General features: G+C 42.1%; 4 protein-coding genes across 7 annotated transcripts in view; 1 reads left to right on the forward strand and 3 right to left on the reverse strand.

Moving 5' to 3' along the window:
* The window catches only part of C7H8orf76 (chromosome 7 C8orf76 homolog), a 12,397-nt gene extending 4,789 nt beyond the window's left edge, over positions 1 to 7,608 (reverse strand). The window contains exons 1-5 of the mRNA XM_054984366.1: positions 7,331 to 7,608; positions 6,225 to 6,320; positions 5,482 to 5,625; positions 3,015 to 3,511; positions 1,446 to 1,578 (exon numbers count right to left, since the gene is read on the reverse strand). Coding sequence (XP_054840341.1) covers positions 1,446 to 1,578; positions 3,015 to 3,511; positions 5,482 to 5,625; positions 6,225 to 6,320; positions 7,331 to 7,447 — 987 coding nt within the window. The 5' untranslated portion in view covers positions 7,448 to 7,608. The remainder of the gene's footprint in view (positions 1 to 1,445; positions 1,579 to 3,014; positions 3,512 to 5,481; positions 5,626 to 6,224; positions 6,321 to 7,330) is intronic.
* A 4,879-nt stretch (positions 7,609 to 12,487) lies between these two features.
* Positions 12,488 to 42,968, reverse strand: ZHX1 (zinc fingers and homeoboxes 1). Of its 2 annotated transcripts, XM_054984949.1 has the most exons (3): positions 42,476 to 42,968; positions 24,643 to 27,442; positions 12,488 to 12,854 (listed from the first exon to the last, which is right to left on the reverse strand). In XM_054984949.1, the coding sequence occupies exon 2, from the start codon at positions 27,220 to 27,222 to the stop codon at positions 24,646 to 24,648; it is 2,577 nt and encodes an 858-aa protein (XP_054840924.1). In that variant the 5' UTR covers positions 27,223 to 27,442; positions 42,476 to 42,968; the 3' UTR covers positions 12,488 to 12,854; positions 24,643 to 24,645. The 2 variants fall into 2 exon arrangements, with proteins under 2 accessions (XP_054840924.1, XP_054840922.1); XM_054984947.1 differs by lacking the exon at positions 12,488 to 12,854 and having other exon boundaries at positions 20,792 to 27,442.
* A 2,450-nt stretch (positions 42,969 to 45,418) lies between these two features.
* Positions 45,419 to 81,373, reverse strand: ATAD2 (ATPase family AAA domain containing 2). Of its 3 annotated transcripts, none has more exons than XM_054985551.1 (28): positions 81,229 to 81,373; positions 77,360 to 77,508; positions 74,979 to 75,031; positions 72,437 to 72,602; positions 71,629 to 71,731; positions 69,579 to 69,669; positions 69,043 to 69,153; positions 68,589 to 68,706; positions 66,593 to 66,700; positions 64,106 to 64,214; positions 63,817 to 63,932; positions 63,043 to 63,217; positions 62,879 to 62,967; positions 62,069 to 62,228; positions 60,894 to 60,984; positions 59,548 to 59,862; positions 58,956 to 59,082; positions 57,869 to 58,055; positions 56,874 to 57,059; positions 56,373 to 56,508; positions 56,085 to 56,281; positions 53,895 to 54,054; positions 53,593 to 53,715; positions 53,152 to 53,304; positions 49,729 to 50,124; positions 47,971 to 48,104; positions 47,102 to 47,230; positions 45,419 to 45,903 (listed from the first exon to the last, which is right to left on the reverse strand). In XM_054985551.1, exons 2-28 carry the CDS (start codon positions 77,404 to 77,406, stop codon positions 45,871 to 45,873), a joined length of 3,813 nt encoding a protein of 1,270 aa, XP_054841526.1. In that variant the 5' UTR covers positions 77,407 to 77,508; positions 81,229 to 81,373; the 3' UTR covers positions 45,419 to 45,870. The 3 variants fall into 3 exon arrangements, with proteins under 3 accessions (XP_054841526.1, XP_054841525.1, XP_054841528.1); XM_054985550.1 differs by lacking the exon at positions 81,229 to 81,373 and adding an exon at positions 80,734 to 81,015; XM_054985553.1 differs by lacking the exons at positions 72,437 to 72,602; positions 77,360 to 77,508; positions 81,229 to 81,373 and having other exon boundaries at positions 74,979 to 75,008.
* A 2,679-nt stretch (positions 81,374 to 84,052) lies between these two features.
* On the forward strand, positions 84,053 to 94,999 carry NTAQ1 (N-terminal glutamine amidase 1). The gene is made up of 6 exons (XM_054985152.1): positions 84,053 to 84,313; positions 86,941 to 87,040; positions 87,848 to 87,898; positions 90,388 to 90,536; positions 92,232 to 92,356; positions 94,777 to 94,999. The coding sequence occupies exons 1-6, from the start codon at positions 84,237 to 84,239 to the stop codon at positions 94,881 to 94,883; spliced, it is 609 nt and encodes a 202-aa protein (XP_054841127.1). The 5' UTR covers positions 84,053 to 84,236; the 3' UTR covers positions 94,884 to 94,999.
* Positions 95,000 to 103,185: the final 8,186 nt, after the last annotated feature.

Raw genomic sequence — 103,185 nt, forward strand, 5'->3', positions numbered from 1 at the left:
CTTCCTTAATGGCATTGCATCTCGATGTACCATCCCAGACAAATTACTCCAACCTTTGGGAAGCAATGTTGATTTAAGGGAATGGGTATACAAAGAGGATGCCCTAATTGATAAATTTTTAATCAGTAAAACAAAATTTGCCCCATGGTACAAAACCATCAAAAAAGACCCACATTAGAGCACGTTATCTGACTGATATCACAGTCTATAAGCTTAGGGTAGCATTTACATCATTACGCTTCCAGTCCATGCCAACTGAGATGCTACTCGGGCAATTCAAAAAAAACCCCATCGATCAGCGGATATGTATCTGTGGAACCTCAAGTGAGGACTTACCACACTATGTTTTAAATTGTCCCTTATACCAGGAACCACGGGGAAAATTTCTCGCTAATATTTTATCTGGTCTCCATCTTCTGTCTGACTTTGATAAATCAAATTTTATTCTTTCAGATACAGACCCTTTTATTTTGAATAGGATGGACCTCTATGCCCTGGCTGCTAGGAAAATAAGGGCAAATGTGGTAGCCAGGAGAGTAAACACCTGACACAGATTAGAAACCGTTCGGTTTTAATGTTGTTTAATGTTTATATTTTAGGTAAAATGCATTTTAGAGTAATTTTATTTTTATCTATGTAACTATATCTGTATTCTTGTATCTTTTTGCTGTTTTGTAATGAATGATTTTAGATTGTGAAGGCCTATGGCCACATACAATACATTCGCATTTGCATTTACTGCATAATGATTCTCTCTTCAGCCCTGATAGTATTTATACTACCATGTTTCCTCTACAAACATGATGGCTAGCATCTTGTTTCTCCTCTTCTCCAATTAAGTCTGGGATTCTTGTATTATTCCCAGCACAAGAATGTTTTGGGCAACTGTATGCAGATTTAGTCTGCCAATGTTGAAGGCCAAATACAGAAATTCTTATCAATGATTTGATTTTGATTTGATTTATTACATTTGTAACCCACTCTCCCCACAAATGAGCTCAGAGCGGATAACCTGAAACATTACATTTACATTAAAACTGTAACATTAAAACCACAATAAATAACAGTTCAGTCATAAAAATGATTCTAGATGGCAGCCCATTTTTCCCATAGCTGCAACAGGGTACATACAGACAGGGCTGTGCACATTTAGCATTTCTGAGCTGCATACCAGTCACAATGTGAGTGCAGAATATCACACCCCAAAACCTCAGTTTTCATGCTGAAGAAAGTGTCTAGCTCTTAAAGCTGTGAAAGTTAGGTTGTAAACACAAATGAGACATCTTGTTATCAGCAGGGCCTTGTTCTATATGGCACGAGCTATTTACTTCTCTCTCCAGCTTGCAAGAGAAAAGAAATTATGGGGCTATGTCCACACCTGCTTGATCTGAATAATTTATTCAGGTCCTGTAATTAGCATAGCTCTGTACAGAATCACCACTCACCTCGGTCATCAAAAACAAAACATCTCTGCTCAGTCCAAAAGATGCAACTTTGCCTTCAATTCCCTGCTGCATTTTTAAGTTACTCTCCAAAGCGAAGGAAGACTGATGCAACTCGATGAGCTGAAGCAGGAGTCTGGCAACAACAACAACAAAAAAGGACATACATGGTAGGATCCAAAGAACTTTGACAGTCAAAAACCAGCATAAAGAAGCAACAAATTAAAAGGTTTGTTATCAGTGGTGGGAGATTTTCTGGGCAGTTTACATAGGATCCACTCCAACTGAAGTGGATTTGTAATCTGCTATTTATTTGCAATAGACAGAATCAGCAAGTTTTATATGGCATTACAGAAGTAACCACATAGGCAGTCCTACTCCTAAAACTCATCCCCCCTCTAAAACATATCCTGAGCAACCCTGAGAACATGGAAGTTCCAAACTCTGCCCCTACCCATGATAGCTTATTCAGGCTTCACTCCTTTTGTCTGTAGGGGTACCTCCCATTGAAATACCATAAAATACAGGTCATCAGATTGAGGACCTCTGGCTGCTGCTAACCACTCATTATGAATGATCATTTCACTAATTTTCTTCATTTATACTCGGCCTTTCTCCCCAATGGGGGTCCAAAGTGGCTTACATCATTCCCTCCTCATCCATTTTATCCTTTCAACCATCCTGTGAAATAGGCTAGGTTGAGTGCATGAGAGTGGCGCAAGGTCACCCAGCAAGCTTCCATGGCAGAGTGGGGGTTCGAACCTGGATCTCTCAGATCCTAGTCTGACACTCTGACTGCTGCATTAGATTAAATGGTAAGGTTCTGCCCAGGCTCATAAATAACAGCTTGCTGGGTCATTTGTGGCAAGGAAGAACTAGCCTTGGGCTACCCAACAGGGAAACTTCAGCAAAACAAGAGCTGGATCCCCCACCCACCCCCTTCACACACAAATCGTTTCTCAAAGCCCCCGAAGTACAACGACAGGCACAGGTACATATGAACACAGGCAGCAAAATGTTTTGTAGGCTGCTCACTCTTCTGAGCTCATCTGCTGTACTAGACCCTGAAAGAGGGTGATCTCTTCGTTTACATGTCAGAGTTAACACAGTTCTGCAAACGTTAAAGCATGTGGTTGCATGGTACCTGATACAGCCACCCGGCTGAAGTTAAGTGGGTCAGCTGAATGCCTGAATGGGAGACCTGCATAAGCCACCTTGAGTTCCACAGAGAAAGGAAGGTGGAGGGGAAATGCATTTGCGAGAATTAAAGTAAGAATGAAAATGCTATAAAGCCAGTTTGGTGTAGTGGTTAAGAGCAGCAGGACTCTAATCTGGAGAGCCGGGTTTGATTCCCCACTCCTCCACTTGTAGCCAGCTGGGTGACCTTGGGTCAGTCACAGCTCTCCAGAGCTCTCTCAGCCCCACCCACCTCACAGGGTGATTGTCATGAAGATAATAATGACACACTTTGTAAACTGCTCTGAGTGGGTGTTAAGTTGTCCTGAAGGGCGGTATATAAATCAAATATTATTATTATAAAGATGCATTTATTATTGATATTTGGTACAGTACCTTGCTCTAACAAAGGAGGCACACGCATATATCCAAATGTCTTCCTGTCCCATGGTACCAAACGTAATACTTTCCACTGTGGGCTGGGGCTCCAGTTTTCCCAGGCTGTCAATGCACGCCTCTGCCCTTTGGCTTTCCTCACTAGATGCAAAGCTGCCATTTGTTTTGGAGGGAGGCGGCAAAGAGAAATCCTTCCTCCAAGTGTGTTTTTTGCAATGCTGAAAGCCAGTTTCATTTCCAAGGGACTCTGATAAAACCACATTTGTGGAAGAACCATTGCTTTGTGGGAGATCAGCTTCTGATGCTAGCAGTGGAAAAGGTAAAAGGCTCATATAAGCCTCGGCTAGCAACTTCCAGTATTCGGGGTGAAATGGGTGTAACGAAATCAGTTGTTGCAAACACTCAATTATTTTTTCGGTATGGTCCACAGTGCGGTATATGGTTAACTGCAGGCCCAGCACCGTCGTTACGTGGTCAGTGTTTGTCGCTCCATTTCTCTGGAAAGGAAAATCAGAAGGGAACAGGATAGCCTTTTTATGAAACAATTTTGGGGATAGGTGGGTGGAGAAACAAAGAGAGGAATATCTCCCTGAATCAACTCCCATTTGAAACTCTTAAATACAGCTGCCAAAAATTAGCACAGCTAGGAAAGCATCAGATTGGTCAGATTGGATCCTACCAGCTTTTCTGCTGGCTCAAGAGTGGTGGCAGCGGTGGAAAGTACCCTCAAGTAATAGCTGACTTATGGTGACCCCTGCTAGAGTTCTCAAGTCAAGAGGCTAACAGAGGTGGTTTGCCATTGCCTGCTTCTGCAACCCTGGTCTTCTTTGGAGGTCTCCCATCCAATTACTAACCAAGATCTGGGGTTCTGAGATCTGATGAAATCAGACTTGCCTGGACTATCCAGGTCAAGGCAGACAGAGGAGTGCTCCCCTTTTAATCTTCCAACAGGCTATACCTAAGATTTTGGGACTAGCATGAACAAAAACCCACACTGGATGAGACTGCAATGAAGAAGGTAATCAGCCAAGACTGCCCCTTCTTCCTCTTGCATCAGCAATATTGCTACACCAAATCCACTGAACCCAATTTAAATTGCTCCACCTGGTAGCTGCTGCCATGTTCTGACTATGTTTCTTGTATGTGCAAACCAAAGAGACTCCATTTTAATCCTGTCAGTGTTTTAAGTGCTTCTTTTGCAGGTGGTAAGCAGTTCAGTAGAAGATATCTTAGAGAAGAGGAATGTTATGACTACAACCCTTCCAGCCTTGGGAAACTTTCACTTTCTCAGCTCCGAGCCGCTTGTTTTGAGAACTGTCTGACATTAAAAGTTGCAATCCACACTACCTCTTGCAATGAGACAAGAATCCATTGATTTCAAAAGATTTACTGAATATAAGCAACCATTATAGTCCACTATCCAAGATACTAGGATCTTGGCTGATACACTAGTATTGTTACGAATGACAAGCAAAGGCTAAGGTACAGAATAGCAAATCCCTGCAGGCCCCATCCTCCCCCCATAGTTCTCAAAACAAGCGGCTCGGAGCTGAGAAAGTGAAAGTTTCCCAAGGCTGGAAGGGTTGTAGTCATAACATTCCTCTTCTCTAAGATATCTTCTACTGAACTGCTTACCACCTGCAAAAGAAGCACTTAAAACACTGACAGGATTAAAATGGAGTCTCTTTGGTTTGCACATACAAGAAACATAGTCAGAACATGACAGCTGCCACCTTATTATTATTATTATTAGTAGTAGTAGTAGTAGTAGTAGTAGTAGTAGTAGTAGTAGTAGTAGCAGCAGCAGTAGCAGCAGCAGCAGCATCATTATCATCATCATAATCAACAGCAACAACAATAACAACAACAATAACAACAACAATAAGATTTATAGTCCACCCTCCCTGCAAGCAAGCTCAGGGCAGATTACAGCATACAAATAAATACAATAAATAAAATAGTAAAATCGCAAGAATCACAAGATCCAAATTCAGTGGCATAAAACGTAGCTCCACAACATAAATTCCTGGTATGACCATGTATTGAAAGCACAGAGCAGGTGACTTTTCTCTGTCATTGTAGGGGCCTCCTACAATTGATATCATGAGAATAGCAGCAACAGAAATACAAATAGTAGCTATAAAATGGGATTGGGAACGATTGTAATTCTCCAGAAAATTAAGAGATGTGCCCATTAATGGCAAGCCTATAAAGAGGAAGGGAGAGGCAGTGATATGTAGTGGTCAGAGCATCAGTCTAGGAATCTGAGAGATGTGGGTTCAAATACCCATTGAGTCACAACACTCACAGGGTCACCTTGATTCAGTTATTGTCTCTCAGACTTGCCTACCTCACAGGGCTGTTGTGAGAATAAAAAAGGGAAGGAAAACTGTATATCCTGCCCAGAGTTCCTCGGACAGGAATGAAACATGCAAGCTAGGTAGACTGAAAAGGGAAAACTACCTACCAGCACCTCTGCAATCTCTAAAGCTTCCTCATGTCGCCCCAGATGAGCCAGACAGCGAGCCTGACTCTCTTGTACGTCTCTTCTCATGGCTATGTTGCTGGAGGGCAGCAGGGTGAGGCAGCTGGAGTATTCACGTAGAGCCTTCTGAAATGACAGTTGCAAAGACTGTGAAAAATGGAGCCGACAGGGATTTTGTATAGAACAAAAATAAAGCCGGATCAAGGCATTCTAGCACGGTAACAACCTGATAAGCTTAAAAAATAAGGAGCAAGCTTAATCACCAACCCAGCATTCAAAATACACGCTTCCGTTTGTGGATGTGGAGTGTTCATTGTCCCAACACTTTGAGAAAAGTGAAGAATACAAGATTTAAATATGGAACACAATGAAAGAAAAATAAATAAATAAGCAATTTGGGATGGATTTCATCACCTGCCTGAGAGCAGATCAAGAACAATCCAGATATTGGAGTCTTTACATCACCAAACAGGTTGCTAAGGATTTCTTAGCTACTATGAGGATCTGTGGGGTGTTGGATAATTTACTAGATCTAAGTTTAAGTTTATTTATTTGTATAATTTTTGATGTGTATATTTGGCTAGTGAGTTATATAGCACTTTAGACTTTTGATTGTAATAAATGCTTAACAATGGTTCTTTTGATTTGATACTCTTCAACAAGCCAGACAGCAGTCCTAAGATTTAGTAGAGAAAAAATATGAACACATGGGTGTGTGAAAATACCTTAAATTCTTGCTGATTATATGCCAAATCCCCTCTGAATTTTTTTACATTGATACTTTCAGCCTCATCCTCGCAGGTTGTTTCCTCATAAAACCACTGTAAAAAAGGAGAAACAAAAAGGGTTTTAAGTATTAATTATAAACACTAGAATGGTTGGAGACTGACCATTTTAGAGAACTGAGAATGGTTTGGGAGAGACAGCAACATTACTTGCAAGGTGTACAAAAATATTGCTTTTATTTCAGTGTTATGAACATTCTGTATCAGCGTCTATGACCGAAGAAACAAGGTTTCTTTTGAAATGCTTTTCAACTCTCTGGGAAAACAACAGTCCTGTCATCTGTCTCCAACTGAGCTGGGTTGAACTTGCCATTTTCTTGCCAATTCAGATGGTAGACAGGTTAAGTAAACAGGGACAGAATGCAACACGCAATGCAGCTGTTGAAAACAGAATGCTGACTTAGGTGGGCCTTGAGTTGATCCAGCCAGACGCTTTCTCCATTTATATTTCATTGCAGAACAGCAACTACCACAGGCACTTCTTTTTACCGACAGCTTGGTACTTAAACCTATTAAATAAATATCTCGAGTTACAGTTAAACCAACTGTCCAGAAACTAACTTTGCCAGACAGATATTTTGAGGTAGGTTAGACTGAGAGAGGACTGGCCCAAAGATCACCTTGTAAGAATAGCTGCATTGGGACTGGGCTCAGGTCTCAGTTTGGCACGACAACCCACTGTACCGTATAAGCATGACACCGCCTGGGTGACCTTGTGCCACTCGCCCAGTTTAGCCTACCTCATAGGGCTGTTGTGATGATGACATGAATTGACCAGTAATGGGATGGAGGGGAGAAAGAATAGCCCCCAAATCCGCTTCAGTGAAAAAAGGGGGTTGCTAACTTCCAGGTGGTGGCTTGAGATCTCCCGGGATTACAACTGAATTCCAATTCACAGAGATCAATTCCCCTTTGGAGGGTGGCCTCTATGGCATTCTATTCTGCTGGGGCTCCTCCCCTCCCCAAACCCCGCCCTCTCCAGGGTCTGCCCCCAAATCTCCAGGAATGTCCCGGCCTGGAGCTAGCAACCCTAGGCCCTCCCTCACCTGAGGCTCGCAGCAACGGGCGCTGTAGGCGGGGAGAAGTGAGGCCGGCCCCTTCTTCCCCCGGCCACCCCCCTCAAACACCGACTCCTCGAACTCAAATCCCCAAGGCAGCTCCATCCATCCGCCTTCGAAAGACGGAAAGGAGGACGAGGAGAAATAAGCGACGCCGGAGGCTCCGCTGCTAGAGCGGCCCCTTCTGGTTTACAGAAGACAAGACGTTGCAGGCTAGAACGACCCGCTCAATTCGCGACCCCCTCCCAGAGATGTGTGGAATAGACCCTTGGGACGATAGAGGTATGGAGTTGACGTCACTTCCGGGATTCCAACGAATGCCGTCTTCAGCCATGATTTTCCATAGAGCCGCATCGCTCTATCCTTTGACTTCTCTATGGTGAACTTCCTCTGTGTCACCAGTCTCTATTTCATCATATATTTCATCATGTCACATTATCTATAAATAGAATATAATAAATAATAAGAATCAAATATGATGTAATTATAATTATATGATGTAATTATTAGATGATATAATTATAATGTCCATAAATATAAGATAACAATATAAATAATTATATCATAGAATCATTGGATTAGAAGGGATCGCCAGGGTCATGTAGTCCAACCCCTTGTACAGTGCAGGAAAATCACAACAGCAGTTCACAACGATTATATCTATAAATATAATTAACAATAAAATAAAATATAAATAATTACAGATATTATCTAATATAAGATCCAATAATTATAGATATTATCTAATATAAATAATTATAGATAATATTATCTAATATTATACACATTTGCAATGGAGCCTGTCGAGAACGGAAACGCTGTTCGATGATAGACATGGAACCCTCCGGCCATGGTTTTTTGCCTTTAATCGGTACGCTGGAGCCTGCACTTCCGGTCGAAACATGGAATCGCTCAAGCTTCCAATCCAAAGTAACGAGGACTTTCACCATAGAGAGGTTCAAGGGATAGAGCGGCATCCGTAGGGACCTGGGCCAGCGCCATGGCGGCTTTCCTTTTTCACCGGACGTTCGTGCTGTTCGAGGAGAGCGGCTCTTTTCTTATCTCCATGGCAACCCCAGTCACGCTTCCATTGCCTGTTTCTTTTGGCAAAGAGAGTCAGCCTGCGCTTATGTTCAGGGAAGCCCAGGCGCAGCCTCTTTTGTAATGTGGCCTGAGCTGGGGGAGGCTACAGAATGGGCGGACAGCAGGTCCCCACGTTGGGCGAGTCTATGGTTGCCAGCCTCCAGGTGGTAGCTGGAGATCTCCCGGAATTGCAACTGATCTCCAGGCAACAGAGACCAGTTCCTCTGGAGAAAATGGCTGATCTGAATGGTGAACTCTGGCATTATACTCCACTGAGGCCCCTCTCCTCCCCAAACCCCGCCCTCACTAGGCTCCACCCCCAAATCTCCAGGAATTTCTCAACCTGGACCTGGCAACCGGAGTCACTTCCTCAGGGTCTGGTGAACATGAAGTGGATAGGAAACAACAACTGTGGGACTACATTGTCAGTGCTTCAAAATCCATGGCACCACCACCTAACCCATGAAACAAATTTATAGATTGATAGGACTGTATGGATTCCAAATGTTATGGAATGACAACTGTTGGAAGTCTGGAATTCCCCACAGGGCAAGTACTTCACAGAGCTCACATTTAATTTACAGGATTTACTGCCACATGTAACAATGCTTTCAAAGGGCAATCAGACAGAATAGAATAAGAAATAAAAATCCAATCTCAAAACCTAAGGTCAATGCAGGGTGATGAATCCTAAATCAGGATTTTCCAGACCTCTGGGTTGTTTATTTTTATTTTACTTAATTTATACCCTGCCTTTCTCCCTAACAGGGACTCAGAACAGCTTAAATCATTCTGCTGTCCTCCATCTTTTCGTCACAACAAACCTGTAAGGTAGGCTAGGCTGAGAGTGTGTGACTGGCCCAAGGTCACCCAGTGAGCTTCAATGGCAGAGCTGGGAATCAAACCTGACTCTCCCAAATCCTACTCTATTCACCCTAGCCGCAACTCCAAACTGTGTTAACACTTGTCTCAAAGGGGAGGAAAAAAGATATCACAATTTTATGGTACTAACTGTGGGTTAGCACTGAGGCCAAGTAATTTTTTTAAAGGCTGGTTCAAAACTGGTTATGCAGTGATTCTGTTTTGGATCATTCTAAATTAGTTGTCTAGTTTTAGATAATATCAGCCACTTCCACAAAGAAACAGGAAAGCCACCCGTTGTGGAAGCAGCAGCAAGCAGGGTGGGACTGATGTCTGCATGCCCTGTCCCTGCACCGCTCACTGCTGTTCCCATTTCTCCCACACCCACATTCAGTCCCACAGGTGCAAAGGGCACAGATGGCTAACGATTGCCCCCCTCCCCCAAGCAGGGCAACTTCCCCTTTTAGCCACAGAAAAAAAGCCCATTAAAGGGCTTAAAACAGGATTGCTAGCTTAAAAGGAGGAATATGGAGCCTAGTTCTGTCCCTTGCCAGTCTGGCTGGGGAGGTAGCATCCACATAGATGCTCGTTCACCTGCAGCCACCCCACAGTTCCACTTTGAGCTGGACCGAAGGATTTTTTTTCCCCATCTCAAAGGGAGGAAGTATGGTTGCCCCATGAATTATGCTCTAAAAGAGAGCACAATGTCATGTGGAAACTCTCCCTGAAAAATGGGAACAGCCAGCTTGCCACATGGGGCAAAATTCCCATATGGAAGCAACCACTGTCTTTTAGAATAATACCGATGTCTTTCAGAACAAACTTGGATAATAATCACTGCTTTCCTGAGGTGGTAACTGGTTTATAGCTTATGTCTTCTATTTTCTTCCTCTTTAGTTCTGTCCTTTGTTGCATTGTGAAAACTTCTGCAGCTGAGCTAGTCCTTGCCCAGAGACGGAAAACCTGACCAAGATCACTTCCAGCCACAGGTCTGTTAAAAGCATTGCAGTTAACTGGTGACTAGGTTTTGTGTAAGCCTTAGCAAGATCTAGATAGAACTACATAGAGAGAAAACTAGAAAGAAGCAGATTATATTTAAGAACAGCCCTGCTAGCTTAGACTAAGGGCCCATCTTTCTTTGAACTATGAACACTGCCAACCACAAGCAGGGTATGATTGCAATGGTCCCCCACATCTGTTACAATCCAAGATACTTAAAGAGCCAGATATTTAAAAGGCCAGACCCAAGATACTCAGCATCCTCAGTCTAATACATTCTCCCACACAGCAAGGTAGAAAAATTTAAAAGAGCAGAATTTAATCTTCACCTGTATGAATTACAGCTTCTAATTAGATTACCTCTTTTTTTTGTTTAATTCTCATATAAAATGGGTTCTTTCAAGATTGAGTCATTCAACATTTAAAGTCTAAATTCACCTAATAAAAAGGAGGAAACGTTCGATTCTGCTTAACCGTGAGGAGCTCAATGCAATCTTTTTACAGAAGACACATATTAAACAGAGCAAAAGAAGGATTGCAATCAGGTTTCATCCCACATCTGCATCCAATCTTGACAAAAATGGAAACAGCTGTTCTAATCTGCAGTAATAATAAGACACAAGAAGTTAACCAATAATATAGATATTTAATGCTGAAAGGGAGAATAAACAATATATATATAATACATTGATTTGTGTGTATGGACTGCATATCAAAACCAAGTATATTTTTACAGGTTCCTGATGCAGGAAATCATGACATTTGCCGGAGGAGGGATTTTCCTAGGAGGTGATTTTAATGGTGTGAGGAACTCAAAATCTGAGAGGTCATCTAATGTTTTAAAATCCAGTTTGGTGTAGTGGTTAAGAGTGGTAGGACTCTAATCTGGAGAGCCAGGTTTGATTCCCCACTCCTCCACTTGAAGCCAGCTGGGTGACCTTGGGTGAGTCACAGCTTCTTGGCGCTCTCTCAACCCCACCACACCTCACAAGGTGATTGTTGCGGGGATAATGACATACTTCGTAAACCGCTCTGAGTGGACGTTGTCCTGAAGGGTGGTATATAAATCGAATGTTGTAATTGTTGTTGTTGTTATTATCATTATTAAATTCCTCCCTCCTTCAAAATTATGTTGCTCCTTTTAGAACATTCTGAGTTATTGGAAGTTGGGGGATTTTTAAATCCCAAAATTAGAGACTATACTTTTTATTCTGCACCTAATTCAAGTATACGCTATTTTCCTCATTTCTCCAATGACCATTGCAGGTATTCAGGATGTGAAGGCTATGTGGATCATTATTTCCTTGGAGCTAGCAGAAGCCTGTTAGATCAGAGAGACTGGACAGGAGTTGGTTGCTGTCATATCAGAATGTACAAGAAGTAGTTCTGGTATTAATGAGGGGCTGCTGGGAGTTTTTTTTGTCTGTTATAATGCCTATAATTTGGAATCCCTTTAAGGCATTTCTTAAACATATATCCATAAAAATGTATCTGAATGTAATACATATTTAGTTGAAGAAACTTGTCTCTGACCAAATTAAAGTCAAGAAACTGAACACAAATCAACTATGATTCTGTCTGGAAAGAATCTGATGTTTGAAAGACCAACTTTGAATGAATCAGAACTTCTAAAACAGAAAAACATGATATATGCTGTTAAGCAGTGGTTTTATAAGTTTGGAAATAAGCCACCCAAGGTATTAACTAGATTATTGCAGAGAACAGAGGCAGACATTAATTACAGTTCTCTTTGTGAAAGAAACGAGGTGGTTATTACAACATCAGAAATACTGGACCACTGTAAATAGTATTTGGGGAGATTATGTATGATGGAAAATCCTTCTGTGTTTACTACTGATGAATTTCAGAAAGATAAAAGCCATAGGACTTACAATGGGATTTAGAGTGCAATGCCAAGCAGTTACACTCTCTAAGACCATCGAAATCAACGGGACTTAGCAGGGTGAAACTCTGCTTAGGTTTTTTAAGTTGGGTTAGGAAAACCTTCAAAAATTGTGATCCCTGATAATAGCTTATATTATTAGGGACCTTAAGATTGTTTACTGTTTTTTTTTAATGTCTTGGGAAGGAACAACCAGTTGAGAAAATGTATTTGGTTTTAGAAGAGGGGAATGAAGACTGATACTGTATTTCAGGGATTGCTCTTTGAGGAAAATAACTTATTTTTACAGGAGTCAAAGGAGTTCCTCTGTACATGGAAAAAAGCTTTCAGAAAGTCACTTACTGTTTATTGGATTTTGGAATAACAGAAAGCGAGGGACAATCTGTCTATATATTTTTCATGTAATTAGCTTAATTTTTTTTCTTCTGTTCATAGCTATGTTTGTATTTTAACAATAATACAAACATTACAGAAGTGAGCAAGTGAAACATTCTCAGTGGAGAAATGGTAGATTCTAATCCTTTCAAGCACGCAGTAAGGATCCCCTTGCAGGTCTCTTGGCCAGGAGCGCGCAGAACCTTTCAGTCAGTCTGCTGGGTCCTGCCATTGCATCATCCAAGGATTCAGGTCCTGATAATGAACACTGGAAGAGCCAAGAGGGGGGACCTGTAACCAAGCAAGGCCAGATGTTTGAGTGGTTGAAGAGTCGGTAGGTAGATGTGCGTGTGTGCAAGTGAGGACTGGCTCTTTTGTGGTTTCAGTGGAACTCCATTACATGGCTAAGTTCTCCTACCACACACTAATATAGTTAAGTGTGAACTGATCCACTGAGGTGTCTCCAAAAGTTGTTAGGATGGTATATCCCTCCCTCAATAAGCAGCCCAATTTTGGTGGTCCATAAAGGCATTCATTACTGTAATTCTGTTTGATTTTCAAGAAAAAATGGAAAATCAACAAAAGAGAATTACTATGGAATGCTGACCTTTATTAAAAGACAGAAATCCAATATGGGCAGATATTCCTTCCCCTCCTTCCTCCCCACATATTTTAAGTTAGCAGACATCAGATCAGCACCAAGCCCCATAAAAAGAAACACAGATGGGGAAGAAACTATTTACAATGACAGGTGGTTATTACAACAGTGGAAATGGATAATAAGTATATTCAAAAGCTTCATTTCACAGCATCTGAAGCATGACAAGTAAATCAGGTCAATGGCTGAAAAGCTTTAAGAAGTTACAGACTGAGCCAAGATCACAATCAGCAATAAGGGGAGAGAACATGGCTAAGATTAGGGGAGAAGATGGAATTTACCACCTAGTATTAGGTCAAGAACCATATACGTGCCTAGGCAGACCTGCTACCATATTCCCTGTATCAGGAACCAAAGGAGTGTGTGTGTGTGTGTGAACACAACGGGGATGCAATCCTGGTGCATCTGCCCTGTGCTTCCATCTAATGGCTCTTCTCCTCCTGAATTCTCCCACCATGCTGGATGTAGCACCAATGTGGGGTTGCTCACTCCTTGAATCAGCCAGGATGGCCTTTCCCTTAGATGATCACAGGCAGGCTCATGCTAAAAAAAAATTGCTGCATTCTACATGCTATATTATACAAATTAATCACATCTGCATACGATTTATAATCTGCTTCCATCCTCCCAGACTACTAAAAATTCTGCTTGTCACCGCCCTGCCACCAAATACTTGAATTTCAATGAGCATCACCTTTAGAGAAAAAGGGAGGAAAGCTCACGATAACATTTTTCAAGATAGGTAGCCACGTTATTCTGTCTGTAGCAATAGAGTTATTCTGTCTGTAGCAATAGAAAAGAGCAAGAGTCCAGTAGCACCTGTAAAACTAACATCATTCGGGGTAGGGTATGAGCTTTCGTGAGCCACAGCTCACTTCTTCAGATACCTGATATTTCTTCATCAGGTATCTTGTTCTTTTCTACTGTTAACATTTTTATTACTTAACCCCAAGCACAACAGATTCCAAGGACGCTAAATGTCAGAACTGCACACCATGCAGTCTCTTCCCCAAAGCATTTCAGTTCATATTATTCTGCTTTTTGGGAACAGCATGTTTGATCTAAGAGCTAGCTAAGGGCAGTGTGAAAGGGCAGCTTTAAAAACACTTGACTCCTGGCAGCTGACTACGGGAATGAAGCGCTCTTGAAACCCATTGCAGGCGGGGTGATACGGAAGCTTTGCCCGTGGTACAAAATCGGGCAAGCCCATGCTCACCAGCAAGTCATCCTTTGGTGGTATAGTCCTCAAAAGTCTATGCACACGTCTCACAGCCTAAGGAAATACATAGGCAGATGTATGAGGTGGTGTGCATCTTACAAGGGACTGAAGATATAGCAAGGAAGAGGTGGCTCTGCCCACTCCAACCCAGCTATACCTTTAACTAGACTCGTGCTTGGTCCAAAGACTTTCCCATAGCAAATTAACTCTTTTAAGAAACAGCCAAAAGAAAATGCTGCAGGCAAACGTTAGCAGACGGCCTTCACCTTAAAAGCACGTAGCTTGAAGCATGCTCCCATTCAATTTAAGCAACAGGGTCAACTCCTAGATGGTTGAACAGTTCGGGGGCTAGCCAAGTGGCAATATACTGTAGAACTGCTAGTAAAAAAAAAAAAAGTTAATTTTTTTAAAAAGCAGCATGCGTACTCAAGGCTGTCCCCGGAATTCTTTTGAACAAATGCTTTAGCGCATTGGATTATGCAAATTCCGCGAGCATCTGGGGAAGGCTTCCTGCACCGAAGCCAGGAATCACTGCAGTTGGAATGGATGTGCAGTGCAGGAGATCCAGCCCCATACCTTTGCTACGATCATTACTTAAACAGTTTACTTAAAACAGACTGATCACATTTTCCAGCTTTATGTTGGTGTGTAACAGGGCTGTGTAAAAAAAAAAAAAGGTCATTCTGTGCCAAAGTAATGCAGGTTCTTCTGAACTCTATGCCCAAAATTCCCCTTCTGGACTTCTGCAAAAATCACAGCCCATACTTGTAGCACTGGCAATTAAGCTTCAAAATACAACTTTTACATGAGCCTGAGCAGGACTCAACACAGACTTTAGAAAAAAAACCAGTTTGTGTTGCCACAGAGCTAGAATCTGGCTTCTCTAAACACGGTTAACATGCAACTTTGTCCTTTCAGTGAGACAGTATACAAAACTTGGTGCAGTCAAAGCCACAAAAGACATTTCCCAGTGAATTCCCGGCTTCTCGCAGCCGAAACAGGGTGGGGGTAGGAAAGAACCCTCTTAAAACGATCATCTGCAGACTTAGAAATCAAATTCCTTTTAAAATCTTTTCCAGTCAAGTAGTAATAAATACTTTAATTATATGTGCATTTCCCTCTGCTGAAGCTGTTGTTCAGACTTTCCAAATTACGAAGGGAGATTCTGTTGTAAGGAAAGGCAACCAGCACCACAGGGGGTTGGATCCAGCCAGCTTTTTTACTCGAGCCTGCCCAACTTCCCTCCCTGCCACAGCCCCACAGAACGTTTCTCCATGCAGGCTTCAAGATCCCTACTGTAGCCTTTTTGGTGATCAAAGGGGATCTCCTCCACCTTTTTCACCAGCTGGAAAGCAGATGGGATCCAACTTGGCCTTCTCATTAGGCTCACACCAGCGCATTCCATGCAAAGGCTCTCTCACCTTGCTCAGTCGCATTTCTCCTCCAAAGCAGAGGCAAAGAGTTCTTTAACCCTCTCCTACCCACGAGGCTTCCAACTCCTCTCTTTATGGTGCTCACTCCCTAGTGCAAGCCAAGACACAGGTACACAGATCAAGCCATGCAGGAGCACGCAGGGAGATTCTGCCAGTTGTTGCTTACATCATTGTGGAGAATGAGGTAGCCCCCCCACCCCACCCTTCAGCTGCCTCTTGGCTTGCAGGACTGAGTGTGGGGTTAGCATTCTTGTTCAGTACAAAAATCTGGCCTTTTTAAAACATAAAGGACATGCCAAGCTCGTATATCGTTTGCGTAACATAACAAAAAGATGCTTGGAAGCTGACTCTTCCTGAAATAAGGCTTCTATAAACACATTTTCTGTTTTCTCCTCCTCTCTGGGAAAGGAATACAAACCACAAGCAGATATTTCTCTTTGTCAACATTTTCGGTATCTTTTTAAAAAAATTCCCACAGCCCCTTTTGTTTTTTCCTCCAACCGCACTGAACCCTTCCCTTTGCCATTCCTACTGTGTTTTCTTCATGGCGTGTTCAAAAGGACATCCAGTCTTTGAAACATAAGTATGGTAAAGCAGTAGCATTCGACTTAAAAAATAAACACACACACAAATACATCTACAGATCCCATAATGCTACAGAAGTTCGCACGATATTCAGAAGTTCACCTCATTTCAATGGTTTTAGCAGTTATACAAATGCATGTACAGCATTCTAAGTTTCTGCAAATCCTGATAAATAAGACACAGAAATATCAGTCATGGTTACTTGTTTCTAAGAACTTTTACTCTGTAAAATGTTTGGTCACTCAAAGCTATAAGCTTAAATCACATATCAAAGAACACAGGCAATAAAGCCCATCTTTATACTAGTAATATAAGTTATCAGTACAAGCCAGACAAAAATCTAGTGGTAATTGATTCCCCTTTTGAATACAGTTCTCATCATGTAGCAGAATAAAAATGTTATCTATTAAAATCTTATTTTTCCTTTTTTTTTTACAAGTTGTCAATTAGCTAATCTTATGTACAGTGCAGAATTCCTGCTAGCTGCAGCAGTTTTTAACTTTGGCACAACACAGACGTTCTGATCCTTGTGGCATATTCCAGTCCCAGGGCTGTTGCTTTTCTGGCTTTCACAAAATATCGGGCGCACACACCCCTTCACAGTAAATCAGAGCCCTTGGACCTGGTTCCCCTCCCCGCCCACCGTTTCTTCCTTCTTCGCTTTCAGACAGCTAGAAAGGAAGAAAACTGTTAAGCTGCTGTGCATCAGTCAAGCAACAAAATATTTACTTCTAAAGGAGCCTAATACCTTCAGTCACCTGCAATTACAATGCACCAGGAACAGATTTAGTAATTTGCTACATGCCAATCTCAAATCTTTACCCATCATTACAGAAGCACCATTCTCATGATTCAAACACAGCACAATGCACTAATGCAAAACAGGACAAAATAAGATGTTTATTGTACGTGTTGAAAAAAAAAAAAACAACCTGCAGGAGCTTCACTGAAGCAAGTCTGCGATTTCAGATCTCTTGTGCTATTCAGTGCAAATCTTTCAACCCTGTATCCTTAGGAGAATACCAAATGACTGTACTGTATTTTCCAGAAGTTGGGAAGAAAGCCATTTCAAAAGGCATAATGTAACAGTCAGGAAGTCCCGTGGCTGCATCTCGTCACACTGCTGGGGCCTTGCAACGTGGAGCCTGTACACTGTTTTCTGTTCGTAGCAAAGTTTGGGGGGGAAATCAGAGTGTAAACAAATATTTTTTAAAAATCCCACAATACTGTCAGGCCAAAACACTTTGCAAACTTAAGTCTGAAATATAAAAAAAGCTTCCGTGCATGTACAGTTCGCTTAACGCTAAAATGCTTCCTGCCTCCGGAAAGGGACATGCTTGGGACCAGAACCAAAGAACTCTTAACAAGCAACTTCAGGCCAGGGTGCAGAAACTTGGGGAAATGTCTCTCTAAAGCAGAATGGGATGTGGCCTGTGACCTCCAACCTCTGCTCAAGTTCTTGCTGGGTCCCAAAGATCAAGACTACGTGGGCTGCATGCTTCTTCATTGGAGTTTTTCATCTACGTGAGACACGAACAGCTCCTATTTCACTTGCTTTTCAATATAGGCGCTAACTGCATTTTAAAAAGCGTCTACCATTGTTTTTTTTTAAGTCTACCTGCTGTACGGAATTGCGAGTCAATCATCGGACTTGGAATTGGTAAGTTACGTTTTAAATACATCTTTAAATACGTAAGTTACATTTTAAATTCACGCATTTCCATCGTTTCAGTATAGGTGCTTTTCTGAGATTTTCGAGTGTGAAATAGTTTGTGGTTTAATAAAGAAAAAGGTACCACCATCCCAGGCTGCATCTACACAGGAGTGCAAAATTGTGCCCACCTGCTCCAGCGGAAGCAGCAATTTATATCCTCTACTGTGGCAGCAACAAACGGGCCGGGAACAACTGAGAATGGGGCCTCCATCATTCTCATGCTGCTTGTGTTGCCACCGCCCCAAGCTTGCTCCCCCCCATTCTCTCTTACACCTGTGCAAAACTGCAGATGTGACAGCCTTTGTTAGAAGGAAACAAGCTTGGGGATTTACAGGGAATCTCGGGAGAGGGGTATCTGGACATTTCCAGCCACACACCCAACTCTCGCACTCAATTTACTATAAGTAGTAATGTCATCTTTAGCATTCTCTTTCATTCTCTACAGCAAGCCACAACCAAAACAGGTACAACCCTCCTAAGTAGTTTTTTGATGTGCTTTTTAAAATGCTGCCGTATAGATTATAACTTTAAGAAAGAGCAATTGCTCAGAAAGTTTCTTCTCACCTGCAGCTTTTAAAACCCACACAGGGTTACCATATTTCTATCTCGGGCCAAGATTTAGCATGCTCAAGGCCCTGTGGTGTGAAAGAACAATAGGGAATATTCTGTGTATGTTACTGGACCTTAAAGGGAGATACAATTTGGAAACAATATTACCCCTCCAACAGGTAAAGGGCAATGGGCCCAGTGCTGAAATGAGCATATGCACAGGACACTTCAACCTTGTGAGATTTTAAGAACCTTGTCAGAATGGCAAACTCCTTCCATTCTCAAAGTCTACACGTTCATGACTTCAGAAAAGTCTCTTATAATTTAGCATGAGCCAAACTCTTCAGTACAGACAATGAATTTGTTAAGGTAAACCCGTGCGGAGGCAATATGTCAGGGAAATCTTAGGGAAGCCAAGTTTCAGGACAAAACACTTGAGGCCCAGTGAGAGAGATTTAGCCCTTCAGAGCTGGAAGAAAGGCAACAGCTCACCTGGCTGGAAAGGCCAAGCACACCTTTGTAAGCCACTACAAACAAGAATGAAATCAGCTTTTATGGTGCCTCCAGCTGTAAAGCAAAAGGCCCATCGGCTACAACTAGGCCTTCTACAGAGCAGGACTTGTTACTCTGAGGATTATATTCAGTCAATCCCATTTGTTAAGTGAGAAACCTTTCTCTGGGAAGCAAAATCAAAAAGTATCCAGTAGCACCTTTAAGACTAACCAATTTTATTGTAGCATAAGCTTTCGAGAATCAAGTTCTCTTCGTCAGATGCATGATACAGAGAACTTGATTCTCGAAAGCTTATGCTACAATAAAATTGGTTAGTCTTAAAGGTGCTACTGGACTCTTTTTGATTTTGCTACCACAGACTAATACGGCTAACTCCTCTGTTTCTCTGGGAAGGGAATCTTCCGATCCAATGCTGTATGTAAAATCTCTCTTCTGGGTATCCTTTATTATCCACCATCTCAGTATTCAGTTCTCCTTTTCTCTCCTTTGTAACAAACTGTTCACCTTAGATGGTTTAGTCTTTTCTATGGGCTCTGCTCAACAACTTCACTGTTCACAGGCTCTTCATCTTGACCCCACTGGCCCTGCCCCTTGGAGAGTAGGCCCTGGGCTGGACCCCTGCCCCATGTCAGATATGTGCCTTCTAAGAGTTTGTAACTCTACCAAGGGACTGGTGGTATTATGTTGGCACTCATTTGTTCCCCCCAATCTTATGCGGTTTCTTCTAGTATGAACTAACAGATTCCGGAACACAAGATGACTGGGACAAAAAGGCACACGTGGACTTGCAATTAATATCCCAAAAGCTTCATACTCAACAGCTAGATCAACCTAGCACTGGTTCTGTGCTTCTTTCAGCTTCTGCTAGTAGAATTTAAATTCAATTTCCTCCTATCAGGAGACGCGAGAGCATGATAGAAGGATGGATGCTGGATCGCCACCTTCTGAGCCCTTGGGCTGCCTGATCATTTCTGAGCTGTAAATTTCTCCCGCAAGTACCGTTTTTTCTGAAGTTTCATGAATCAAAGGGCTCTTACGATTTCATCACTTGTCGTGAACAAGGACTGCCCTTCTCCTAAACAGGTTCAGATGGGAAGCCATGTTAGTCTGCAATAGAAGAGCAAGATTCGAGTCTAGTAGCATCTTAAAAACCAACAAGCTTTCGAGAATTACGCTTGACAGATAATCAAGTATCTGACAAAGGGAGCTTGACTCAAAAGCTTATATCTCTTGTTGGTCTTTGATGCTACTGGACTCAAATCCTGCTCATCTCCTAGACAAAATTTCTTTTAAGATGGAGTCAAAAAGTGGCAATATTAAGCAGTGCCAAATAGTCACAATCAGGGCTTTTTTTCAGGGGGAATGCGGGGGAACGGAGTTCCGGAACCTCTTGAAAATGGTCACATGGCTGGTGGCCCCGCCTCCTGATCTCCAGACAGAGGGGAGTTTAGTTTGTCCTCCACTGGAGGGCAATCTAAACTCCCCTCTGTCTGGAGATCAGGGGGCGGGGCTACCAGCCATGTGACCATTTTCTCTTGAGGGCAACCCACCGAGTTCCACCACCTCTTTTCCCAGGAAAAAAAGCCCCGGTCACAATACTTGCTTTAGGAAAGCTGTGGCATTTCAACCTGGGGGGAAAACATCAAAGTTGAGGTACAGGCCAATCTGATTAGCAGCAGCGTCAAAACTGAGCACATCGAAACTGAACAGGCCTGCAGTAAAATCTTGCTTTTCGTCTGCATGGAAATGGTGATATTTGCATGAACTCAGAAGGCACTAACACACGATTGATGGGCTCTTTGCGCTAACGCCATGATAGTGTTTTGGTATTCTTAACCCCCAAGGCTCCAAATACACGGCAACAGCTTTCTGATGAGCTTAGTTTTCAAAATGAAATTAGAAGGTTTTTTTTAAAAAAAAATTAGTTTTGATTTTTGAGCCTTTTCACAGAAACTCTCCAAATTCTTGTGGGTTTTGCATTAAAACTTTTAAACAACAATGAACTCTCCGGATTTCAACAAGAGCTCACAAGGTATACACACACATATTTATATGTATTATGTGCTGTCAAGTCACCTCCGACCTATGACGACCCAAATATGCCTGGGGCAAAATATTGTTTTTGCCTCTTCTGGAGTGCCTATGTTCACTTTTAATACCGCAAAGTCAACACAAGATGATTTAACCCGCCGTTTCCACATGATAAAACTGTTATGAATAAAATGTCAGGCTTGTGAACAAAATCAGCTTTTCCCACTAGGTGGAAGAGGGCCCTGCACTTCAGAAATGTTCACTGTACGAGAGTGGGGCAGGAGTCTCCCATGACGTTTTTCGCACATCAAAAGCAAACGCCATCACCTGGCCTTCCACATGTACTGTCGGAAGTCAGCACTCTGCAATGCCTCTAGCAAGTCCAGACATGCTCATCTCTCCCGTATTTCATACTGTGCATTAGCTGGGATTATTTTCCCCATAGCTCCAGTCATGCTAAAAGAGAATGTCTTTGAACACATTTAGAGTAACAGTATTCAGCCTGTTTATCTAGCACTGAAGAACTGGCTTGCATGTTAGAGTCCAGTGTGGATGTAAACCTGGGTCCTTGCAAGCCGCCTTTCCTCCTGTAAATCTTGAAGCCCTGTGCCCTGGAAGTGCATGTTCCCTTTACTTAAGTCCCCCTGCCCCCCAGCATTAACCAATTTGCCAGAGTGGAAGAGCCTGCCAGAATGGGTGTGGATGGCACTTTCCCTTGCCATGTTTAAGAAGGTATGTAAGGCAGTCTCTTCCGGAAAGCATTTGGTAGAGGAGGAATTTTTCCCATGGATCTGGCTGTTGCTGATCCTGTGCCTTTTAACTCTTGGGTGTGTTAAGTCTAAATGCTTTTATGTTGATAAACTCTGTATTCTAATCTGTTTTGTTAATTTATGCCTTTGCAACTTGATTGCTACACTGTTTGCCGCCTCGAGTACAGGGAGATAAGGTGGGATAGAAACAGCTTAAATAAATAAATATGCTTACAAGAGAAATGGGTTAGCATTAACCACGGTTGGTGCACTCACAATGCTAAACCTGTGGCTAACACTCAAGAAGGGAAGAGAGCTCACGTTCCCGAGGCTGGCTGCCAAATTGCTAAGAACGTTTTGTAGGGAGTCAGCATTATGTCTGCCCCAAATCAGGGCATAGGGCTTCAAGAGCATATTGAAGGGTAGTATTTTTATTTTAAGAAATGGAACAATGTTCCAATACTTTGTTTAAGTTGGACCTTCAAATGCTGGGGGGGGGGGAGGCTGCTGTCTGTGTAGTTAACACTGGGGAGGGGAGAGAATTGTCCCTGTGAAATTTAGAGCACTTCTGAAAATTATGCCAAGTTGAGAACTGAATTCCTCATAGTCAGTGCAGCGTGACCCTGTTGCAGAACCGCAGTAGCAGCTGTCTGCTTGAACTCATTTCCATTCAATCCGGTTAGACTAGCTGTACTTATTCATTCGCTAGGGCCACTGCTGAAAAGGAAGACTAATGAGGCAACTGGGAACTGTGAGAATTACTTAGCAAAACCCAAAGCTAGAAAAACAGGAAACAGCACCATTTAAATCCCCCTATGAATTCAAGCGGTGTGGTCTTGGCCAAAACTTACACACTCTCTGAAGTGTTGTTTCATGACTCCGCAGCTTTTCTGAGCCTTCAGTTTCATACCTGTCGCAAATTCAAAAGTTGCTTTCTTTCTTGTCCTTTTGCCGATGGATATCCAAAGGACTGTGCAAGACAAAACAGTCTTGAAGCCTCTTAATCTGCTTGATTTCACTTTTCACGTGGTTACAGATTTAGAACAAGCCTGGTTTTTTCTTCCCTTTCTATTACGCTCAGGAAGGTTTAAACCTTCCTCAGATTGGGAAGTCTTGAGAACCCCCGCTGTTCTGAACCACAGGATGGCCAAAGGGAAGCTTGCAGGTGCCATTCAAAGTCCGTCCCCTGCCTCTCTTCTATATACAGCACTGTTTACGACTTGTTAGAACCACAGATGCTAGATGTACTCGTGTGGCATATAATACTCTTGACCTGCTTAGCAGGCCTAAAAGCAATCACTGTCTCCAACCATGTTTCACACCTTAAAACTCAGTTAATTTCTTCCAAACAATGAAAGATAGCCACAAGAGCTGCAATTCATACTCTTCTCTCTGTGTGTAAAACTCTATGCCACCTTAGTGCAGTTGTGGTTCGATCAGATTTGCTGTTACTAGTAATCATCACTTCATACTTGGCAGGCATTCTTCTGCTAGAAAAGGAAATGTCAGCCCGAAGGCAGCCAGGTAAGACATGGTGCCTTTACAGGCTGACCTTGAACTGGATGGTGCAGTTTCTCAGACATGATGGAAAAACTTGCAAGTGGTTGCACTTTAACAGGCACTCCTCTGACAATAGCAGGGGCACCCGCCAGCACTCTCGGAGGGCTTGGCTGTCCTCTGACAAGCTACTTGGTGTATCTGTCTGAGGGGCAGAGAAGAATAAAGGAGCCATGGGCCTCGGAGGGTCTGGCTCTTCCAGGGTGAAGAATCTGGAGGTCGCGCCTTTCAACAAGAACAATCCATGCAATAATCCTTTAATGCGGCTTCTCTTGTTATCTTTTAAAGAAACAAGCTAAATGGAGTTATGAGGCTTTTTCCGATGGAAGCAACCTTTATCTCACACTTTTCAAAAAGGCTGCAGGACTGAAAACAAATTTTGGTATTGGCGGCAATTTTTTTTATCTTGCATTTAAATATCATACACACCAATTTGATTTAATATAAAAAAACATAGTTTTGACCCAACCTCCCCTCCCTGAAGACAGATCGAGAGAATTCTGTAAACCTAGCACATGGCTCCATATGTAACAAAGATGTTCCTCCCCTCTTCTGTTCTAAAAACAACCCTCCCCCAATAAAACCATTAACCAAACTTCAACCCATTGCTGTGGCTTTCCTTTGGTATCCTTTACCCCTACCCATCTCGTATTCCTCTGAAATTTTCTTTATGCTGGAAGGGAGGAAGACAAACACTTTTGCAAAAGGAACACTACAATCATATCTTGTTGTGTTGGTTTGCACTTATTTTCCTCCAGCAATAGGAGGAAAACAATAAAATGCATGTGTATCAATCAAACATAAGGCAATGAAACACAGTCCCTTACGTGATATACCCCCTAGCAGTAGAGATGTGGAGGAGAATTGAATTTGGAGGAGTGGGTTTGTAATCCCAGATTCTGGACTTACTTTTCTACCTCTGCTAATCAAGGAACAAGTGTTAGCTGCACGAGTCAGCGACTCACTCCCCCTTTCCAAGAGTGATCAGATTCTAAGTTGGTGGTCACTAGAACCAGCGCCAAACTCTTGGTGCGGTACAGCGAGATTACGTCCCTAGAACCCAGCACTTACATGTCAGTCTGATTTTGAGAGTCTACGCCTAACATGCCGAGGGGGTTCCCAATTGTCACTGTCATCTGTTTCTTCTTCATCCTCTTTGTCTTCTTCGTCATCTTGCTCATCCAGCAGTTCCTCCTCTTCTTCCTCTTCAACAAATAGCTCGAGGCCTTGCTCAGCTCTTCTCTGCATATCCCCAAACCACTCCCTCACCTGCTCATATCCCATGTGTGATCTGGCAACCAGCTCATCGAGGTCCTGTTCATTAAGGAATTTGTGTTTTAGGTAATAGTCCTTCAGGATTGCCTTTCCAGTTTTAAATTTGATGACCGGAGTTCGGTCCCAGTGTTTGAGCCTCTTGTTCCCTCTTGCTCGCCCACGAGGCCTTCCTCGCCCTCTTCCCTTTGGTCTTCCTCTCCCTCTCCTCCTGCTTTGACCATTCATACTATTAGCATTGGACCCTTGATAGGAGTAGTACCATTTCAAGCCACCATTTTTCCACGCATAACGAGTATCTCCAAACCAACTCACAATCTCCGATCGAGGAAGTCCGGTTTCTTCAGCCAGCTTGTCATATTCTTCTGCCGACGGCCACTGAGTCCGAACAAATGACATTTTCAGTATATGGAGCTGCTCTGGTGTCTTTTTACTTAGCTTTCCGGACTTCTGAGCTCCAGCCACTTCAATACAAGATGTCTCTGCGGATGCTTCCTTTGAGATACTTCCATTGCTCTCGTTTAGTTCCTCACTTTCCTCGCTTAAAGTTTTGGATTTCTTCTGTTCTGCAAACCAAGCATCAATCTCTTGCCCGGTCAGACTGGTTTCTGACTTTATTCTAGCCAGTTCATCATCTGTAAGGATGGGATTGTTGTGAAAACTGTCTTCAAGGACTTGCAGTTGCTTGGGAGTCTTTTCTTTGAATTTCTGTGGGGCACCATCTGAAGCATTCCATGATTGCTTCTGCTGTGGCGAGATCAGTGTTGGGGATTCATTCGTTTCATCACTTGAATCAATTATGATAGTGCAAGAATCACTGCTGAGATTATTATAATGGTTATGCTTTGAGTTTCGCTGGTTGTACCTGGTGTCACTGAACCATTTTTTGATCTCCCCTTTCGTCAGGCCCGTTATTTTCATGAGCCTAATTATCTCCGAATCTTGTGGAAAGTGATTTTTAAGATAGCTGATTTTTAACTCTGTAAGCTGCTCTTTTGTTTTCTTCGCACGCACTCCAACTGTGTCTGCATTCGCTACCACTACTTCCGATTTAGTAGGCTGTGGGGCTGGGACAGCAGCTACTTGCTTGGTTTCAGTAACAGGTTGTGCAGCTTGGACTTGTGCTTTCTGCAGCTGGGGTTGATTTGGAACTCCTGCTACAGTCAAAGCGATTGGGGCTGTCACCGGAAGTGTGCTTGCACCAGCAACCTGTGTAAGAACTAGGCCAGGCTGGCCGACAATTTGGCAAGTCTGCAGAATGGAAGGCAGACCGTTGCTAGCTGTTGAAATGTGTGCCGGAATAACCGTAATCGTCTGAGGGACAGTGTGCACAGTGCCGTTGAACTGCTTTCTCCTTGCTTCTTCCACTTCCTCCGGCGTCCAGCTGACCCCGTGTTTCAGACGCTGAGCAGAGAACCAAATTTTGATCTGTTCCTCAGTATATTTCGCTTGACTAGCAAGGAGCGCAATCTCCGACACAGTTGGATAGGGAAACTTGTTGTATGTATTAAGCAAGAGGGAGTTGTTATCCAAAGCGGTGTTGTAGGTAGGAATGCTGTTGACAGGGATCAAGACTTTAGAAATTAAGTTTGAGTTTTGCGGTGATGCTATGGTAGCAATTACTTGTGTAGGCTGAATCACCGTGGTGGGATTAACAACTTTGCTACTGTTTTCTGTAGCTGGCGTATTATTTGTGCTGGAATCCGAAACTGCAGGAGCTGGCTTTTCTATTATTTCCTCACAATCTGGGTCAGTTTCAGCATCCTTCTCTTCCCCTGGATGTTCCTCAGAAGCACCGTGGAGAACCGCAATCTTCTTGGACTCATTCTTGCTCTTCATCATTTTCATAATAGGGGTTTTGCTAATTGAGATGCCCAGAAAAGGAAACTCAGATGCCTCCATCTCTTCAGCTCTGTCCTCGTGCACAAAACTCCCATCGAAAGTAAGATCATTCACCGTCTGCTCAAAGATTGTCTGATTGTTACGTCTTACCATGGTCAGTTTAAAGTTCTCCTCTCCAGGGTGGTACTTTGTATTATGTTCGGAAAGAGCATCATACCGTTTGGTAACAAACTTGCATTCAAGGCAGACATAAGAAGAACTTAATACAACATTGGGGTGCTCGGAATTGACGTGGAAAGTAAACATATTGAGATCGGGAGTCTGAAATGTGCAATACTTGCATTCATATCCCCCTTCCACTTTTTTGTTTTGCTGATTGTCAGGGTCCACGTATTCCCAAGAGTCATCACTCAACACACTTCCTGCAGGTGTGATCACAGGTGGTCCTTCTTCGGCATCAGACACTGCTTCCATGTCTGGGTCTGGCTCGCTGGCAAGCACCATGCACGGTGTGGTGGATTTTCGTTTACTTGCCATTCTGTTGCGGTTAAAAAAAAATGGAACCTATGTTGGTACTGCTATTTCACACTTCCCAGATGTCTAGTTTTACTATAATGGCTTTACGTGCAAGAAGTCAATGCATGGCAAACTCTGCACATTTATCATGTCAGCAGCATTGTTGTAGTGCAGCTAGGTAAGACCTTAACTTGCAGTCCAAAGGATAAAAGAACGAGCAGCAACTTCTCAACATCTGCACCTGTATTATAAAGATAAGAAAAAGAAAATTAGATTCTTCCTATGGAGTCACTGCCTTCATACATCTTTGAGAGTATCTTAAAGCCAGTGATTTCTCCTGAGATACCAAAGAAATACTGCAACCCTTATGGACCTCCACGCAAGACACAATATACACCAGCCAATGGAGACTCAATAAAGCCTGGTAGTGCTGCTGCAGAAACAGTGGTGTTGCCGAGAGCACAGCAGGCCACAATACATGGTATTAAGCTTGCAGGGACACCAGTTGGATGGGCCTGGAGGACTACTGAAAGAGTAGCTCTGTACCTGAAAGGGAGAGGGGCCCAGGGTCAGAGGTAGTTCACATGTACAAGATCCTTGATTTGCTCCCTTTCATCTCTAGTTGAAGACTCTCAGGCAAAAGCTGTTGGGGAAAGAACTTTCTGTGCTTGTTAAAAGGATGGTTTACAGTGAAAACTGGAAGACACAAAGTAGTTGGGAAACTGTCAGAAGACTTATTGTCCGGTTGGTTTCTCATGGGCAAATATCACTTAATAGTTTTGTTCATACAATCCTAAATTCCAATTAGCACATCATTTGGAAACTTCCAATATATACCCCTCTTCTGCAATGAAAACTGGCTTTAATTCAGATTGATTTTTCAGTTGTCCTACAGCCTATTATAGTTTGAACAAATGCTTCAGGGAAAAAGGTAGCCAGCATATTAAAAAATTCATTCAATTCATTCTTATTTCCTGCTGCCTCATGTAGCCGTACTCAGGGCTCTATTGCAAAACAGCAGCTAATTGCTATCACCCTCTCCCAGGGCTTTTTTTCTGGGAAAAGTGGTGGTGGAACTCGGGACCGCACAATGACGTCACTTTGGGTCAGCTGGAACAAGGAGGGAGTTTTTTAAAGTTTAAATTGCCCTTCATGGAAATGGTCACACGTCCGGTGGCCCTGCCCCTGATCTCCAGACAGAGGGGAGTTTAGGTTGCCCTCCACGCCACTCCAGTGGCGCGGAGAGCGATCTAAGCTCCCCTCTGTCTGGAGATCAGGGGGCGGGGCCACCAGCCATGTGACCATTTTCAAGAGGTGCCAGAACTCTGTTCCACCACGTTTCCACTGAAAAAAAGCCCTGCCCTCTCCCATTTATATATGCACCATAAGAACTCTACAGGAAAGACTGTGCATAAAATGCATATCAGGTCATTTCAGGCTTGAAATACAAAGCACTGAATTATAGTGCTAAAATACAGTAAGGGATGTCAACATTAAAACAAAAGCCATTATGACCAATACATGCTGACTAGGCAGAGATCAGAAATCTCAGCATATTAGCTGAATTACGAGCCCAAGCCACGTAGGGTGTGTCCCTCCAAAGAGAGAGTTTGACAAACTCCAAGTTTAGAGCTAAGAAAATGAGTACAGCCTGTCACTTGAACTGACAAAATGGATACCTTAAGGCTTTGCCAATGGAAAATATTAAAGAATGATTTTTATTGGAAACGAGAACTGTGGACTGGATCCAACCAGTTTTTCTGCTTGTGAAAAAGGGAGGGGGCTCCCCTTTGCCTACCAAAAATGCTGTTCTGGAGATAACAACAACAGTGTGCTTATAGATTGCTCTTCTGGACAGATTAGTGCCCCACTTAGAGTGGTGAACAAAGTCAGATTATTATTCCCACAATACAGCTGGGGAGCTGGGACTGAAAGGAGCGGCTGATCCAAGGCCACCTGCAGAGTTCATGGCAGGAGTGGGACTGGAACCAGCAGAGTGCTGATTTGGAGCCCAGTTACTTAATCACTATGCTACAGCACCTCATAGGACCTGTACAGGCATGTGGGATGCGGGATCCGTAGTAAGGAGGGGAAATAGGAGTAAGGTTTGTAGTAAGGAGGGGACTGTGTGAAAAAGGTGGATGAATCCAGCCATGTTTCTTCACTCTTGGTACCAACTTGTGTAGTATCAATTATCTTCTGTCTTCCCCACAACTACTATGTTATACGTCACAAAGTGGAATTTTATTTAAGATTGTAAGTTAACTATAGTTTAATAATGTATTTCTTTAAAAAATGGTAGACTAGGAAGCAGCATCTGTTCTGTAACGCTACCTCAAAATCTTATTTGCCTGGCAAACATCTTTCTAAAACTGGCAAAGACAGTATTTTTCTTTGCACTACCAATGCAAAAAGTGTGATTTATTCTGCACCCAAAATTGCTTATGAGGCAGTATTGAAAAAAACTAACAAACCCAGCCAAGTACCTGGTTGCTTACATATCTGAGGCTGTCCCCAAGGAAGGGACAATTCGTTCTGCATGCTTAAACAGGGCTCAAACTTGAATTGCCCAAGCAGCAGCCCTCCACGTCAGATGGCAAACCACTTCTGAAGCCAAGGGGAGAGTTGGAAGCGGTGTGGTATACAAAGGAGGCCTGCTGTTCATCAAACAACCGCCACTGGACCCTTTGGCTGAAATGGTGAAGGAAACATAGTTGACTGGCGTAACCGAGTCTTCTGGCAAGGTAAGCACACAGGTATTCAAGCTACCTAAAGATCTCTTCATCAAGCAGAGTGGAATGTTTGTACTCTCTTGGGAAGACTATTCTTATACACTCAGTCTGAAATTTAGCTGCATGTAATATGATTTGCATGGCATTTCCATAAGTAGATGCAATGACAAAATGGGAGTTGGCAAACGTGAAATTGACCCAGGAGGGGGGGCGGGATCATGGAATAAAGATGGGGTTTTTACTGCCCTTCTGTCATTTGTATATTTTGATAGACGGTGAAAAAAATATTGAATTTCTAGTACCGTGAAAACCAGGAAGATACTTTGAAATTTCACTGGTCTCTTCTAGATGGAACTAAAGAGCACTAGAATGTGATTCCAGGCAACACGATCCCTCTACAATTTATTTTAAAAACCAGTTCTTTAGCCAGCAAGAAACTGGATGCACTATAGGGTCGTCGATAGTTTCTAGTGAATTGGAATTCCCTCTAGCCCTTGTTTGGAAAGTGCAGTCGTATTGAACCAAAAAAAAATATAGCCGCCGATTCTGTCTTTTTAAACTACCCTTCCTGGCTAACATTACATCTCCCGACACGTGTTCTTCACGTGTCAGATGTTTCGTGTACAGACTCTGAGCCTAACATGTGAAAACACCAAAGAGTTTTTAAAAGCTTTATTAAAGGACTATAATTAGTAGACAAGCAACGACAAAAAATTGCAAATAGTTGTTAATAACTTCCAGGTTTCAGATCAATGAACAGTTTGCCTAAGATTGGTTACAGGAAATATTTCTCTGGATTAATGGAGTTAAAAGGAAACTGGACAAGAAAACAACAACACTGTTCTTAAACTGGGCCCTAGTTCACCAAGTATTAAAGGTTCTTAAACTGGTCCCTAGTTCACCAAGTATTAAAGGTAAAGGTAGTTCCCTGTGCAAGCACCGAGTCATTACTGACCCATGGGGGGATGTTGCATCACAATGTTTTCTTGGCAGACTTTTTACGGGGTGGTTTGCCATTGCCTTCCCCAGTCATCTACACCTTACCCCCAGGAAACTGGGTACTCATTTTACCGACCTCGGAAGGATGGAAGGCTGAGTCAACCTTGAGCCAGCTATTTGAACCCGGCTTCCGCCAGGATCGAACTCAGGTCATGAGCAGAGCTTGGGCTGCAGTACTGCTGCTTACCACTCTGCGCCACCAAGTATTACCTTGATCTAACCAACAAACCACACTTCTTTGTATGAGGGTACACTTTCCTATCCACAACAACTACCTTGCTGAGCAACTCCAGGAAATGCACACTGAGATCTTGGAGAAGGGGGGTTTATAAGTTTCCCAGGGTCTTTGCCCCCTTCCTCAAGATTGGTTACAATTTCCCTCCCAAATGGTTAACACCCAATTCCCGTATGGGATTTCTGCGGGGAATTCAAACAAGTCTTTACAGTCCGTATAGTTCCTCCATTAAGTGCATGGCCTCTATTAAATAGTCCAAAAAGCTGCACTGACATATCCTGGCAAAACATGGAAAAATCATAGTGAGCCTGTGGGCATCTAAGACCACAGTTCATGACAATGAGTTGTTGGTCTTAACCCAGAAGCGTATCATGAAGCCTGTGAGAATGGGTCACAGGCTCTTGAAGTTTTATTGATTTAAGTAAATTTCTGCTTGGATGCCTCAAGTTATGGTTATAAACTCAGAAACCTAAAATGCATGAAATCAAAGGCTGCCAAGACCTAAGGTCCAAAATTCACATGAGAAATTGATGGGTCATCATTATATCAAGTAAATTTGGACTGGTGAATCACCTTACTGAAAGGATTAGGGACTACTCGTCTATCTGATCCCCGCACCAAATTAGTCAACTAAATTTATTCTTTGGACACCGGCTAAGCAGTCAGTCCAAAAAGTTTTTGTGAAGTGGAAGAGAGCTGGGTCTTATTTTTCTAGCTGAGCTGTCTGTTCCATAACAAATGACTAACATGAACCATGCGTAGGTAGGCAGGACAGCAAATCAGTTCTGTGGGCTGCTCACTTTCAAGCCTTCTTTTCCATGAACAAAGCGCTGCCTTTCACTGCCATGCTTTTCTTTGCCCCAAAATCAACTGAGTTAATCTAGAGATGGCAAACTACTCCATGGCACCCTGATTTCGAAGGAAAAGCCATTACTTATCTTGTAATCTTGATTCCTAGTGATATTAAATACATGATTACACTAAATATCAACAAATTGATTGCTAATATATTTCTGGATCTGGGCAGATTGGTAATTTAAAACCTGTCATTATAGGGTAAAGTAAATTTCACACAAAATGAATATTATATCTAGAATTATATGTCTTTTGCGTTCAATTCCTTTTCATATGCTTTGAAGATATATTCATCAAAGCAAAACTTTATTTTATAAATTTATGTGGGGTTCCTTATCACCTAGAATTTCTTTAAAGAGGATGCAACTTCCATTTAATAAAAGAGGATTTGGCATTCCTGATCTTAGGTTATATCAACAGGCGTGCTTGTTAACTTGTACTAATTACCGGGATCGCTCCTATCAGTTGGATTATCCATCTTGAGCTCTTTTGGCGGCTTGTCACCTTGCGCCGCTCATTAAATGGAGTGCACTCATGCTAAAACGGATGCTGCTTCTCTTGCAATTTTTGCAGTTAGAGAACTATGGCAGATAACATCACAAGAAGAACAATTTGACCCATTTTCACATGCTAAATTAATGGGCCAAGTCAGGCCTAAAAACTGGGAGGAAACCTTTTTTATGGGATGCTTGGACAGAGAGGGGGATTTTTTACTCTGGATCAATTTACAGGCTTTGGCGACAAGTTTTTGTCATTTTCTCAGCTGAGGTCTGGGTATGATTTGTCAACTTTTGCTGAATGACAGTATTTACAACTGCAACATCTGTTACCTAAATACGGTCCTGCAGCACTATGTTTCAAAGTCTCTCCCACTTCTGGAAACCATCACTGAATCAATGCAGAAAATGAAACCTACAATATTTGCTTATAAATATTTGATGTCAGTTAACAGATATGATATGCAGAGTCTCAGGAATTAATGGGAAAAGGAGCTAGACTGCCCAATTTTGCTAAAGCAATGGAATGTGACCTTAAACTCTGGCCTCTCTATCTGTTGTTTCTATGGATCTTAAGAAAAAAAAGTTAGCAAGTATATTGGACACCACAGTGCCTTTTCAGAAAAGGACTAAGTACAGTGTCTAATTGTTGTCAATTTAGCTTACTAGACATGTACTGGGGATGTCTAGTTATTCAGTCTCTTTGGGAGAAAGTTATTCATCATGTTAATTTTGTATTAGAACACTCACTGATTTTTGAAGGTGTTACATACTTTTAAACTATTTGCCTGTCTCCTGGAGTCTAACCTATGGTCAACAAAAATGGACCTTCTGTGCCCTTAATGTAGATCACAGACCCATATTACAGCGCAAGAGAGAAAAATGCCCACCTTCCATAATTCAATGGATTGAGGACCTTACAACATTATCAATATTTGAACGTACAGCATATAGACAACAATTGCACGTGGACTTATTTTTAGGTATCTTGAAAATTTTTATAGATGCCACTATTGTTGTCATATTTTTACTTTATTTTGTATGAGGTTTGTTTAAAATTTTAAAATAATTTCAGTTTAAAAGGATCTCTTTTTTATCAGACATCATGAACAGCTGTCACTTTTCGTACTGCTGCATGGAAGAAACCCAACATTTTCACTTTGAGATCCGAAGGCAGGGCAAAAAATACCTTAGAATGAAACAGGCACAGAAATGAAGTCCTTCCCGCATTTCTTGGCTGTTAGTAGAAGTGGTCCAGAGAAATTACTCCAAGCCAAGAGATTTCTTTGGCTGTAACTGTGGAGCCATGTCTCGGATTGGGTCAAGATCCTTCTATGTGACAAGTCTGAGGACTAAACCACAGTTTGTAATGGAAGACCTAGCTACTGGGGAGGGGACATTGGGGAAGCACAGATGTGCATGACTGTAAATCCAGGAAATAAAAAAAACTTCTGCAAACCAAGTTAGAAGTGCCCCATTTATTCATTTTTTAATGAACCATCAAGTAGAGGTCAGAGGCAAGAATTCAGCCTCCTTTCCATAGCTCCTTAGCTCACAGCCACTCTGCTTCCACAAGTCTCTGCCCCTTTTTATCAACAGCACACCCACCCACCTATCTGTTCAAACCCTAACTCAGGGGTCAGTAACCTTTTATAGTTAAATTACCAAACTCTGTCAAAACTCAGCAAGAGATAAAAAAAAAGCCAGCCAGCATAAAAAAGCCTAAATGAAAAGCATTAATGAAAATACACACATTACTGATAATTGACATGCTGGATAACAATCCGAAAGTTTCTGCAGCCCAAACACTGGTAGCTGAGAGAACTCTACTATCAAGTGGCGCACACAAGGTCTAATGGCACACATTGGCCATTCCAGCATCTCATCTCTCTCGCCAATATACTTTCAGCCTTCATTTTCTTATCTTAAAGAGCTATGTTTGGTTCCCTACTGACCCATATTTGGCTCTAGAACCACAGACTCCATCTCTATGAGATTTCCTCCCAGTCTCTGGCTTTTCTTTTGTCCAACTATCCAGGCTTCTGTGCTTTTTCTCCCCTCAAGTCTCACTTACTACTTCTTCCTATCCTCTGCTCCATACACAATCCATCTGTCTCCCATCAATTCATTTCATAGCTCCTCTTTCCGTTACTCTTATCTTTTGGACCTCCTGTCCAGTAAGTTCCCCACCTCACAGTCTGTTTCCTTTCAGTTTTCCCACCCTTCCAGCTAACAACACACAGACCCCAGGCCCTATGTGAAACTCTCTTGATGAGAGTAACTGACACCTGTTTCCTTTGCACCATCGATACTGACTGTCTATATGATGACTCACTCTTCCCACTTAAGCAGTTAGAATACTTGTGAACATTCCATGGCATCATGGCAATCTTAGCCACAGAAAGACACATGGAAGCTGGTACCAAGATACCATTCAGCTTTATATGCTCTGTTCTTAACAGTGACAAGACTTAAATGATTGAAAAGGATTTTAAGAGCCAATTTAACCTATCTATGATGGTGTGCATGTGCTCACCTCTCCAGAAAAAAAGAAAGAGAGAGCAAGAACGCACCTGTCCACAGTATGGACAGAAGTATAAGGAAGTTGTCAGCACAAACTAGGGTTGCCAGCCTCCAGGTGGTGGCTGGAGATCTCCCAGAATTGCAACTGATCTCCAGGCCACAGAAATCAGTTCCCCTGGAGAAAATGGCTGCTTTGGAGGGTGGACTGTATGGAATTATACCATGCTGAGGTCCTTTCCCTCCCCAAACCCTGCCATCTCCAGGTTTCATCCCCCAAATCTCCAGGAATTTCCCAACTTGGAGATGGCAACCCTAGCTCAAACCCAGGCTCCAGCCTAGCTAGATATGTGCTGGCCTTGCTGATTAGGAACACCTGCAGAGCTGCCTCTGAGTTCCCCAGTGATTCGGCCTTGGGAGACTGTGCTCAGAGAGGCTCCATGTTCACTCCCTAGATTTTCACACAGCTGAAATGCTAATTAACAGCTTGGCCCTGATTGGCCCTTGAGTTGCCGGGTAATGCACTGAGTTGTAGAAAAGATAGCTTATCAGATCACCCACCCACCCTTCTCTATACTTTCCATTTCAGCATGTCCCTAAGCCAAACCAACTAGGCATGGAGGGGGCACGTATTCTACAACAAATGGATGCCAACCAGAGATGCTTAAGTAGCAAGCGCTTAAGTTTTTAGTTAGGCAGATTTTATGTAGCAACAGTAAGGGTTTTTTGTTTTATGTCTGTTGCCTGTATGAGTGCTTTATGCTTCTGCAAACACACTTTAAAGCTAATGAAAATACAATTTTATTTAAGCTGAGTCTGGACAAATCCAGAGATCGGAAAATCAAGGCCTTGGGTAAGGTAAAGCTTTCAGTCTCACAAATTAAAGTAAGCTGTGTCAAGATGGGTAGCCATGTTAGTCTGTCTGTAGCAGTAGAAAAGAACCAGAGTCTAGTAGCACCAATAAAACTAACACAATTTGTGGTAGGATATGAGCTTTTGTGATATAGCTGTATCTGTGATATAGCTGTATCTGAAGAAGTGAGCTGTGGCTCATGAAAGCTCATATTCTACCACAAACTAAAGGAAGTGTGTCCCGCCTGCCTGATTGCGGGAGTGGCTGTGTTCAGCGCCCAGAATTAGGCAGTTTGGGGCAGCTATCTGGGCAGGAAGGAATCTATTCTGCTACAACAAACTTCAGTAAATCAGTCATCGTTCACAATTAGCATGATGCTTTATCAGAACCACCCAAAGCCAACTCAAGATAAAATCTGAAGGCCTCATCTGGGCTTACTAAACCACCCACCCGGGGCAATCTAGAAGCTTTTTTCACAAGTTATAGTGTTGACACATTTTGGCTTTTCACTTCATGCTGCTGTTTATTTTAATATTATGGCTGCTTTTAAATTAGTTAAAAATAAAGAAGCATTTTAACTGTTGTTATCTTGCCTTACGATTTAATTAACTGGCATTTTTCTTTTATGATATTGGTTTACCTTTAAATTCATAAGGCTGCAGTCTTAAAGACACTTTCCCAGGGGGGCTTACTCCTCCATAGACTTGCTCAGGATTGCTTCCCTGAGTGCTTTTTAAAGGGTGGGATATGAATGTTATGGCTGAATAAACAGGGCTTTTTTTCTGGGAAAAGAAGTGGTGGAACTCAGTGGGTTGTCCTCGGAGAAAATGGTCACGTGGCCAGTGGCTCCGCCCCCTGATCTCCAGACAGAGGGGAGTTGAGATTGCCCTTCGCGCTGCTCCTCTGTCTGGGGATCAGGGGGCGGAGCCACCGGCCACGTGACCATTTTCAAGAGGTTCCGGAACTCTGTTCCACCATGTTCCAGCTGAAAAAAAGCCGTGTGAATAAATAAACAACAAATACGACTTGATTCTAAGGCACACATACTAAAATGAGAAAATATTGAATTGCATTATAGATGTTGAACATTCAAATCAAGCAGTGCCATTTCTGTTGTGAATTAATAAAGACTATCAATTTGCTAACAGAGAAATATCAACCCACTTGCAAATAAACTACCCATCCACCCTCTGCTCCAAGCCAATGACAAACTCCAGGCAGTGGTTCAGTGATGCTGTTGACCGGGTTTCAGTCCACACCAGTCTTCGCTCCAATCTTATGCCGCTCTACAAAACCTCTCCAACTGAGGCCAGATTGGCAGAAACCTGAGAAAGGGCCTCCTTGGTCATGGCACCTAAACTTTGGAACTCCCTCCTCAAGGAGATTTATCTGCCTCCCTCTATTGTTATCTTCCACCAGCAGGTGAAAGCTTGTTTGGCACCCCTGAATAACTGTTATTTGACCTACTTTTTGGTTTGGGTGTTATGTGTTTACAGGTTTTATGATATTTTATATATTATTTTAAATGCTGTTTTAATTTTTAAATGTTTTAATAGTTCCATGTTTGCCGCCCCGGAGACCCTACGTGGGCAGAAAGTTGGCATAAAAATGTTTCAAACAAAATTCTCATAGAAAACATCAAAGCACACCTCTCGCCCTTGTTAATGGATGCTTAATTTTAAAGCAATACTTCTGTTATACTGTTTCTTAGGATAATTTCTTTAAATACTTTCTACAAAGTAAGTAAACTTACCAATGGCATTGAAAGCCCTTTTCTATCTCAGCTTCTTCTACATTAAGTCATGTTGTCACCGAGATCTGGCCAGACTCACCAGGTCAAAAGGGTAGTTTTAGGGCCTGGCAGCTACCTAACAACTCCACTGCCATGTTTCACAGTCTTGGATAGGCAGCAACGAGGAGGTGGCCCCGGTGGCCTCAATCCATGTCAGGTGCGCTTCACATGGTTTTGTGGGTCACAAGTTGGTTGGATCTGACTCAGACACAAGCCTCAGCTTCGCCACAATGAAGCTTACTTGGGCAAATCATTCTCGCTTCCGACCCTCTGCAAGTTTGTCATTTTTGTAACCCATAGCTTCCTCTCACTTTACTCTATGCTGGCACAAAGCAGCATATGAGCTAGAATGGTCCAGCGTTTGTCGGTAGACAGAATTTACTCAAACCTGCTCTCCGGACAAATCTTCTGGTCTCAAGATAATGGACTGGTGGAGATTCCAGATCCAGAAAACCTGTGAATGCATCAAGTCATATGTTTCTTTTTACCCAATTAGTGAGGTGGGTTTTGAGGAGAGGGGACAGCACAGCACAAACCTGTGGCCAGCTCTCCTCTCATACCAAGAGGGTCTCAGGGTCTACAAGGTAGATAATTTAGCAGTACCCTTTTAAAGCTACAGAATTATGATTCTTCTCCCATGCTTTATTTATTTGGCTAGCTATGATACTCAACCTGCGATAGTTACAATCCATGGGCCTTGATGCTGAGAGAGGAAGGGTGGGATGCTGTATTGCCACAAGCATTGTGGCAAATGTCTGTTGCAACCCAAATTTATTCGGGGAAGAGCTGTGGCTCTATGGTAGAGTATCTGCAGAAGGTTGCAGGTTCGACCCCAGCAGCTCCAGTAAAAGGATCTGGTAGCAGGTGATGAGAAAGTCATCTACCTGAAACCTTGGAGAACTGCTGGTCCGAGTAGACGATACTGATCTTATTTTATTTCAGCTTTACCCTGCCTCTCTTCCCAATGCGGACCCTAAGCATCACATATCATGCTCCTCTCCTCCATTTTATCTTCACAACAACCCTGTGAGGCTGAGAGTATGTGACTGGCTCAGGGCCACTCGGCAACCTTCCATGGCAGAGCAGGGATTCGAACCTGGGTCTCCTAGATCCTAGTCTGGCACTCTTGACTACACCACACTGGCTCATCGTGATGGACTAAGGGCTTGATTTGGTATGAGGCAGCTTCATGTGTGCTTACTGCTGTTTATATAGAAAATGTTTCTCCTTATAGTGGCGGGTGGGATTGGGTAAGCATAATATGAACCGTGGGCTGTAGTGCTGCATAGGGCTGGCATAGAGGTCAACAACTGGAGTCCTCCAAGGCAAATCAGGCCCACTGAGACACACCACCTGCCTTCAATTGCTGATTTTGGAGTCCAGAACAATGCGCCATTTGCAGCAACAGAACCTGACAGCAGGCAACTTTAATAGGATTCGAGTATGGGTCACTACCCCATTATTCCCTTCTTCAAATTGCCCTGCAGTTGCAGCTGAGGGATCTTAGCACCAACACACACAACTGTAAGTACAGGAATGGCTGTCTGGAAAGAACCAAAGACTTTTAAAAAAAAAATGTTTACATTTTTATTTTGCCTTTACTTCATGGACCTCAAGGTGATGTACATCCTGATGAGAGCTGCTATTGTGTAGTGGTTAAATGGTTGGCCTGTGAAGCAGCACTCTGCTGGTTCGAATCTCACTACTGCCATGAGTTCAGCAGGTGGCGTTGGGTTAGCCAGTCCTCTTAGCCCCAGCTGTATTGGGGGGATAATAATAACACTGATCTTGTTCACCACTGAGTGGGCACTAATCTGTCCAGAAGGGTGTTCTTGTTGTTTTTGTCATCTTCATTTTATTCTCACGACAATACTGAGAATGAACAGGAATACCTGTCCCAAGATCACCCATTGAGCTTCATGACCAAGCAGGTCATTTGAACCCGATTCTCCCACCTCTGTGATCAGCACCCTAAGCCACTATACCGCATCAGCTCTCATCTAGTTCATGAACACAGCAGCAGCCTGTCCCACACTAGAGAACATGTCTCACACCCTTCTCTCTGCTCTACGACAGCTCTTACTTCTAACGTTTATGTCCAAAGTAGCAGTTCTATTTCACACAGGCATCTAAACACTTCCATGTGTTGTGCTGTGCTTTTCAAAATGATGCACACACAGAAGATGTATTGTTCAACACCTACTGTTAATTGCAGAGGGGCATCCACACACTTGCTGCTGCATGACAGAACCAAAAGCAGACATCTTTGCTCTTGGGCAGGGAAAGGAGAGGGAGGAACAAAGCTGTAAAAGATTAGGGGATGAACCCATGAAACTGCCTTCTGCCAAGTCAAACCACTGGTCTACCCAGGTCACTCTTGCCCACTGTGGCTGGCAGTAGCTCTCCAAGGTATTAGGCCGAGGTCTCTCCCATCACCGACTGCCAGAATCTTTTAACTAGAGGTGCCAGGGATCTTCTAATAGCCAAGTAGATACTCTTCAACTAAGCCACGGTTTCTCTGCAATGACTGTAAGCAATTACACATAAACAGATGTATTTTATGTAGCTGGGGTATTAAAGCAAGGTGAATTTTAAGAAGGAGGATCAAGATGTGTTATGAGTCTGAGACATAAAGGGCAACTAAGGACAGAGAGTGGACCCCTTTGGAAGAGCAGGAAGGCTGCTGGGAACCAAGGAGGGTAAAACCAGAGCAGGGAGGACAACAAGCAACAGGGTGTGTGTATGTTAGGTGCCTTCAAATCACAGCTGCCTTATGGCAACCCCAGAGGGTCTTCACAGCAAGAGACGAACAGAGGTGGTTTGTCATTGCCTGCCTCTTGTGTAGGACTCCTGGGCTTCTTTAGTGGTCTCCTGTCCAAGTAGTAACCAGGGCCAACCCTGCTTAGCAGCAGAGATCTGACAAGATTGGGGCTAATCTAGACCATCCAGGTTAGGGTTACAAGTAGGGACAGAAATAATCAGGGAAGATGGGGAAGCATAAAGGCATGAGGAATCCTAAAGGTCAAGAGAACCGTTTTGTCTTGGTTGTGGAAAGGCAGTGCTGCAGTTGGAGGAGGGGGTGTCTCAGAGTAGGAGATGTGGGAGCTGAACTATCTTAGCGGCAGAGTTGTGCACAGAGATGTGGAAATGGGAGATGGGATGAGGGATGGCCCAAGAAAAGGAGCCGGCAGTAGTCAAGACGAGAGATTTCACAGTGCAGCCAAGTTTTTAACTGAGCAGACATAACGTTAAGCAAGGCCTGGCTCAAGAGTAACCACCGCTCTGAGGTCAGAGCCTCTTTCAAAGATACTTGACCCTCCCCTTTTGCCTGATCTTCTCCGAGTCTCTAGCTCATTACATCCATCATATTCTTAGGGATGGAAGATGGACCTTCATCTATATCACCCACTAACCCTTTTTACATAGGCATGCCTTCTCAGTATGGCTAGACTACCTCAGGACAAGCAAAGAGAACCACAGAAGCCCCCCAACTAGCTTAATGCAAAATCTAATCACAGCTTTCTCATCCCACCCTCGTGCCTGCACGCACACACACACAGGGTTCCTAAAGTGTACAATAGCTGATATTTGTGTATACTTTATAAAGTGGCCTGGATTTTGACGGGATACACCCAGCTGTCAAGTTAACTGTATCATGGATTTAGGTAAGTCCCTCCCCTCCCCTGCTCCCAGCTTACCTCCTACACAGGATTACGAGGACCCAATAAGATAACTTCAAGCATTCCTCCCTTAGATGTGAATGACAAATTCAAATGTAGTTATTTTTTTTCTCTAGTCTGTTGGTTAAACCAGGCCCCCACTGCAAAAATGCCCTACAGCCACCCAACATATAAGCTCCTCCATTACCAATTGTCAATAATTAAAGCCCACACACAACTATACGACAGACAGAAAAGGCACCTTCATTCCCAGTCTGTATTGGCCAGCATATCATACGGCGCCCACATTTTAAGGTAGAAAAACAAGATTCAAGACCAACTTGATTTCCAGGGTATGAGCTTTCGAAAGTTAAAGCTTCCTTCCAGATCTCAGACCCTGGAAATCTTGTGGGTCTTTAAGGTGCTACTGGACCCAAATCTTGCTCATTTATTGCAGGCCAACACAGCTACCCACCTGAAACTACGTTAAGGTAGGTTTCTGTAGAGGTCTGTCAAACGGACAAGGCATCGGTCCAGCTCCTGGCAGAACTCTTGTTCAGTCCAGCACCTCTCTTTCTAGATCTGGGCCTAGGTTCTGGGTACCATGTCGACAGTTTCCGAACTCCCTGTGAATCACCATAACCGGAGAACATGACATGCACCAAGCAAATAGGGGGGAGGGGGAGAGAATAGACCAGAAATCAGGCATAAAAATCACCACCCTTTCCTTGTCCCAAAAAGTCTTGCCAGATTTCTTCCCAACATTTAGCCAAGGCTTTCATCATCGCATGCATGTATTTTTTAGGCTAAATATTTCCCTTTGCCCTTCCTTCCTTCCTTCTACTGGCAAAACTCCGTTTTCTTATTCAGTTTCTACAAACAGCACAAAGAAGGGGGGCGGGAGAGAACAAGGGGTATGCTTCTCCCCAGCTTCTTTTTACCCCACCATTCCCAAAGTAAAACTTAAGGTCCGATGAAAAGGGAAAAATATTATCCCCTTTTCTCCCCATTCCCAGCGCCTGAAGCTAGCAAATGACCCCGGGGAGGGGGGAAATCCCCATGCAACCCAACGCCTGAAGCCTGTTCCTCCTGCTTTCCCCCAACGTTAAAGGTTATTCAAAATAATCCCTACCTTGCCATTTTTGCTGGCTGCCTTTCTGCCTCGCTCTCTCTGTCTCCTCTTCAGTGCAAGGCCGCCATCTTGCATTTTTTTTTTACAAAAAAAAATCTACTGCACTTTTGGGGAGGAGGGGGGGGAGGGAGGGTGATGCTTGGTGAACTTTGCACCGAGAGCCTGCGCTGCTGCCAAGCCGAGAAGCCCACCTCCCCCAGGCCCCTTTTGCATCCGCTTAAAAACTTGGGGGAGATTCAGTCCCCCCCCTCCATCCCCATGTGTCGGTTTTTCAAAAGAAGCCCGGGGAGGGGCGGGGGAGCAGCAAGCGACTGCCTGGATCGCATTCGCTCACGCACAAGCCAGAGAAAGAAGCAGGAAGGGACAACAGCGGAGGGGGCGGGGACAACCCAGCCCCAGAAAGAGCCTCGGAGCCCCCCCACCCGTGAGAGAAATTAGGGAGGGTGGGGTCACCCCCCTGCAGCCAGCCGGCCCAAGAGAAAGCAACCCTCTGATTGGCCGCGGAGAGATTGCGCTCGAGTCATGGGGAACTGGAGCAACCGGAGGCGAGGAGGGGGACATAGCGGGAGGGGGAGCAGCCCGCGGAGATGCTGGAAGGAAATCTAGGAGGGGAAGAGGAAGAGCGAAAAAAGCCGAGCATCAGGGCAGCCCTCGCGGAGGAGGTTCTGGAGAAGCGAGGAGCCCTTCGGTTGGTTTTTTTGCTTCTGAAAGGGCTGATACAGGGCGGCTACGCAGGTAGGAGGGCTGTGCTGTACCAAAATGGTCCAAATACCTTGGAAAAGGGATAGGAGTTGCAGACTGTACTTCTGTATACTGAATGCTGCTGTAACCAATTGCATTGTTTACGGGATGTTCCAGCTGTAGTTCATATTGAGTAACACTGTAAGAGTTGCTGTAGCATAGTGGTTGGGAAGTGAATCGGCGTACTCCTGTTTCGACTCACACCACCACCACTTCAGCAGGTGGCCTTGAGTAAGCCACTAGATTCAGCCCCAACCCCCAGCAGTACTGTGGAGATAACAAGACTTTCTTAAGTTCAGTAATTATTGTCTGCCTTGAGCATCACTGAAAAGGCCGACTGTAAATAAAAATGAACACCCAGGTGAGCTTGAACATGTTTTGTGAGGTATCTGAGGAAGCTCTCTAGCCATTTTTAAAGAGATACGGTGACTCAAGGCTCTTTGGAAAATGACGGGCGTTTAGGGGGCTAGATAGGGTTGCCAACCTCCAGGTGTGGCCTGGAGACACCCCAGAATTACAACTAACCTCCAGGCTACAGGGAGCAGTATAGAAAAATGTCTGCTTTGGAAGGTAGACTCTGGCATTACACCACTGAGGTTTCTCCCAAAACTCCACTCCCATCTTAGGCAGCCCTTTCTCCCATTTGCAATGGCTGTTGACAGCTAACTCAGCTCCACCCCTCCCAGCTCTGGCCCAGTTGCAAGTCATGTGATAGGAAGTCACTCAGGTGAGATAATTAGCAGCCATTGCTGGGCCTGGCCAAATTGCACAATGCACAAGTTGCGGGTTGGTTGCTGCCACTGAACCCAGCGAGTTGTGTGGCATGAAGCTGTAACTACCACATCTTGGTGAGTTGCATATTGCATGGCAGCAAGTTACCTGGTGATTGGCTGCTGGTCCTGAGGGTAGACTGGGAGGCCAACAGACGCACTCACTCACATTTTTACCAACAGAAACCAAGGTTTGAAGACTGGCAATGTTGGTGTGGTTGCCTAGCGACCCCTACAGTGATCACTGAGGACACTTGTTTCTTAAAGGTGCTGCTTCTATTGTTTTGGTTAAACTCCACTTTATCTCAAATTTTTCTGCAAATGTGGGGCCATGCTCAGGTTTGTAGAAAGATGTTTTGTCTGTAAGAATCTACATGTTAAGAATTATGTATATTGATTTCAGTTGCAATGACAGTGTAAAACTTGTGCACAAATAAAATGGACAGAAAAGCTACTATAGTTTGATATTAACAGTTGATATTTATTACTACATGTATACAGTTCATTTTCTGAAAAGGACAGAGTAGCACAAGTTAGTTACTCACCATAAGAATCAGGTCCTGTTGAGAGTTCAGTGCTAGGGCTTTTTATACTAACCACCTGTGTGGTTCTCATCTATAGGCTTTCTACAGCATTTTGCAGATGGACCATTTGAAGAAGTCTTCCCGGTTTTTCCTGTCAGTTATTCCAGATATAAGGACTACTTCTTCATGTGAAGGTTTGGACCCACGTGGAATATCAGCAAATAAAATACATGATACCCAAAATTCACACCTGTCATTTAACATGGTCACTGCTCCCCTTCTCATGTTACCTCACTGCCTGTTTTGGAAATCAAACCTCCACTTTAGTGCTAAGCCATGCTCCACCCCTGCCCAACACACAGACCTGGGTCAAGGTCTGTTTGGGCTTTCTGTATATTCCTTCACACCTTTCCAAACTTGCAGTAGCACTTTATCAAGTCACAAAGATCCTTATTAGTAGTGTAGTTGTTGTTGTTGTTCTAATTGGCACGGCAAGCAGAGACACAAAAATCAAGTGTTTGAGTACAACAGACTGACGGAGTAACTCTTTTGAGTTTTTCAAGGTTATTGGGGTTCTGAAAGCACACTCCTCCCTGGAACTATTTTCTTGAGCCTCTGTTAAATCTGAGAACCGGCAGCTCTAAAAGTGCGAGACTGAACAGCTGACATGGTTTCTCTACACTAGTTTCCTGTGGTTTGATACTGGTGGTTTGATATTGATGTGGAGCTAGTGTATAATGGTGTATAATAGGGGTGTGCATCCCGAAAAGATGCTGGCCCCAATTCGGGTATTTTACCCACATCGGAAACCCGAAGCGCACATCCCTAGTGTATAATGCTCAACCAGTTACCCATCTGTGCTTTAATATGTAAATATAATAGAAAGAAAATACATCAGCCCAATGAACTATGTCACGAGTATATAAATTTATTTTGTTTTTTAAAATGTATGTATTATACAATATTTAAAGCATAAACAGAGTCATATTGACACTGGAATTAGTGCAGCAATAAAAAGATGATGGAAGCATGAGAAACTAGAATTCCAGAAAGAACACTGTCAGAAAGCATGCGAGATGTTAAGATGCCAACTGACTTCTTAAAAATAGATATTCAACATATATACATGATTTGATTGAAAAACTATGATAAATTAGCATAAGTTTAATTTTAAAAAGCACACAAACTCACTGTACAGGGATTACTAGGCACGCCGTCTTGACCGCTCACCATCTTTGACCAATTTGTCACAAACTACTGCTTCTTCAGCCAAGTTCATTAGAATCAAGACCATTACAGGACACTGGAAGAGTCTTAAATTGCCAAGAACACTTCGAATCAGAAGACTTCATTAATACAATTAACTGAAGACTGTAATTTCTTTTTCCATTTCCTGAAAATAAGGGAAGAAAAGAATGCTCACAAATTACAAAAATAGACTCAAGCAATAGGTTGGATCCAGCACAACACTTCTGCTCACACTACAGCTTTGCAGAAGCAGAAATGCACAAATAATACTATGGTAGTCACTTTAGCTACAGCAAACTCATTGTATCCTTATTTGTGTTCCTGCTTGAAGATCGTGTGCAACCAATTTCTGGGCACAATAAGTCAGTTTATTTTCCACTTGCTCATCACTGGATCCAAGTCAGTATTTTTAATATAACAAGTCTGCTAAAACATATATTGTGATTTAATTTTATATTTTAAACGTGATAATGTTTGCAAATTTGTTCTGTGGAGTTTTAGAGGACAGCATACCTTGATCTCTTGTGTATATTTTCATTCAGTTTAGGGAGCCAAGTTTGTAAGATACTTGCTATCTCGTGTAAGTATATAGTGTAAAGGTTAACTGAAAGAGTGGTATAACAAAGTCTAGTATAACCAAAAGGTATTAACTGTCCAAAGTCACTGTGAATTCAGCAAGGACCATTTAAGTACTTGTTTAGTGTTAAGTGAAGTTTTAAGATATTCAAGAAAGGGCTGCAGTCATTCAGAAATCAAGCCACCCAAAACTGGCAGCAAGGCAAACTCCAAACCATGTACCTTTAAGTTCAGAAACCCACATTTAATAGGAATAAAACAGGCTGCATACTTCAACTGTTGCTAATGAACATAATTTCTTATCTCCTTGGCTGTATTGCTACAAATGCGACTTTGACCTGGATCTGGAAGCAAGCCCCTCTAAACAAATTTTTAATATTTCGGCCTTGATTCTGTACCAAGTATAAAACAAGATTAAGCGCTATCACACTAACATGAAACTTGGGTTCACAACTAAACATTTTGCAGTTGCACAACTTATGAAGTCTGATAATCTTTACTAAAATACCCACAGAAGTTGATATATATGGACATAGCCTTAACTGCAAATGGCAATGGAGAAAGAAATATGTCAATGCATATACAATGAGTATAGCTTATCTTCATCTTGCAGTCTAAAAAATAAGTTAGGACAAAGAGCCACAACAGGAAAGTTAACATCCCCAACCTGCATCTTGACACCTTCTGTGAGGGGCTAGCAGCATTACAATCGTGGAATGTATAGGTTTAAAAGTTCAGAAAGAATATCTATGCATGAAATACTATACCTGAATCAATTTGGTTTTATCATAGTCATTGCGATGTCGATAAATACTTTGGCTGAGCAAGGCATACAGCTTTTCCAACTGAAACAGAGTGTGGCTTCTACTTTTCTCAACAGCGATTTCTAGTAATACCTGGGGAGGGGAGCAGAGTATAAGGTGGTGTATAGAACACACTCATGACATAGGTCACAGTACAGGGGATATGCAGTTGGTGCACACTAACACAGACGAGACAAATTACATGAGGATGCTGAAGTGAAGGGAGAGGCAATATTAGCAGGGAAACAGTTCTAAAAGACAGACCAAAGGTTTTGTCAATTTCACCTCTCTACAGAGCTGGCAAAGATCCCTCCTCAGAGGGTTTGTTTATTTCATCTTTGCTTCCCAAAGGCTCTGTCAATTTCACCTCCCCTTCTAGGAAGCAAAGATGAAATAAACCCTCTGAGGAGCCATCTCCCAGACTCTGTAGAGAGGGAAATTTTAGAACTCTGCTTCCTGGCTAACATTACATCTTCCTTCACCTGAACATCCTTGTGTAATTCGTCCTGTGTGTTTTAGCTCACAGTTTCTCAGCTCGATCCCTCCCCCATATGCACTGAAATTTATATTGCAATTCAGAGCTTAGTGCAGGACCTGGAAGAAATTTTGCAGTATGCGTGTATATATATATTTCAGTTTATTAGATGGACAACAGTCTCTGCACAAGTTTACAGCACTACTAATATTTTGGGTAAGTTGGAGTTTTTTGCCCATTTTAGCAGCATTGTGTGCCAGCCTAAGGGCCTGCATTCAATGCGTTAATAGTCACATATATTCTATAAGGATTTTCATCAATTTGTTTCTTCAACATTCAGAAGGAAAAGTAGACATACATTGAGCTTTTCGTAGTCCACAATAAGTGGAGGTGTCTGCTCCGAAATAATCTCCATAGCTTTCTCAACACTGATGAGCTGCTGCTGTTCGACCTGAGAGCGCCTAGCACGAGTCATTCGAAGCACACTTACATCTACAATGTAAAAAAGATGGCGTTAAAAAGATGAAATTAAATTGAATACTAGTGCTACTGGAAGACAAGCAAAGACTTGAATGAGGAAAATAAGTAGGGCTGCGTTCATACGTAACACTGAACCAATGCTGGAACTGCACGTGCAGGCACAAGGAAAAGAAACCAGCTCCCAACAGAAAAGATGTGAAGGGCTGGGAAATTTGGGGAGGGTCTCACTATGGACATACGCATTCGTTTTTAAATGTAAAAACACTATGTAATGATGTGTTCATGATAATACATTAAGGAGTTTTCAATATTATAAAATTTCACTTAATATCCAAATATGATGGCAATCCAACCTATTATTTCTGCTCAAATAATATACTTTTGCTTGTAACAGAATTTGCTTTCTACCTTCAACTTTTATTTTTTCCTACCCCTCAGATGGCAAAAATTAGAAGATACACGTGAAAGGTACACGCTATGGTAGTGTACAATGCTGTACCTTGAAACTCAAGTAATGGGTTGTACTTGCTATTTTTTTTATAAACAAAGATATTTATTACTTTTAAATTACATAAATATGCCAAATAGTACAATTATTTATTTATGTAAAGTTTGTTTCCTGCAGTTTCAATTTTTTGAAAATTGTGCATCTCTTGTACAGCCTAGCCACCAGGGCAGGAGGGAAGACAGCAGAGATGGACCAGGAAGCCAAAGTGCGCCCCCCTGCCTTTTACTGACACGGTTTGAAGGCTAGCAATAGGAAGGAAGTGGTTCAAAAGAGATGTACTGGTAATGAGATAGGGACTACAGATAATAATACTGAATACTGTCTGTTGCTGTACGTATGGGTGGTTTATACATGGTTTAGTATGTAATGCTTAATATTGGATTTTTATATCGGATTTCTGCATGTTTTCAAATTTCTTTGCATACACTATTGCATTGTTTATTGAATGTCCAAGCTGTTGACTGTATTGACTTATACTGTGTAACACCTTGAGCCTCAGACAAAGGTGGACTATAAATAACAGTAAAATAAAAACAAAAGGAATTGTGCCATTTGAACACAAACACTTTTGTAAGTCACAATATTCTTAATAGATTTTTAGAAACAATTGCTTCCTTTTGTGCTTTGATCTAGAGGATTAAAGGCATATTGATCTTGTTTTACTTTCCTACCAGACTCTCTACAATCAGCAATGCCAATCCTATGCATGCTCATTTGGAAATAACTCCAATTGAACAATATTTAACTCTTTGGAACCTGGGGAAGAGTACAGTATACATCTAAAGGTGCAAACCTCTGCATAAAGGCACAGGACAGGTACACTTTAAAAAAAACACACAGAAATTTAAATACAAATTTACAAACCCAGTAATTCCACTCTAAATCATGATTAACCCAAGCCACTGAAGCCCATTTTAACAAAAGGGTTTAAAAATATTTCCAAATAGTTTAAGTCTTTGACAATACACCTGCAGTTTATCAAATCAGCTGAACCTAACAAGCAAGATTTCACTGAATAGTACGATTTATTGAACAGTCTTACAAGTATAGCTAGACTAGCACATAAAAGATATACAATGGTCAATTGTCATCACTGGCCTTCGGATATGCTGATGATTTTTCACTTACCATTAGTTTCCTTGTCTGACAAATGTTCTATTAGTTCTCCAATAGATCTTTTGCTCTTTTCTGAACAGTCAGTATCTTTGTTGCCCTCATCTGATCTAGACTTAGCAGTATTACCAACGGCCTGCTCACTCTCTTTTTCTGCATCAGATTCATTCTCACAGCTGTTGGCCAGCTGCTCTGAAACTACCATTTCAGGTTCTTCCAATGAAGCTGGAATTACTTCCGTTTGCTCCATGCTCGAATCATTCTCCAGACACTCTTCTCCATCACTGTCGGGTTCATCTTGTTCTTCTCCTGGAGCTTTATTCTCTTTGTTGAAATGAGAAGTCTTCTTTCGTTTTGCTAGGTTACCCAGACACCACCTACTCTTTCGTCGGAGTTTTCTCTTGGATGAGGCTATGGAGGAAGAAGTAATAAACTCTGAAATACGTAATAAGTGCATACTTTAATCTTTCCTAAATGCCACTTGTATGAAAAAGGGAAACAATGAAACTTAACATATTCAAATAAAGAATTTAGAGGAAATAATTGCTATTTGTGAAGGAAAGAAACTGTTACTATCTTGGTGGAAAGTGCTGTCAAGTCATAGCTGACTTATAGCCACCCCTGCTGGGATTTTCTAGGCAAATTACTATCTTACCAATTTCTAAAATTTAGCTTTGTCACAAGGTGTGTCCAGATTCTACTAATGTGAATACATCTCTTTCTTGGGACAAATCAACTATTGTCTGGAAGAGATTGGTAAAAAACCTGATCATGGTCCGCACATGAGCTGATTCACAGTCCTCTGGCAACTGAGTACAGCCTGGCACACACTTCTAATCTTCAGAAGTACATAAGATGTGCCTGGTTTAAGTCTCAGATGCATGCCTACCAAACAGCATTAGGAAGGACCAACAATGCTCTTAGCTGGCTTGGTCAGCTTACTGTAACTCCGGTCTGCTGCTCGGGTCCTGATGGTCACATATTACACCAGTTTTGCAGCAGCTTTACTGGCTTCCCATGGAGTTCCGGGTCCGTTTCAAGGTGTTGGTGTTGACCTTTAAAGTCCTAAACGGACTAGGACCAGCATACCCGAGGGACCGTCTCTCCCCGTATGTACCCCGGAGAGCGCTTTGTTCAGCAAATAAGAACTTGCTGGTGATCCCTGGCCCCAGGGAGGCTCGTTTGGCCTCAACCAGGGCCAGGGCTTTTTCGGTCCTGGCCCCAACCTGGTGGAACTCTGTCTGAAGACACTCAGGCTCGCCAAGATCTGGTATCATTTCGGCAGGCCTGCAAGACGGAGATGTTCCAGCAGGCATATGGTTGAGGCCAGTATTAGGACCATCATTGAGCCTCCCGTCGCCTTCTCCTATCCAATGACATCCCGTCCATCCGGGTGTCTTTGTATTTGAGGGCAGGAATGTTCAATAGGCCATCTGAGTTATGATTTAATGATATGATTTAAATTGTATTTATATAATTATGTGTTTTATGAATCTTGTACCCCATCCTGAGCCCGCTTGTGGGGAGGGCGGGCTAAATACCAAATAAAGTAAAGTAAAGCTGGTAAAGCTTCTGGCAATGGCAGCAGCCTGCCACTGATGTTCTCACATGGTTAAGAGTTTGTCTCAGCCATGCCTAAAACTCTGATTCCACTATGCCTCCCTTCCCAGACAAGGATGGCAGGCAGCAGTACCTGTAGCAGCCAAATCCAAAATTTCCATTCCTACATGACTGCATATCAGATAGGAATGACAACTGATAGAGCAGGGCTACAACATAGACACGCCTAAAATGGAGGGCGGCTGCTGATGCTGACTGAAATGAAATTTTTTACTGTATTTGTATTTGAGCAAGCTTCATTAATAATAACTGATGAAGAGTATGATTTGAAACGGGTCAATTTGCTGGCTTCCCGTCAGTTATTACCAAGAATTATTGTTACTACTAAGAATTGTTACCACTGGATTATTATACGGGAGTTTTCTACAATATAAATTGAACTATTCTAACTGAATTTATCTGCTCCCTCATAAATAGGTCTATTTGAATATGTGTACTGTATACTATGGTTACTTGTTAAACAACATCTGTTGTCAATAATAGGCACTGGCACTTTGTATGTATGTGTGTGTATATATATATATGTGTGTGTGTGTGTGTGTGTGTGTGTGCGCGTGCGAGCGAATATTGTATATGTTTACTTTGCACTTGGCACTTTGACTGTGCCCTTGTTAAAGTGATATTGATTCTTTATAAGATGCTTTGCTTTTTATATGTAACCAAGTCTATGCATATGTACTACTTTTTTTCTATATTAAGATTTTTTTGTAATATAATTACATTAACTGTTGAGTGAAATAGTATAAATACTTCTAGTTAGTTCATCACAGTTTGTTCTGTTGTTTGTCTTGGCTGTTTACCGTGATACTCTCTTCTTTCTGTGATACAACACAGACACAGCAACCAGTGAGCTAGGTGGCAAACAAGGATCCAAGTGAGCTGAAGTGAGAAGGATGTGGGTGTGTGCATGCATCTCTCTTACTGATTCTTGTGCCTGTCAGGTTGCCTTGCATCACTCTGGTCCCCTACTTGGGTAGTCTCTTTTTGCATATGGAAAGTAAGGATTGGCAGCACTGGTGGTTTTCATCCTGGAAATTATCTCCCAAGGATTGCAAGATTAGCTTTTGTGCATCTTCAAATCAGAACTGACCCTAGATATGTTACGAGCCAATAAGATATCAAATATTAGAATACTGTAATATTGTTATGATTATCTGAAAGTATTAATTGCCTGTATTTCTATTGTAATTTTGATGTGCTCAGGACACAAGGAGACCACCTACTCCTGTGAAAATAAGCTCCTCCATTGTTTAAATTAAACAATCATATATTGCTTCATTCTACAGGACTCCGTGGTGTGTGTCTCTTATTGTGATTGGCGAGAGGGACACCTAAGGCACAAGTTTGTGCATAACAATATCAAATGATAATGGAAGCGTGTCTTATTCACCTCCACGCTCCTGCTGTAGTTCAAAACACTGTGCCTGCAAGAATTTCAGGCAGGAACGGGGGAGGAAAGAGAAGCATGATTCGTGCATAGAAATCTTTCCTTGGAAATGCTGCACTGAATGCATAGCCTATAATGTCAGTTCATATTTAGGTAGACATGTCACACCCAGGTTGCCATTTTGTTACTGATATAAATTACCAATATAGCCAGCATTAATGCTGCTAACATGACCCAAGGATTCTGTAAATGAATGGGGGGGTGGGGGTTGAGAGAAGGAAAGATAGCAGGAAGGACAGACACTGCATTATGTATTGAAAGGTCTCAATTCTGCTTGCTGTCATAATTAGTTTCTTGTTTAATACAAAACTGGTTGTGGCTTGAAGCTGCTTCAGACATGTGGAACATACGAGAGACGAGACAACTCTTACCATTAGAAAGGAAAGGAGAGCTAGTTTCTATGGGTATTGGAGGGATTTTCAGTTTCTCTCCACATTCAGAATCCAATTTCTTGCACTCCAAGGTAGTATTCTGCTTTGGCATTACATAATAGTAAGATGGAGCATATTTCGCAGAGCTGCAACCTTTAAAAGAAACAGAATGCTGTCAACTTCTTTTACTACATGATGCTGAAATACATGCAGTATTTACACAAGTGATTGGGATTCAAGGGCAGCGACTTCCACCAGTTTCTCTTCACACTGAAGACCCCCCCCCCTTTGCTTCCTATGATTTTGAGGGTCTGTTGTCTCGCAGGAACAAAACTTCAGGGCAGGGAGCCTCAATGGAGTGAAGGAGGATGCCGAAGTGGAAAAGTCCTGCTCCATACATTGTTTGGGTACACACCCTTAAATGAGTACATCAGTACACACCTCTTTTTTTGCGAGATTCTTGAATCTCTTCACAGAGTTGTTCAAAGTCTTCATCCATTTCCTCTTTAATTATTGCATATGCTGTATCTCTCAGAGAACAGGCTCGGTGTCTGATGAGACGATCTAAAAACAAGCATACAAAATACCTCGCAGCAGCTCAATCAGACTAGAAATTCCCTATTAACTTTACACAAAGTATTTCAGCTCCCCTTGCCTTACAGTCTAGTTTACCCAAACAAGTCTCAATCTCAACTATTGCATCTTAAATATTTAAATATTATAGCAAGATAGCATATGCTTACCTCCAGGGTCTCTGTCTGGATTATACTCCAATGCATTGCTACAGATTAGATCAATATCTTTCAGATAATCTTTTGCAGTCAGATATTGGTGAAGATCAGTTTTAGAAATCATTGCTGAAAGATCCATCGGCTGCTTGATAACTGTGACATAGTCTGGTACCTACAGGTTTAATATAAAAAACGAGTTTACCAATTACGCTACATAACAAAGAATCTTCTATCCTTTATTTGTGTCCAAAAAGGCTAGCACCATATGGTGGTGGTCTTCCTAAATTATTGGTTAGACTGAATTTCAGAAGGGCATTTTTATAACAGGATATTGGCAGGAAAAGTTAAAGCGAAACAATGTTGTTAAATCAGTTGTGCTACCAGGGCTTGCAATTAAGACACTTGTCTAGCACAGGGGAACACACAAACGCATGTGACTTCTTTCTAGTTCCTCTGGAAGTTTTTTTTGGGGGGGGGGGAGGGGGAACCTATGAATTACTTTTTCTTCAGGAATGGGAAAAATTGCTTTTTAAGACAAAAATTTTCTTATTCAAGATGTATAGCAGGAACAACTTAAAATTTTCCAGTGAAAAAACTGGGAAATTGGGGGAACCCAGAAATAAATGCCGATGGTCGTTTTCTTTTTAGAATGAGTAAAATGAAAGAATGTTTTACTCAAAATATGTAGTATCAAAATATTTCATCTAAGATGACCTACATTAGATGATGATAATTCCTATGTATACTGTAAAACATATTTTCAAGAATATTTGTGTTTAAATGTAATTAATTTTAACAATATGCATAATATTAATTTACTTTATTTATATCCCACTTTTGTCCCCAGTGTGGCCCCAAGAGGCTTACACAATTCTCTTCTCCTTGATTTTATCTCCACAAAACCCTGTGAGGTAGGTTGGACTGAGTGTGTGTGACTGGCAAAAAGGTCACCCAGCTGGCTTCTATGGGAGAGTGGGGATTCAGACCTAGGTTTTCTATATTCTAGTCCATCCCTCTAACCATTAGACAATGCCACCTTTCTAACCAATTATCATTAAACATCATATCCAAACATGCTGATAGTCCTACCTATTGTGATTCTGTGAAAGTTTCTGTCCAAATAGTATACTTTTTTAAAATTTGCTACAAAATTTGTTTTCTACTTTCTATTTCTTCTTACCTTTCGCCTACCAAAAATTACAGATACATATGCTATGGTAACATAAGGTGCAGTACTTTGCAATTCTTTCTCAAATAGTGGGTATGCAATTTTTCTTATTGGAAATAAAGATATTTGTACTTTTAAATGCTTTTAAATTCCCAAAACATGAAAAATATATGATAAGCTATAAATGATGCATTTTATGTTTAATCAGTAAAAAAGTTTGTTTAGTATTAAAGTATTACACATATTTAATTTACCCCCAAATGTCCTTTTTCTCTCGTGGCTTCAAAATTCCCAGCTGTTACATCTCTAGAGTGGAATCTGTTCTTCTGCCATGTGCACATGACATACATGCAGATGGGGAGTGGGAGAGAACAAGCCCTACATCCCTGCTCATACATCAACCAGCTAACTTCATCCCCTTCTAAAATCATTAACCCCAAATGGCACCATGCCTACAACTTGTATGCACTTGTTCACTGTCCATGAACCATGTACATGCCTGTGTACAGAATTATTGTTGCATCAGAAGATCCTTGATGGATCAGGCTTCCTAGTTCAAGCCCGTTTCTAATGGAAGCCTATGATGACTGTATGGAGCGTACATCCTCTCCTTCTCCTTTTGAATCTTAAAGAGCTTCTCACTTTTCTCCTCCCACCCAGACTCAGCGTGCAGAGCCCGCACTTCTTTAAGCAAGGAGCCCACCGCATGGTCACTAAAGTGAATGTTACTCTTATACAGGCCAGTGTTAATCCCATCAGCAGTAATGAATGCAATGTGAGAAGGACAACAGATAGGAGTAAGGGAAGAGGCCGAATGTACTGTTTCCTGACTTTGACCATGGAACCTGGCATTAACATCCCTGGTTATTTCATTTTATTCCTACAAAATGAAATATTTAGAAGGGGTATTTTGCAGCATTTTATAACAATATTTTATCATATAATATATATAGTTCTAATTGAAGTGCCAAAAAAAGAGAGTGCTCTCCTCAGACAGTTTATGTGGTAAGTGGAAATAAAATCCTAATTTTTACCTCATGCAAATCAACTGGCTTTGTAAAGACTCTGAAGCGTTTGTCAATGGCAAGTCTGTGAGTAACATTTCTTAAGAAAATTCTGAGTTCACGTAAAGTGTCTTCTTCTTGTTCCTCAAGCCGTTTGACCTCTGCCTCTGTCAGCTGCTGCGGTTCAGGAGATGGTGCTACCGGTAATACTTCTAAGGCCTGCAAAACTTAAAGCAAATGGAAAATTGGGGCTTCTATATACAATACTCTACAGTCTGCTCAGGGCTTTCATACAGTTCATCTACTACACATACTAACCTGCTTTCTTTTTTGATACAGGAGGTTTAACAGCTTGGTGGAGGATTAACTCTTCAAAGAATTTTTTTCTTTCTTCAATGGTAGGCAAGTGGACATTAAAAACTTCTCCAGAATCACTAGCAAATAATTCTCGTACCTAAAAAATTTGGACAAGGGCATTGACAAGTAAAAGTTATCATGAGAGACTAATTTGTGTCAGCATTATTGTATGGGAGTTTCTCCTAAAGTCTATAGCATTTGATGACTGTCTAAAGGAGAATGAGTTCAACAGACAGGAATCATTGAGTTCTTCTATTTAATCATTAAACAATCAAACTTTAATCTGTCATTCATCTTCATTTTCCTATGAAGTAATGAAACTTAAAAAGAGGGGAAAGACTGAAATAAGAACATTTGTTTCTTTCCCTTATTAAGCTTGCTTAGAAGGCTACAGAATTCAGACAGTTTAGAATAAAGTGCTATACATTTAAAAGATGCTGTATGGACTCATTCAGCAAGTACCTCATCTGGCAATGATGCATGATATACATCTGATGTTGCCAGCAACAAAACTGGAGCAAAGGATGGAATGTTCTGCAGCAGTGTAGTAAACGTGGCTTGCAACGTGTGTCCAACCGTCTCCCACCACATACGAACATTTGGAACGTATATTATACTTGGTGCTGTTCTCTTGGCCTCGCAGATCAACTGATAAAATAAGAAAATTTACACACATGTAACAAGCTGTTTTGACCTGTTCCCAAGATTTAAATTTTAAAGAGACAAGGTGGGTTTGTTTACCCTTTTGGTACCAAAACGAGTCATGTTCTAATAGTTAAAATGTGATGTTAATTATGTGTTTTAATTGGTTAGCTACTTTGGTGGCCCTTAGGAGGGCAGAAAAGTGGAGCATTAATTTTGTAAAACAAAAGTCCTAGGAAACTTGGAGCTAGTGGTTACTCATTAATATTCTCATACGCTTTTTATTTTCAGTCTTCTAGTTTTAAAAATGAAAGTTAATTTATGCACTAATATCATATGTTAGCAGACAAACTTTTCTCATTCTCAAAGAAACGTTTTGAAAGGAATGTCTATATGGACATCCTTTATCCATACCACTTTCTTCAATCTTGCATTTAAACCTCTCTCATCTGACTCAAACCAAATTCAATCTAATCCATTACTGATCAATATGCTGTTTTTAAAATTTCATTATCTTCTGAAAGTCACTTGTGCTGATCTAAATCCTAGAGTAAATATTTTAAAAAACAAAAACCTGACTTAAGACAAGCAGTACAACTCTCAACAGCAATATGAAAAATATAATATTTTCATACGCCTTAGCAGTTAATTGCTCAAACCATGTCCAACCCAAAAGACTTTATTATTCCAAGAAAAAACTCCCACAAACCTAATGTGGATACTAACTTGTATATATACTAGCTTCATACATGTTCAATAAAACCCAAGTGATTGATCAGTTCCACTTCAGTAGCAATGTAAGACACCTCAAATACCTGTGTGCATTTTTCTTCTGGTGTTTCAGCACCAACTCCAAAGAGAAAAGAAAGGTCCAATGTATATACCGCGAATTTTTCCAAAGCATGTATAACTGCTGGTGCCAAGTGAGAGGCCTGCCCAAATCCTGCTTCACCTGCTATCAAAAGTCTTGGCCGATATGATGTAGGCTGGTGATAAGCACGTCTAAAAAAATTAATATCTATTTAGCACACTTCAATTTAGTTTTTCAATTAAGTGTAATGCTTTACAAATCAGCAAAAAGATCAAACGTTCACTGAGTCGTCCCAAGCCATAAACCCATTTCTCCTCATGCTTTGCAACTTCCAGATGCTACACCACACTGAAAAAACATGTGTGCTTTAGCTTACACCACACAGGGACACTGTACATGCAAGTAAAACCTTTCAAAAGCTGGTACTCAGTTGCCCACCCGTATGAACCTACAGAAACAAAAGAAATTTAAATTTTTACCTTCTTTCTCCTATATGGACATACGGCAGCTTACAATAAAATTAAAACAAATATAATCAGTGATAAACTTTCCACATGAAATGAGATCCGGCCCTCAAGTCAGAATTGACTTATGGCGACCCCTGATGGGGCTTTCATGGCAAGAGACTAAGAGAGGAGGTTTGCCACTCTCTGCCTCTGCAACCCTGGTCTTTGTTGGAGATCTCCCACAGCCAAGTGGGATCTCCCCAACCAAGCAGCTGATCTCGGGGTTTAACTGCCCCTTTCCGTGCCAGTGCAGTGGCATGGAAAGGAGCATTTAAACCCCTTGACCCAAAGTGATATGAATCACTTTGGGAAGTTTTGATTCGGAAATCCCGAATCATTGCAATGGGGTCCGAATCGCACACCCCTACCCATATGTACTCCTCCACTCCAAATCATTCATCTTCTACTTTTTCCAAGCCATGGCATACACATGCTAGTAAGATTGCCTACTTTCAAACTGCAGTAATGGTATTCATTGAGAATGTAATAAAGAAATCTATACAGCAACATGAAGTCATAGCCCACCTCCTGTGTTAATAAAAATAATGATGTTTTACAATCTTAGTTATATAGCAACATACTTGCCTGTTAAAATTAAGGGCGTTTTCTTTTGGCTTATCTGATGTTTTTTGACAATGTCCAGTTTCAAACACTGATGGTCCCTCTTCATCACTGTACAGCAAGTCATTATCCAACATATCATTTGCAAAATCTTAAAACACAAACATATATGACCATCATATATAGAATTCTGTGTAGTCGTTTTAAGAAATTTTGAGTAAATGAAATGTTGCTTGTCAATAACATTCATTCTAAATCATGCTACTTGTCCAGTACTTGGCACTATGATTAGGCATGTGAGTGCCAACTTGAAAATGCTTGAACAAACACTTAATTGTACAACGCCCTTCCACAAACAGAGCAAGTCTGTGGAAGTGATCTTTGCCAGTCAGGTGACCCTGAGAAACAGCATGGGATTTAGCATGTGTAGGTCTGCAGCAATAAGGGGGAAATCAACAGAAAGCCCAAACACCCCTATCGCTCCTATGGAAGTGTTGCCATTACACAGTATTTTACAAAAATAGATAAATGTCTGCGTTAAACTTAAGGTAAGCATTCATTCATTGCTTGTGGTACAATTTGTCCCCAAATCAACTAGAAATCTATGTGAACATACCTGGTTTTCCCCTGGCTTTCTGTGCAAGCTCTGCATGTGGAAACACCCTCTGAAGAGTCCCCAAGATTCTCTGAAGCGTGTTTTCAAGTAGTGGTTTTGAAATGGTAGAAAGTGCTTGGCCAGGTGAAGACACTGCCCTCTGAGAGGCAGGTACGGTTTTTTGCATAGCCACTACAAAATCTTTAGCTGTTATGTTAATAGAAGAAATGTCCAACTGCAACTTTGCACTGCTGGTGTAAATCTGAGGATAACGTCGACGTAGGGCACACAAAGCAGCTTCACTACATATGGACTTAATGTCGGCCCCACAGTACCCTAAAAGAGGGGGGGGGGGAGAGAAGCATTTCTATATTAATGATCTAAATTGCAAATAGTCTGAAAACACAGATTTAACTGTGATACACAGTTAAGAGAAAAACTTGGAGGTTGTTTCCCTCCACTCCACACACACTTCTCTTATCACAACTATTAACTGCATCTTAAGTGTCACTTCTTTTTTTTACTCTTTTTCTCCATGGGACTCAAGGCAGTATCCACGATTCTTCATTTTGCTTAGTATTTAGAGAAATTTTCGGATAATATAAAAGGTGAAACATGAACAATGGAACTCTTCTGTATATTAACATTTTGCGCAATGGGAGTGTGTTGCTCTATTCACATTCATTGTTCAGCATACAAAATACTTAACATTTGAAGAAAATGCCTGGTTTTGATACTGGACATTTTCAGATATAACAGATGTGTCATTATTTACTGCAAAGCACATTTAACAAAATTCTGCATAAAGACACACACAGGGCAGCAACACTTTTCACACTGACTGCAATCTATAGAAAATCCCAAAATGATGTAATAGAATATATTTTTAAAAAAATTATCAAGAGTTCGTTCACATGCTTAGAGTTCTGTGAGCACTGCAATTCAGCGCAACCAAATAACTGCACAATACTCAGCTGCATAAGGATCTCAGCTCTCATTTTTAAAGGAGCGTATTTTGAGTCCTTACGAATGCAGAAACAGAGGAAAGTCAGCAAAAGGCTCACAAGTGGACAAGAGAAAAATTTATTTTCAGTTGTCTTTTGCTTCAGTGTTTTGCTCAGTTACCCCCTCCCCTCCCCTCCCCCCCCACTTTAAGAGTAGCTGGATTGGGCATAATAATACATTGTACGCAAACTGATTTCATAAAATAGACGTTTATAGCATATTTTTTAAAAAAACCATCACTATATATGGTAATATATATTACTATGGTTATAAGCAAATGGTGTATCATAAAATATTTTTAAGAAAGATTGAGGCAACAGAAGTGTATTTTCAGACTGAATTTTAAGAGATTTTTATCTTACCAACACATTTTTCAGCTAATTCTTCAAGAAACATCTCTGATGGCTTAGGGGACCACTCTCTTGTATGAATCTTAAGGATCTCTTTTCTTGCCTAAGGAACAAAAATTTTGTAAAAATTCCTCCAGTCTCAAGAAACAACTATATCCCACCCTTTGATCAAAGCAGCTTTCAACACTGTTTACCTTTTTAAACGACTCTTCCTTCTTTCCCTTAGGTCATTTTCTCAGCCTAATCTTAACCATATTTTCTCAAAAGTAAGATTTCACTAAGTCAAGATGATAGCCTTTGTTCATCCATTTCTTTTGTAAGTAGGCCATTATTACAATTGGTGCTGCTCAGAACTGAATGGAATCAAAGTATGCTATACTACGGATTTTGTATGAAATCCACATGCCATTATCTGAATTTGTCTGAAAGGAATTGTTACATGCTCTGACAACTAAATTTACATGTATTTGTATACAGTGTATATAGCAAAGGAAGAAAGCAGTATATTTTTATGTGTTTTGAACAGAATATCTAAAAACTATATACCACAGGGCCTATACTATATAGCACAGGGACTATATAATAAGAGAATTGGCATTCAAAAGCAAGTACACAGTGCTGGTACTTTACGATATTAAAATGCTGAAATATATCACGAAGAACCAAATCATACTGATTACAACACTATATATTTCAACCTAAATTTGTTTCTACTACCTTTAACTTTAAAATATCTACGGAAGTCAACACGATCCTCCAGCATTAAAATAATGAGAAAATTGCTCAAATTGCAAAATTAAAAGAATAGGTGTAATTCGGGGGGGGGGGGGCAAAAAGCTTGGCAATAACTTATTGTTAATGAATTCAATATTCAGTTTGGACATCTCTTTATATGGTCATGTTTTGTTTTATGATGTTTTTCTTACAACAACTGCCAGCTGTCACTTCTCCAGCAGTAGAAAAGAGAATCCAAGCTAGATTATGCATTTATCTTCCACTTGCTCCATGGACAGCACCATGCAAACGAGCTCTTACTTAGCCAGCGGAGGAACCCCCAGCTCAAGTCCTCTCTCCTCCCTTCTCTCTCTCTGTTCTACCTGTCAGGTATTTATTATCTATGGACCCCCCCATCCCATACACCATGGGGCAGGTTTATTAATATTCATAAATAAAAAGGAGATTCTTACATCTTTATCCGGCAAAGTGAAAAGAAATTCTCTATCAAAACGTCCAGGCCTCCGTAAAGCAGGATCTATAGAATCCAGTCTATTGGTAGCTCCAATCACCACAATCTCGCCTCTGCTGTCTAAGCCATCCATCAGTGCAAGCAGTGTGGACACAATAGAACTTGAAAATAAAAAATATTTCAGCTAATACTTGGATTCAAACTTCACGTTATTCAAGTGAAAATCTACAGTTGCTGATCTCCTCCCCCCACCAACTCCCTTCAAAAACTTGACGGTGAGGGGACCCCTACTAAGTTTCTGCAGGTTACTGGGGGAGGACAGGAGAGAAACAGGCTGCAGTAAGTGGGAAACTGGTGATCTTCACTTAGAGCAGGTGGAGGGAAGTTTTGTTTATGAAATAAGGTTTCTAGATCTAAGCAATATTTTTGTTGGCTTATGGCGGTGCTATACTTCTTAGAGGACTAGTGATAATGACATAATAAGCCAGCTAATGATAGTGCCACTTAGTGTGGGTGGTGGAGAGTGCCCTCAAGTCATAGCTGACTTATGGCAACCCAAGTGGGGTTTTCATGGCAAGAAACTATCAGAGGTGGTTTGCCATTGCCTGCCTCTGCAAGCCTGGCCTTCGTTAAGAGGTCTCTGATCCAAGTACTAACTAAGGCCAACTCTGCTTAGCTTCTGAGATTGACAAGATCAGGCTCACCTGGGCTATCCAGGTCAGGGCACTTAGTGTGGGATTCGGTCATCACCGCCACAAAGGAAACATAAGTAAATTCTAGAACCACATTTAAGCTGAACCACAGTTCATACCTGTGAATTTGATCTTGTCTACTGGATCGTACAGGAGCGAGACCATCTATCTCATCAAAGAATATAATTGAAGGGCGCATCTGATAGGCCTACAAGGACAAGTGGATCAGTAAGTACTGAATTAGCAACACAACACAACTGAGAGGTAAAGAAAGTAAAATTACCTGATCAAACAAAAGGCGAAGCTGCCGCTCAGATTCTCCAACCCACTTACTGAGGCAATCAGCACCTTTTCTCATAAAAAACGCTATTCTTCTGTCACCTTGACTGCACTCATTAGCAAGTGCTCTGGCAACAAGAGTTTTTCCAGTTCCTGGTGGACCATAGAAAAGGCACCCTCTGTCAAAAATAGGAAATTAAAATCTTTTGTTAAGAGAATTACTTAACTTCAAAAATACTCAATTCTGCAACCAATCTCATGCTAGCAGTATATGATATCCAGTGACGCTTCTAAAAAAGGCACATAAGAATTCAAGCTTATCTAGTAGTTTTCTCTCTTCTCTCCCCTGCATCACAACAGAAGTTGCTTTTGAAAAAAAAACCTGTTTTCCACTGGCATGTGTATATGCTGAAGACAAATTGAAAGATTGTAAAGATCCATGGTCAAGATTTCAAGAATGCTGCTCTTGTTAACTTTCATAGTATCTTGTCCTGTTAAGCCTTAATTTAAGGCAGATGCATACAAGGTGGATGTAAGGGCACACAGCTGTTTTGCAACCAGCTCAGCTTTTTGCTGCACAGCAAAACAGGAATACATAAATTACCATATAAACAAGGTGCACTTATGCAGAAGCATTAACTATGTATAAATAAAACAGTGTATGAATATAAAAAGACCAATACAAATGAAAGTTTAGCAGTGCAAAGCTTAGGACATTTAGACTACTTTAAATGTCACCAGCACCCTAGAAGCCAAGTGCATTTAAATGGTGTACTACCTTGGAGGCTGAATTTTGAATTTCTCAAACACTTCTGGATAAAGTAGTGGAAAAACAACCATCTCCTTTAGAGCCGATATATGGCTAAAGAGTCCGCCCACACTATCAAATCGTACCTACAGTGGGGAAAAAGTTTATAGATGAAAAAAGGGCAACCGATGTCACAGGAAAGCCACACAAAAAAATTTAGTGTTATCAAGACTGTTCAAATATCAAGAACCAAGCAATCTTGAAAAAATGTTTCAAGTGTTCAGTAATAAATTAGAGAAACCTGAAATACTAAACTTACTGAACAGTCAATTTGCATTGGATCAACGTCAGCCAGGCTTGCTCCAATTTTCATACGATCCTTATGGACTCCTTTCAACTCATCTTTTCTGAAGTTTAGAGGAAGGCACCTAGTTCAAACAAGAGATGTCAAAAGTGTATGTGTGGGAGGGAGAGCAAAACACTAGCACAAACAGGTAGTGCTATTTTCTCTTGCCAAGTTAAAATTTTAAATATTGAAGTGTCTAGAGACTCAATATTAGAAGTCACATAGTCAGCAAAGTTTTAGCTGACCTTGTCATTAACCAAATAACGTATGACAAGCATGGGGCATATAATGATTTGAACAGGGGCATCTCATTCCCCCTCCCCCAATTCCTCTTTCCCTTCCCTGAAAGTCCCCATAGCCTCTCCCCTTTACCTGATTCCTTCTCTCCTTTCTACCCATCAGCTAACCTACTTTAACCTGTCCCCTTGTATTCAACGTTCCCTTCTCTTCTCTCCCAGCAGCCTCTATTCAGGAAAACTATGGGTCAGTTGTGCACTGAAACTGCCAATCCCAGATACACAATGAGGAACCAACAAGGACTTATGAGGGGCACCTTACTTTACCCTGAATCCCCCTCCCCACACTATCTCCTCTTTCCCTCCTCCTGGCAAACCCCACATCCTCACCCTTCCTTGCTTCTCTCTCTCCTTCTGACCCACTAACAAACCTTTTATCTGCCCCCCTCCCATTTATACTCTGTCTTTCTCTCTAATGGGGAACCAAAGTATCTTATATCATTCTCCTTTCTTCCATTTTATCCCCACAACCCTATGAGGAAGGTTAGGCTGAAGAAGCGTAACTGGCCCAAGGTTACCCAGGAAGTTTTCATGGCAGAGTGTGGTAATTTGAACCTCAAGTGTCCCAGATCCTAGTCTGAAATTCCACTACATCACATTGGCTTTTTGTGGCTGCTGTTGAACAGTAGCAAGCAGCCAGTAATGCAAGTTTGATGGTATCAAGTTGCTAACCAGCAGCTGCTGCCTGGATCTACCGAGTCCTCCTTCAATGGTCAAATCAGCCCTGGAAAAGGCCCTGCCCCTCCTTCTGCCTTTTACTGAGAGAAACCAAGGCGATTGCCGTTTCCTAGCAGCCCCTACAATGGCCAGTGAGAGGACATTCATTTCTTAAAGCCACAGATACTGCTTCTATTATTTGCAGAGATTAACCCCAATGGTTCTTTTTTAAACACCCCCCCCCATGTTTCTTTTTTAAATTAAAATTTTGGATTTTTCTCCAAACCCAGGTCTATTTACAGGCTTGCAGAAATACCTGCTTTGTCTATTCATGGCTTCAGGCCTCTGAATTTCAGTATCCTCAAATTTAGCCATGCTGAAAATCACATATACTAACAAGCCAAGTTCCACACACACACCTCGATACAAAATCCCACTGTTCAGGAGGCACTTGGCTACAAAGCCGATGCTTTTGCAATTTTGGGGACCCACCCCACCCCCAGAAAAATGTGAAAATTAAAAAAAATATTGGGGATGTTTAAACCCCACTAAAAATAAGATCACACTTTCTGCGCGTGCTCAGACAATTAGCTCCTCCTCCTTCAGGAGACACTGTGGTCAAGAGGGAAGCCACCAATGCAATGAGCCTGGGAGGAGGCTGGCTGGGGGAAATGTTGCTGTAACTGCCTCTGTTAAGGTGAAGCCCAAGTTGTGGTGGGGAGACATTCTCACAGCAGCAGAACTCAACTTTGCTGCCATGGGGTGGAGCCAAATGCTCAAACCATGGTTGCGCAGAGCCAAGGTTGTGGTGGCAACCAGCAGTATACAATCCACCTAGGCAGAAGGCAAGGGAACCTCTGCTGTCATCCCAACAACAAACCCATGCTCCACTGGGATGGGGAGGGGGGAATACCACCAAGATTCCTGAGCCTGGAGTGGGGGGTGCCTGACAGGAGGGAGAGGGAGCCATACTTGCAGCCACCTCCTTTGGGACAACAAACACACAGCGCCAGGGAAGGGGGAAGACGCCATTACTAACATACAGTTTGCAGGGTGGGGAAGCTGTGGGCAGCTGGGGGAAGCCAGAACTGCTGCGAAGCCACAGGTGAGTAAAGAAACAGAGCTGCCATTGCCAAGGCAACAAACATCAGGAGGCAGCCAAAGACCCAACAAGACCAGGGGGGAGGGGTGCATGGACAAGAAGCATGCAGCAGGAAAAACCAAATAGGGAGCTGGGAGGGGAGAAAGGAAGCAGCTGCGGGGGAGGGGCAGAGAAGCTGCCACCGCTGAAGCTGACATTGCGCAGGGGAAAGGAAGCTCAGTGTGGCCCCCTGCAATCCCCAGCATGTGATTCTTGTGGGCCTCCCCTTGCTACATCTATTGATGATGATACCTCTTCCAACAAGTTACATTTAATCCCAGGAAATCCAGAACGAACCTAGCCTTTTGATATAAGATACAAGATACTACGTCAATGCTATGAGTGGGAAAAGTTACAAGAGGATACCTGCTTAATGCTTTGTTCAGACTTCGGTTCCTACGCCTTTCAAAACGTTGTTCATCATCAGATGACGACGATGATGTAGAATCGCTGTTGTGAATTGCATGCTTTCGTCTGTTTTTATTTAAAGTAAAACATTAAGTATACATGTACTATGAAATCTTATGGAATTCACACAGCCCAGTAAGAAGCACACACAAATAATTCCCAGTATTAGTGAAATGGGTATGCCATCTGAAGATATGATAGGTAGAAAAGGGTGAAGGGATGGGGGTAAGAGCAGGTGCTATGGATGGCAGCACTCTTTAAGTATACAAGAAATTTAGGAGGGGAGAGCATATGCATATACAAACAAAAAAGCTCTGGAACAACTGATGTATGTTTTGAAAATTCCATGAGACAAGAAACAACAGTTCAGGAGTTAACATGAGAGTGCAGCGATATGAAGCAGGATAGATGGAGAAATTAGCTGGCAGAGAAAATACACAGTAGTTTGGGGAAAGGCTAGACTTTGTGGAATGGCCTTTTTTGCTCAACCAACTCCAGGAACCACAGTATACAAGAAATATTCTCTCTCTTGTAATCACCAAAGCATTCAAGGATTGAGCCCATGTCTGCCTTCCTGAACCTGGATGAAGGGACAGCACTGAAAAACTGAAAATATGAGAATATGTTCAGAAAGAAAAATGGGAGAGAAATTTGGGTAAAGTACTATGAAGAAAGAAGAGGTACACTATATTACTTCAAGGTGTTCTAAGAGGTGCTGTCCTTGAAGACTGTCTGGAAACTACAGAACATTTCAGCCAGATCACTGGATGGAGTGGGTCATAGGGACCTGTTCAATCGACACTGACTCCTGATTTGCTTCCAACCCAATTCTAGGTGCTACTATTGATCTTGAAAGCCCTACATGGGCTTGAGGCCAGCAAACCTAAAGGACTGCCTACTCCGAGAACCTACGCTACTGCTCCACTCATCTTCAGAATTCTTCCAAATATTCACTGCCTTGAAGAACCTGAATTGGGTGGAAGAAAGCTTAGAAATATATAGTATAGTATAATATAAAAAACTGAAATAAAAAGACTATTCGTGTGCAGAACAAAGCAGACTAATGAGGAAGTAAAGCTAATCAGACAGAAAAGTAAAGACAAATATAAGCCTCCAGAAAGCTGTAAGCTTTAAAATTGTAGCTCCTAATGGACAAATACTTCTTGAAAAAGTGCAAATACTTTCATCTGCATAGCTGGGCAGGACCCTTTCCATGGGGAAGGGTCATAGCTCAGGTTCAATGGCTAGTGTCTCCAGTTAAAGGGATTTTAACAAGGATTGGAAAGATCAGCAGCTGGTTGAAGCCAGATCTTAATGTCTAGACAATATCAAAACCAATAGTCTTGTGGAGGTATTTGTATGCATTCAGTCCTAATTCTGCACGCAGGAAGAGAGGAGTCCAAATAGATTCATTCAAACAATCATATTAGCTGGGAGAGAGGGGAAAGAAGATACTGCATACCACACTTTTGAAAATTTAATCAGCACCAAAAAAGCCAAGGAAGAAAACACCCTATTCTCTAATATTTGAGATAAAGTTAAGAGTTCCTGCTTTCTTATTTGTCAGCTAAGCTTCTTCTAAGTCAGAAACAGCACTATGAATGGGGCTTGGAAGACCAGAAAACAAGTATGGCACCGAAATGCTGATGGACTGCTTTTGTATGAAGGCAAACCACCAGGCCTAACATCAGCCTGCATAATTTGCTAGTTTATTTTCATCATAGGACAAAGAAGAAAAATGTACTATCAAGCCTATATACTGTACAACAGTTTTCATCATGTGCCATTGCAGATATCACAACTGCAATCTCAAATGATTAAACTGTGAAAGCTAGTTAGAAAAATATTCTTACAGCACATAGAAGCTCAACTGAAGACTTCAACAGTTCAATAACTGAGGAAACAGGACATATGAAACAGTAACAGTGGAGCATTATTATTAGGAGTAACAAACCTGTTCATCTTTTTGCAGTAAGGGCTCCTTGGTCCTGCAGGGCTAAAGGGAAACCTTCGCCTTACAGCAGAAGCTGCATCTGGGTAAAATAATTTGGGCTTCCTCTGGTGCCTAGGTTCTGTTAATGACAACAGTAAAGCTTCCATCAGAACTGTCACACGTTTCTGACTACAAGTTGATACATATGCTAATAATCAGCTTGCTTATGAAGGATCAAAACCTAGTAATATCTAAGTTCATTTGTTTCAGACAAGCCTTGTTCCTTCACATTACAGAAGATTTGAAGAAATTAAATCCATTTCATCTATTGGAAAAGTTGAAATGGGTCTTAATGGTAATATTACATATAACTGTGTGACAAAGAGGCAGTTTACAGTAAGATGAAGATCTTTCGAGTGTAACACAACTGCCAAAAAATATTAGGCCTACAGAAAACGGCACCCAGGCAACCTACTTTCTGGCGTGGCTTGATAGCGCACTACAGTTTTTCGCTTTCTGAGGTCGTAACGCTTTTGATTGTCTTCTCCATCTTCATCTTCTTGGTCTTCACCTTCTTCTGAAGATTCTAATTAATATAGAATAATTTAACTTTAAAAATGCATTATTTACTTGAAGCAGATTCTGTGAAACGTAGATGTAGGACATATTGTCCTTTTTAATTTAACAACTGCACTCATTAAAACAAAAAATGTACAACTATTTTCTACTCTTTTAAAAACAAACTGCAAAATGATATCAATGGAGAAATTCTTGTGGCTATTAACATTTCTTTCTAGGTGTTTTTGGTGTTTCTAAAACATGTATATACATTATAAGACATGTATACAGGTAACATCCTAAAGAGCCGCAGAGATTATTATATAGAAGGATTCTAATAAATGCCAATTAAAAGGTGACCAGGGACAAAACACACAACAGCCACATAAATACAATGCAGGACAGTGTTTAACATGTCATACAGTCTCAAACCAATCAAAGCAGCACAATGACCTGCACTCCCATCCTGGTTATCTGTGGTTTCTTCATCAGTCCTTTGCATCCCTCTTTTTGTTTTCCCACGAGAGTATACATCAAGGTTTTCCTAGGATGACAGGAGAAAACATTGAATTGGTTTCTATGAGCCATGAAGGGAAGGAGTTCACAGATCTGTAACAAATCCTAAACTAGTCAGACCTTATGCTAACAGAATAAAAGGGAAATAATTCCTTAAGCTTAAAAACCTTCAGTTTGCTATCTTCAAAACTACATAATTTAATGAACCCATGAAATGACTTTTCATCTGTGATTAATTCTGTAATTAATTAATGTTGACTGACTTGCATTTTTAAATTCTTATTTTTCCAGCAAATATGCAAATGATAAAACAAGCACAAAAACGATACAACACATACGTTTTCTGGTAAGGGAAATAGTAGCAGGATAGGGAATAATTGTAAATAAGACTCTTAAGGATGTTCAGAGCAGACAAGGCTGGATTGGCTTTTCCAATAGCCTGACTCAGCATGAGGCACCTTCATATGTTCTAGGCTATATAGTCCTGTCCACAGTCGGGAATAAACCCTATTAAACCTTGTGGGGCTTACATCTGAATAAACATGCATATTATTATACTGAATGTTACTGAAACCTCCCTGTCACCAGGTTCAAAAGGTTTTTTTAGTAGAAATCTATTACTTGTCAAAAGAGCTCTCTATTCTTACCTGCTAGATAAAACAAAAATTACTGCCCCTTTGCGCGCTGTGATGCTAAGTTTATGCAAAACATGAGCTTCTGTTACGGCTCAATTAGAATGACTAATTTTCAACATGACCCCATTTGTGGAGACAATCTGGAGCCAAGATAATCTAGAGCCAAGAAGAGACGAGACAGATCTTTCTACAAATTTGAGGAAAGCCCCAGAAAATCTGAAACCTTAAAACAAAAAACCTACATTGAAAGGTTAACCCACTCATATAATTGCAGCAATGCCTGTACCTTTAATAAATGGATACCTCCTGAGATCTCAAGTGGCCGCTGTGGGATTTGTTAGGCAACCACAGTATTACCAGCCTTTGTCTCTGCAAATAAAAGGTGTATGTGTGTGCGTGGGGGGGGGGGGGCTTTCCAGGACTATTTGGGCTCCCAGCCCACTCCTGATCCCCTCTGCTCTGCAGGGAGAACTCATTGGGTCAGGCTCAGCAAGCAACTTGCTACCATGCCGTTTGTGTGCTTTAGCAAAGTGTGGTGGTGGTGGCTATTGGGATAATGTGATGCCACAAAACTTGCATGGGCCAAGACAGGCTCCACACAACTTGCACTACCTGGCCAGGCCCAGCAGGAGCCACATGACTCACCTGAGCAATTTGCTTCCACATGACTTTTACAACTGGGCCATATATTTCCCAAGGAGAGGCTGCCAAGGGAAGGGAAGGAAGGACCACTGGAGAGTCAGTGTGCTTGTGTGGTTCAAATGCCAGACTAGGACCTGGGAGATCCAGAGTCAAATCCCTACTTTTCCATGGAAGCTTGCTGGCTCTCAGCCTAATCTATCTCACAGGGCTGTTGTGAGCTGAGAAAAATGATGTAAACTGAGAAAAGTGGAATATAAGCAAATTAAATAAATAAATCTGAAGACTGAGGAGAACGTATAAATAAAAAGGTTGGTTAGTGGTTGAGAATGAGGAGGAGGCAGGGAAAGGTTAGAGGTTATGAAGGCTGCCAGGAGAGAAAGAAGATGTAGTGTGGAGAATGAGATGCAGGGGGAAATGACGCTGCCCCTGCAAGTCCTTGCACTTCTTGTCTTATATTTCAAAATTTAATTGTTAGTCAATTAGACAATGCACATGGGTGGAAGGGAGGCCCATAATTCTAAATAATAAAAATGCATTAAAGCCAAATGTTCCTCAAATAGGAAACCATTTTGAAAAAAATACACTTTCAATCATCATCTTACTTGCTCAGGTAGAGAGCAAAAGTAATGTTAGTAAACAAAATATACATTCACCAAATAACCAAGACATTCCAAGGCAACATTTTTAAGATAACATGAATATGCATTTACCGCTTCAGTATCATTGAACACCCCAAGGTCTTCCAAATCCATCATTCGTCGCCGACGCATCTTTTTCATATCATCCATTTTTTGTAATACAGCTTCTGCAGTGCTGATAAAAAGTGTAGAAGACATTTGTTTTAATTTTTTTCTTATGCTAAGTTAAACATAGTATACTGCATTGTCGTGCTAAGACAATCGGGAACATGGGAGTCAACAATTTAAAATAGACACTGCGTATTTACTGTATGGGTTTAGCATTGGTCACACATTATTTAAGGAATACTTGAACACTTTAGACACAGGTTAGGTTCCAAAAGTTCTTGTAACATCTACTAGAAATTTTCAGGTTTCCATTTTCCACTTGTACCCCTGGAAAAAATATTCCTGAGGGTGAGATTATCCACCAGTCAGTAATGCGGGGTACAAAATTTCCAAAATGCTGTTTTCTATATAAAATTTTCTGCCTCACAGAAGTGAATATAGTTTGCTCCACATAAGTAAATACAGTATATTTACCTATAGTTGTCAGGGCTGCTGTGCTGCAAATCAATTATATTAGCTGGGTTATATGTAGAAATTTGAGGCATAGACAAACCCGCAATTGTACGTGGCCAGAACTTGTACATGGTGTATTTGTCATCTTTGCTAACATTATTCAAACGATTGATTTCAACTGGAAAATTTTCTGATTCAAATTCTCCAGGAAAACCCACACTACCATCTCTAGTGCATCAGCCAGTACAATGCAATGGTCTGCTGTAAAAAGGAAAGGCTTTTAAATGCTCCGTGGTCTTTGACAATACACAAAACTTACTTTGTAATAAGCTTGTCAAATAAAACTGACTGGTTCATAGTGCTATAGCGGCTTTGCCTAATTCTGCAACTGCGACGGACTTCAACATCTCCATTTTCTTCTACACCATTACTAGGTTCTGCATTTACTCTTGGTCTGAGTGACTTTGTAACAGGAACTACAGTACCTAAATACCAAAAAAAAAAAAATCACTAGTCTATTCATTGACATAAAGAGGAACACATTTTTAAACACTGTTTCTTGGGAGGCCAGAGTTGCTTCACGTATAGATCTATGTGAAATTATGACTGAATATTGATGTACCACTGGGTACTTCATATTATACAAATCACCAAAAAAAGAAGTTAAAAGAGAAAAAAACCTGAGTTAGATACAAGGCTTCCATGACCAGGAGAAAAAAGCAAGCATAAAAGTGTGTGTATGGGGGAATATTTGCAGCTGAATCCCCATTATTACTGCAACCCCCTTTGCTGTGTGGCACATTATGCTGGAAAAACTGTACCCTCTAGTAGCAGCTTTAAAGGCGGCAATGGTGGAAGATGATTTCTTTAAAAAGCATTTTGCTATACACCATTTGTAGAATCTTTGGGTGCAACTTCTAATAAAGAATAGTGAATGCTCCAGAAATAACTAGAGACGAGTAAGATAGTCTTTAAAGCTTTTTTTTAAAGCAAAGTTAGAAGGAAACAGTAATATCTGGCACACACCACAAAAGTATATGTGAAATATTCTGACCTAAATATATTTTCCTTGAAATACTATCTTCATTATTTAATATTTATAAACCTTAATTCTACTAAGTGCCTTGTTCAAAAACCTGCTTCAAGTGACAGATCAAGTATAAACATTTGACAGCATACAAAACTGACTAACTTTCAGCACCAAAAGATGATTTTAAAATCGAGCAACTTCTATCTAGGAATCCAAGTGTGCCTGAGAGAAAAAAGGAAGCTCTGGCTTTGCATACAGTTCCCTTATATGTGTGCATGTCACTTGAGCACATGTCTATGAAAACAAAGAGGCAATGACCAAAGAGAGGAAGGAGACTACACACTTTTTGTAAACAAGAACTAAAGAGTCAGACGGTACAAAATATTTGTATCTGGATGAATTATGAAGGAAAACTAACTAAATATTTTAGTAGGCAGCTAAACTATGGGAAAATGGATTATCTCCCTGGATTAGATTTGTTCCATTTTTAGAATTACTTGAGATCATTTTATTTTAGAATTACCTTAGAACTATGCATTGCAACATAAAATGATAGCACCACATTATAAACAAGGATATTAATAAAGGCTCACAGAAGCAGAACAACAGACTGCTGCTTCCTCCCACTGCCTTCTCTCTCTTCCACCCCAGCCTTCCCACCTGGGTTCTCCCTGGTTTACAGAAATATACCCCCTTTCTGTAGCAAGATCCAACGTGTAGTGGTTTTGATTTGCACTTTGAGGGAAAGTGCAAAATTAGATATGCAATACATTATATATAAAGAAGTATATATACAGAAGAGCTTTAGTAAAGATGCTAAAAAATAAGTATTGTTACCTTGGAAAATAATAATGCCACATCTCAGAATATATACTAAACCTGAAACATGTTTATATACTGGAGAATAATTTCAAGTATTATATTTACAAATTGAAAATGTATGGAATAGAATTGAAAAATAAAGAACTGAAGGCAGACTGTATGAGGAAAGGCTAGGAATGATGCATCTGTGCACAAAACCAGAGGGATGGCACGCATATGTCTTCAAGTACCAGAAACCTGCAGCCAGATAATTGGCTAGTTAGATGAAATTACATCTACTTTTCAGCCCTCATTGCCTCGAGATTGCCAGACCACAAAGGTGCAGTGACTGTAGAAGCCTCACATGACAGCATTCCCTGCCAGAATCTAGATCACAGATGTAACAATCCTTTGCCTTCTTGGCTTCTGTCCCACAGACCCCACCACTCCAAACCTCCCTTGCCTGCCCACAACTCTCCCACCAGTGCAGCACAATCCTAATCCTCATTTCTCGTATTTCCCCAATCCTACTGTCTTCAGTTCCTTGTCTCCATTACCTGAAGTTTCAGTAGATTCCTTGTTTTTCAGGCCATGACACACTTTGTCGCACATCTTTTGGACCCCTTTGTCTCAACCTGCCTTTCCAGCACACCCTTGTTCCCTGCAGTGTTCAGCTCCTCTTGACTTTTAAGTGCTGCCACTGTGAAGATCCTAATAGGTTCTGGTCTCAGATCGCTGCTGACTGTTCTTTTCCTCAAATCCTCCTCTCAACCAACCCTTCCACCAGGTTCCTTTTCTCTACTACCTCTGCACCAGATTTCAGAAACAGTGCCCCTGGGGTCCCTATTACAGCAGTGAGGGTAACAAGCCAAATCTCTTCCACCAGAGAGATCTCTCTAGAAACCTGTTACATATACCCACCCACCTAAGTTCTGATAGGAAGCCCCAGGGCAGAAAATAAAATGTGCACAGTGGTCCACTAAATCCTTTACAACTCTGCAATTCACAAAATTCATATTTACTAAATTACCTTCTTCACAATCTTCATTCTTTTTATTATCTGCCTGAAGTCTCGCCAGCTGCCTACAGAGAAGCAAAAACATTGGTTAAATCTTAAAACTGCATATTCAGTAACATCTGATTTCACCATCTTTCTCTGGAATCAGTACAAGAATTCTGGCCATCATAAAGAAAGTGTTTAGCATTTGGAAGAAATCCAGAATGCTTCAGCTATAAACAAATAGGATTTTGAAATCAGCAACTGACAAAGTAGTATTTTAAGTTTCTTTACGCCAGTTCTTTCTTTCTTTTTTTAAGCAGGCCCTCCACAGTGCCTAAACAATTTAAAATGTTGATTTATTTGATCCCCAGAGCACTGGGACTTCCAAGCTAGATCCAAGTCCCGTATAATTGTGAAGCCTGCCCACCAGATGCTATACTATATTCCTGATATTCTATCAGCTAACACTGAGAGGTAAGAGTAAGATAAAGCAACAGCAAGGCACCCTTCCATTGTGCTTGTAATCAGCTCCAGGTAAAAGCTCTCCCCCTTTTCAACCACCTTTGCTGAGCCCAAAGGGACACTGAGGTAGTGGCCAGGCATCCTTCCATCAGTCTTATTAAAACTATAGCTCAATCACTATTAGTATTTGTTTTGAATTGGTGTAAACTCCTTCATAAGCCTTTTAATTTGAAAAGCAGAGTAAGAAATACAAGTGATAGTATTCAATACTTAAACACAAAATATAAACAACACTGACATGTAAAATATCACATTAATCTTACTGAAACCACAGCAACATTGGTAAATATCCTAATTGTCTGGTTTGTATTGATTTAGGAACTCAAGTATATATACTGGATTTCCCATGAATTATAAATGGCAAAGATTTCAAAGAAGGATCTCTACTGACTCCCCCTTCCCACTATAGCTCTCCCCAAAAGCTGCTCCTGAGGATCCAGGGACCCTATTGTATGTATAGGATGCAATGCAAATCTATAGTTGGAGGGAGCAATCTGTGGACCCCCACCACCACCATGAAGTACTGCTCTGTTCAGGTATATTGGGGAGGCAATTTCCACCTACTGCACCCTGTGGTCTTTCCCACAGATTCTCTGATCTTTAGGAACAGATTTGGCAGGAGCTCTAGTGGGAAATTGTTTCTTTCACAAACTCTGCTCCATTCATAGTTCAGAGCATAGAAGCCATTGTACCTACCACATTTGGGTCCACATTAGTTCTAACTACAGATTTGGGCTATATCAGGTGTCAGGTCACATAGATTTTACTGTTCATTCAGGATGCCATAGAGCACAGTAAAAATGAACACAGGATTATTTTTTTTGCACTGCTCATTACAACATCTTATACACTAATAGCCAAGTGGCCCTGATCTGAAGATACAAACGCAGAGACTGGAGCCATGAATGTACAAGACAGATCTTCCTATACACCTGAAAAATGACCCAGGTTTGTATAAAAATCTGAAAAATACATGTGGGGGGGGGTAAAACCCCCAAAATAATAGAAGGAGCACCTGTAACTTTAACCACAGGCTTTCAGTGGCTGTTGCTAGACAACCTTAACAGTTTAGCCACTATTCCAGGTTTAGTTTCTGTCAGTAAAAGGCAGGGGGAGAGGGCTTTTTCCAGAGTTGTTTCAGCCTTTGAGGGAGGACTCATTGGGGCCAGCAACAGTTGGGTGAGTTGCTGCCTCAAGATTTGCATGGCTGCACACAATGCATATGGACCAGGCTCAGCTGCTTGCTATTGTTCAACAGCTGCCACACCATGAAAATCAGAGTAGTAGTTACAGACTAGGATCTGGGTGGCCCAAGTTTAAATCCCCACTCTGTTGTGGAAGCTCGCTGGATGATTTTGGACCAATCACATTTTCTCAGCCTAACCTACCTCACAGATAATATGGAGGCACGGAAAATTATTTAAGCTTCTTTGGATCCCCATTGTAGAGAAAGGTAGTATACAAATGAAGTAATTTAAGAAATATAAATGAAGATGAGGGAGGGAGCAGATAAAGATAAACTGTTTAGGGGGGTTGAAGGAGAGCAAGACATAGGGAAAAGTGAGCATATGGGAAGGGGGATACGGGGAAAAGTGAAATACCCTCCTGCAAGTCCTTGCAGGTTCCCCACCAAGTAACTGGGCCTAGCTCAGCTAGCACCACATAGCTGGATCATAGGGGGGAGGCTGCCAAGGGAAGAAGGAAAGGTGAAGACAGGGCTGCGGACAAAGGTGGGTGCAGGAAAAATGGGAGAGGCTATGGAGGGCAGGGGGAAATGAGATACCCCTGCTCGTCCTTGTAGATCCTATTACTTGCAACAAATTCCCACAGATTCACAAAGACCAAAGCAGATTAGGCTAATTTATTTGCAAGAAACAGAAAGCAATTACCTTGTAAAATGTTTCCTGTTAATGCCATTCTCACTTAGCATTGCCATGCTTTTTTCAAAACTTGAATCTGAGTAATGCTGGTTATTTTTCTGTAGAGCTCTTACAGAGTGCCTTGTAAAATGTTCACATTCTTTGGCTGAAGAAAACTCCTGAAGAGGTACACATATACAGATTAAGCTTAGTAACTTTTCTCTAACATGTTGCTTATAAATTTGCCACTCTTTCTGTTAGCTTAGATTCAACAACCTTGCCAGCTATTGTTATAACACAAAGACAACATTAACAAAGGCAGAATTTAAAGAGATAAATTCTCAGGGAAATAAAGCAGAAGCCTAGTGGCACACAAATGACCAAAGAGTGGCACGTTAAATGGCCAGCATGGTGTAACAGTGTCAGTCTAAAATCTGAGAGACCTGAAGATCTGGAAACTGTTTTAGGTCCCAATTTGGGAGAAAAGTAGGGTAAAAATAAAGTAAATAACAAGTTATTCCAGCATAAGATTCCATTAGTCTAACCTCAGTTTTACAGTTACATATTAAGTAGTCATTTTATTTTTATAACCAAAGAGGGACAGAAGGGGAAAAAGTTGCCTTTTATTAATACCTATCAACATTAAATGGAAAATACCTGTGTGAGACTACAACAAACGTTTAGCTACTTTTAAGATTTTGCTCTCAAAAACCAAGAATTGGCAAAAGGCTTCTCTAGACTCTGACACTAATAATTCAGACCCCATAAAAGTTCCTTTCTTTGTAAACTCTAGAGCACATATAATCGAGGGTTTTTTTAAAAAACCAAAAGGGATTAAAAACTAGCACCATATCCTGCCCCAAAACACACTGCATTTTGGATTGGACATCTCCCTGGTCTTTGAAGGAAACAGCAGCCAGAGTGTGTTTTTCCCTAAGCAGAGAGCAAGAATATGCAAGGTAGGAATTCAGATGATCCACTGGCACTCCTCCCATAAAAAAGAGGGGGGCATCTTAAATTCACACACGTTGCAGTTATGTCCAATAATAAAAAATCCTTTTGGAATTATTTAGATCTTTTGCAAGTCATCTCTTTGCAGGCTAAGTATTCCCCTCTTACATGTTGCAGTGTACATATCAGTCTGAAGGGGGAGGGTATAGCACCACATACTCTTCCCCCCCATACACACAAATGAAGTTAGTTGCATAGTATACTGATCTGAAGACAAATGGGGTGGGGCAAACTTTGATTGAATGGGCTACATTAATTATGTCTTTAGTTTACTAATTCTGAAAGAATCGTAGTAAGCTAGGCACTATAAACAGATACCTCTTACAGCACTGGGAGGCATAATACTTATGAATAGCCACTAATGGAATAAGCAATCTAGGAAAATTATGAAGTCTCTAGTTCAGGTGTTTTAAAAAAGCTATAGCAACAGTTTCTCCTGTTTTGAACCATCTAGATCAGCCCCTGTTCCAGAGGAAGCATTGTGAGTCATTTTAATCTCCTCCTGTATCTTTGCACATAGGAGTATACTGCTACCTTCCCTTGACTCTTCATCAGATGAAAGAAACAGTATATTTGTATGTTATTGCCCAGGAAAGCTCTCCTCCTTGTACAATAGCTAATTTAACAATTTATTGGGCAATACCATTTTAAAGTATTCCCATACTGTGCTCAGGATTTTGCAGGAACATCCTTCAAATTTTAAGGGAGGTGGGGTTGTTGTCTTACATTCAGGGTCATCTTCCTTTCAAGTAAATACATTGCAAATCTGCATCATCAGAATAGTATTGCCATGCTTGACAACTCATGGTCAGGGCCTCTGACAAAGGAATGTTAATGCTTCTTCATAAACATGGAAGATCCTTGAACAAGTAATTCACCTGCAGGGAGGCAGATTAGTTATATGTCTCTCTAAACTCCCTGGAGGAAGGGTGGGGTACAAATGCAATAGACAGGAAGGTAGCTGAGATGATTATCAAAGAGTAAAATCAAATAGCAATTTAGAGTGAGACAGAAGCAGTGAGGGGAACTGAAAATTTAGCTGCAGTTAGCTCAAATGGGGGGGGGGGGAGTCTTGGAGGAAGAGGTTACCCAAACTGTGAGGATGCTGTAGGGGTGCCTATTTGCTTTCGTCATCCCTTGCAAGTTAGAAATATAAAACAAATATTAAGGAGACACAGCAAGTTTCCAGCACTCCTTCACTCTCAAAGAAAGTTCTGCCCTATAAGTACTGCCCTTGACACACTCAGGGAGAACATCTCAGTATTGCCACAATTTCTTATGATAGGGCAAACCAACCTTCAAATCAGTCAAGCCAAGCTTGACACCCAGAGTTAGGAAATCTAGCCAACGGGGGGGGGGGGCGCGGGGGCGGGAAGCTATACGTTCCTTATCTATTACACGAACATTATTTTATGCCAAAAAGGAAGAAAAGGCATGGCTGTTTTACCAACACTATAAACGATTTTTTAAAAATTTAGACCAACCACAACGAAACACGTAATAATACCCGCAAGCATTTAAGTTCTCCAAAACGCATCATCAGATCAGGTATTAAAAGGGGAGGGGAGGTTCAAACCTTAAGATCATGAAGGAAAACTGCTCCCCTCCCTTTGGTTTGTAACCACTGAACAGCAGGATTTGAGTCCACTGCCACTTTGGAGACGAACAAGATTTTTTAAAAGGTATAAGCTTCGGTGAGTCAAAGCGGTCTTCTTCAGAAACAGGAAGGAGTGAAGATCCCAAAGGGTATAAAATCTGGTGAGTTTGGCTTAAAGGCTCAGGGATCTCCACTCCTCCCTGTAGTTGAAGAAGGGAGCTTTGAATCTCCCGTGCTTATTATTCCCTAGGGGAAATCTTGTCAGTCTCCAAGGTAACACCGGGCTCCAACCCTGCTGCAGACAAACCCACCTAAAACCATCGGGCCCGAGGAAGCGTTCTGCATAGCTCAAAAGCTTTCGTCTTGCAGTTTCCGCTTTGGCGCAACACGTACCCTGCTGGCCGCTTGCTTTCTCGGCACCCCGTTCGAGTCTCGGCAAGTCAGCGAGTTTTTAAATGAAGTTCTAAGGAAACCTCTCAAAATAATGAACTCCTCTCTCTGAAGATGAAGAGAGGAAATACTTCTGAGTACGATTATATCTGAAAATGATATTCTAAAGCTCATATATGTATTGCATTTCGATAGTCTTTGGAAATGTCATTTTAAATTTTTAGATGTTAAATTTTTATCCCTTTTTCTGTTTCTACCCTTATTTGTTTTAAAAATAAAAACGTTTTTAAAAAATAATGAACTCCAACTGAACTCAGTTTCCTCCAAGGGATGAAGCCCGCAGCGTCTCCCCGCGGCCCGTGGGGACCCAAAGGGCCTCCTCCTCCCTGCCGCTCCTCACGCTCACCTCGGGGGCCCTAGCCCTGGAGCGGCAACGGCGCCTGCCCCGCGCCGAGGGCGGGCTGGGCGACTCCAGGCTGAGAAAGATGGAGCTCGACTCCATCGCGTCGTAGAGGGGCCGCGGCGGCAAGACCCGGCGGCGGCCCCTGTGGGCGGCGGGGGCGGCCACGGCGACGCCGCCCTCGTTCTCGTCCTGGGAGCCGGGGCAGCTCGAGCCGCTCCGGAGCATCACCATCGCCGGCCCTGAAGCGGCGGCCCCGAAACGAGCGGCGGCGGCGAAAGGCGATTCCCGCTTCCCTCAGCCAACCTCCGAATTCTGGCGCCACAGACCGAACGGGCCGCCTCACGCCAACAGCCGCGCGGATCCTTCCGCCCCTTTCCCTCTCGCTGCCGTTTGTTTCCAGACGCGAAGTCGAGTATAACTGTTTTACTTACCTCGTTCTGGTTGCCTTCCAAAAAGCTCACAGCGGTCTTAAATATAGAGAGAAGTTAAAGTACACACCTCGCTCTGGACTATGTTTTGGCTCTAACCAAGTAGGTCCGGAGAGCGCGGAAGATGAGATCTCGCGCCACCGCCCCCTCCAGTCAGATGTTTTGGCGCGTGCGGAAGTTTTTTTTTGAGGAGAAAAACTTGTTTTGCCGGGCTCTGGTCGACTAAGGGCGGTCTGCCGTTGCTGGCGCGTGCCAACCCCAGTTCAAATGCGAAACTTTTAAAGACACAGGGCCATGATCTCCTCTCTCTCTCTCTGGCCGCTCCTCCTTCCGAAAGCCCGCCTTATTGCAAAACATTTCACTGTGGGAGAAAAGGGAGGGGGAGAGGTGGGAAGTTGTCAAAATGTGCACGTAGACTTGAACGAGAAATGTACACGAAAGCCATAAAAGTGAATCGCAGTTGTGTGTGTGAGATTCCTTTCACACCAACTTGATTTAAAAAAAAAAACTCGTGCCAGAGGACTCCCTTCTAATCTGTTAACTGGAATTCAAAAAGTCTTGGGGCACCTTAAAAGAACTCATAAATTTGTTGTGGCATCAGCTTTTCCACAGGCCAGTTTAGTTTATAGAATGGTCATAGGCAGGTTTGTATCATTTAAATATAGAAAGGAAAAAAGGGATATTTTTAAATCTAAGTAGAAATGAATACAGAGTGCATTTATTTATTTACTTGATTTACACCCCACCTTTCTTCCCAATAGGGACTCAAAGTGACTTACAATATTCTCGGCTCCATTTATCCTCACAGCAACCTTGTGAGGTAGGTTAGGCTGAGAGTGTGGCACTGAAAAATCACCCAGCAAGTTTCTATCACAGAGTGGGGATTTGAAACTGGTTCTCCCAGATCCTTGTTTGGCACTACTCCACTGTGCTGAAATTACTATAAATTATAGTACAGTACTATTATTATCTGGTTGCCAACTCCAGGTTGGAAATTCCTGGAGACCTTGGTGCTGGAACCTGGGAAGGAGAGGTACCTCAGCAAAGTGCTGAAGGTACCTCAGCAAAGCAGCCATTTTCTCCACAGAAGTGGTCTCTGTCACTTGGAGATCATTTGTAATTCCAGAAGAACTTCAGGCCCAACCTGTGAAGTTTGCTGGGTAATCTTGGGGCAGCCACTTTCTCTCTCAGCCTAGCCTACCTTACCAGGTTGTTGTGATGATAAATTGGAAGTGAGGAGAGAACCACATATGCTGTGCTTCCTTACAGGATGGACAGGATACAAATGTATTAAATAAATAAATGTGCCTTCTCCCCTTTCATCTTCACAACAATCCTGTGAGGTAGAAACTATATTGGTACAACATGATGCAAAAACAGAAGTCATGTAATACCTTTTATATAGACCAACCATAGCTCCACATAATAATATGCAAGCCCTCTCACATCAATACAATAATGTAGATCCCTGATCAGCAAATAGTTGACAGAACCATCCACGTATAGTATTGTACTGGTGTGAGAGGCTGGTCTGTCCCACTAAAGCATCCAAATAGATTCTCATGACCAGTGTGTGTGGGGGGAGGGGGGATTAACCTGGACTTCCCCAATCAAAGTCTAATACAAGGATTCTATCAAGTTTGGGCGTGCCTTGCTCCTATCTAGCAGGGGATGGCGATGAATAGGAATTGTAACAGCAGGACTGTCAATCAATAACTAAAGAGGGACAATGATTTACAACAGCAGCTAAAATTCCCAGGGCTTGTTGAGATCTCCATTTCCAAAGCTGCCAATGTATTCCTAGAGCACATTAGCTATAAACAGAATTGAGCAAGTCAGGAACAAGCCACACCCCTGGTGATTAGATCCTGAATCCAATTGTGTGTTTTGTTGATGATTACCTCTACTTTTTCCTCTTTCACTGCTTGGATCTTTTTAGCCATACATTGTAAAAAAATCAGTTTGATCCCCCCTTCTTCCAGCACTCAATTAAATAACCACTTTTCATTCATTAAAGTTGGCTTCTGAACTTATGAAAGATTATTACAGATACTCCCAATTACTGGTGTATTCAGTGTAGCCATATACAGCAATACTGCAAATCAAGCACTCATGTAAAGGCCTAACATAGCATTTTATCTTGTCACGCTATCCCACCCCAGCTCAAAACTCAGGCCAAAATCTATGCAAACTTTAATCTCATTTCATCTGGTGGGAAAACTTTTAAGGAAACATTAACAGACTCAATAATTTATTTACTTCATTTATAGCCTACCTGTTTTCCTCAAGGGGGACCCAAAACAGCTTACATTGTTCTCCTGTCCTCCCTTTCTATCCTTACAAAACTCCAGCAAAGTAGGTTTAGATGGCCTGTTAAAGTCAGCCAACAAGCCTCCAACGCAAAGTCAGGATTCAAACCTGGGCCCACTCCCATCAGATCCCTGGGCACAGTCCAGCATTCTAACTACTACACCACAGCAGCTTTCAAGCTGCAAGTGACTAAGTTTAACAACAAGGTTAGTTAAACTTAGTAACTTGCAATAAGGTTAATTAAACTTAGTAACGTGCACCCACACATTCTGTCCTGAATGGGAACCATTGAATGGGAGACCTCCAGTGAAGATCAGGGTTGCAGAGGCAGGCAATCGCAAACCACTCTTGTTAATCTCTTTTCATGAAATCCCCATCAGGGGTCGCCATAAATCAGCTATGACTTGAGGGCACTCCCTGCTACTTCCCTAGTAAGCATGCCCAGCGTTGAGGTGCGCGCCTGCGCACGGCTTTCTTGGGAGTAAATCTCAATGAATCAAAAGCGGCTTTCTTCCGAAGAAGCAATGCGCGAGGACTGGCTGCAGGAAACACCAGCTCCTCCTCGCCCTCTCCAACTTTGCGCGCCCACACCCCTGCAAGGCTGCTCGGTTTCCCGGGGAAGGAGTTGCTTGTAACTCGCTCCCCTACGGGCGGCTTTCTCCACACGCTTCCTGAGCCTTGTGCTGCTCGGAGAGAGGCGGCCTGCCGGATCCTCTCGGGACATGAGACCCTCGCTCCGTCCCCATCGCCAGCTGAGCGAGGAGCCGGATGGCAGAGGCGCCCGCGACTGCCTACCAGCCCGCCGTGCCTGCACGCCCCGCTTGCGTTTACACCAGCTGTTACTGGTAAGGAAGGGAACCCTGGACATCTCCTTGCTTGGGGTTGCCAACCTCCAGGTGGGACCTGGCGACCTCCCGGAATTGCAACTCATCTCCAGATTACAGAGCTCAGTTATCCTGGATAAAAGGGCTGCTTTGGAGGGGGGGGGGGACATGTGGCAGCATTATAACCCAAGAGGCCCCGTCTGCTCCCTAAACTCTACCCTTTCCAGTCTCCACCCCCAAATCTCCAGGAATTTTCTGCCCCGGAGTTGGTATCCCTAGTTGCTGAGTGGTGCAGACCGACCTTTTCCTATCAGAAGCCATACTGACCGGGAACGTACTGGAAACGCGTGCCAAGGATGCACAGTTGAAACAATGGAAGCTGCCTGCATTGACTATGGGAATGATGAATACCGATTGACTTGTATGGTCTCCAGTGAGATCCACTGAAGTAGTGAAAGGTCGCAAGGAAAATGCATGAGGGGTTTACAGAAACCTGCTCCGTGCCTGGAAGGACAGCTTTCAAAGTGGAATGGTGGAGACTGGGAGTAGCAAAACTGCTTAGAATGAGAGTGGAATGAGGGTCTCTGGGAGTAAAAAACCTACTCTGTCTGGAATGACAACCCCTGGACTGGAATAATTTCTCCAGGCCCAGTGCAGATGTTGTACTCCTAGGGATGGACCATCATTCCAGTCAGCTTTGATTTCAGTCCCAGGGACCCCCATTCTACTCTCAGAGCTCTTATTCCAAGGCCAGAGGAGGTTTTTCTAAATCCCTTACATTTTTTCCTTAATTCACAAACCCAGAGAGAACCGTAATAGATGTAGCTCAGCTCAGAACGTCAGAGTTCTATAAACAGTCATCTCTAAAGCCATTTCAGAGCACCAGTTCCCCACATTTTTTTCTTCAGTACTTTTTTATCCTGTCCCAGATCTTTGCCCAACAAGCCCCGGGAAATGCAATCAGTTTCAGATCAGCAGTTAATGAAATCACCATATTCCAACAAAACAACTTGCATGGGAGGCCACAGGAAGTAACTGTTGAATAAAAATTCTTCAACACAGTTGATTGCATTTCCTAAGGCTCCAATGATCACAGTGCTTTTCTGGGATTACATTACATTTAATTTAATGGGTTTATACTCCGCCCTCCCTACATCAACAGGCTCAGGGCGGATCACAACACAACTTAAAACACATTTAGCTATTTGAAGGTTAGGTAAGGATGTTACGTAATCCTGTACTTTTTGTGTTCTGTGGCCTTTGGACCTTCCTGTGTATAATTTTTTTTATCCATAAATGTGATCATAAAAACATAAAAAACACAGACTAGTGATCCATCTATTCAGCATCCCATTTCACATAGGAGGGCAAATAAAAATGGCTTTGAGGTCAAGGCCTTCTGCTGTTTGCTCCTAGCATTGGCATTCAGAGGTTTACTGCCTGTGGATGCTGAGGTACCTTTCAGTTGCATGGCTAATAGCCACGGTTGGACCTATCATGCATGAATCTGTTTAATCTCCTTTTATGGCTGTGGCCATAATTATGTCCACTGGCAGTGAGTTCCACAGTTTAATTACTTGTTGGGGAAAAAGGTATTTTACTTATCCTGCATTTTGACATCTGCAAACTGGGGGTCACGGAGGAGTTTATATTATGTCAGTCAAGCAAGCCTTTATTGGCATATATAAAATATAATTTTTTTAAATAGAGAGGCTCCATACAAAATGAGATTAAAATACAGATAGGAGCAGGGCAACAGTGCAACAAAACCAGTACAGAATATTACTTGTCATGGCGTACAGCCATGGCGCTGTAGAGAAACTTAGCTACTATTTCAGTTATTTCCGCATCTGGGTTGTCAAGCAGGAAATGAACTTTAAAATCATCAGAAAACTCTGAAAGTTGGGCTAATATAGGATGTAGAAGATCCCGGCGTGGCGCCAGATAAAAAGGGCACTGGAGACGAACATGGGAAACAGTTTCAATGGAGTCCATCAAGCAAGGACAACACCTGCTATAATAAGGAATCCCATGAAATCTGCCAGATAAAATGGCTGAAGGAAGAACATTAAATCTGGCCAGAGAAAAGGCTGTATATAAATTGGGAGCCAGGAGTTGGTAAAGGTATACTGCTGGGAGACTTACATTAGGGACAATCCCCAAGTTTAGGGGAGAACAAGTTCTATTAGCAGACCTGTAGAGAGTTTGTAACTCTAATCCCAAAAGACTGTATTTTATTTTTGAGAAGGCCTCAGACTCAGATAGCAGTGATAAAGATTCTATAGATAAGTTCAAGGAACTTATTTTACCTTCAATACACGCTGACCAACTAGAGTTGGCAAATTCGATAATAAATGGTACGTATAACTGGGGAGATCAGAATTAAAATGGAGTTTCAACCAATATTTAATAGTGTGAAGCCATGCCTTGGTGGCGAGTTTATATTATTAATTTTGTTTGCTCCAGAATTTCATGCCTGCCAATGAATACACTTCCTGCATCTTACAAATTGGGCTGTAGTCTGAGAGACCTCTTGCTGGAATAAACATGTGTTATCATTTAAGACGCCATGATGAGAGAGCCCTGCTTGTTTTTGCAGCAGCTAACCTTCTGCGATCGTCTGGGTTCGTTTCCTTTTATTTTTACAGCGAAGAAAACGTATGGAAACTTTGTGAATATATCCGAAGCCAGAATCAATACCCTTTAGAAGAATTTTATGCTGTTTTTATTTCCAATGACAGAAGGATGGTGAGTGGTAATGGAGGAACGCAGCATAGCTCTTATGTCAAGTCAAAGTTTTCTGTTTTCTGTAGCTTTATGCCCGTTGCTATTTACCTCGTATCCAGATCAGGGTTTTTGTTTGTTTCTTAAACTGGCTGTGTTTCTTTGCCATTAATGGTAGCCCCGCACGCATCAGTTAAACTCATGAAACTTACCCCATCATTTTCTCTCCAAATGTTGCCACTCACTAACAGTGCAATCCTAAAAAGAGTTACTCCAGTCTAAGCCAACTGAAATCAATGGGCTTAGGATAGCATTGGAAATCCCTGGGAATCTGGCTACTGTTAAAGGAGGAAGAGGAGGAGGAGGAAACAGGTCAAGTAAAAAGACAAGAAAACAAGTGGCAGTTGTAATCCAGATGAGTGTAGTGGTTGTATAGTGGTTAGAGTGTTGGACTAGAAGCGGGGAGACTCAGGTTCAAATCTCTGCTCTGCCACCGAAGCTCAGTGGTGACCTTGGGTCAGTCACATGCTTTCAGCCTAACCTACCTCAAAGGGCTGTTGTGAGGATAAAATAGAGACGAGAATGATGTAAGCCACTTTGAGTCCCCACAGAGGAGAAAGGTGGGGTATAAATGAAATAAATAAATCCTCGCTCAGCCATGGAGCTCATTCCTTGATCATAGGACAGTTGCTCTCAGCCTAGCCTACCTTTCAGGGTTACTATGTGGACATAAGGAGGCTGGGGAGAGCCATGTATTCTGTCCTGAGCACCTTGGAGGAAGGGATGGATTTTTTAAAAAAAAATATTTTCATTGTTCCTTGTAACCTGTAGGTGCCACTTTGGAAACAGAAGGCAAGAGGTGGAAATCAACCAGTGATCTGGGTGAGAAAATTCACATTTGCTTCTTTGCTTATAGTTTTATTAATTATTATTGTATTGTCTGGTTATTACTGTGTAATAACTATGCTTAACCACTGAAGAAGGCCACATGGCCGAAACGCGTTCGGTCAGGATCACATAAGGTTCTTTTCTGAGGTTTTTTTGTATGATTTTAATCTGTATTGAGGCCTGTAAAATTTTTATATTATTCTGTAATAAATACATGTATTTTGTTGTATACTGATAGATATTTATGCTTTACGTTTAGTAATGTTAATATTTGGCCCTGTGATTTGGATTTCTGTAACTTTCTTGGTTCTTCATTCAATACTGTTGCTACTGTGCCAGCTCTTATGACCGTGAATGCACAAAGCTGCTTTATACCGAATTAGACCACTGATCTGTCCATCTGAATATGGCTTGCTCCAGCTGGTAGCACCTGTCTGGTCAGGTGGGGTTCTGTCCCAGCCTTGTGGCATGAGATCCTTTGTCTGTGAAAGTACAGGGGCCTGGCAAAGGGCTATAGCACATAGTACAGATAGAAAAGGCTCAGCTACGCATGAACACACATGAAATTGCCACGTACTGAATTAGACTGCCGGTCCCTCAAAGCCAGTATTGTTTACTCAGACTGGCAGAAGCTCTCCAGGGCTCAGGCAGAGGCCTTTCACATTTGCCTTTCTGCCTACTTGAAGGACCTATTGCCTGATCCTTTTAACTGGAGAGGCCAAGGATTGAACCTGGGACCTTGTGCATGCAAAGCGGAGGATTGTCCATTGAGCCACAGCCATCGTCCCTCCTCTCCCTTCTTACTCCAGTCAATTGCTTTTACTTGCATAGTAATTAAATTGCGCGAGGTGACATGCGCAGAAAGAGTTGGTTGAAAGGAAGTAGAATCCAAGGTGTATCTGCACCCTCCAGTCAAGACCCCGTTAAGCCAGCTCAGTTGAATTTGAACCTCTGATACTTGTACACAGGGCTCATTTCAAGGGGGAACGCACAGGAACACAGTTCCGGCAGTTCCCCAAAGAGGTCACGTCAGGTGGCCCCGCCCACCTGACTCTCAGCCATTTGGGGCCCGTTTCGGCCTAGATTGGGGCTAAAACGGCCTGGATCGGGCCTCTGACGGGTGGGGGATCACTCTCTCACTCAGCAGCGGCCCAATCCTGACCATTGTGTGCCCCCTTTCAGCCATTTTCAGCCCCTTTTTGCCATTTTGGGCCCAATTTCGGCCCTGAATGGCCAGGATTGGGTCCAAAACAGCCAGAATAGGTCATGTCAGGGGGTGTGGCATATGCAAATCAATTATACTAATGACACACTTCCGGTGATGGCAAGAGGCATGGCATATGCTAATGAGTTATGCTAATGAGTTCTTACAGCTCTTTTTCTACGAAATGACCCCTGCTTGTACCCCATATTAGGGTGCAAGAGCCAGTGTGATATAGTGGTTAGAGTGTCAGACGAGGATCTGGGAGATGTGGGTTCCAGTCTCCACCCGGTCATGTAAACTCTCTGAGTGACCTTGGGCCAGTCATACACTGTCAGCCTAACCTACCTCACAGGGTTGTTGTGATGATAAAATGGAGGAGGAGAGAACTATGTTTTAAGCCCACTGGGGAGAAAGAGATGACTAAATAAAACTGAGTGATCCACAGTCAGGTTTCCTGACCTGTTAATTTTAATTATGAAAACAGCCGGGAGGGCTCTGATTTGGATCAGGGCCAGCCTGGAAGGGTTTTTTTCTTATTTTTCTTACACAAACAAACCTCAAGTTTCTGACAGCCCAATAGAGGGGGGGGGGGGAGACAGCTATAATGTGGGGTGACTGTGGGTTTTTCCTCCCTACTGATAAAGGGTCTGAGTAATTTCTCCCAGACAAATTAAGTGGGTAAAAAGACTCTTCACCCACGCAGAACATTTCTGCTTTAGTAGGGATTTGAACTTGCAGCTCTCATGGTCAAACTCAATGTGCTAACGACCATATCAGGATACTTGACTTGTTTTATATGGGGAGGCAGATGATGCAGCAGCTTTGCTGAGGCTCAGCCGCTGTGGATCTGGTTAGCTTCCGGATCAGAGATCCTCTGGGGGGAGGTATGCCACCTTTGAGTTCCATGGCAGAAGAACATCTGGATATAAAATTAATAGATTTAATCAAGTGCAGACTGCATCCCCCTCACTGGTGAGTAACTGCAGAGTTCCTGTGTACTGGGGGATTAGGGAGAAGGGGTCTACACCTCCAAGAGTGACGTTTCCATACAGACTTAAGCCCTGAAATAATACACACACACACACATTTTTGGAAATTAATCTCTGTTGAGTTCACAGTAGAAGTGATCTTCTTTGCACCAGGGTTCCCCAGCTCACTGTTGGTTAGAAGAAATGCGTAAAAGGCAACATTGAAGTTGTTACATTGAGACGGATGCTTTTTCCATCTTCTCTATTGTAGATACTTTGCGGTTAACAAGTTTTTTTCTTCAAATTTCCAGGATTACCATGTTATTTTACTTCATGTATCAAGTGGAAACCAGAACTTTATTTATGATCTTGACACAGTGCTACCTTTCCCATGCTCTTTTGACACTTATGTTGAAGAGGCCTTTAAATCGGATGATATTCTTGAGCCCGGATTTCGAAGGTAAGAATGTAAAGCACCAACCGTGGACACGCTGTGTGGTCTTTAGACTTATATGGGAACTTTTCATGACTTCGAGCTAAAGAATATCACTGAGGGGGGGGGAATATCCCATTAAGATAGGGCTGCCTGCCTCCAGGAGGTAAAAAAAAAGAGTGGAAAAACCACAACCCAAACCATATTTATATGATTATTATTTGTCTTTGTATTAGCTTGTATGATAAATCTTGATTACCTGTTATATGAATTACTTATATATATATGCACTATGTCACTTAAAATTAGACTTGTTTTGCAATTTATAGGAGTATATAATTGATTCTTTGATACTGTAGTTGCCTTCAGCCTGGGTTGTGGTTTTTCCACTCTGTTTTTTTGGCTCTGATTCCTGGGGCTGTCTGTTTTGTTAACCTCCAGGTGTTGGCTGGAGATCTCCTTGAATTACAACTGATCTCCAGGCAACAATCCAGTTCTCCTGGATAAAATGACTGCTTTGGAGGATGGGCAATATGGCATTATACCTTGCTGAGTTCCCTCCCCTCCCCAAAGCCTGCCCTCCCCAGATTCCACGTCCAGAATCTCCAGGAATTTCACAACCCTAAATGAAGCCTCTTAGAGGCAGTTGGCAACCTTAGGCAGAAGACTTTCCCCTCACCTACTAACTGGAGACGCTGGGGATTGAACCTGGGACCTTCAACCGTGCAAAACAGATCCCCTACCACTGAGCTATGTCCCTTCCCCAAATTCTTAGCAGCAGTCAGCCAGAGTGTTGGACCAGAACACCTCGTCACCACCAGCATTGCTGGCATTTTGGAAACTTCGGCTACACGTATTATTTTTGAAGGTATTTGCAGTCACAGAGCAAATACACTCTTCTTCAGCGACCGCTGCTGAGTGGCTTAGCCTTACCACGTGTCCACTAGAATGTTAGCCAGGTAGCTAGGCTGCCTGTTTCGTTCATTACTCTCTGGGAGCTGAGCTGCTGGCTTGAATATCATGTTCTTATGATGAGCCTTGGTCTGAGGTCTTCCAGGTGCATTCATGCTTTGAGACCAGCTGCAAACTAAAATAAAAACACTTAAGCGTTTCCCTTTGGAGTAGAACAGCAGCGAAGACACCCAGGAGAAAAATAGAGAATTTGAGCTGCAACCCTAAACCTTACTTTCCAGGAAGTAATGCGGGACGTATTTCTGAGTAGATCTTCTTATGATTTAAATCCCCACCACCACCTCCCGTTTGTCAATTTCACCTTGTTTTGTTTACCGTTTGATGAGATTAAGGTAAACTGGGATGAAAATGGGCCCAACCGTATCAGATTACAGACTGTAACGTAAAGACAACTAACAAGTAGGAGTTGCTTCAAATACCACCGAATAATTGGCGTCATTGAGGTTGAGTTACACACGGAGTATGTAGAAGATTAAAAATAAAAGGTTGTCAGATATTGTTTTTTTCCTTCACTCTTCCAGGTCAATTTGACTTCCTATAAACTAAACTGGCATACAGATGTTATCTGTAAAATGCATGTGTTTAAAGCAGATTTTCACGGTTCAGGTTAAGTACACTTATACAGTTTGATGCTTGGGATCAGTGTGTTGGATTCAGATGTTAACTGGAAAATACTACGAGCAGAATCCTATTAGGGCTGTCTGCCAAGGGTTATACAGCACGGGTCATTTAAGTCTTTGGCTTGCTTAGAAAAGTCCGAGCGGTTCGAGCTGATTTGTATCTGAAGACTTTTGCTTCCGACCGGTCCCATATGAGAGATGCCAGTGGGAACTGGCTGAAGCCGCCTCCGCTTTACCCCTGCATTGAAACTGCAGGTAAGCTCCTGTTGTTGCCTCTTATCCAAACCAGACCCCACGGCGGTGGCTGCTTAACATATACTAAAGCAGGTGCAGCTGCTAAGCCTTTACGTCATTGACAGTGTGCTAAAAGCTGGGCTTTGATAGGAAAGCAACACGTCCCTTCCCAGCGCACTTGGATTTGGTATTGGGTCCAAGATCCAGGTGATTTTTCTATGGGGATCCATCACTTTGTCCCACCTAGATGTAGCTTTCTTGGTAGATTAGTCATTGTTGGTTCAGATTGGATAAAGATGTCTACTTTGTGATATTTCCAGATGGGTGGGTATCTGCGGTCCCAAAGATACCCTTCTGCGCATCGTTGGGACCGCCTCTCCCTGTATGTGGGCCCAGACAATGCGCCGATCTGGAGACAAACAGCTATTAATGGTCCCTGGCTCCAGGGAGGCCCACCTAGCATCAACCAGAGCCAGGGCCTTTTCAGTCCTGGCTCCAACCTGGTGGAACGCTCTGTCAAATGAGACCAGGGCCTGGCAGGATCTGTTATCCTTCCTCCAGGCCTTGTAAGTTGGAGCTGTTCTGCCAGGCGTATGGTTGATGCTGGGTAGGGCCCCCGCCAACCAAATAGAAATAGAATGGGGCCCTCCCTATCGGAGCATCCACCTCCAAAACCTTTTCCCTTTAAGAAATTTTTCAGTGATAGTTGGATGAAGGATCCAATTACATATTCTGTGCCATTTGAAATTTTGTACTTGTCATTTTAAATTTTTAAATTTTAATGTATTTACTGTGATTTTAAATTGAGAAACTGTAAATTTTAATGTCTATGAATGTAATCCACCCTGAGCCTGCCGGTGCGGGGAGGGCAGAATAGAAATGGAAATAAATAAATAAATAAATAGCAATGTTGATCTATAGCAGCAAAACAAAACGGTGGCAGCTTAAGAACGAATTCAGGGGTCTCCAACCTTTCTAAGCCTGCAGGCACTTTGGGGGATTCTGGCATAGCATGTTGGGCGCAGCCACAAAGTGGTTGTCCCAAAAAGGCTTCTGTGGGAGGCGGAGGCAGTCACAAATCACTTCCTCAGCATACCTTCAGTCACACAGTGAATTTCTTGGGCTGTTATGGCAGCTGCTGCCAAAGCAATGTTTTTAATTATCAGCACAGCCAATCAAATCCTTAGTGGCCAATGAGAAGCCGTGCTGGGCAAAAGCATCACCTGACCCAGCCCGCTTTCTAAAAACTTTTGGGTGCCAGGAAAGGTTTCAATGGGTGCCCTGGACTAACCACGTTTTGTTACTGATATTGTTTTAAACAGGATTCTCCTTGTAACATCTCCCCCCCCCCCCCACAATACTTTTCTTTTTATGTGCAGCTTGAGTAGAAATACATCTGCCTAATAGACAAACATGCATCTGATAAAGTGAACGCAGATGCTAGAATACATTTTGTTAGTCTTTTAAGTGCCACAGGACTCCTGTTTTACATTGCCATGGCAGTGTCTATCTGTACTGCAAGGTATTGATAGGAATGCATGTTCCAGTTAGTCTTGCCATTATTTATTTATCTCACTTATTTATAGCCAGACTTTCTTATTGAGACTCAGGGAGGTTTACAGAGGATTATTTATTTTATTTTATTTGACTCATATCCCGCCCTCCCCACGAATGGGCTCAGGGCGGCTCACATCATAATTAAAACACAATAAATTGATAGTCAACTTTAAAAACAGATTTAAAAGCTTATATTAAAACACTCTGGTGCCATTATATATAGGCTACTATAGGATACTACTATAATAGTATCCTATTATATATAGGATACTAATAAAAGACCTGCATAGGTCATAGCTGTGGGTAAAACGCATAGCCGAGAGCAGTCATAGAAGAGATAGCGATCTTAGATAGGATAAGGGGGGACACCCGCTGGTCCTCAACCAAAGGCCTGGTGGAACATCTCCGTTTTACAGGCCCTGTGGAACTGTTATAGGTCCCACAGGGCCCGGATCTCCAGCGGGAGAGTGTTCCACCAGGCTGGGGCCAGGGCAGAAAAAGCCCTGGCCCTGGTGGAGGCCAGCCAGATGTCCCTTGGGCCGGGGACCACCTGGAGTTGTTTATGCATCTCCTCTAGTGCTTCTGGACTAAGGCCTGTGACTGTGGAAAAAGTGACAACTCTTTTGACTTCATCTCTCTTTTAACATCCCCTTTTTCCACAGCCAAGCTCCGCCTTCCCACCATCCTTTTTTGCTTGCTGTTAGCTAATGTTTAGCAGGTTTAACCATCAGTCCTGGGTCTGTTTCTCATATACACATCAAGGAACAAAGCTTCCTAGCACATAAGCACCTGGCCTTCAGAAGCTGTCTGCAAACAACTAAATTGCCCAGAAGGCTCCACATTTCGGATTCCTTCTCTCGCTCTCCATTTTTCTTTCTTTTTAGATTTCAAGATGAACCTGGACGATTTCATCAGTATGAATCCAGCTGTAGGATGTGGGTCTGTGTTCCCACTCCCCGAATTCGTGCATGGGTTTGGCAATCAGAGCTGATTTCAGCTTACAATGAAGGACAGTGAAATCATTCCAGTTGGAGCATCGCTTTGAAGACGCCAGTCTATTTATTGATTTTAATTTGTTGGAATAATATTATTTGTTGCACTTTTGGAAATAAAAATCATGTGTTAAACTAAGTACAATTTTTAAAAATTTTTGAAGCTTCAAGACATCCTCCGAAGTATTTGCTTATAAAGTCTTTTATTAGGACTAACAAAACAATGACACAAAAAGCTGTTAAGCTTATGAATTCTACGTAATAAGCTGTCACGTTGAACTTACTTATATTCATTTACTTTCTGCTTTCCCCCCCTCAATAAGTTCCCAAAGCAGCTTACATTGTTCTTCTCTCTTTTATCCTCACAACAACCCTGTGAGGTAGATTAACAATGATTTCAATGGGCTTAGGCTGGAGTAACTCTGTTTAGGATTGCACTGTAAATTGAGAGTGTGACTGGCTCAAAGTCACGGTGCAGTTGTGGGGAAGATATATGTTCCATCCCTTAATTTGAAGGCTTTAAAAGAGCTGTTGTAAGGATAAAATAACGGAGATGGAGAATGGCTTATGCAAAGGCAGGATACAAATTTCTCAAATGAATTGATAACAAGGTCGTGGGGGAATATTATTTTCTAGAACAAGACCGAACAGATACATTGTTATACACTGAATATCACATCAGAACTGAGTTATGAACTGGAGGGCTAGAGGTAATAAGGCTATTTTACAGTTAATATATTTTGGCTGGGGGAGGGTGCAGAAAAATTGAGCTCTTAGGATGTAGTTTCAGATGTGACCAGCAGAGAGAGATGTTAGTATCTTGAAAATTCCTATTCACATATTTTACTTCAAGCTGGAAACAGAGCATTTTCCAGAGAATATAAAGTAGTATAGTAAAGATCCTTATCCCATTATGGTATCTGGGACAGGTTTTGTAGATTTGAAGAAACCTATCCAGGGCCACCAGAAAACAGTTGAGGTGACAGGCAAAATAACAACTCTAGTGTGTCACTTGTAGCCCTCTTTGAAATGACGATAGCCAGGGCTCATTTCAAGGGGGAACACGCAGGAACGCAGTTCCAGCAGTTCCCCAAAGAGGTTACATGGCAGGTGGCCCTGCCCACCTGACTCTCGGCTATTTTGGGCCTGTTTCGTCCTGGATTTGGGCCAAAACAGCCCAGATCGGGCCTCTGACGGGTGGTGGATCACTCTCCTGCTCAGCAGCGGCCCAATCCTGACCATTTTGGGCCCTTTTCGGCCATTTTCAGCCCCTTTTTGCCATTTTGGGCCCAATTTCCGTCCTGAATGGCCAGGATTGGGTCCAAAACAGCCAGGATCGGTGATGTCAGGGGGTGTGGCATATGCAAATTAGTTATGCTAATGACACATTTTTGGTGATGTCAAGGGGCATGGCATATGCTAATGAGTTATGCTAATGAGTTCCTCCAACTCTTTTTCTACAAAATGACCCGACGATAGCCACAACCACAGATAGTGATGGCCACTAGTTTAGACAGTCTTTTAAAAGGATCGAAGAAAGTCATGGAGGATAGCTCAGTCAACTGCTTACCTAGAAGGGCCAAATACTGCCTTCATCTTCAGAGGCAGTAGGTAAAGGTAGTGCAAGCACTGAGCCATTATTGACCCAGGGGGGGACGTCGCATCACAACGTTTCCTTGGCAGACCTTTAGTTACGGGGTGGTTTGCCATTGTCTTCCCCAGTCATCTACACTTTACCCCCAGAAAACTGAGTACTCATTTTACCGACCTTGGACGGATGGAAGGCTGACTCAACCTTGATCCGGCTACCTGAACCTAGCTTCCGCCAGGATCGAACTCAGGTCATGAGCAGAGCTTGGGCTGCAGTACTGCAGCTTACCATTCTGCGCCATGGGCTTTTACTACCACGGGGCTCTTACTACCTCTGAATAACATTTGCTGTGGTGGGGGGACTATTGCTTTCACATGTGGCCACTGTGGAAAAGATGCTGGACTGCATGGATGGACCCGTTGTCAAATCCAGCAAGGCTCTTTATACTCTGTACTGGAATGAATTTATAACAGCCATGATACAAATAGATTTCCTTGTATAAATTCCACATGGGTATTTTTAAAACCCTCTGGATCATTCTGTCTCCTAGTAAGTGTTGAATAGCTCCCTTTCTGAAGGTGCTTTGATTTTTTTTTCTGTAGTGCTGTATTTGATTATGGAGTGAAAGGAGGTTTTCCTACATCGTAACTGTGAGCTCAGAAGCTTTTCTGTTCTGAGACCTCTCTTTAATCAGGGGAAGGTTAATACAGCATTCTGCCACTAGGTGTCACTATTTGCAAATAGGAGAGCAAATCTGTAATTCTCTATGTATTTGTCTGATAGCTAACTTGAGCAGAGGATGGCAAGTTAAGGTTGCAAGAATGTGCTGTACATTCATGCATCATGATTTGCAACAGGCTTAACTAGGGTTGCCTGCAATCCAGATTTTAAAAAAATGTCTAGCCTCTTTAATAAAGGCTAAATGGATATTATTTCTCTCTATGCCATGAAAAGCTTCAACTGCCCATTTCCTCACATTAAGCCTCTATTAAACAGGCAGGAAACTTTTTCTCCAGATTGTTGGCACCTTTAGGCTTAATGGTCAAAATCCATCAAAGCCGCAAAGGGAATCATATCCAAATTAAAAGAAAGTTAATACTCAGTTATATAAAGTATTATTAGTGACATGGAAAACATCACCAACCAACCATCCTTTTTTTCCCACTGGATTGAATAGGGTCCAGGCCACCCCCACACTGGGCCATGTGAAAATATTACCCTTTATTATATTTGGACCTTTCGGTTACCAGAAAATGATAAAAATAGAGCTTTCCCAGTGGGATGAAAGGAAAGGAACTAACGTGTAAGCCGTAACAGGAATGTTTGTGCATATGTGAATTCCCCCCCTCCCCCATGCTTCACAACAGTGCTTAATTTGGGCCTGACCAAATTTACTCCAGAGTAATGATACCGCCTTCCATAAGCCTTATGTGACATGAACAGGTTGAAGGTTGCAGTGCTGTACTTCTGGTTGTGGGATTTAAAGAGGGGAGGAGTATTTTCAGCCATTTCAAAATACAATTCTGAAGCGAACTCTGTTTTTTCCAAGCAGTCAAAAACTCAGCAAAATGAGTTTTTAACATCTCCACTTACTCTGTAATGCAAGACATTTCCTGTTCCTCTCCTAGTGCTGCTCCCACCCAACAAGACTGTCTAGACACCCTTCTAAACTGTTATTAAGTTTGCTGCATTCCACCATTGGGTTAAAAATAGAGGGTTCGTAAGTATGAGGATTGTGGTGAAAGAAAAATTGCAGGTTGTGGTTCAGTCCCAGGAGGGTTTTGTTGTCCCTTTAATTTGCATGAAAAAGGACTGGAGGAAATCTTCAGGTGGTTAGCCGTGTTGATCTGTAGTAGAAGAGTAAGATTCAGATCCAGTTGCACTTTAGGGATCAACTAGATTTCTAAGGTAGGAGCTTTCAAGAGTCAAAGTTTACAGAGCATTGTAGCAAAATGTACGTATTTTATATTTGTTTAAATACACTATCAATTTGCATTGAAGGCTCCAATAAAATCATTCATGTTCTTTCAGCAGCAGACTTCTCAGACTTATGGAATTATAGTGTACTTACAGTGATATCTAGATTTCAACCATAAAGCAATTTATTTCTTGTTTGACTGGCAGAGCTTCCCTCAGAGAATCATGGGAAATGTAGTTTGGCAAGGGCGTTGAGCGGTAAGAGATCCTACTCCTTAGTACCACATAACCAGGGGTCATTTTGTAGAAAAAGAGCTGGAGGAACTCATTAGCATAACTCATTAGCATATGTCACACCCCCTGCCATCACCAGAAGTGTGTCATTAGCATAACTGATTTGCCTATGCCACACCCCCTGACATCACCTATCCTGGCTGTTTTGGACCCAATCCTGGCCATTCAGGGCCAAAATTGGGCCCCAAATGGCAAAAAGGGGCTGAAAATGGTCAGGATCGGGCCGCTGCTGAGTGGAACAGTGATCCACCACCCGTCAGAGGCCCGATCTGGGCTGTTTCAGCCCCAATCCAGGCTGAAATGGGCCCCAAATGGCTGAGAAGTGGGCGGGGGCACCTGACATGTGACCTCTTTGGGGAACTGCCGGAAGTGCGTTCTTGCGTGTTCCCTCTCGAAATGAGCCCTACACATAACTACATCTCAAAGAGGTTCCTTGGAAAAAAGGAAAGACTAATACATGAGTTTAATTCTGTGCTCTTGATATGTGGCACATTTATAGCAAGGGCAACTTGATCTCGTGATTTTTGTCCAGCATAACTCAAGTACCCGTTGATTCTCAGACCAAATATTTTAGTTGGGAAGGCAAATGTTGCTTATGATTCTGGTGATGAGAAGAACGCAGTCAGTCAGTGGCCTCGCCGTGAAGGCCGGTCCCCAAAAACACACACAGGATGTTTCTCCTAGAAGCCAGGCCAATGGCCCATCTACGTTCATCATCGCCAGGTCTCCCAGAAACTCAAACAGAGACAGGCCTTTCCAGCACCTATTACCCACAATCCTTCAACTGGCAATGCCAAGGATCAAAAATGGGTCCTCCTGTTTACAAAACACATCCTCTACTACCATCAGGCCATGTCCCTTTTCTTAATTGCCTTCAAGCCGGAGGCACACCAGAATGCTGTGTTCCCCCAAATTCTAGAGTTATCCAAAATCAGGCAGCATGAAGCCAGAAGTCCGAACCCTCTGAAGCAGTGGGAGACAGCAGGTGTAACGTTTTGCCATGTAAGTAAGTTGGCGTATTTTATTTCTACTAATTTAGGTTGGGGTTTACTGTGGTTAAAAACGCAGGCCGCTCGAGTAAGAATTCTGAATGGGTCAGTGAAGTGGGATGATAGCTTAACCGGTTAAGGAGCGGTTAGAGCTGCAGGTTTTAGAGAGGGGTACAGAGGGGAAGAGTTGAAAGCTGCTCTGAGGGAAAGAGGAAGAAGTGAGGTGCTGTAATCTGAGCAAAGTCTGTGTTTTCTTTATGGTTATGATGAACCTAAGTGGCAACTGGTGGTGACTAGAAACTTGTGAAAACCTTTATCTATCTTGAAACATTATGCTTGTGTGTGTGTGTGTGTGTGTGTGTGTGTGTGTGTGTGTGTGTTATGTGCCGTCAAGTCGTTTCTGACCTATGGCGACCCTATGAATGGAAGACCTCCAAAATGTTCTCTCTCTAACAGACCTACTCAGATCCTGCAAACTGGAGGACGTGGCTTCTTTTATTGAGTCAAGCCACCTCATTTTAGGTCTTCCTCTTTTCCTGCTGCCTTCCACTTTTCCTAGCATTATTGACTTTTCCAGAGAATCTTATCTTCTCATGATGTGACCAAAGTACGATAGCTTTCGTCTTGTCATTTTAGCTTCTAAGAATTCCGGCTTCATTTGATCTAGTACTCACTTGTTTGTCTTTTTGGCTGTCCATGGTATCTGCCAAACTCTCCTCCAGCACCACATTTCAAATGAATCAAAGTTCTTCCTGTCAGCTTTCTCTACCGTCCAACTTTCACATCCATACATGGCAATGGGGAATACCATAGTTTGGATTATCTTGATCTTAGTTCCCAGAGAGACATCTTTATCTTTAAGGATCTTCTCTAGCTCCCTCACAGCTACTCTTCCAAGTCTCAATCTTCTTCTGATTTCTTCATTGCAGTCTCCCTGTTGGTTGATGATTGAGCCAAGGAATAGAAAATCTTGAACAACTTCAATTTCCTCATTGTCAACTTTAAAATTGTGTAGTTCCTCGGTAGTCATTACTTTTGTCTTCTTGATGTTCAGTTGTAATCCTGCTTTGGCGCTTTCCCCTTTAACCTTCATCAGTAGTTGTTTCAAGTCTTCACTATTTTCTGCTATTAATGTGGTGTCATCTGCATATCTCAAATTGTTAATGTTCCTCCCACCAATTTTCACTCCACCTTCTTCTAGATCTAATCCAGCTTTCCTTATGATATACTCTGCACAGAAGTTGAACAGGTAGGGAGATAATATGCATCCTTGTCTGACACCCTTGCCAATTGGAAACCATTCTGTTTCCCCATATTCTGTCCTGACAGTAGCCTCTTGTCCAGAGTATAGGTTGCGCATCAAAACAATCAGATGTTGTGGAACTCCCATTTCTTTTAAGACTCTCCATAGCTTTTCATGATCTACACAGTCAAAAGCTTTGCTGTATTCTATAAAACACAGGTTGATTTTCTTCTGAAATTCCCTGGTATGTTCCATTAGCCATCGTAAATTTGCAATGTGATCTCTGGTGCCTCTTCCTTTTCTGAATCCAGCTTGAACATCTGGCATTTCTCGTTCCATATATGGTAAGAGTCTTTGCTGTATAATTTTGAGCATCACCTTGCTTGCATGGGAAATTAATGCAATTGTCCAATAGTTACTGCACTCCTTGGCATCCCCTTTTTTGGGGATTGGAATGTAGACTGAGTGTTTCCAGTCGGTGGGCCATTGTTTTGTTTTCCATATTTGTTGACATATTCTTGTTAAGATTATGATGGACTCCATTTCTGTGGCTTGAAATAGCTCTATTGCTATTCCATCTACTCCAGGTGCTTTGTTTCTCTCAATAGCTTTGAGTGCAGCTTTATTGCAGAATTATGCTTATGATCCACCTTAAAACCATTACGCATATGTATTTATAAATAAACTGTTGAAGTAAAAGGTGTTTCATCTAATATAAAAGACACCCCCCCCCTTTTACCTCTCAGCCACCCTGTAGCACTGACCATTCTGTTATTCTACCAAATATAGTAAAGTCTTCCTATGCTACAAGTGAAACTGAGTGAATTAAGGCAAGATTCTTTGTTGGTAGCAAAAAGAATTAGGGAATATTAAGGTAGGCAGCAGGGCTTTTTTTCAGCAGGAACGTGGGGGAACAGAGTTCCGGAAGCTCTTGAAAATGGTCACATGGCTGGTGGCCCCGCCCCCTGATCTCCAGACAGAGGGGACTTTAGATTGCCCTCCATGCCGCTGAGTGGCGCGGAGGGCAATCTAAACTCCCCTCTGTCTGGAGATCAGGGGGCGGGGGCCACCAGCCATGTGACCATTTTCTCCAAGGGCAAACCCTCTGAGTTCTGCCACCTCTTTCCCCAGAAAAAAAGCCCTGGTAGGCAGCATAATACAGGCCATTTCAGAGCCTTATAGAGAGCTGCCATTAACAAGTGTTACAGGCCAGCAGTCTCTTAAAGGAAGCAAAAGCCACACCGGTATGCATAACGTCTGAACATTTTATTTATAATTCAGTGTCAAAAAACAGTTTACAAAAAAAATGCATCACTGCTTGTACCAAACATCTGTGAAAGTTAAAGCATAGAACATGCAAGAAAAAAATGTGCAAAATTTATATGGAAGGATTTTCAGCCACACAATAATATTAAACATAAGAGGTTTCAACGTTTTTCACCTCTGAACCATTCTACTGAGCTACATCATGTTTTTTTAAAAAACAAATGAACACCAAAACCTCTCAAACAAGTAAGTGTCCTCTTTATAGATATATAGACAAGTATATATTAGCACGGCTAATGAAATCCTAAAAAGAAATGTCTGTGACTTTATAAAAACAAGAAAAGATTCGTTCTGGTGCTGACCTATTGGCATTATGTAATGCAAAATATGACAGAGACTCTTTTTTTCCTGTTGAGTGTGCATTTGAGAGAAAAAGGGCAGCACCAGCTGTAGGGCAAAACGGATGCCTCTCCCTTCCACCCCAGTTCCTACACAACACACACCTCACAATTTGAGCAAAAGGCCATTACAGAGAGCTCTTTTCCTTGATTTACAGAGTTTGAAGCCATCCAACTCTTGTTGTTTCAGAGAGCTCTACAGAATATACACAACTGCAATGTCAACTACTTTGGAGTAGTCCTATTGAGAGCAATAGGGCTGCGGCTCTAGGGCAAAAAGACTGACAAGATTTCTTAGTACCACAAATACATCACTGGCAGAGGTAGAAATCCCTAATCCCAAACTTCAAAACCAAAGATAATTTGAACATGGGATGGGAGCACCTCTTGAGTTTTTTCTGGATTGCCGCTACTCCTAGGGACACTGCAATACAAGGAGTTAAGAAACTGTAAGTATGGCTAGCAATAGAGAAGGCCAGAATAGCAGCAAAAGACAGCCAGGTGAGAGGTGGGAGCCAACAGATATGTCTGGAAGGAGGACAGAATTCTCCTAGTGGGTCCCATTACAGACTTTTGGGAAATAGCGTCTAAGACAACGTTCTA

This window comes from Eublepharis macularius, chromosome 7 (assembly GCF_028583425.1).
Source record: "Eublepharis macularius isolate TG4126 chromosome 7, MPM_Emac_v1.0, whole genome shotgun sequence".
Lineage (NCBI taxonomy): Eukaryota > Metazoa > Chordata > Lepidosauria > Squamata > Eublepharidae > Eublepharis > Eublepharis macularius.

What these genes read in the sequence shown, in the direction of transcription:
- ATAD2 (XM_054985550.1), bottom strand. Translation starts at nt 80,961, where the DNA reads ATGGTGATGCTCCGGAGCGGCTCGAGCTGCCCCGGCTCCCAGGACGAG. An exon ending in ATGCATCATTGCCAGATGAG is followed by an intron (nt 56,509 to 56,873) that starts GTACTTGCTGAA and finishes CAAATTTTTTAG; the next exon opens with GTACGAGAATTATTTGCTAG. An exon ending in AGAATCTCGCAAAAAAAGAG is followed by an intron (nt 53,305 to 53,592) that starts GTGTGTACTGAT and finishes TTTCTTTTAAAG; the next exon opens with GTTGCAGCTCTGCGAAATAT.
- ZHX1 (XM_054984949.1), bottom strand. Translation starts at nt 27,222, where the DNA reads ATGGCAAGTAAACGAAAATCCACCACACCGTGCATGGTGCTTGCCAGC.
- NTAQ1 (XM_054985152.1), top strand. Translation starts at nt 84,237, where the DNA reads ATGGCAGAGGCGCCCGCGACTGCCTACCAGCCCGCCGTGCCTGCACGC. An exon ending in TTTCCAATGACAGAAGGATG is followed by an intron (nt 87,041 to 87,847) that starts GTGAGTGGTAAT and finishes TGTAACCTGTAG; the next exon opens with GTGCCACTTTGGAAACAGAA. An exon ending in GAAATCAACCAGTGATCTGG is followed by an intron (nt 87,899 to 90,387) that starts GTGAGAAAATTC and finishes TCAAATTTCCAG; the next exon opens with GATTACCATGTTATTTTACT.